The sequence below is a fragment of the Triplophysa rosa genome, linkage group LG2 (assembly GCF_024868665.1).
Source record: "Triplophysa rosa linkage group LG2, Trosa_1v2, whole genome shotgun sequence".
Taxonomy (NCBI): domain Eukaryota; kingdom Metazoa; phylum Chordata; class Actinopteri; order Cypriniformes; family Nemacheilidae; genus Triplophysa; species Triplophysa rosa.
The window spans coordinates 15,602,111-15,731,149 of record NC_079891.1 but is presented as its reverse complement, the minus strand read 5'-3'; the positions used below and the strand labels follow the sequence as shown (position 1 = coordinate 15,731,149).

At 38.0% G+C, this 129,039-nt stretch overlaps 2 protein-coding genes across 8 annotated transcripts; one reads left to right on the top strand and one right to left on the bottom strand.

Moving 5' to 3' along the window:
* The first annotated feature begins 11,612 nt into the window (after positions 1-11,612).
* Positions 11,613-47,199, top strand: si:dkey-40c11.2 (drebrin-like protein B). 4 transcript variants are annotated; one of them, XM_057328128.1, is made up of 16 exons: positions 11,613-11,943; positions 34,567-34,622; positions 35,433-35,545; positions 36,757-36,831; positions 40,532-40,669; positions 40,851-40,928; positions 41,569-41,720; positions 41,823-41,877; positions 41,989-42,063; positions 42,596-42,701; positions 42,777-43,250; positions 43,341-43,700; positions 43,787-43,867; positions 43,958-44,109; positions 45,647-45,698; positions 45,816-47,196. In XM_057328128.1, the coding sequence occupies exons 1-16, from the start codon at positions 11,858-11,860 to the stop codon at positions 45,950-45,952; spliced, it is 2,190 nt and encodes a 729-aa protein (XP_057184111.1). In that variant the 5' UTR covers positions 11,613-11,857; the 3' UTR covers positions 45,953-47,196. The 4 variants fall into 4 exon arrangements, with proteins under 4 accessions (XP_057184111.1, XP_057184119.1, XP_057184133.1 ...); XM_057328136.1 differs by having other exon boundaries at positions 11,631-11,943; positions 43,961-44,109; positions 45,816-47,199; XM_057328150.1 differs by having other exon boundaries at positions 11,634-11,943; positions 43,961-44,055.
* A 79-nt stretch (positions 47,200-47,278) lies between these two features.
* Positions 47,279-126,756, bottom strand: rtkna (rhotekin a). 4 transcript variants are annotated; one of them, XM_057328172.1, is made up of 13 exons: positions 126,304-126,756; positions 58,914-59,113; positions 58,078-58,139; positions 56,687-56,740; positions 55,723-55,840; positions 55,400-55,624; positions 53,942-54,036; positions 53,186-53,292; positions 52,794-52,922; positions 51,499-51,661; positions 50,951-51,055; positions 50,289-50,391; positions 49,581-49,689 (listed from the first exon to the last, which is right to left on the bottom strand). In XM_057328172.1, the coding sequence occupies exons 1-13, from the start codon at positions 126,412-126,414 to the stop codon at positions 49,683-49,685; spliced, it is 1,479 nt and encodes a 492-aa protein (XP_057184155.1). In that variant the 5' UTR covers positions 126,415-126,756; the 3' UTR covers positions 49,581-49,682. The 4 variants fall into 4 exon arrangements, with proteins under 4 accessions (XP_057184138.1, XP_057184142.1, XP_057184148.1 ...); XM_057328155.1 differs by lacking the exon at positions 50,289-50,391 and having other exon boundaries at positions 47,279-49,689; positions 126,304-126,751; XM_057328159.1 differs by lacking the exons at positions 50,289-50,391; positions 126,304-126,756 and adding an exon at positions 108,977-109,572 and having other exon boundaries at positions 47,280-49,689.
* Between the last annotated feature and the right edge of the window lie 2,283 nt (positions 126,757-129,039).

Sequence of the window (129,039 nt, the reverse complement as noted above, 5' to 3'; positions counted from 1 at the left end):
TATGAAAAGTAATGGTAAAGTTAACCATGATACATGTAAAATCGATATCCACAGTTTCGGAAGACCTCCACAAAATCTCAGACTTTCCAAAAAACCATGTACAATATCAAAAGTCAGACATTTCAATTAGAACTTTAGCATAAACAATGACCAAAATATCTCAACTATGCTAATCCATACTGATATTCTCTTGGTTTATAACCCTGTAATGAATGGCTGGCATCATCTGTTAGCTCCACTTTTCATCCGCCCACTTTAGCCTGAAAAAAAATGCTGAGTCATCACTCTTGCTGCCTTCATGTACAGCTTTCCTTCCCGCAATCTCTCAAATGATACAGAAGGATCACATCACACTTTTTGGTCCTCAGAAGTAACTCTATGACTGAATTAAACAAGTCGTGCAAACATGAATTTTGGTGATTTTCATGGAACATTGGTAATTGTTGTGCTGAATGGTTTTAAGGAATTTACATCACAGAAAATCTTTAAAATGCCCATGCACACAAATAACTACATTTCCAGTAACACTTTAAATAAACCTGACCTTGCCATTGCATTCCTGAACCATTAAATCATATTTTTCTCCCATTTTAAGCAGTGGACTGCACATTTGACCTCACATTAATACGAGAACTAGGACTACACAATTTCTTATGAAAACCCTTTAGAAAAGTCTAACACAGGCCAATTGTAACAAGTGTAGTCATAGAATGGTTTTTATCCAATTGTCTTATTATTTTCTTTCAAATGACTTAAAATTACTTTTCCAAATAAAAAATGCACACTTGACATGGGTCAACTGAGGATATCGTTGTAGTTGCTGTTATGATAGGGTATTTTTCTTAGCCAGAAAGGAATTTCTCAGAATTATTCTGCAATAAATGTGTTGCCTAAAGTCCAAACCCATTACTGAAACCACATAAGCAAAGTCATTGCAGGCATTGCAATAGATGAAGTAATCGGGTGAAATCAATATATTTTTGGACATATTGTTTAGTCTATATGTGACCCTGGACAACAAAACCAGTCTTATGGGTCAATTTTTCGAAATTGAGATTTTTACATAATCTGAAAGCTGAATAAATAAACTTTCTATAGATATATGAGTTGTTACAATAGGACAATATCTGGCTGAGATACAACCGTTTAAAACTTTGAAATCTTGAGAGCGCAAAAAAATCAAAATATTGAGAAAATTCCCTTTGAAGTTGTTAATCAGGGGCACTGTGGCAGACCATCCACTCACAAAAATAAAGTTTTTATATATTTAAGGTATAGGAAATTGACAAAATATCTTCATGGAACATGAGCTTTACTTAATATCTTAATGATTTTTGGCATAAAAGAAAAATCGATAATTTTGACCCACACAATGTATTTTTGTCTTTTACTAAAAATGTTCCCATGCTACTTAAGACTGGTTTTGTGATCCAGGGTCACATATATGCACCTGAGTTTTTAGAGACACTGAAACGGTTTAACACCCTTAAAGTGGTAGTTCACACAAAAATGAAAATTCTGTCATCATTTACTCACCCTCTTGTAATTTGTAAAACCCTGGCCCCCATTCACTTCTATAATATGGACACAAAACCAATGCAAGTGAATGGGGGCCAGTTTGTCACGGTCCCACCGTCTTGTTTATGAAATTCTAGTCGTGTGGTGGGATCGGGGCAGAGTCCTTGGGTTTTATGTGGGAAGGCCATGAGATGTTTATGTTTTTACCTCTCATGTGTTTTGCCAGTGTCTCGTCTCTGTTCCCGCCATCTCGTTTCCTCGTTATGTTTCCCTGAGTGTTTGATGTTCTACACCTGCCCGTGTCGTTATCCCTCGTTTGTCCTTCCCTATATATACCCTCTTGTTTCTTTGTCTTGTGCTCTTGTATTGCGTTGTGTACTGTGGTCTCGCTGGTGTTGCTACCCGTGGTCCTGTTCGCGTTTTGTGAGTTTTGTTCATTGTATTATTTAAGACGTTTGGTCGTGTCATTTAGTTTAGTTTTACTGTTCTTGTTTTCATTTTGCCCCTCGTGGGAAGTCTTTTGTTTTCTGTTTGTTCCTTAGTTTAGTTCTTGATTCATACCCCCTCGTGGGTTTTGTTTTGTGTTTGTCTATTAAAGTCATTTGTTAACCCCTTCACTGCCTGCCTGCATTTGGGTTCTTCCCCTTACCAATCGTGACACAGTTAACAACATTTTTCAAAATATCTTTTGTGTTTTGCAGAAGAAAGAAGGTCATACAGGTTTGATATGACAAGAGGGTGAGTAAATGATGACAGAATTTTTCATTTTTGGGTGAACTATCCCTAGTGAAAAATAAATGTATTTGAAATGCATTTATTTTGTGCCAAGTATACTGCAAATCCATTTACGTTTTATGTACTTAATAAAAATACCATGCGATTGTACTTTTGGTATACTAAAGTGGTATACTTAAAGTCTGCTAAATTGGAACGACTAATTTTGTACTTAATGCACTTTAATTTAGCAGAAGTAGTGCTGCTAAGGTCCAATTAAAGATATATTTGATTGTGCTGAAGTGGAACTATTGAAAGTATACTTCAGGTTTAAATATCTTGCATTGAAAGACTGAAAACCATACAATCCTTATCAAAAGTGACATTAAAACACAGTTTAGGCTTGATATTAAGAAATGTGCATTGTGTACCAGTAGTACTACAAATAAAGTTTACTTATCATTTCATATCGGTAAGTCTTAAAGCCACAATATGGAATATTTGGACCGCTAGATGGCGCACTTTCGAAACAACAACAAAGGGCGAGGCTAAATGACGTTATGTAGGAGAGTGGAATTATGGGACATGTCGTTTTCTCCATCCAGAGGCGTATGGAGATCGCCCATTATGTTCACAGACGAAGTAATGAATTAATTTTATTTTATGTCATAGGTAGTCATATTAGTCATAGGTAGTGCGGAGCACCGGATATTAAGTCACTGATATGCGACAAATACAAGGGAGACAAGGGACGGGCCATTATTTTAAATAGGAATTTCTCTGGATTTGCACATTCTTGGGAACATTTGGGATAATGTAAGTACACAACTGCATGAAATATATCACACTGTGCAAGTGATTCTTGGATATTTCATAACAAAATTCTTCCATATTGTGGCTTTAAGTGATATGTCAGTAAATACATGGTAGTACATTTAAACTATACTTAGTATGAAATAAATGTATTTTAAATGTATTGCTTTTTTACTAGGGATCACTTTAAGTTCCTGTTTCTTTTTATTTTCTCTTTAGTTTTTTTTCTGTAAGAGTTTCGATGATTTTTTTTCAGAAAATTTTCATCTTTTGTATACATACTGTAGAATTCAGATGTATTCAGGTTTTAGCCATAACTAAAGGAATCAGTGTGTTTTGCAGAATTTGCGAAACGTGTCTTGCACTGGTCACAGTCAAATAACTATCTTATCACTTTATTTACATAAATTGTTTTCTAAATTTTGGTTGTTTTGGTTCCATTTCATGCACATTCGAAGTATAAACAAAGATTTGATCTTTTCGATACCAGGAGTTTGAGATTTACTTCCTGTTCCCTTGATAAGTTAAGTTGGAAAGATCAACACAACTTAAGCCTTGGTTGAGATACCAGCCGCTGATGAAATACAGCACTGTTCAATGTAAATTTTTGGAAGTATTTTATTATGAAGTAAAACATTCTTTCTGTACAATTCTTTGTATTTCTCACCTTGTTCTTCTGAAATCATGATCACTATTCTGCACTTTGCAATAAAAAAAAGAAAGCACCTACTCCGGCCTCATTTGGTGTGATGTAAACTGATGCAACAAAATGTACACAAAATGCGATGCACAATGTCCCACCGCCACATGTGGGAGTCCAGACTGTGACAACTAAAACATGAGACCTTCATCTTCTGGTGTAATGAGAGGAGCACTAAATAATGACTGTATAAACAGCCTGAACACAGTGGAGGATGCTTCCTGAACCCTCCTCACAAGAATGTGATATATTAACAATAAAAAAGAAGCGTTTTTTACCTCCAAATGTTCTGTGAAAGCAAACACAGATCACTTACATCACTGAAATCTAAACCTTTGAAGTCAACATGTTGTTTGAACTTATTGAGGTACATATAGAGGTAAAATGTATACTGCGACGTCTGAGGTACATATTTAGGTAAAAGTATATGAAGAAACTTACAGATGCGAGTGTCATTAAGTGATAGTTCACCCAAAAATGAAAATGCTGTCATCATTTACTTTTTACTGTCATCAACTTTCTTCAAAGTATCTTCCTTTGTGTTCTGCGGAAGAAAGAAAGTCATAAAGGTTTGAAATGACAAGAGGGTGAGTAAATGATGACAGAATTGTCATCGCATTTTAAGGAAACAAAAAGAAACCAATAAGAACAGACTTAAAAGAATAGAAGGAAATTGTCGAAGATTTCATTTAGCAAAATCTGCGCAGGCAATGTAATGAAAATTCTCCAACTGATATGATAAACATGCTGTCAGACCTGTTAACTGCCCTCAGATATGCAAGCATTCCAGATTGCAATGCATTCTCTCAAAATCACTCATGATAATAAAATTTACTTAAGATAAAGCATTTCTACATTCATATGCAAAAACACAGTACCAGAACTCCAGAAAATATTACAGAAGTGCTGGATTTAAAGGGACAGAGAGGAGCAAAGCAAATGAAAAACATACGATGAGAAAGAATAATGACTAAGGCAGAGGTCAAGCTGTACGGTGGGTCTCAAGGCATATGTCTTTGGTGTGTTAAACTTTGACCTCTTTTTCAGGTCTAAACACACGCATGATTGTCTTTGTGGATTGCATCTGTTAAGGATATAAACACATTTGCATTTCTGTCTGCAATGTACCTCCATTTAAAGGACCAGTGTGTAATTTTTTGGAGGATCTATTGACAGAAATGCAATATAATATACATAACTATGTGTTCAGAGGTGTATAAAGACCTTACATAGTGAATGACATAATTATGTTTTTCTTAACTTAGAATGAGCTATTTCTATCTACATACAGCGTGGGTCCCTTGCATGGAATGTTGTTGCCATGTCGCCATGTTTTTTCTAGCCCTAAACCAACACATTCTCACTCCCGACTCGTCACATATTTACGCTCGGTCAGCGCCCTTCGGCGTCACTTTTGAACACGCAGGGTACTCCTTTGGCGTCGTTTTTCGACGCGAAGGGCACGCAAATTTCACCGTCATTATGAAAATGTATATTAGATATCATTTGCAATGATGATGTTTCGGGGTTTAATTTAAGTTTAATGGCCAGGATAATTGTGTTTACATGACACTATTCAGACAGTTTGAGCAAGTAATGTAACAGTTTATTTATTGTAATATAAAACACATAATACAAGCAGTCACAATGTCGTTCAAAAATACAGATATTCCAAGGGGAATACCAACGTGAAACGATCGATTTGTATGAGGAACAGATGCGAAAGCGATTACCGTCCGCCATAAATCTCAAATCCAGTGAAGAACAACGTTCAAAATTTGCCACCAGAGGAAGTTACGTCAGCTTCGATGCCATTGGCTGTCCCGTATCTCGTGACCGATTGCGTCATTTCGTTGGCTTTGAACGTGAAACTGCATTGGCTCCCGCAACCGACTGCATCTAGCTGTTCCGGTTTATCTTTTGAATGGGTGCTGACCTCCAGCATTCACGGACATGCACGGCATCTTCATGTAAAATTATCGTACGTCTTTGGTGCAAAAAGGTCTTCGAAACGAGTTGTTTGTTATATTTTGTAATGCTTTTGGTCAGTTTGTGCAATAAATACCCGTGACTGTACTTTTATTCGCGTGCTGTGTTTTATATGGCTGAGAAGTGGTTAGGGTTAGGTTTAGGGTTAGGTTTAGGTTTAGGTTGGGGTTAGGTGCTACAAAATATTGAAACCATAAATAATTATGAAATGCTAAGAATCGCACGCATCTCGGTCTGGAGCATTTAGAAAACAGCAACAATGTTCATCGAAAAACAACGCCAAAGGGGCACCCTGCGCGTTCAAAAGTGACGCCGTGGGGCGCAGACCGAGCGTAAATATGTGACGAATCGGGAGTGAGAACGGGTTGCCTAAACAGACGAACTGCTCTACAGAACGTGTTTTGTAAATACGTTATCTCATTCAGGAAAGAAGCTAATACTTGAGGACATCTTAATCCTCTCTCAGCCTCCTTAGTGCTTAAAAAGGAAGGGGTGGAGTGAGTGGTTGGTTAAAATTCCCAACCTCACCACTAGATGCCGCTAAAAAAATGACACTCAGCACCTTTAAAGCATATATACTGTATATATTTTTTATATAGTAATATTTTTAGGCATTTTAAGACATTATACAGTCATACATAGTAGAGGGGAAAAGATTGTTGGCATGTACTGTGTATCGTCACTATCCAAGTTCACTATTTTTCAGGATATGGAGAAAAAACACTGTAGTTTTTAAATGATTAAATACTGTGTTTTCCATGTTGACAAGCACTTTTTAATACTTTTTATTGGTTAAATATTTGCAAATCCCAGTGACAAACACAAAGGACTAATGGCAAAAAAGAACCATGAAATATGGAGATATGAGGTTTCAGAAAAACAGCAGTGATATATACTGTACAGTTGGCTTCAATAGACTCAGTTGGAAACTGAATAATGGCTTCCTTCTCCATCTTGTGTTCACCCTGTTTGAAATACAAAAGCCATTCAACAGACTTTTTGACTTTCCAATAAACAGCATTTCGTGTTTTTTTAAACATTCTTTTTTAACACAAAGGAAATACCAAACATACTGTTTGATCTAAAACAACAGAATAACAGTCTGTCATCAGGGAAGAGTCGACAGGAGGAAGCTGCTGTGATCGTGAAGGAATTCTGACATTTTAGCCCCATTACTTATTCCATAAACTCTAACACATGCCTTCAAAGAGGATGTTTTGGGGGGCACCAGCGGTTTAAGGCCCTGTAGTGTGCACCCATCTTCACAGGTTTGCTCCCACAGCTGAGAGGATTTTTGGCAGGCATACCACAGCTCTGCAACATGAACTAATTAAACCGTAAAGACATATGACGTAATGTTTAAAGAAGCAGACACGGAAAGATGTGGCTCCAATTCTCATGCACGGGACTGTGTGTGGGGGTGTGTGCAAGTGGGTAAATTCAGTGATGTGAGCGAAGAGGAGCTGAGTATTGAGGGGACTTTTTTCTCTTTTCTGTGAAGGTATTTTAACCTGGGTAATCCCAAACAAATGTCCCAAGGAATGGATCTAAACGGGCGTAGCTACATGGTGGCTATGGGTGGCCACGGCTACCCCTGAATGATGGATGGCCACCTATCTGGCCACCTCTGTTGTGCGAAGCAGTTTTAAGATGTGTGTCGGTGTTTACGGAGTGCTGCGCAGATCATTTATAGCGTATGCACTGAAAGTAACGCGAGAACATTGCTCTCGCGTTAATATGATGTCATACGCTTACGCACTGACTCAAACAGTCTGAGCACTATAGCTGAACAGCTGCTAACTGCTTCGTGACAGTGTACCATGGAAGTTCATCGCGAGCAGAAGGATCAGGTCAGTAAAATCAGTCTTGTTTAACTGGATTTCATTCATTAATTACATTTTCGCGAAAGTTTAAGTTGGGGTACTGCAATGTTTATTTTCTATAAAAAATGCCAACTTACTGCAAATGATAGCTAGCAAATAATTTTAAAATAATGTTAGCACATGAAATCATTGCAAATAAATTGTTGACTTTACGTTCTTTGTGTATGTTTTTGACAAGCAAACTATGTGTAATGAAGAATTGGTGTAAATTACAGAGAAGTTAAAGAATTTCTGTCTGTAAGGATTTTTTGGTCACCCTAATAAAATCACTGGGTTTTACCTGGCCACCTCAAAAAAAAGCTATGGCTACGCCCCTGGATCTAAAAGACATTAAAAGAGAATAATTAACTTGATGAGTTGCCAAGAGGCAAGTTCCCAGCTTGCATCTTTTCACACCAATGCACCTTAAAAACTCTCTCAGAGTGTGCAGAGAGAGAATATTGTGCAGCACTCTTTAAGCATCGCTTTTTCAGTGGCAACAAAGCCAGTTTAAACGGAGACTAAAATCAAGCTCGGCTCCCATGAAATCGGCCCTGCTGGGGCAAGGGTCCCTCTAGAGATCAACGCACTGTAAATGGCTTCTCAGCTTGCTGCCAGACGCTCCAAGGACTGCTCACAGAAAGCCTGTATAAAGAGACTGGCAGCTCAATGGACTCTTGGACTTCCAGCCAAACTTAGTCATTCACGGCCACGCTTCAAATGTATGCAAAATGATAGAAAATATCCAAAAATTCTAAATGAATTTACACAAAACCATAGAGATCTACAGTAGGAACATGAGAACAAGACACTCTGTAGAATTTATCTGGAGGACATTAAAATAAATAAATAAGACTTTCAAAACGTAATCCACTATTAGTAGAACAGACTTTTAAACGTCACGTGAATGCGCAATTGAAAGCAAAAACAGAACATCTGGGACAGGGCCGTGCACAGACATTTTTAGGGGCAGTGGCTGAAACAAATAAAGAAGGGCACTCTTAGAAATGCCTTTCTTATGATCACACGGCAGCACTCAGTAAATATGTTAAACTATATTTTGTGTTGTACTATGCTAGAGTGCAACTCTGAAAACATTTATAGTAGCCAAAGCCATTATTGCATTTTCACAATAATGGTGATTTGTTGAAATTTCAACGTTTTTTTCATCAACATTATTTGTTGATGCATTAACATTGACAAATCAACTGTTTTAACATTGATTCAATAGGTTTAAGCTACTCCCTTGCTATCTGGGCTACTGTTAATATGGTCTGAATATTATATTAATATATTATATAATAGGCTATTATATGTCATAGATTACTGGTTTTAACTAAGAAAATAGATGATAGTGGGAAATGTACTGTACAGGAGTTACAGTGTGAAAAACGGTCAGCTTTGTGTATAGGCATTTACTACAAAGTGTGCCAATAACCGCACATTTGGTGTTTAATCAAATCGGGTTCAACCATTTTGATTCGACAAGAATTCTAATTCTCTTTGAGAACGTGGATATTTTGTACACCTTGTTAGCAGTTGTCACCAATAACAGTGGTGTAAAGTATTGGAGTAAATGTACTTAGTTACTTTACTTAAGTATATTTTTGGCTACTTTGTAGTTGTACTGAGTATTAAAGATATTAGCAACTTTTACTTTCTACTTAACTACATTTTTGAACAAGTATATGTACTCTTTACTCCACTACATTTGTAATGACTAATGCAATTACACATTACATTTTGCATGCCACCTATCTTATAATTAATATTGCCATTCACAGGGCAATGAAGGTACTACAATCTTGTGGATTTTGCCATAACTTACAAAAACTTGTCAACATGGCTTCTTTATATGAATATGAGTGCAGTATCAGGTAGATGTCAATCGCTGGCGGTTTATACATGGTTAGCCCTTACCCGCTATTTCTACAGTAATATATTGGCAACACTGTTGCCAGCTAGTTACTGTAGGTCACACATCTACAAAAGCTCTTATTTTTAAAACTAACTCTTCCTAAATGTGCTCTAAACATGTTTGCTCAAAATTTGACCATATGGTGGGACTATTGCCATGAAGTGATGTAAACCAGTAAAAAGAATGTATAGTATTTCAATTTTCAAAAGTGCTCTCACACTATATAGACAAAATATTAACCTATAGAATGAGTCGGACACAGAGAAATGAACAATTCACATATGAATCTCAACAATGGTGACAATCAACTGAACAGCTTCATGCTGCAATGCATGCTGGGTACATAGTACAAAACTCATTCATGATTGTTTGTCACCATTGATGAGGTTTGTATGTCAAGTGTCTAACTGTGTCTCAATTGCAAAGAAAGATTTTCTGACAGAGATCTTTCCATTATAACATGTAATCACTTTACCAAACATATCTTAATAAATCTTAAATGCTATATTATTATTATTTAATGATTGAATTCTTTCAGATGTATCTTCAGTTACTAAGCAAACATAAAGTTGCGGTTCCTGTAAAGTCCCTTTCAGTGTTATTGTATAAGTGTACATTTTAAAGCTACAAGAAAGTCAAAGAGTCCAACCAAAGCAAACACTGATCGCCATAATGGTGACTTAAAACACAATTGAACCACTATGAACTAGAGTTAAATCTCAATAAGATCTTACACAGATGACAGAAATAAAGTGAAAGTGGTGTCTGTAATATGTGAAGATGTTATTGATGTTTGTGTTTAATTCTCCTCTGGTGAAATCTTGACAGATTTATTGTGTTCATCTGTTATTTACACTTGTTCATCTAAGACTGTGTGACTTAAGTGCGTTAATAGATTCTTTAATAATGTATCTTCAAACAGCCATTGCAGTAGTTTACTGTAAAACACCTACAGTAACTAGCTGGCAACAGTGTTGCCAATGTATTACTGTAGAAATGGCAGGTAAGGGCTAACAGTGTATGTGAAATGAGGACATGACTGCAGCTGGCGATGAGGCCCAAACCAGCATGTCCAGTGCAAAAAGGCTTTGACTTTTTAATTCTACTTAACATTATTTTATTTATCTGTTATATTGAAGAGACCTTTTTGAAGGACTTTGGTTTACTTATGAGCACTTGAGCTTAAATGAGACTTAGGGTGTTTGTAATGACGTAGGTTATGGTGTCGACCATGATTTGTTGCAATTTTGAGGTGTTCAGTCTTATTATGATTTAAGAAAATAAATGCGATTGCTCACCTCACAAATCAACTGTTTCTAGTTTTTCACTGATGTGTCTCTTAAGTGTTGAGGACTAGTGCTGCTTTGAGCCTACATTCAGTATGAGTAAAATACTCAAGTACTGTTAAAATCAGATACTCAAAGACTTTTACTCAAGTCGTTTTGGAATTGGTGACTTGTAACTTGTAATGGAGTAATTTTCACTGCAAGGTATCTGTACTTTTACTTAAGTATGGTTTTCAGGTACTCTTTACACCTCTGACCAATAAAAGACCATGCAGGAGCAAAACATTACCAACAAAAACAAAAACAAACTATCAAATTATTAATTATGCGGATCAGGCACTGTCTGTAACGTGGAATATATATTTTTTACAGTAATGGGATGAACTTCTGAAACTGTTGTCCTCACTCTAGCACGCGGAAAGAGACTATCTGTGAGTGATACTGGGGGAGCGAGCGGGAAAACACGGAGCGGATCAGCGGAATCAGTGGCTCTTTAGCGGAGTGTTAACGTCTTTTAGCAGGGATCTTGAATGGATGCCTGCCCGGGGGTGGGGTTGAGAGGGGCACCTCAGACGATGAGGGCAGCGGGGCAGTGGCTCTAGCCACCGGGCCACCCCCCTGTACACTTCCCTGTCTGGGCATCAAGAACGACACTCAACGAGTAATGCAAATTATTGCTTAAGTATTTCATTTTCATCAACTAATGTTTACTATTTCAATGTGACGCTACAAATGTAGCAATACGTGTTACAAACAAGCAAGATAACAAGAAATTGTGCAACAGCGGTGTTTTTTTTTCTTAGAACAGGAGGTGGAGCTTTTTGGCTACAGATCCCCTCATGAAGTTTTCCAGCAGAACTGAATCAGTTGTAACATCACCCGTGTGCAGCTGTGCGCCTTCACCTCTCCACCAGTTTGACTTCCACAACTTTAAGATTGCGTTTACACTTCCTTGCCTGCAAGATTGGACAAGGTTAATCGTTTTACAAGTTTTGCAAGAGAAAGAGAGTTGAAGTGTGCTGTTTTTTGGAGTACACAGAATAACTCCAGCATCAGGATGCGAGCGATTAACTTGGACACGTACAGCCTGTCTCTGCTGACTGCTAAAGAAGACATCCTGAATCCCCGAGCATCCACCAACTGGTACGGTAACTTTTACATAGCCTATTGTCTATGTGTACTGGATGTTTCCTTATGCTAAATTTTCATTCATTATTAAATATTTTGTTTGAAACAGCTCGTTTAGCTGAGTATGTACTGTAGGCTTGGTTTTGACACACAACCAAAGACCGCGCATTGCTTTTCTAATCCAACTTTAGAAATGGTTATTGCGCAGTTGCTTTTATTGTTGTCTGAGGCACGTTACGTTTGAGTTTTGAACACTGTTCAAATGTGTAAAAATCCCAAGACTGGTACAAGATTTGCTTATCTAACGATCTGTCAGTACTTGTTTGAGTACTTATCACTTGTGGGGAACCAAAATACTGAAGTGGTGCACTTCAGTTATATTATTGCTAAAGATTTAAATGGAAATGTATGAGCATGCACACTGATATGTTCCCGTGGAAGTGGGTGATGTCGGGTTCTTCCCATTGTGATGTTTCTTTTGGTGTTTGCCTGTATGCAAATCTAGCCAACCGCGAGTTCAACATTAGCTCAGAAACAAACAAAAAAGGGAAAAAACGATTTTTTATTAAATAATAGTAATGAGCAGTTTGTTGATGTGTACTAAGAACTATCAACATTTATTGTCTTACAAAATGATTAAATGGATAATCCAGATTCCTCATTTGGTGTGCTTAGTTGTGCATCAGTTGGGATGAATGATGGTAGGAAACCAACAATCATACAGCCCCTTTCATTTGTGACTTTCTGCCATGATATAATGATGTTCAATTCTGACTCAGTTTCAGGTCTCTGTGGAGAGTAATAGTTTGCACAGTGGTTTGCACTTAAGTGGAGCACCCACATGATTAGAGACACCTTTTCTGTAACTAAATACAGCTCTCAAGCTCTCATTCATTTAGAAAAGTACCCAGTCACCACTCAGGCGACATGATGTCATCCTTGTTATGCTTTTAATAGCTACACATAACATTTTACAAACTTCATAGTCATATACATTTAATCTAATCCTATGATTATTAATGTAGTGAATCATTTCTTAACTGTAAACATGGTTTGGGGGAAATGTTTAAAACTCGGCAAACTAGACACTCCAAACTGATTTGCCAAGTGAAATGTTCCTAGGTTAACTAACAGACTGTACAGTTTATTGACCCTTGAAGAACATTTCTGTAAAAAAAATATCCCTATCCCCAAAGCCTAACCATAACTGGTGAATAGCAATGATGTACTGTATATAGCATCCTGGTTGTAACCTGAACTTCACATTAACTGTAAACTTATCCCTCAAATCTGATTGATTGATTGAAATATATACTATAATGATCTACCAACATTAAAGTCCTGCAGTGATGTTCTTGTGTGTCAGATCTTGGCAACTAATGCTTGTTAAATCAACGGTGTCATTGTCTGCTGAATTTCAGCAGGCGGATTCTCGCAAACGCCCCATCAGGCTCCCCGAGCCATCCAGGCAGCTCCCATTCTGTTTTTCCACATGCTTAATCACCATGGAAACGTGCTCGGAAACACTCGCTGGTGCTTTAGGCTTTACAAGCCTATCAGGCCTATTCATGTGCTGTCTGGTGCTATTTGCTGATCGCTAAAACTTTCATGGTGCAAGTTTGCCAGCTGTATTTTTTTTGTGTAGGGCATTTGTAGCAAAAAGAAGAAACCTGCATGTGTAGATGACAGTTAGTTTATGCATCCTATAATAAAAAGAAAAGAGTTTTTCATTGACTTCAGTCATCTTCTTTTAGCATAGCAGGACTGCCATGTAGTCATACTGCACGCATATAAAGCCGCTGAATGGGAACAATCCAATTCTCCTGATCAACACTTTTCCACTCATAAAATGCAGCCAAACTAACTTTAGCCTTGGTCTGGCTAAAGCTTGTGTTGGAAGATTGCATTTCTCAGTAAAAGTTTCAGTATGCGGCTACTTATCCTGTATCAACCCAGAATGATTCTTAATCAGTTCATCAGTCTTTATCGGACATGTGATCAGAATTAATCCCTGGCCGTGTTTTTACATGCCACTCAGCAATTCTTCAGAAGTTGATGTTGGCAATAGTTCTTCTTATGTCCTCATACCAGTTAGCAACGGTGCTATTTGTTTTATGGGCATGTAAAGGGGCCAAGATCACTTATAAGTCCTAAGTCAATGATAATGTGTTTAATGCTAGTACGATAGATACTAGAGTTTAGGGCTGTTAAACGATTAATTGCAATTAATCACATCTGGAATAGAAGTTTGTGTACAGATATTCATAATATCTGTACTGTACATATTAATTTTGTATTTATAAACACATACAGATACACATCTATGTATATATAAGTTTAGGGCATATTTAGATGTATTTATTTATATATAATTCAAATTATACATAAACATTTATTGGTTTGTATAGTGTAACGAGGAAGGCGGGGCGAGAGCCGTGAGGGGACGGTGCGAGACCGGTGCAATGCGCAGCTGACACTCATTATCACTCGCGTCACCGGCCTCGCACCGTCCCCTCACGGCTCTCGTCCCGCCTTCTCGTTACATATAGTTTTTCCTAAATATATGTATGTGTTTATAAATTCAAAATTAATACGCACAGTACACATACAGATACTGTATGTAAACACAAACTTTTGTTTTGAATGCGATTACTCGCGTTTAACAGCCCTTCTAGAGATCTTCTTGATTTTGTTGTTGTTGCAATAACAACAAAGGTTTGCATTTAATAACTTACTGTTTTGGGTTTAACATATTGTTCTCATATGTTCTAAGATGTACTGTTTTTAGTGTGAATTTGTCATCCCAAGCCTTAGGCAGACAACTAAAAGAACTCCCATGGGATTTGACTGAACTAGAAATGATAGGAAATTGTGAAGGCGTGGTAGAATTCTTTCCAATGAAATCTGTAGGACGTTATGTTGAGTAGCCAAACTTGTGATATTTGAGTCTTGGAAGTGGCTTCAGCATCCGTCACACAAAGAGGGATTCAGCCACTGTCCTTTAACATTTTCACAGCGCAAAGAGGGAATTGTGGAACTCTTGAAAACATGGTGGTTTTCATTGTGACAATAGCAAAGTTGTGGTTTTAAGGAGCTCACCTACGGTAAACCTAATGAGATAACGGATCTCAGGTTCAGTGTGTCTCAGGTGTTTACATCTTCATGCTGTTGAAGCACAGGTTTATGCATGATTTAAGAGCCTCAAGGTGCAATCTTCTCACGTTACCACTAATAAACATGTGCTCTATGGTAAGTTATCATCAGTACTTAAAAAAAAAAAAACACTGTTCATGTCCAACAGTTCATAGTAGGTGGTAATTTTGTGGACAGCTGAGGTAAACAGAGTATTACGTTTAAAGATGAGGTACTGTAACACACGCAGTTTCTGCCAATCTCATATTAATCTTGAGTACTTATACAGTAGTATTGCATACTTCGTATCTTTGAAGAGTATTTAGTTTGATCAGATTTATTAAAGTCAGATACAGCTGTATGCTTATTTCCGGAAAAAGACGAGTGCCTGGAGTCGCGAGCGGGGGGCGGAACTACAGCACGAGCGAACAATACATCATCGCATTAATTCACTATAAGTTTGTGTTGTTTACATTATGCACGTACACGCCGATTGCCAACAAAACACAGACATATGACTTAGTTTGCCATGTCTGGCATCTTTTAGCGCTGGGACCGCGCCATCTATCAGTTTCAAACGGTCTCCAAATCCAGTGTTATATCCACCGTTTATATTACATTTATCACCATCATGCCGTGAGCCAACAAACAGACATAAACTTCCGTCAGCTGAGTGAAGCGGCATTGATGGGCATGCTCTTTCTCATGCTGGCTAGTTGATGCATGGGCGTGCTCTTTCTCTCAAGTCGTACGTGGGCGTGCTCTTTCGCACGCTGGATGACGCGTGGCCATGCTTTTCCGGACGAATTGTCCAATAATCGAGTGAATCAAGCACAGAAATACTAGTTGACCATGTTAAGCTTGAAAAGCCAGCACGTTTAAAAGTGTAAAGAAGTCAGAATGCGTGAAATAGCATGCTAACTCCACTTTAAGGTTTACATCAAACCTCAATTGAGTATATTGAGCATAGTGAATAGCTTTATTACCATGTAAGGAAGGAACTATTGGCACTAAATTCATCCCATGTCATTATTATTGCAAATGTCCTGAATGCAAGTTTACATTGATACACTAATAACCTTTATAAACGATACACCTAGCTAGAAGTGCACTATTAAGAATTAAATAGTATTGTGAATTTATATTCCCCCTTTTTCTGGAAGTCATGTTTAATCCTCGCAAGTCTGGAGTTTCCTGTTCACTTTGCACGTGACATACACTCACCTAAAGGATTATTAGGAACACCTGTTCAATTTCTCATTAATGCAATTATCTAATCAACCAATCACATGGCAGTTGCTTCAATGCATTTAGGGGTGTGGTCCTGGTCAAGACAATCTCCTGAACTCCAAACTGAATGTCAGAATGGGAAAGAAAGGTGATTTAAGCAATTTTGAGCGTGGCATGGTTGTTGGTGCCAGACGGGCCGGTCTGAGTATTTCACAATCTGCTCAGTTACTGGGATTTTCACGCACAACCATTCCTAGGGTTTACAAAGAATGGTGTGAAAAGGGAAAAACATCCAGTATGCGGCAGTCCTGTGGGCGAAAATGCCTTGTTGATGCTAGAGGTCAGAGGAGAATGGGCCGACTGATTCAAGCTGATAGAAGAGCAACTTTGACTGAAATAACCACTCGTTACAACCGAGGTATGCAGCAAAGCATTTGTGAAGCCACAACACGCACAACCTTGAGGCAGATGGGCTACAACAGCAGAAGACCCCACCGGGTACCACTCATCTCCACTACAAATAGGAAAAAGAGGCTACAATTTGCACGAGCTCACCAAAATTGGACAGTTGAAGACTGGAAAAATGTTGCCTGTCTGATGAGTCTCGATTTCTGTTGAGACATTCAAATGGTAGAGTCAGAATTTGGCGTAAACAGAATGAGAACATGGATCCATCATGCCTTGTTACCACTGTGCAGGCTGGTGGTGGTGGTGTAATGGTGTGGGGGATGTTTTCTTGGCACACTTTAGGCCCCTTAGTGCCAATTGGGCATCGTTTAAATGCCACGGCCTACCTGAGCATTGTTTCTGACCATGTCCATCCCTTTATGACCACCATGTACCCATCCTCTAATGGCTACTTCCAGCAGGATAATGCACCATGTCACAAAGCTCGAATCATTTCAAATTGGTTTCTTGAACATGACAATGAGTTCACTGTACTAGAATGGCCCCCACAGTCACCAGATCTCAACCCGATAGAACATCTTTGGGATGTGGTGGAACGGGAGCTTCGTGCCCTGGATGTGCATCCCACAAATCTCCATCAACTGCAAGATGCTATCCTATCAATATGGGCCAACATTTCTAAAGAATGCTTTCAGCACCTTGTTGAATCAATGCCACGTAGAATTAAGGCAGTTCTGAAGGCGAAAGGGGGTAAAACCCGTATTAGTATGGTGTTCCTAATAATCCTTTAGGTGAGTGTATTTATAGTATGTGGAAAAAATATTGAATGGAACATTACCGTTTAAGTGATTTAGTGATAGTGTGTAGAAGACACATTATATGTATAAAAATTTGTTTCATGTTTAGTTTTAGTAGTTTTCTTTATTTAGGCCTTTCGTTAAATGCAACTTTTTACTATGATGTGACTGATATATCATCAAAAATACTATACGAGCAGCATATGTTTTACTGTCGCATAGGGATGTAAGGATTCATTCAGCTCACAATGAATGCGATATTCACGATACTGATCTCACGATACAAATTTTCTTAAATAAACAACTGCCCTTTTGTTATTTCTCAAATGCTGCAAATTTTTTTGTAAAATAAAAATATATTTTATGTCAAATAACAAAACTAAACTGCAATTAAAAAAAAAGAATAATACAAAAGTCTCTTTAATATAAACAAACTAAGACTTTGTCTGTGCTTTTCTAGGATATTTTTTACATTTAAGAAATATCAGCATATCCACGTTTACCAACTTTGCAGTAAACACAGCGGCCCCTGCTGTTCAAAACATGTATTGCGATTCACTTAACATCTCAACTGACTTGAATCGTCACATATTATAATCGATTTTCAACTGGCTCAAGGTAAATCGTTACATCCTACACGCCAGTAGTTGGCAATGTCACTTTGTACAGTAATACGCATGCATACCCAGGTTTGACCCAAAATTGATTTTTGAATACCCTTTGTCTCTGTGCGTTTAGAATTTGGCATGTGTAAATAATTTGTCTCTACTGGTCGTAGTCCTACATCTGCCGAGTCTTCACAGAAAAGTGGTACAGAGATGAAGAAGATATGATTTTTTTGTGCTATTTTATTGCTTTTAATGTATTGTGAATAATTGATTTCTCTCCACAAAAGGCACAAGGCTCATCCATGTATAAACATTTTAAAGTCACTGAGATTTAGAAACTATTTCTCAATTGTTTGTTGACCTAACATCTCTTATTGCAGGTACTGTAAAAGATGACTCTGATACCTGCCCATTATCCATGGAGATTAAAAATAAAATGCATGTGGGCCTAAGCATGTTTGTGTTGTTTTTTATTTAAGAATAATACATTTCAAAAGGGTATTCCAAAAGTTACATCTCATGAAGCTCAGTCTACGTGTAGTGGCTGGAGATCATCATCAGGCTGGTCCTCTCTTTTCTGATGATGTGTGTAGTGTAGCACATGCAACAGTTCAGGCCCTGTCAGGTTCATCCCATAGACTTTGTATACACTGAAATCCTTAATTACTATCAGTTGCCCAAAGGTCATTTCAGATCATGATCCTGTCCTGGCTAGAGCTGCAGTAACAGGTTTGGATCAGGGAACGGTGTCTAAACACAGTCCCATCATAAATGTTACTGAAGATTGTTGACTCATGCAGATTCAGGTCATTTTGCTTCAGTGCTGGACTGGTAATACTGTAGATGCACATTTGGTCACACACCATCTAAGAGAATTAATCAGTCAGCTTCCTTATCGATTCAATTCCTTTTTGCTTACTATTGCTAGTAATATTAAAATTAGTATTACCTGCAAATATTATAATTTATTTTCAGAAACCTAAGGCATATGATGCAATGACATCAATCAAGACACATACAATTCTCATTGACATGATCATGACTGCATAATCTTTAGTTCCCTTATGTAATATTTATTGGTACAAGCAGCAGTGTTACAAGCAGGGGTCTTGAGAGACTGAAATACCACAAATTTGCAAATGGCAGGACAGACAGCATTTTTATAAATTCCCTGCATTATATACACATATGCACTGTCTGTGCTTTTATATGTATTTAATATGCAGGTCCAACAAATTAATATGGAAAATTTCTCCTTCACAAGAAAAAAAACTTTATTTATTTATTCATTCATTTATTTTGTTCGTCACCGAACACTTAACAGTCGAAAACACAGTTAATTATGACTTGAAACATAAAAACAACAGTGCGCACTAGACGAGAAGCGCCGCCACGCATCATGTCTATAACTCGAAAATAGGCAGTGTGTGGCTGGGCGCTGCAGAAAGGAAACACAGGCGTGCGCAGACATGCGGTGCGTTCCAAACAGAATATATCTCCTTCCGAAGGGCCCTTCGGGAAGGGGACACCATACAAAATGTCACTTAGTTCAATAAAGAGGACATTACGTTGTTTTTATTGCTCCTTTTGCAAAGTGAATATTTTTCCTTCAGAGCTTACACATCAATAGCTTTACTATTCAAAGAGAGTAGGGCATAGGGATGATCACTTCAGAATGGAACGCAGGGAATGATTTCTGTGCGCATGTGGTTAATGTTAAAGTGTATTCACTGACAAAAAAGGTAAATTGTTACTTAAATTTCAGATTTATACTGGAGCACAATAGAGTGACGCTCCATAACACCAGAACAGCCGCACACATGCAGGGAGCAGAGCGAGACAGTCAGTCTATGTGCTGGGGCTCTGCCTCGGACGGCCCCGGCCCAATTTAACCCCTGACTACCACCACATGGATCATGAGAACGTCACATGGGTAGAAGCTCTGTTGTTTCTTGGGTAATGTCTGGACCTTGTGTAGGTGGATTCTTTCTCTGGTTTCTGTTGAACCCATTGAGAATGTACAAGGAAGATGTTAATAGAGTTCCTTTAAACAGACAGGCTTGGTCCCAAGCTTCAAACAATGCTGTTTGTTGTATCTTATGATGTCATCCCACACAGATGGCTTGTGTTTGTTGTTGGAATTCTGAAGCAAGAAAATAATGTTTATTTCATTTAAATTGCTGGTTTCAAATACAGTTTAATCTAAAGTTTGCAGAGAGATATATTTATTGAATTTGTGGTACTTTTTTACACTTTAGATAATTAACAGAATCATGTGCAAGTCTTTCCAAACTTTTTTATTGCTTGGCAAATTTTCTCTTTTCAGTGTGCTGTTATGTTGTCTTGGCCAGTCTTGTTTAGTTTAAAGATTTTTCCACTTCTGTTCCCATATCACAAGAATGTCAGATGAGTTTTGCTTTGACCAGAGAAAAGGTTCCAAGCTTGTCTGAGTGCACTACATCATTTCAAACATTTATGATGTTCCCACATTCCAATCCTATCTTAGTCCAATAACAGACCTTAAAAAATCTTTAAGCCTGTCAAAGTACTACTCGCCAATGATTTGAGTACTGATGCTATATTATGGAAACATTTACATTCTTCAGTAATGCAACTTTCAGAATGAGGACCAAATTACACACATACCTCTTCTAGGTGCTGAATGACATGATGCAGTAAGCGGTGTGCAGGCAGTCTTCATCACACCTACTAATGACTTGCAGTAGCCTTGTAGTTTAGAGGGTCAGGTGGTTTGCCCCTTTAACTAGAATGTGTTGAACTGTTTTAACAACTGAGCCAGCGAAAATCATGCTCAATGTACTGTTGAGGTCCTCAAGCTGTTTGTAGGCTTTCCCTCTAACACTTTGAAGTTCTGTAAATGACTTGCACAAGCCAAATGGAGCTCATTTGCAGAAAAGAAACACCTACCATGTTTATCATGTTGATAAAGTATAAACTTGCTGTTTGGTGCCGTATATATATGTAATTAAAGAAATATACTGTAGTTTGTGGTGTTTTGGATTTACAGACAAGTTTGGCCCTGGCTGAGACCTTTAATCACCTCAGATGGAAAACTTGTGGAGGGGAAAATAAATCAACAAACAGCCTACATACCTAAAGTAACCAAAAAGGTTCTAACCAGCCGTAGAGTGTAAGCTGATGTTATCTTGTCCGTCCCTCACCTCACATAACCTCACTGTTAAAGCATGAGCTTTTGCCAGCCTATTATGACTATTTCAGTTTATTCTAAGGTGTTTGCTAAAAACAAGGTTTATACTACAAGCAGCATGGTTAGTGCTTTTTTGAGAGTTTGGACACGAGTGACTGAGTGTCCTAGATCTGCTATCTCATCTCGCTATTGCAGGAATTAGCTGAGACCATGCATTCCTGTGAATGTAAAATGCTGAATGTTTTTTTCCAACTACTGCATAACCAAGGGTAGCGGCTGCTTGGTTGCCATTCCGTAGTTTTACATTGTTCTTGCTCCATGCGATTCTTTGTTTCGTTCTTTTTATAGTTTCCAACTATACTGTAAGCTTCCTGAAATGAAAGCTTTCTTCTTCCCAAGGGGTCTGAAGAGTGTTATGATTCTAACTTGACTATAAGGTCATCATGAGAAGTGTCCTGAAAATGTCATGCAATGCAAATTTCATCACCGTTTTTATCACAGTTTACATAGTAGATTGATTCAAAGTGTGCTGTGCTGCTTTGTGAGTTGTCAGATATAATGAATCAGAAACGTATGCGCTAATGCAGATGTGCTGAGAAGTTTAAAGACAAATACAGGGATAATAGCTCGGATCTGAGGAAAAGAAGAGGTTGTACATCAAATGTTGAGGTGTTGCAGAAAGAGACAAAAATGGCAATGTCTTAAAAGAAGCAGAGAGGAAATGTTTATGCATTAGTGATTGTATGAGGGATACCAGAGCGTAGACATGAGTGAGGGTGTGTGGGAAACGCAGGACGGGAAATGCCAGAGTTGTCTCGGAGGAATGTTCTTTTTGAGAGTGGCTAAACTTCAGAGTGGCCTGCAGAACCAAAGGCCCGAGGCTAATCAGTAAAGTGTTGAAGAAAGTTGAATAGTTGTGATAAATGATGTTTACTTTGGCTTTAAATATTTAAAACAGTGCAAAAACCTGAAGATATTTACACAGGTTGTCGAGCAGTTTGGCCTATAATATAAATATCGTTTACTGTTTGGTGCTTATTGCATTCAAGAATGTTTATAAACTGTGTCCAGACACTGACTAAAAATAACCCACAAGTACAGTAGTCTTTAACAGTACTAGAAGTAAAGTGATGATGTTTCACTATTGCTTGTTGCCTTGGGCTCAAAGGTCACTTAAGGAAAAGAAAGAACGAAATTATTATAAATAATTTCACTGTAATTGTCTGAGAAAAGTGTTTGAAATAATGTTTCATGTAATTATAGTAATTTTAGTCATTATGTAAATAACTTTAGTCATCAAATTCTAACTGTTAAAGTTGGGGTAGGCAGTTTCTTTGAGGCTAGTAATAGCAAGCTAGCTTTTAGGGAGCGTTCTAGGGCTGCTCGATTATGACAAAAATCATAATCACGATTATTTTGGCCAATATTGAGATCCCGATTATTTAACATGATTACTCACTAAGTTTTAAACAACATAGAAAAATTAAAAAAACTTGGCTTTTAAACTGTGAATTCAACTGAAAAATAAATGTAAAGAAATAACACAGCTGAACAACTATAAAGGACGGGGGTGCACTGTGGATTTATACCACAAGAAAAGAGGTGATCCTTGCAAAATGGAATGCGGCACAATAATCGTTTTACGTCGATTATTTTGTTTTTGTAATTGTTGAAAGCCAAAATTGACGATTACAATTATTTTCGATTAATTGCACAGCCCTACTTTCTCCAAAGCCACACCTCCTCAATTACCTCATTTATAACTCACCAATGAGATAACATTACAGTACAAAACATGTAACTTTACAATTATAATGAACAAACACAACTTCTTTAGATTTATTGTTAGTCCATAAAGATGTTTTAAAAGCTTGTTTTTATTCATGAGCAAGGTGTGTAAAGGTTCGCAGGTAAAACATCCTGTCATTGCATTTAGACCGAATCCAATAATTGGGCGAACATTTATGGCACTGAGACTTCCACTTCTTTTCTTTAAATGTTTACACCAATTATTGTTTGCGATCAGAATGTAAAGAGACTTAACTAGTAGTAAAAAAATGTTTTAATGAAAAACATTGCCTAGCTTTAGCTTTAAGTAATGAACTGCCCCATAATGAATAACAGCACATCGTTTGTTTGGAGGCTTCCATTACATTTCCTTTAAAGGGTAATAGCAGCAGTGTTAATGGAAAACCGAGAGTCAGTTCCTGCAATTCTGATAACAGTTTTAACCTTTCTAGCTTTAATGCCTTATTGAAAGATACACTTTGTGGACTCCTGCACAGAGAATGGCATACGCAACAGTTCCTTCCTCACTTCTAAATAGGACTGGATGTATATAACCCAGCTTGTCTTCAGTAGACTATTTATATAGCAGCTGACATATAAGGTTCCCGATGAAAGGTTTCTGCATGTAAGATGGGGTTACAGAGTTGGGTTCATGTTACACAATAGTTACTTGACTTGCAGCTTTAATCTTTGTTGAAACACTAGACTTATTGTTTCTATTTGTGTTAGTTCAGGGCTGGTCATTGTAATGATAATTGTTGCCACAAACTTGGGCATATGTGTTGACCTGTTGATTTGTGTATTCGAATATTGTTGACAAACAATCAACAATACAAAGTTTTTGCTGATCATTTTAGTTTTGTAGTTAGTTACAATTTGTACTATTTAGTTTAATTGCAAGGGTCTTGAATTTTCCATGGCTGAAAGCCTGACCACAACAGCTAGCTTGTAAAATCTTTGGATCTACATTGAAATGTTATTTTCTATCTTGGAGCTTGTTAAATTGTCTCACAAAATGGCCAAGTTTTCCATTAACAATGTATCCACCAACATCAACTACATCCACCCACAAAATTCACCCAAAAATGACAATTTTGAAGAAAGTTGGTAACCGAACAGCACTGGCCCCCATTCACTTCTATTGTATGGACACAAAACCAATGCAAGTGAATGGGTGCCATTTAACATTCTTTAAAATATCTTCTTTTGCGTTGTGCAGAAGAAAGAAAGTCATACAGGTTTGAAATGACAAGAGGGTGAAATGACGACAGAATTTTTATTTTGGGGTGAACTATAATTTTAAGCTGTTCATTTAGATACTCACCATTTGCATGGTATCACCGTAAGAGACACTGTAACCTAAAAAATCACAAAATCAATAATTAGACCATTTTTTGACTTTCCCAAGGGGTCCATTACTGTTTATAGCAAAACATCACAATTTTGACATATCTCAAGTCATGCCCATTCACCTAACTTTCCATTATGCGACGTAACTGTTATCTGTACTGACTGTACCTTACGCCATAATATTTGGGTCTTTGTTTCCCCCCTCTCTCTTCTCCTTTTTCATTCTCCATTCACATTTATTTGTTCTCCTGTTCACACTTACTCATCTGGCAGAGCGGATGCTTTTATTTAAAGCAAATTCACATAGGGTACTTTTTATCACCACATGTGTTCCCTTTGAACTGAACCCATAGACCTTGATACAACAATGCTGTCATAGTTGAGCTAAAAGAGCACTGTTTCCGTAGCTGTTCTCATACTCTCACGCCTTTTCATTTTGCAACCATATATCAGACATGAATGCCAACCTCCTCAGTCTGTTATCTTATTCCCATCCCCCGTCCTCTTAAATTCAGTCTCCCATACTCCTTTTTATTTTCCCATCCTCCCTCCTCTCTCCTTCACTCTTTAATGAAAACTCTTCTACTCCATCCTTTATGTATCTACCCAGAATCTCCGCAAAATCCTAGCAATCCTCTTTTCTCTTCGAGAAGTGCCCAAAAGCACAAAATTGCCACCCAGGGGACAAAACTGTCCCCCCTTAGACAGCGTTAGTTTGACTCTCACGCAGATGCCTTATAAAGTTGCATAGAATTGCAGTTAAGCAAGCTAAAGCTGTAAAGTTAATTTAATAGCTATTGTTATTCTACGTCTTCATTAGACTCGCATCTGTTGGTTTAGGTCTACTTTTCACCTCTCTTGGCTGCTGAACTCATTTGAGTGTGTTGAGCAGTTTGGCTGTCTGTTCCAGGCCAGCGCACACTGAAATGAATCGCACTTGGCACAGCGATTCAGTATTCAGTATGTCAAGGTTACTGTGCCAGATGGCAATGTGCTCAGAGTTGTTTCTGCAAAGGTTGTTAAGAGAGCCCACCGTTGAGATCTCCACCACTGAGCTGAGGTCCAGACCGGGCAAGCTCAGCCAGGCAGTAGCTTCTAGTTGAATCTGCAGTGGCTTTAATGATCTCCGACCCAGGTCCCATTTTCTCAGAAATGCAAATTCTAATGTAAGACTTCTTTTGCACCAGTTCCTGCCATGGTTTATTCAAAAAACATATTAAACTGTAATATAGTTCAGGAAAGTTAATGCTGATATTGTTGTAGCACACATGATGCTTCTGGCACAAATCTTTTTATTTTTTTATTTGAGTATTTTGGACAGTTTTTTAGTTCTTATCGCCTTCCTCTGGGTCATAACTGTATAAACACTACCAGCTTCCTTTTTCCAGCGATTTCAGTGACATTTGGAGCAGTTTTATAGGGAGTGACGCGAGTCAGTGCGTCTGCTTTTGATTTATGATCATCTTCAAACAGACCTAAGAATATTAATGAACGGAGCCTAACAGACTTGTGGGCAGAAAAGCTGGATTGGCAAAGGAATATTAGTCATTAAGTTCATTCAAAATAAGAGGCCTTCCACGATTTCTTTTCTGCAACAGTAAAACACGCCACAGACGACACTTGAAACTTTTCATATTGCTTTTAGGAGAAAACCGTTTCCTCTATGCCAGTCGGTTGCTCAATGGAGGTAAAAGTCCTCCATTTCTTTTTAGCCCTTGTGCACAAGAATACTCCTCTGCACAGCTGTTTTCCAGCTTTACGCACTACAGATGGAATGTGGCCATCTCAGGCAAGGTGGACATCCAAGTAGATTTGGCTGGGGAGTTTATAATAAGTGTATCAACATCACTTTCAGTGAACGGCCCTTCGGACATAGTCAAGATGTTGGAGACATTCACTTGGGTAAACATTTTGCTTAACATTAAGGCAACAGCACTTTGGAAAAAAGTTGGACAGTTACCTAATCTACAGTAGCTACATGAGAAAGTGTAGAATTTAGTCTTCAATGTTGTCTTGAAGTTTTCAGTAGGTGCAGTTGGTTACTTATAATTTAAAGTGGTTTTTATTTATTGAGCAAGTAAAGGATGAGTAGTTGACTTTATAGATTTGACAAGACATGAATGTTGTTGAATATCAAAAACTAAACGTATTTAGAAATGAATAAGGAAATCTCAAGCTATAGGCATTTTTTTAGGAACCACAAACTAATGAAACTTGCCAGCCAACTGTGCCAGTACACAAAAGTAACATTTTTAGAATTTGTGACATATTCTATTTTTACAGAAAACGTTTTTACATTTCCCCCTAAAGCTACTACAAATGTTTTTTTCTTTATCCTTTATGTGTGTATGGCCCCTTTCTTCATCTTGACCTCATAACTGGCTGACTCAGACATGGACTGCAGAACAGAGCTTCTTGTGTTTTTCTCATCAGTCTCTTGACACAGGAAGTGTGTATGTGTGAGGTGAGAAAGGGCCAGACGACTTCCAGACAACACCTCTCTGTACACAACAGATTGCAGGAAATGTCTAATGCAGCTTTTGATTTGAATTTATTTAGTAATGGAAATAGTAAATGGTTTTTAAGCATGAGTTAAATTTGTAGTTGTAGTTTTTAGTTGTAATTTAATATACAAACAACACAAACAGGCCAGGCCCGCACACAGTATTACTGCAGTCAGTGCTGCTACTGGATGTATATTGGTCCCTCTGGATTTCTCTGCTTTGTGTGTTTTTCTGACAAGCTCTTTTGAATGAAATCCAGACAAATGCAACCTCTCTACTCCTTAGTGTGCCTCACTGTATGTTGTGTAAGTGCAAGTAGCAAACTTTAGCTGCATAGACATAAAATGCATAGTTTAAAAACTATTAAAATTAGCATGTTGCTAAGCTAATGGTACACCATTCTAATAAGTATAAACACAGTCTAGAGTGCACACATGTTGGGTCAAATGTTATCTTCTATACTTGAAGTTTATTTTCAAAAACAGATAACTGTTTTTAAAAATGTTGATCGTGTTTTTCTATTGTTTTATCGTGTTTGTATTGTGTCTTATTGTGTTAGTTATCTGTATTCTTAATTTAGTTATTATTACTTAATCAAAACAACCCAACTGCAGTTTGATTTACAATCATGGAAATGCACAACAAAAACATGATTTTATCTGTTTTTGCAAATGAAACATTTATCATCCTTTTGCATTTACTTTTCTGCCAAGCTCATTGCAGTGCATTCTGGATTCTTTAGAATTCTTCGAAAAGTCTTCGAAAGCTCCTAGTGCAGCTAGTTAATTGCCTTTAAAGGGGACATTTCATGAAAATCTTGACTTTTTCAATGTTTAAGTGCTATAATCGGGTGTCTAGTGCATCTACCAACTCAGAAAACGTGAAAAATGACAATCCAGTATCTTTGTTTACGTGAGCCTATCTCTGCAAGCCTGTGAAAAAACGAGCCGTTCAGATTTCGCTCGCTTTCTGACGTAGGTAGTAGTTCTTATTATAATATTACCGCCTCCTTTTCTGAACGTGTCCACCCATGGCGCTGCCACCATTTTTTTTTTTTCGCAAGCGACATATGTGAATTAGTTCCGACACCATGGAAAAAGTAAGCAAAGCATGCTAGGGCTGAAACGATTCCTCGAGTAACTCGAGTAATTCGAATACGAAAAATCATCGAGGCAATTTTTGTTGCCTCGAAGCCTCGTTTAATCCATTTAACTACAGTACACACGGAGCACTGCGTTTCTCCACGGACCGTTATTACTGACGCACAGCCCGCTAAACTCTATTCATGTTACAGGGCTCTCAAGTCTCACGCATTCACCGTGAGACACACGCATTTGAGTCTGTTCACACGCTCACACGTATTTCTCATGCGGATAAATAACTGATGGCTTATTGAAATGGTGAACTGCTATTTTACTTAGTTTTAGTCTATTTTGTGAGTGAAACTTGTTTTCCGGCTGCACTGAGTCCATAAAACTAGATTCAGACTAACGTTAGTGGATGCCAAATCATGTTATTTACACATGCCATCTGGCTGTTCTGCGTGTCCGAGCGAATGAACTGCACAGTTTAGCGTGCTACACGCATGATGCTCATGAATTTGTCTGTGTCTGCGCTTTATGAAGACATGAACTTCACCTCCAGAGTTGCTCTAAGAGTACCTTTGAAATTATTCTTTCTATTTTTATTAATGTTTCTTATTTATACATTGTATTAGGCCTATATTGCATTTTGAATTTAATATGGCAATGGAATGTACTAAATGGGTTTAGTTTTCACAGATATTAATTCTATGCAATTTCAGCAATAAATATATTAATTTTTCTAAAAAGGAAACAAATTAGTTGTTCATTTTAAGAGACCTGTCTTATTTTCTCTTGTATATTTAGTATTGCTCTTTAATAAAGAAAAAGTACTTATTATCCGAATACCCGATTAATCGACGGAAAATCAGTAGAATACTCGATTACTAAAATAATCGATAGCTGCAGCCCTAAAGCATGCTAAATGTTCTGTTGTTGGCTGCACAGAGCAGCACAGAACACTGTTACCAGCCTGACAGGAGAGCAATGGATTTATTTTGTTTTCAATGGAAATCCACCAGACTGAATGAGGCAAAGCTGCAAATAAAGACATTGTAAGTACCGTTATTTTTTAAGTAAGACCTCAGGGACCTGTGGCAACTTAAAAGTAGGTAAAACGTCATTGTGAAACGTTTGTCCGTTCACGCAAAGAAAGCAATGTGTATGGCTTGTAAACACGCAACGGGATTGTCCTGTGTAAAGTTACTTTCACATACGTTTGTCTTGAGTGTCTTCACTTATAGAAAGCAGTGTGTATGGTCTGTAAACACGCGACCGGTTTGTTAGGAGTCTGTTCGCTTTTAGAAAACAATGTGTTTGGTGTTTAAAGACGGAAACAGCATTTCTCATTCGCTTTATGTGACCCTTCTTTTGTCGATGGAAGCACAGGCTCACAGCCCTGGCTGAGTTTTCTGTGAAAAGGGGGCGGAGACTAGCAGCTCATTTGCACTTAAAGAGACACACACCAAAACAGCGCGTTTCTCCTCACATGCAAAACTGGGCAATTAGGGCATGGTATAATAAAAGATCTGCGGTGTATTTTGAGCTGAAACTTCACATAAATCTTAGGGGTCCACAGAATGTGTCTATTACATTTGTGTAAAAGTAGAAAGAAACCTCTCCTTTAAACGAAAAGAATAATTACTGCTCACAACATTAGATTTCTGAGACTGATCCATGTGACAACTGGATAACCAAAAGCTTTTCTTTTTAGTTCATGCAAATCACCTGGTGCCTGTGAACTTAAGCTCATAGCGTCAAAGACGCCATGGGGATACTATGCATGCCTGCAAAACAATGAGTGATGTGCTGACTGTTTGTGCTCATTTTACCATGTCAATGGAAATGTGTGTGGTCTGTACATACCATACAAATACAGTAATATACAGCGACTTTTCCCTGTAGCTTTCTGTAGATTACAACATGACATGATTTGACCCCTAGATGAACCTTGAATAACCAACCAGGTCTGCTGTCCATAAGGCAGCATGCTTTTAATTTGACATGGATACAGGTCAGAATAGTCTAGCACAGTATGACATCATAGTTTTGTTTGACCTTTTAGTTACTCTTTAAAGCTAACTTAACATCTTTAATCACTTGGATTCTGGAAAGATTAGACTATTGCTTATATAGAATTTAATGACTTGGCTTGGTAGCATTATTGGTAATGCTATCTTAAATCTCTTAACTCTTGCTTGATTCATTGAGTGATAGGACGTATTAGTGGAGTGAACAGACATAAAATCTTGCATTCTCATTCTCCCCCTTTTTATTCCCATTCTGGTGGTAAGATCTGAAACAACGGTATCACTACATGTTAACTGCAGACTGTTGATAGGTTGGTTTGCTGGGGTTTGTTAAACACAGGCCCTGATGAAGGGAAACAGGCTGTTATTGTTGCTTGTGTTTGAGCTCTGAGTCAAAAGCCCAGAGGTCACAGTCTGGGTGGCTTCAGAGATCAGAGGCTTTAAAGACAATAGGAACATGATGACGACAGGCCGCTCTCTAGTTTAACCTTTTTCAATATACATTAGGGGTGTAACGGTTCAATCTACTCACGGTTCGGTTCGTGTCACGGTTTTAGGGTCATGGTTTTGGTTCGGTTCGATTTGTGCTATGTTCAGGGAAAAGGGACTACTGACAAATAAAAATAAGAACAAATAATCAAGCTACAAGTAACAGCACCAATAAAACAACAGAGCAAAGCATAAAATAAAATAAGATACTGTATATATACTTTTTAAGGTAGAAATGGATTAAAGTAATCAAATAAAACATAACATTGCATATGTACAAATGAAATAAAGATAAATCATAATTGAAGTTACAGAAGCTATTGAGTCACAAGCAGTGAGTGATTTCCTTGACTTTTAAAGGAGAGGTTTCTTTCTACTTTTACACAAATATAATATAAATCTTAGGGGTCCACAGAATGTGTCTGTTAAGTTTCAGCTCAAAATACACAGCAGATCTTTTATTATACCATGCCCTAATTGCCCAGTTTTGCATGTGAGGAGAAACGCGCTGTTTTGGTGTGTGTCTCTTTAAGTGCAAATGAGCTGCTAGTCTCCGCCCCCTTTTCACAGTAAACTCAGCCAGGGCTGTGAGCCTGTGCTTCCATCGACAAAAGAAGGGTCACATAAAGCGAATGAGAAATGCTGTTTCCGTCTTTAAACACCAAACACATTGTTTTCTAAAAGCGAACAGACTCCTAACAAAGGCGTCATGTTTTCTACATGCGAAATTACACATGACAAACCGGTCGCATGTTTACAGACCATACACACTGCTTTCTATAAGTGAAGACACTCAAGACAAACGTAAGTGAAAGTAACTTTACACAGGACAATCCCGTTGCGTGTTTACAAGCCATACACATTGCTTTCTTTGCGTGAACGGACAAACGTTTCACAATGACGTTTTACCTACTTTTAAGTTGCCACAGGTCCCTGAGGTCTTACTTAAAAAATAAGGGTACTTACAATGTCTTTATTTGCAGCTTTGCCTCATTCAGTCTGGTGGATTTCCATTGAAAACAAAATAAATCCATTGTTGTCCTGTCAGGCTGGGAACAGTGTTCTGTGCTGCTCTGTGCAGCCAACAACAGAACACTTAGCATGCTTTGCTTACTTTTTCCATGGTGTCGGAACTAATTCACATGTCGCTTGCGAAAACAAAAATGGTGGCAGCGCCATGGGTGGACACGTTCAGAAAAGGCGGAGGTAATATTATAATAAGAACTACTACCTACGTCAGAAAGCGAGCGAAATCTGAACGGCTCGTTTTCTCACAGGCTTGCAGAGATAGGCTCACGTAAACAAAGTTACTGGATTGTCATTTTTCACGTTTTCTGAGTTGGTAGATGCACCAGACACCCGATTATAGCACTTAAACATTGAAAAAGTCTGATTTTCATGAAATGTCCCCTTTAACAGACAGCAGGAATATGGTGCTGTCTCTTTAAGAGCAATTAAACAGATCCAGTAAACTGATACTGTACACATGCGTTGTTTTTCATCTGTTTCGTCCGTTCACTTAAGACATAACCTACTATGTTTGTTAAGATACTCGACAAGAGAGGCATGTTGACCTACTTAGTGTGTGAAATTTGTCCGTTTAAGCGCTTCAAAGACAACTCAATATGTGCGCCATGTCTGAGACTTTCCTTATGCGCGCTTCGGATCTTCTCACAGCGCGCAAGCGAGTTTTCTTCTGCATCATCTTGCACTTAAATTGGCAAGGCTTGAATGAGTGTAGTTTAAACAGCAACATGTGCTGTTCAGGTCTCACCTGCACTCACAACACCCGGGTGATGAACGCATAATTGACAGTTGATAATTGTCATATTACAGCATACGTCAATCCGATTGAAATTTGTCTACGTTATTTGATGTAGGTATTAAATGTGTATCCATCGACAAACATACATTAGCTGAACTTTGCCAGTCTGTTTTACGCATTATAATTTCTAACGAACCATATTATAAATGCGTCGTCAGATTTAAGATGAGATTTAAGATGCCGAACCGTTGGTGGAGAACTGTACGGTTCAATGTTTTACCGAGAACCGTTACACCCCTAGTATGCATACTGTACAAGTAGAGAATTCTGCATAGAAGGTGTTTAAATGAATTGCATAGCTTGTCAAACAAACATAAACTTGCATTTAGGCTAAACTACATATTTGCTAAATCAATGGATTGGCTGAATGACTGCTTGAATAATCAGTGTTAAGAAAGTCCTGTATAATTATTCCGGCTTCAAGGTCACCTGACCCCGAACTGACATGTTTACATAAGACGCATTTAGAAAAAGCTGAAGGAAACACAACAGATTGAAAAGGAATGTGGGAGCTTTGTTATTATTCATAAAACTGAACTATTATTATATATAAGCATATTTCACTTTGAAACTGCCAACAGCGTCTTAGGAGGATTATATATAAAGATTAAATTGTTCCAAGAATGCAAATTGTCTAATTCAAAGCACTAAAAATTAAACCTGAAAAACAGTTAAACCAGTTCTCACTAGACCTCACTATTTGACTTGTCATTTGTTGAACGATTGTCAATTAATTGATCATCGTCACACATGAGGGGATTGTCAAAGGTGATACAAGGTGCCCTGCTGTTATTGGACCAATTTCATCCATTTATTAACTTGATATTATATAGTTATAGGTTTTTAGTTATAAGTTATAGGATTTACTTCACATTTACAAACTGTTAAAAAATACTTTTTTACAGTTATTGACCTGTTTATGATGTCACTCTGTCATTCCAAAGCAGGTTCAGCAGAGAGTCAACTGATACAGTAGGTTTACAGACTCAAGCTTATTAATTGCTACCGGAAGTCAAAGACAGAACAAATCATGGATTTTTGGCTTCAGAATAGCGAAACCCAATATTCTTGGGACTTGGGATACTTATAGGAGAGGCAAAAACCTAGTGGAAAACTGACAGATGTCATGAAATTCAGAACAGACATACGTTTGCATAGATTGAAAATGGGTTTTAAACACTCCCCTTGAAGTGGCAATATGTTTATGTTCACCCAAAAATGAAAATACTTCTGTTTTGACAAGTTCCTTTAGAGAAGATGTGGCACTTGGTGATCAACAATTAAACCTGACATCAACTGTTCCATAACTTAAGCTCAAATTGAGCTAAAACACATTTTAATGAGGTCACCGCAGCTATTGTGAATATTTTAATAAAAAGGTTTGTTAGTGAAGAAAGAAACACATGGAATGGCATGGTGTAAATGATGAGTTCCCAAACTGTCATTCCTGTTTCCTGAAGCTAGTCAAGGCTATAGGGATGACCCATTTGAAGGTGGACCAATTCTTGAGTTATTTTGTACTCTAACACACATCCTGGTATGTGGTTTTAGGTGAACATAATACTGGTTGGACTCTGTAGGAGCAATTGCTCTCTTTTACTGCAGCAAACATCTTATAAATCAGAGTGAAATCTTATAAATCTCACAAACCAAGCACCCCACCTGTGCTTACATGTTTGCTTTGGTGTGGAAGGGTGGCCCCAATGCAAAATGCATTATTTTCTCTAAGCCTCAGTTCCAAGTTATAGTCCCAATGTAGCCATGATTGACAAATAACCATGAACAGCTGTGACCCGGGTTCAAATGCTGCAGTGTGATTTCATATACTGCAATTGCAGTTGTTATTAAAGCTAGTAGCCCCGAGATCATTTGCTTACAAGCTCTGACTTGATCCTGTCAAAATTAGAACCTCAACAAATGTTCACTAAGTCCTTTGAGGGCAAGTTAAGTAGATCCTGAGAAGCTCTTGTTGAAAAATCAATAAGTAAATACCAAATAGTGCAGCAAGAGCAGTAACGGAGGTCAGGTGGTAAAGATGGCTTGGGTTGGATGTTCTGTGAGGACGTTGTATTCTGTGCTGTATTCATTCTTATGCAGGGTTTGGTAGGTTTATTGGGGTCAGTGTGTGGTATGCACTATATGTCCACTTTCTGAAGTATACTTCAGTATGGGCTGAAATGTGTTTTGAGTAATTTACTGATGTTTTTTTTTCTTCGTCTTTTCTAGGGCATTATTTACATATGATGGACTGACCAACAATCTTAAACTCTCTGATTCAGGAGGTAAAGTGTTTTTTTTAACAATATTCAAAATTTTATGTTAGGGCATCAATATAGAAACCATTTTCCAATGTCTTAGTAACTTGTACTAAAATGTCCAATGTCTTCAGAACATAAATTGCCTTATTTTTATTGTCTGAATTGCTCCAGATCCATATAACTGCAAAGGAACTGCAATATCCTGAAGTGTGTTTCTCAAATGTATAACTAGATGGGTGTCATGCATGATATCATTTTGCTACTAATGCCAAGGGCATGACCTTTTACCAGGGAACCAACAAAACTGTATTATTATTTTCAAATTGCTGTGGATAGCATCTGTGGCATAGATGTAAATGTCAATATAAGACATAAATGTATGACTTACTGCTAATAGTTTTGTGTTGTACCCTTTTTTTTTATCAGAAAACATCATTCATGTGCAAAAAAACATCAGAAATAAAATTCACAGTCATAAACATTTAATGATTTAAAAAACTGCGTCTTGCAGCGTGTTTGGTTCAATTATTGGTTCTCTGTATTTAATACTTTTATGCCTATAGTGGAAAAAAATCTTCTGGAATTGTTCTCTCTTACGTTCCTACTTAAAACTTGTTGGTGACTTAGTTTTACACTCTATTTGAGGCAAATGAGGACAGAATATTCATTTTTGGGTAAACTGCTCCTGTAATACCAAGTTTACTGACACTCTTCTGGAGTTTATGATGACAGACATGTCAAGACTTTTTGTGTGGTCATTATTACATGCAGAAATCCTTGGATTTGTTTCCTTCCAGTTATTTTCTCTCTCTCTCTCCCTCTCCATTCTGCCAGCTGGAGGTTTGACAGAACTTGTTGGGAAATTTCACAACAGCACAGCCATGTATGGCCTGTGCAGGATGGGATTGACAGAAACAGGACAACCACAGATTATCATGATCTGCTGGGTAAATTCATATGCACAATTCACACTTTTACATAACATAAGCCATAACAAATAAAACATAGATTTTAGAAAATAGAAGTTTAGTCAGGATAGCACATATACTTTCCTAAACTTTAGATGGAAAGTCTATAATCTTTTCCCTTATTTTTTCTTGGTGTGCTTCAAACATTTGTTGCTCTTTTAACAAATACATCTGAATGAGGTCATTTTGCCTTGTTCTGATTGGTTACTAAACCTTTATGAGTACCTTCTATTGGATGTTGTCGTGGGGTGTGAGTCTGATATGATTCCTCATTGGATGGAGCTGGCACAGCATTAAACAGCCCATGTTTAACCAAAGGATGTGAGGTTCCTGTCGATGAGACTTGTCAATGGTTTCACTTCACAAAAGGGCTTTGACCTTCAGAAGTGTAACTGAAGGAGCTCAAATACAGGCATTCTGGGAACCGTTCTAATATCCATCATGGCTCTGGTTGCTAAGGCAACAAGTGGGAATGTTGTTTTTAGGGTCAGAGGTGCCATCTGTAGCCGGTCAGGCATTGTGTAGAAGAAGGGGGATGTGGATTCACTGACCTGTTAACTGCAGAAGAAAATTCTTTGGACTGGTACTCGGACACAAACACACACCACACATAGTGATCGTGAACTTTGTTGGATATATTTAGATGAGGAAACATTTATAGGACCATTCAAAAGCTGAATGAATAAATCCTAAATTAACACATGTAACCATATCCATGTTACATTTATTGGATTCTTTTAATCTTGTGCAATAAAATATATAGATTAAAGTAGTTTAAATGTAGGTGTCCCAAAATGTCTGAATATTTTTAAGGGCACCTGAATATTGTTTTGGCCACAGTAGGTCAATACTTCACACAGTATTATATTATATTAAAGGGAAGGTCCACCCTAAAATTGAAGTGCTGTCCTCATTTACTCACCCACAAGTTGACTTTTATAAATATAATTTGTAACCAAACATTTCTTGGGCACTAAGCCTAGTAGGAAAAACTAACTACTATTGTATGGTAGTCAATGGTGTCCCAGAACTGTTTGGTTCCCACATTCTTCAAAATATCTTGTGTTAAAACAGAATAAAGGAATGTGTACACGGTTGGAATGACTTGAGGGTGAGTAAATGATGAAATATCATTTTGGGTGAACTTTCCCTTTAAGAACATTGCAATCTTTTCTGACTACATCACACAGTTTGGTGACAGTGTGGATGAGCTCCGCAAAGAAGAATGTACCAGCCACGTGCCTGCCATCAAGACCTTCTTCAAGGTAACAAACTGTTTCTCTACTGGCATCTATATCATTCCTTAGGAATTGTAGGCATGAGATTTATCCCTATATTGTGTTACAGAATAGAAGGTACTTCCAGTTTAAGCTGTCATTAATCAACTAGTATTTACTCCTGTGGCTACATTTGGAAACATTCACAAATAGAGCGAACAAAAAGCGTGTGTCTTTCCCACATGCACACATTTGTCTCATTCTCATACATCCTGTGTTTGTGTCACTGTGGAATGTTCTTTCTGTTAGTGTTCTGCTATACAGAATAATTCTGATAGGAAGTTAAGTCACAAACACACTCATGTACTGCTGTTTAGATACACATTTTTATTCCATGCAACAGAACTTTTGCAGAATGCATTTACTGCTGTTTATAAAAAATCTTCAAACAATCAGAAAACAGTATTCGTGCTAAATAAGTGCTCAAACAAATACAAGTTAAAGGAATAGTTCACCCATTGAAAATACTCTCATACTTGCCATCCCAGATGTTTTCTTAGCTAAACACAAATGAATACATTTATTTTAAAATGTTGTCATGTTACATCACAGTTCTTTTTCAGACTCGTTCTGCTTTAGATTGTTTGAACTTTCTTACCTTACAGCACGTTGCTGCTTTGCTTGAACCAATGGAATTGAACACATTTTGCCTCTATTTGAATAAATGGGAGGAGTATGTAAAAGAAGATTCTCTCACAGTTCTGAAATGACTGACCTTGTTGGAAAGTACAAATGCTCTGTTCTGAGATTTTCCTCAGATTTAAATGGTTTCCTACCTCTGCTAGTATCTGTTAAGTGATGGTTAGTTGCTTGGTGCCAGGTCTTTTTGTAAAGGGCTCTTCCTCTGTTATTGACCTTTTTGTTTCGCACAACCAACGAGAATGCCACTGACAGACATTACAAACACACATTGACAGAAATGAAAGCAAGCAAGCAAGAAAAAGATGGTTAACTTAAAAGGATATTTGTTAAAGAAAATTTGCTGTTATTTTAAGCTTTTGTGTCATAAAGAAAAAATTGTAGTGCTTAGAAATTATTCTATGTGGTTTATATTGTGATATATGTCTGGTTTGAAGCTGGTTTGATTACTTCGCCACCCAGGCAATGTTGGTTTAATATTTCCATATTTTTGGGATTTAGGATGGTTGCATGAGATTGTTAAACACGCATCTCAGTTTTTAATGCCTTATAAAGACATTGCCCGGTTGGCGTCTCAGGCATGCCAAGAATGTTGTTTATTTAATTCTCAGAGTTCCTCTCTCTCTCTTTTGAGGTCGACGACCTTTATGACCTTGAATCTACAGTGAGTGTATATGTAGCGGTTTCATTTGGGTTCAAACGTTGTTGGGTGATTTCTGTGTTGATTGATGGTTGTTGTCACACGTATGAACTTTAATGGGTTACAAAAGTGGCGGGAACCATGTTTTATAGCGTGGGAGAGGTTGTGCCCCCAGTCCATAGTGTAAGTTTCCAACTGAAGTAAATACTGTACAGAGCTTGACTTTTGTCTGGATAGACCCTGATGCAGATGCATTTACGGTGCGTTCACACATTAACACAACATTTATAAGTACATTGTTACAACTGTGTTGTTTGAAATAATGACTGGGCTAAATCTGTGATTCTTTTAACTTCATGTTTAGCGCTCTTGGCCTACAGTGGCTTCTAAAGACATTTAAAAGACTTTTTTTTATCTAAAGACAGATAAAAGCTGAACCCAAAAAAGCAGAACCCAATGTAAAAAGCACCTCATTTATCACAGCGTATATGTTGGCTTCTGAGATCTTCCTTAAAAGTTTCAGCAACATGATTACAGATTGAGTATGAGCCACAATGAGGTTAAATCCCCCTCAGCCATTCCTCAGTGCTTTCTCTCTCTGTTACTCCCTCTTTATTGTCTCCTCGTGCGAGTCTGTGCTGGTAAAGGCTCAGTCAGGAGTGCCAGATTGACTTGTCAGGTCTTGGTTTCACAAAAATGACTTCAACAGCAGTTTGCTTTTTGAAATTAGGTTTATGAAGTCATCAAGGTGGATCTTTTTTGCATTAGTCAATAGTAATGAGCATTAATCACAAATGTAGTTGCAGTGGTTTATTACCTATTAAAACCATGTAGAAGTAAGATGGCTATGATAAAACGTTAGGAAATACTCTGTAAGACCATTGTTTAAACTAATTTTTCAAGAACATAATATATTTAATGTCTGGTTATGATCCGATATGAGATAAGAACTGTAAATTGCATTCTAGTTCGACAGTCAGCTTCAGGGATGGGGTGTGTATGGGAGAGAATCTGCCATCAGTACTGTTAATATTGTCATTACCACTAAAGCCCAGGGCCAACTGCATGTCAGGGGCTCATCCAAAACAAGTAATAACAGAGTTAAGTCATTCAACTCCTCCCAGGCAGAAACGGGGATAGAAGGAAAGGGAAAATTAACCACAGTTGTAACCTAATGTACTGAAGAGAAAGTCATTTTAGTCACAATGAGATGTAAGGATATTGGTTCTGACATGTTGGAGTTGTTGGGTAGTACATTTCAGAGAAAATGTTATGTACTGTAGCAGCCTGCCTACTAATGACAGCATAATAATTCACTCTAGATCTGTGGGGTTTGCTGAGTTTGAGCTCAGCTCTTATGAGACTGTCTGGAAGGTGCATTGTCTCAGTTTCATTAGTCTTCTGCTCTCTTCGCTCCCATAAACCACATCACTCTATCTTGACTTGCACTGGATACATTTGGTTAGTGATATAGTGTATATTTTGTTGAGCGGTGATTAATCTTAGTATTGATTAAGTTACCCCAGAGCTATAATGCAGGAAAAATGCCCTTTAAAGGAAATTGTAGTAGGCAGATATGTTTGGCCCAGCATCATATAGTATTCTGATTCAGATGCATTTTTCTCATTATATGCAATTTAAATCTTAAAAAAAAAAATTGGTACTAATTATTTATAACTTATTCTCATTTCCATTTGTCAATTAAATAATTATTCAAAATACATACAGTTAATAAAATAACAACGATTGTTGTATTATACAACAAATGTTGCAACAAAGTTTAAACAGATGAAATGGAGTCATAAATGGGACAGGACATAAATGTTTAAAACAAGTTTTTTTATCGAACAATAAAGTTGGCATAAAACGGAAGTAACGATCATATTGAAATGAAAGAAAATGTAGGGCGGCACTTGATTTTCCACATCGAGAACTGATTGGATAGTCGGAAGATGGGCATTGCTAACAAAATGAAGTTTGCAGTCAATCGTGGAGGATAATTCCCCACCGGACTCCCCATCGCTCCCTCTCATGAATAAAGCTCTGCCCTCGCACCATTTCTCGTGACAGGAAGTGATGAGAAGTCGTTTCAGGGGGGAGGAGGTCAACGTTTTTGATTAAAGGGTATGAATTAAAAAATAATAATGAAGTGCACAGATAAGACAATTATAAAAAAACACTGCACTATTCCATAAAAAATATGATTTTTCAGTTTTGATTTAATGCTGTCTTTAAATGGAGTCATTGAAAAGTCAATATTTTCCTTGTTCATTCGTAAAAAAAAAATTTTTTTAGAATTTTGTACATCAAGAAAAAATGGAAAATCAGTTTGATCATTTTCTTTCAGCAAAAGTTCATTTGGGGAACTTTCAAAAATGTTTTTATCTCTTAATGTTTCTGTCATAACAGGAGGCCCAAGTATTTATTACAGCCTCAAACCACGATGAGGTGACAGAGGAGAAGATTAAATCTGCCACTGAAATGATTCGACCACCAGTAGAGAGATCAAGGAGACCCTCAAGGGCAATGGATAAGGAGGAGACTGTGGTAGGTTACCACAAAACTACCACAAACTTGGCTGTGTAAAAGGGTTTCTTTCATTAAAATATTTGTAAAAAGTATGTTTCAGGAAATAATTTAGTGAGCACATTTGAGAGTTGATTTACTGATCTCAGATAGATGTTTTTGGGTCATTTTGAATCTTTTGTTTGCTGTGCCACACCCATAGGGTACAAACTACAAGAAGACAAATGCTGCCATGGAGATGCGACGGATAAACAGAGACTCCTTCTGGGCACGAGCGGAGGTACAGCTATGCTGTGTTAAGTGTTTTATACATCATTGAGCTCTAGAGCTTAATTAAAAATGTTAAAAAGAAAATGTGCCAGCAATGTAATAAGCCATAATGTATAATTAGCTGGTCATTATTGCATTGTGAAGCCATACTAGGAGACGCTGACTTGGGCGTAAATTCGTAGACGCATTTATCCAAAGCGACTTGCAAAATGCTACATTACAAGGCTACTTGTCAAAATATTTGAATGCACAAAAAATAGATTTTAGGTGAAATTGTCTTATTATCTGACACAAAGGGGACTCAATAGGTGTAATAAATAGACTCAAAGACTCAAAAGGATATAAGTGACAGAAAAATAGCACAAGAATGTAAGAAATATTGCCTGGGACAAACGTCAGTTATACAAAATAACAACCATTTTACAAAAATACAATATTTGACTTCAGAATGATTGGTGAGAGAGACTGACCAAGAATTCTGTATTCTAGAAAGCTGTGTACTACAGTAAATCAATATTATACAGTATATCAATTAATTTGAACAAATGTCTGGATTAAGCATTTAATAGTGGTGGTAACAGACCGAGATGTCCTGTCCAGTAAACTCATGTTTATCGTGATGTAATTCTGTTTAATATCGTGTGTCACAGCGTGAGGAAGAAGAGCGAAAGGAAGAAGAATGTCGGCGGGCTGTAGAAGACAGACGCCGCTGGGAGAGAGAGAGAATTCTGAAGGAAAAAAAAGAGGCCGACGAAAGAGACAGAAAGATGGAAGAAAAGCTCAAAATGATTGAAGAGGAAAGGTTTGTATTGTACACCTGAGATCAACACCGTTGAATACCCGCATGTTTTAGATGATTTCTAAATAACTTATTTCAACTTTCCTGTTGTTTTTTTGTTTACAGGAGAACCCAAGCAGAGCTTGAAGAAGAAGCTAAAAAGGAAGAGAGATCGAGATGGGTGTGTTCTTGATATTCCTTTGATTTAACTGAATTAAGCTATGAATGCTAGTTGTTATACTATTTTGATGAAATAGGAAAGGGTTAACAAATTCATTTGTGTAATGTACAGGAGCAGCAGCAGAGAGAACATGAGGAGGACATGAGAGCACGCCTCAGACGCAGCGAATCTATCGAGAAAGCAGCGGTGAGTTTGACTCAGCTGCACTTTTTTGCACTTTATGTGCAAAAGTTGAACCCAAAAATAAATAAGCAGAACTGAATTGAATTAAAATCACGTTCACTAACATAAGGCATATCAGTTGTGTAGAAAAGCGGTTCATTTTACATTAAGCAGGTTGAGGTCACATGACCACCTGTATACTACCACACAGAGTAGCCTACAGCTACTAAGCTGTACTGTTTTATATTCCACAAAAAAGAAAAAAACTTTTACTAGCTTTGTAAACTAACTTGTGTACTACACTTCAAGTTTATGTAAAGTGTACTTTTCTAAACCGAAAGGTGGGCTGTTTTAGTCCAAAGCAGCGTTGAACTAATACACCTACTGTACTGTATATTACTAATAATACTAGTATACTTATTACACAAATAATACTTTAAAATATACTTCAATTTTACACAAGTATATTAAATAAAATAATCGATTTACTTTATTAACGTTTTTAACTTTAAGTTTTCTTACGCTTTGTAACAATAGTTCTTCTTTTGACCAACAGGAGGCAGCAGCACTTGTTTCCCAGCGTTCTCTCAATCCCAGGGAGTTCTTCAGACAGTTATCAGCATCCTCACAAAATTCCTCCAGCCCTGGATCACCACGTTCAGGTAGTGATTTTTATTCAACATTTACTAAAAATGTTGCTTATGGAATACTTACAGTCTTATTTTCCTATTTTGCAGTCAAATCTCCATTCCGCCGCTACCAGCGTAGTTTGACAGACACGGCCTTCATCTTTGAGAGGACCAATTCCAGTTCAGGTCCCACTTCTCCTCTCAGTCCCACTGTAAGGTCTCCGTTCTCTCGAACCCCAAACACATCCCAAAGGCATCCTGCATCTCCACTTAGTCCATCCTACCGCACAGTCCCTTCACCACAGCAGCCTGAAACATCTCCTCCAACACCACCTGCTCAATGCTCTGTTCCACCCGTATCACCATTACCCAGTCTGCCTGTCTCCAGACCTTCTCCAGCCCAGTCATCACCACCTAGCCAGCCACCTCCTCAACTGCCAGTCCACCATTCAACTTCTCCCGCATCACCAAAGCTGCCAGAGAGTCAAGATGAGTCATTCCCCAATGATATGACCAGAGAGCAACAGGTTACTGCATCAGATCCTACAGCTCAAGAGTCTGATAACACACTGCACATCGAAGGTGAGTCATTTTACTCACTTTTATGCAAAAATAACAAAGCATTTGTTGTTTTGATTGTAAATTGACTAATCCACACATCTTCTGTCATAGAGGTTGTAACAGGCTCTCCAATGCTGCCTGAACTTCAGTCAGAAACAGACTTCACTGCCAAAGCTGTGCTGGTTGAAGAAGATGAAGACAAGGTGGAGAAACCAGAAGGACCTTCAGCAATGTCAACAGCACCTTCAGAAACCAAGATGCTTGCAAACTATGAAAATGTCCTTGAGGAGCAACAATTGGAAGCAGAATGTCAGGATGAACAAGGCTCTGAAGAGCAGCCCGCTGGAGAGTTTGAGGAATTACAGCCACATGTGGACCAGTCAGGACCTGCACTGCCCAGAACTGTGATACCAACATTAGTAGAGCTCTCAGAGAAAAACAAGGTTGACGATGACCTGCCAGAAAACCAAGGTGATGGGACCTCTGAAACATAATATGAAGATGCCAACATGTTCTTATAGTTGAGATGTCATTGCCATGCTGTTTCTGTGTTACAGAGCAATGTGTGAAAGTAGCAGAATATAATCTGATGGCTGACGAAGATGAATCAGAATGTGAAAGACCACTGAATGGTACAGGTAAGGAGCTAGTAAGGTTTGAGTGTTACAGTATATAGTTTTGTTATATACTGTAGAATTACAGTATACTGTCTCATTTTTGGTTTTCAGTAGAGCATGTTGATGAATCTGAGCACAGCACACCTGAGAAGTGCAGTTACACAGTGAATCGTGAGGAGACAGATGAAGATCTGAAAGAAAACGGAGAAGTACATACAAAACCGGACAACATAATGCGCAATATTTACAGTCAACCATCTACAGTATGTTAAAGAAATAGTTCACCTTCAAAATGAAAATTCTGTCATCATTTACTCACTCCGTTGTCATTTTACAAATGTGTGATTTTCTTTCTTCTGCAAAACACAAAAGACCATATTTTGAAAAATGGTAGCCAAAAAACATTGGTCCCCATTGACTTCTATTGTATGGACAAAACCAATGTCCAACCACGGATCTATATAAATGACTGTATTGTGCCTAGAACGCTAAACCAACGGCAGAAGGTGAAGCCACCGGAAGCGATCGCGCCGCCATCTTGATATGCTCAACTGACAGAGAGCGCCACTGACTCAGTCAAAACGACATCCCGTTTTTCATCTTATTAGGCGCGCAACAAGTTTTTAGTTCACGTGTTTAAATTAATTTTTACTTCTTATGTTTTTCCAAAGTTTATGCTTATTTTGGGCAGAATAGCGACGTATAGAAATCAATGTATAGTATATGTTATGTAATGTACAGTGTGTGAGTGTGTATTGCACACGGTTGTAATGGCACATGTGTAAATGTTTAGAAATAAAGCTTCTTGACTTAAAGAACATATACAGTCTGTATTTATCTGTATGTAGATTTCAGAATAAACACATTTGTCATATGTTGAGGTGTCTCGTTAGATATGTACGATCTGATATGTATGCTACTGTAGTGAAAATGAACGTAACTCTTATCTAATAAGACGGGAAAATTCCCAACTTTAAATAATTAACCAGTAGTTACGTGCTTAAGACATTTGCATTGCAAGAATGCACTGAGAGACTTTAGATATAAAAACGGGGACTGGTAAGTTACTGTTTTATCATTAATGTGTGATAACAATCTATTAATTTAATAGAACGTTTGGGCATACCAACATGGCGGCGCGGTAGCTTCAGTGTAATGACGTCATGAGCAATTCAGTCATTTATATAGATCAGTGGGTCCAACGGTTTTCTGTTACAAACATTTTTCAAAATATCTTCTTTTGTGTTTTGTAGAAAAAGGAATATCATACAGGTTTGAAATGACAAGAGGATGTGTAAATAATGACAGAATTTTCATTTTTAAGGGGAAACTATTATTAAGAAATTAAGTGTCATCATTTTGCTTGTCCTGATGTTTTTCTGAAACATGTTTTTTCTGTGGAAAACTGAGAAAATGTCAATTCTGGCTTTCCCTGAGATTATAATGAATGGGCAAAAGAGAGATAAAGCCTTAACCCCTTCACCAAAATTCTGCCATTGTTTTCGTTTACCCTCAGACGTTTATATTTAAGATAAACATGTTATTTCACGAAATAAGCGAAAATAAAAACAAATTGCTCCTTTTTACATAAATGTGATTTAACAAAGGTAAACTACAAATATTAACCATATACACCATACCACTGGATGAGAAACAACTACGTCAACACCACAAGTGTTAAACAATCAAAAGCACAACATATAATAGAAATCATCTACACGATTCATGCTATTCCAGATAATTTGGGTAACTATTCCTTTAATGTGAAAATGACTAAAGTTTTGTTTTCTCTTTGAACAGTCATCACCAGAAAGACTTCTGCGTGTAAGAGCTTTATATGACTACCAAGCAGGTTAGTTTTGTTTATTATAATCAGTGCTGTATAATTCATAATTGCTGTGGGATTGTTTGGATTGTGAATCCACATGTATTTATAACACACACACACAAACATTTTTGTTCCACACAGAGGATGAAACCGAACTCTCTTTTGAACCTGGTGACATCATTAGTGATGTGGAAACGATTGACAAAGCCTGGTGGAGGGGTTCCAGCGAAGATGGACGTCAGGGTCTTTTCCCTGCCAACTACGTAGAGACCATCTGAAAGACTTTTTCTTTTAAGACGGTTCATCACGCCCCCTTTTCTTCCTACTGATTCTCAGGGACTAAACCTCACAACCCAGTCTATGAGGATAGACAAAGCACTCTGAGACTAAAAACACATCAAAAATGTTTGGGAAGAAAATGTTAACAGACAGAACTTGGCCAACAAACCAACCAAAAAAGTCTTGGATAATGAACCGCAAAACTGAGGGTAATTCTCACATCATGAGATTAGATATGAATTCAGTACAATTTCTGTTAGAAATGTATACGTTTAGCATCATTTTATTTGTACATTACATCAAATATGATTACACATTTTTACCGAGGTGCTAAATCATACCAAAACGTGGTAGTGTCTGCTGAAGAGCAGATTTGTGCATTTTGGGGCCTTTAGGCAAAACTGCACCTAACAAATCAACTAGCCCTTGTCTGTTATATGAGACGTATTAATAATGTTGCCTACACACTTTTAACTTGCACAGATGTTTACAAATAAGTCATTGCCAGAGACCAGTATGTTAATATTTTGACATTTTTCAACAAATTTGCTTTTCAAATCTGCTATAAACAGAAAGCAATAACCAAACCTGTGAAACTGTAGTTCATTGACAGAAAATAGCCTAATGGTTTTACTAAACTACAACTAGTGTGGTCATAATGCACCTCCAAAATTTTGCCCTAAAGGCACTTTAGGCCTCCTTGATGTCTGTGTAAAATGAAAACCCTTGACATTTAAAATGAGTATACTTTAGGCTGAACCTGCCAGCCATTGCATATTTTTTCTTCCAGAATGTCTCCATAAACAATAAAACAGGATGTCCACTGATATGTAAATACTATAGACTTCACATGGTTTTTCTATGTAATTTATTTATCTCCAACTATGAAAATATAAATATTTCCTCTGAGTCTGTCTTTATAACTTTCGTGGATTTCAGTAAAAGGTAGTTTTTAAACCAACACATTTTCTTAGTATGAACACTATATAAAAAAAATAATACAACTATCACAACACATTTAGCTGTGTACGTCATAGTTTTTCTTTTTCCACAGCAAAAGTAATGCTTCATATTCTTAGTTTCTTGCACAGCCAATACCATGTTTGTCATTATCATCAAGGAAACGTATCCAGTACATGTATGTTAATGCATGAGATCACATTAAAGGGATTCACTTTACTGGGTCAAAATAAAGTTTATGTTCACCATCTTTTACATTTAGTTGCGTATGTACATTGATGTTTATGTTTATTATTAAAATAATTTGCAATAGCATAGCAAGAATAAAAAAAAACACAAACACAAAAACTCTTGTTTTAACTTTTAATTTAAATGGAATTATATACCATGTTATTGTACATGAAAAGGTTTTTTCCATCAAAGACAATGTGCATGCAGACGGCCTGCTGAAACGGAGCTTCCAGGTTAACATTCAATGTTTATTACCAGGATAATCTAGAGTTTAACTTCAGCTGATAATGTTGATATTATTTGATTAATAACAAATAACAAAAATGAATATGGTAAAATACAACTTTAATAAAAGCACAAAATAAAAATGACAAAACTTTACAAAAAGTGTTTGAATGAATTTACAGGTTATTAAATACAGGTCAGTGGCCCTTTGACTTTTAAGCACTGCTTATTAGTTCTAGAACAAAACCTTTACTGCTTTTAGAATTTTAGAGTTTAGCTGGGTCCATATTTCTATACTTTTAGACATTTATAGTACACTATATATGTAATCATGTAAATAAAATAGCCTCCATCTAATATTTTTGTCTGAAATAAAAAATAAACATATAACAAGGCTTGGACATAATATAATATAATGTCTTATGTTTTTTCTGTATTAAACTACTATTAACTTGTATTAGAAACCTTATTGTTATGGCAAGAACGACTTCTCCCCTGAGGTTATAATGAATTCACAAGAACAGTTATTTGACTTTTATTGTTTATAATATTTTAACATTAATCTTACACTAATAAAACCACATCAACCGATACACTTTATCAGACCAGTGTTGGAAGAGACTAGTGTTATGATTTCACACTGACACGCTGGACTTGAGAAAACTTAACCAACCAGGAAGCCACAATTTCTTGCCACACAAAATAACGTAACCTTAAAATAATACATATACCGCTTAATGAATGTTAGGTTGTTGCAGATTTGCATAGTAGTGCCTTTGTTACCCTTCTCAGTTACTGGATCAAAACAAAGCACCATCATAACACAGAACCCAAAATTGCTTGAGTTGAGTCCTGGTTTGTACTTGTATTGTGATTTTTAATTTTAGATGAGACTCATGGGAATGCCTCCACAACGGGGTTCACATTTGCAGAGTGAAATCACTTATGTACAGTAATCCTGAGGTCATCACAGTCACAGGTAATAAACACAGTCACATTATATCCCGTGTTTCAAACCTGAATACAGAAAATTGAGACATTTGCACCTTTGCATATACATTATTTGAAGCCATGCAAAGAGCGTTTCAGAAGAGTAACAGACTGTCATACGATGTGAATGTTGTTATACACAAGATTGACATCTGACAGGTAGGGGATGTGCGGTTTATGAACGATGACTGTTCCAATTCTGTTTTGCGTGCATGTCTGCTAATGATGTGCAAAAGTGTCTCTCAATAACAAACTGGAAGTTATATCAGTGTTAACTTTCACACATGTTAGGTGTATTCAAATACTAATACGATGCAAAATGAAATATTTGTAGGCAATTAATGTTAGCGATGATAAATATTCAGAACCTCAGTGGATTATTCTCTTTTTCTGAGCCGCAAAGCCTGCAAACCCATGCACAAAACACCAGGATTCTGTTCATTGTAAATAGACAGTAATGGCCATTTCACGTACATACTGTACAGTATAGTAGTATATTATATAAATAAATCAGATTCCCCTTTTGGTAACTGCACTGAAATGCAGCAAAAAAGTGAAGTATGAAGTTATTTAGCACAATGCTCTCCCCACTCCCGTGTAAGGGGTTGTCAAGCATCTATGACCTCAGGACTTCCAGTTATTTCCAGGGTGAAAACAAAAAGATTCCTTTAACTTAAATCAGAGCGTACAAGCTACACCTGACTCTGCAGCCAGTTCCTCGGGTCTAGTTTGGCTCTCAGATTCCTCAGGCTCCGCCGTGCACCGGACCGCCTAGAGAAGCCCACGTCAGACTCTTGGCTGTTGCTTCCTTCACTGGAGCTGTTGCTAGAAGTTGAACTTGAGCAGGACAGAGCAGTCTGGGAGGGTCGAGGGGATACCACGACAGCGGTGGACGACTGACAGGTGCACTGGAAGCCCCCGTAGCCTCGACCGCGCAGAGTGGAAAGCTTGGCGTCCAGGGAAAGGGTACGAGGACGGAAGCGACCGGAGGAGGAAGGGGTGTCGGGGGACCATGCCGGGCGGAAACAGGGGCTGACACTGGCAGAGCTGTTGCCGTCTGAGGTTAAACTGGCGTTGGAGGAGAGAAGGCCGGGGGAACGGTGGCAGCGTGGACTGCGGGGTTGACGGCTGTGCAGACGGGGGCTGGGTGAGTGGGGAGGCAGGTGAGCGGTAGGGCGGTGCTGATAGTTGTGGGGGGTTCTTGGGGTCTCTTCTTCAAACAAGGACACCCAGTGAGGTGGAGCTCCAAGCTGGGACCTCAGTTCGAAGTCATCGATACGACGTGTGAGGATGTCAGTGACTGTTCCGATGTCGTCTGAGGTGTCAATAACTGTGAACGAAGAGAAAAAAAATTACATTTGAATGTTGAGTGACTTTCCTGCAAAATCATAGCTGAACACATCTTAAAAATCCCTATTTTTAACTCTTTGTAAGTTGGGGTAAGGTAAAGAGACAGTGTTGAACACTGATTTTCATGTACTGTACTTGCTCAACTATTTTGTTTATTTGTTTATTTAAGTGTTTTGAACATTACTATAAGACGGTGATTCTTAAACTGGGGGGCCCCAAGATGGATCCAGGGGGACCACAGATTTTGTGGCATTTTATGAAATATAGAAATTTATACTGTAGCTTTTACACAATCAAACATCAGAAAAATAAGACCACGCACCCAAAGTATTGATGTTCCAGCATTGTATGACTGAATATGTTTTAGGTTTAATTAAAATTCTAAGTTTAAGACTATAAAAGTTTTTATTTGGGGGGGTCGTGAAGCGACTACAAAAAGTTTGAGAACCACTTAGGGGCACATTAAGAACACTATTTAGGGTCAAATGACAAATAAAAACTGGGATGACTGAGACCCAACAGCAACAGCTTATGCGAGCAGGGGTTGAAGTTTTGAACCTCTCATCACAGTTACTTCACCTGTCACTGTAATAGGAGGAGAGCAAGGCTCGGATCTCAGCAGAGACAGCGTTATCCTGCAGCAAAAGCCCCTCACAGGACGCAGGGGCCGAGAGAGGGGCCACTGAAGGGGTGGTGTGGCAAAATGAATGAGGGGGCAACAAATGCAGGGTTGAGTGGAGGGCACAGCCGATGGGTGTTTACGTAATAACCAAATAATGTGAAATGTGGAAAATATATGGGACAGATGTTTGGAATTACGACATGAAAACCAGGAATATACAGGATCAGATACAAGAGTGTAGAAAAAATCCAAAGTGCAGAAGGAAGGGAAGGCAAGGGAAAAAAGAACAGAAAAAAACATCGGAACAGTAAGGAGACAGACATACAAACCACAGAGGAAAGAGAAAAGAGAGTGTCAACATGTCAGAAACAGCAACTTTGTCATTTAGGAGGTTAAATGTGAAGTGTGTAATTTCTGCTCCACTGTGTCACCAAACAGAATATGAAATGCCCCAAAGCTCCCACAATCTGCCATTGGTTGAAAAACAATTAAAAACTAGATATTTACAGTGTCTAGTGTTTATAGAGCTGCTGGTGTTGTGAAAATGTACCCAAAATATTTCCCCAGCACTTCCTTGCAGTCTCTATGAATGTGTAGATAAGTCGGCTGAAGCACTCACCCATCTCATGATACAGAGAGCCCTGTTTTGGTGTGACTATGGCAGGTTTCCGTGGTGACGGTTGCTCAATCTTCATCACGTCATCACAGCACTGCCTCCATTGACCTGCAGGGGGCAGGAGCGGATTGGTTACATTTAAGGCTAGTCGCACAATATACTTTCCATAATAAAAATGATACAACAACAATACTATAGTAGTCATGATAAGCTGTCTTTTGATTGGCTGGCACTGGTTGACATTAAAATATATAAATGAGCCAAATTGCTTTGCAAATGTAAACAGTCAACAGCTAGGCTAAGTACCTATATTTCTTGGCAGATAAATGTTTACCATATTTGTTTGTATGGGAATTTATTAATATTAACATAGTTTCTTGTAGCATATGGCTTACGGGGTTAATATGTCCTGTCATTGAACTCTTGGTTATCTACACGAGCAATAAGGCATGAGAGGCTGTGGTGTATGGTGATAAGTCATGGCTGAATGGCATTGTTAGGTTTTATAAAGACATCTATAAAGTCAGCATTTTATAAATTCATCTGCTTACTCATATCATAAAACTGTTGCCAGAATGCTTCCATCCAGTGCTGTGTGTCTTCTCTGCTGTCTGCCCCTAGTGTGTGCATGACCTCCTCTCCTCCATACTGGTTTGTGATACAGATATTCTGTGTCTTACTGTGAGGGTCCTTCTCTGCTCGGATTCTCGTCTCCTGAGACACACGCACACAAAAAAGGTTTCAATAAATGTGTAAATAGTTTTATTTAAATGAATAAGATATGTACAGTATAAGAAGTTACATTATTGCACTAATGATCATCATACAGATTCAAGAACTTTTTATTTCTATTTCTAGACATTTCTACTTTCTACATTTCTAGACAAGTCTTCTACAGTGGGGGTTTTCAAACTGTAGGTCGAGATCCACGAGGTGGGTCCCAGAAAGTCACTTGGCTGAATGACACAAAAAAAGTTTAGTCCAGTTTTTATATCTCACCATGGAGTATTTTGGTATTGCAATAAAACCTAAATTGTATACATACAAAGGGAAATAAAACCAACCAAAAAAAAAACCCACACAATAAAACACTAACTCTCTCTCTCTCTCTCTCTCTCTCTCTCTCTCTCTCTCTCTCTCTCACACACAAGGGGTGTTGTTCCGGCTTTGTAAAAACTAGTATCTTGGTATAAGCACTTATTGTATTGTTCTCCAGTATGTAGTTTTTGTTTAAATTATATGAAATAATCCAGCCATATCTCAACTGTGAAACAATCTCTGCCACATGCAGTATGTAAGATTCATTGACCAACAGGTGGCAGCAGAGCACAAGTAAATGAGTTCAGTGAACAGCGGTCACCTGAGATTTGAGGAATGTGCAGAGTCACAATGCAGCTCTCAGATGTTAAAACAAACTCTTTGTGCTCATGATGACATGCAGCTCTCTAAAGGATCCAGACCCAGTACATGACGAACAAAAAGTCTTTTCAGAACTACTGACACAATAAGGAATATTAGCGCATGCGTTTTTGTCATATTTTTGTCAAGAGAATCCACGATTTGAAACAATGTTTTAGGATGTAAAACATCTTAAAGGGATAGTTCACTCAGGGAAGTCAATGGAGCCCCAGAAATCTCACGTGCTAACATTCTTCCAAATATCGTTCTTTGTGTTCAACCAAGCAAAGAAATGTATACAGGGTTGGAACAACTTGAGGGTGAGTAAATGATGACGGAATGTTCATTTTTGGGTGAACTATCCATTTTTGTTTTAAAAAGGTTTACTCTAATATCCTGGTGCATAAATGAATGCTAAAAATAACTAGTAGTACTAAATATGACTTACTTTATTAATACACATAGTTAATACAGGCTCCACATTAGCTTCCATGTCTTCTTTTTGATGATAACAGAAGAGATTTGTCCCTTTTAGAACACCGTAGACATTTGTCCAGCCTTGTGGCTCGCCTCCCAGCTTAAAAGAGAAGCAAAGTGAATCTTAGTTAAAGAAAAGGAGACCGGGGAAATACGTCATGGGTTTATTTGCATCTGTGTACATTTTACGACAATTTTGCCTCTAGCAAGTAAGCAATTCTGACCATTTTTTATTTTAAGATATTCATTTTTTAAATTGTAAACATTGCAGTTTTTACTATGGTCATCTAAAAATGGCATAAACAATCTACATTTAGAAACTATTGTTTGAAGCTAAACTAAACATGGAAGCGTTTTATTCACCTTGACTCTTAGACAGCCACTCATCATCTGTTGTGTCATACAATGAGGTTGAGCAGCCAGACGACAACATACACTGCCATAAAGAGGCAACCAGTATGAACACTCCTCTGCAAAAAGAGAGAAAAAAGTGGATAATAGTTTGAAGAGAAAAAAAGCTAAAGGAAGTTGTATGATCTTACAAAGCTAGAAACCGTTTTGCAAAACCAAGTTATCATGTTTTGCACCCAACGTTTTTAGTACAGCAGACTGAATTATCCTCTGCGAGACAGACCAGCCCACACCAAGACCGTAAGACTGTCTGCAGACACACTGTACAGAAAGCTGTAAGTGCCTCTTATTGGCCTTTTAGACACCACTGCTGGTCATTCAGATGTAAGCATGACCTTACACACAATAAATCTGACAGACATTGACAGTACACACCCACACACACACGCACACATGCACACGCACATGCACACACACACACACAATAACACACTCTATAGGCCTGTCTGAAATTGATTCCCTCCGCAGTGACAAAAACTAGCACGTCATTAAACTGATGTGCTATAAATGAAATCTCAAAGGCACTTGACACGGGAGATAAGTGGTACAACCTATCTATTAACCAGACAACCATTTTACTTCATATCATAGATAAAATTATAATCTATACAGTGCTTTGGCAATCATTTCATTCAAGTTATTAAACAGAGTGCTTTAAAAGTAGTTGGATGAGGAGACGAGAAGAGATCAGAGGGTTTGGCAGCTCACCATTTCCTGTGATGGTGAGGTCATGTGTGCGGAAGCTGTCTTGGACATGAGAGAGATTAAGGGTGGTGTGAGCTAAAAGATGATATTTAGGCCCCCTGCAAATACAAACAACAAAATAAAAGAAAGGCGGAGACCTGGATTTGTTTTACTATAGCAGTGTTTTTTATGTGTTTTTATTTAACAACCTAAAACTGTCTTAAAGAAAAATATTTTTGTAAACTCTATCCTGAAACGAAACTTTCTACATATTTTTCCAGTTCCTCGAGTGAACAAAAAAAGCCATATACATTCAGGCAAGGGAGATTTTAAAGAAAAGTGTTAATTTGTTAAAATTCCTTAATCTTAATCTGGTTTATGTTAATTTAAACATTATTGTTTCATTAATTTTGTATTATTTTTCAATTCAGCCCCTTAACTGGTAGGGTTTTTTGTGACAACTTGCCCCATATGGACATAAACAACGTTGGTCCAGCGCTGGTCCAGAAAAACGTCCTGTTTCAGTTTTTAAACATTACTCAAACATTTATACAAAATACAATCTGCAGAACATGTTAAACGACTATCTTTAAGAATTTATTATATATGTCAAATTAAATAATAATATTAAATAAACATAAACTGAAACCGTAAGTGCTTATGGACCAGTGTTTACATTTTATGAAGTGGTCCATAGTGTTACATGCAGTGCAAAAAGGTCACACAAGGTCATAGTGCATTTAATAAACCATATACTGTATGTTCCTGAACAATAATAGAGAAAAAACCAATAGCTTTTTTGTAGTGAAGACGTTAAATGGATAGTTCACCCAAAAATAAAAATTCTGTCATCATTTACTCACCTTCGAGTTGCTTTAAATCTGTATACATTTCTTTGTTCTGATAAACACAGAGAAAATATTTGGAAGAATTCTTATAACAAAACAGTTCTTGGACCCCATTGACTACCATAGTAGGACAAATTACTTTATATATTTTTTGTTCTATTAAACACAAAAGAAGATATTTTGAAGAATGTAGGACAGCAAACAGTTCTGGGGCACAAAAGAAGATATTTTGAAGAATGTAGGACAGCAAACAGTTCTGGGGCACAAAAGAAGATATTTTGAAGAATGTAGGACAGCAAACAGTTCTGGGGCACAAAAGAAGATATTTTGAAGAATGTAGGACAAGCAAACAGTTCTGGGGCACTTTTGACTACCATTGTAATTTTTCATACTATATAGTCAATGGGATCCAAGAACTGATTTGTTACAAGCATTCGTCCAAATATCTCTCTTTGTGTTCAACCAAACAAAGACATTTATACGGGTTTAGAACAACTAGAGTAATTCATGACAAAAGTTTCATTTTTGAGTAAACTATCCCTGAGCACCTCTAATGTTGTGTACACTACAAGAACCCGTATAGGCAGCATGTGTAATAGCTGTACACATGTATTGTATGTTTCTCCACACTTACGGTACAGAGGGAACAGGCAGCAGGATTGTCGCTCCTCCTCCATTGCTGGTGGGACTGCAGGCTCCGGGCTCAATGGCTGCCCTTAATTTCTTTCCCGATGACCTACCCAGAGACGAGCTCAGTTTACTAGCCAGCTTCCGCGGTGTGCTGCCTGCCGAGTAGTCCTCCTCAGAACAACAGCTGTACAGCTCCACCCGCAGCTCGAACCCTGGGCCTGCCTCATTACTGCACACCAAAAACACAGATTAATGATAACATACTGACACAAAACATCTGCTTAAACAGCGCCGATGTACATTTACATGATGCAGGTAAATACTTACAAGACAATCGTGTTATCAAAGCAGATGTCTGTCAGCGTCCTGTCCACCATTACCATGTCTGTGTCAAAGATCTCACCTCCCAATTGTAGCAAACAGAAGACGGCACATCGATGCAGTTCTGAGGGAAAGAGAGAAAGTTATTTACATGGTTTGTAATGCCAGATTTAATGTTTTGACCATATCAGCTCTAGTCTTTCAGGAAACATTTATTGCGGCATCTGTGTTTGTGATGCCCAGCTTTAACACCAGTATCCACCCCTGTCTCTTTTTACTTTTTTCTAAAGCAGTTATTTCCTTTCAAAAAGAGTTCATTCAGATATTATATGGATATTCAGATTATTCAGGTCCCTCATTCCCTTCTTCTGTAGGTTTACACATACATTTTTATCTGGCATCTACAAAAAGATATCTTCAACAAGTTTCACTGTAACAATATACAGTAGTATATACAGTATATAAGTATATACAGCCACTGAAAAAATGAAGAGAGCATTCCAAATTTCCCTTCAAATAGCGTTTATAGATGTATTGTGACAATTCCAGTCCAGTGTCTCTTAAATTTTAACGAAATCAAACCTCAGGAGTGTGTTTTTTCACACCTCAAATAACAGCAGAATATACACATGAATGCTCTTCCACATTCCACATCCATGCGGATTCCTGTTTCACATTCATCAAAATAATGTCTCTTTCAGATGCTATAAGCACCTAGTGTTAAATTACATTAGTCACAGATGTCTAGAAAAAGGTTTTCCACGCCATTATTAATATTCTTTTTACCCAGAGGGCCTGAATGGTTGATAAATGTGTGTTTTGCTATCTCGGCTTAAGCACATATTGTTTGCGCAATGTGTTTGTACAGTATTTAGTTTCCTGTGTGCGTGTGCATGTGTGTTCTTAAGCAAAATAAAAAACAAGTGCTTACATACGGTTAAGATTCAATACATACAAAACAGGTCATTACCTCCTTTATTCTTAAAATACTCGGTGTCTTTCCACATTAGAGGTATCCGAAGATCTGCAGAAAGAGGTCAGAAAATCAGACAAGGTTATTAAACACACACACACACACACACACATACACACAGCATCACACAGAGCTGCAGGCAACCGAAGCTGACTGTCACGCAATGTCAAGACCGAAATACACCTCACACACACAAACACACATCTGCAATGTTATGCCATGCTGCCAGTCAATATGAATCCCCATTATCACCCGGACCCACTACATTAACACCACATGCATCAAGACCACCTGGAAGCACTCCTCAAGATCTGTGTAATTACACTTGTTAACAGCATCACTTTGTTGAATTAACAGGAAAGAGCCGTTAGGGAATAATTAATGCAACAATGACTACAGAAGGTGAGCAGAAGAGAAATAAAGGTGATGTGCATGTGTGGGATGCTGTGTATCTGCACTGTAAGAGTACGAAGTCCTCTATAACCCTCATCAATGGGCATCTTTGTAATGCCGTCATAATTACAGCATACAAATTCAGGCGTCTCAATGTGCTTCTTCGACCTAATTGCCATGGGTAGAGTCAAGAGGTCACAAGAAGTGGGAGTTAATAGTATGGGGTGTAAAGAGGGAGGGGGTTCCACTAAAACATTCACACTTAAGGAGGGGGTTTACAGCCCAACAGACTGAAACACACTACACATTTAGTCATTTAGCAGACACTTTTATCCAAAGCGACTTACAAATGAGGTAAACAATGGAAGCAATTGGAACAACATAAGGACAACAAAAAGCATAAGTGCAATAAAACTGGTCTCATATAGCCTATCACAGTATACAAAGCTAAGGTTTTTTTTTTTATAGAAAGAGTAGAAAAGAGATAGGCATGGATATATAAAACAGCAGGGGTGTGATTTAGTGCTCAGAGACTCATATGAACAGACCCGTTGGGGTTTACACACACCACCCACACACATATGCGTATGCAGTATACATAATATACAGAAATTAAATCTTAAACTGTTATGAATGCACATACTACTTTCCTGATTTACAGAATGGGCTATATGCATGCGTTACTTCCAGTTTCCGGTTGGGGAGACTTAAAGCAGAGAGAAATGGGAAACTGTGAAAATAGTTACATTTAGCAGATGCTGTACACTGCTGTGATATCTAGAAGTGCTGTTCTACCGTATAACTATTTTCTCAGTTTCCCATTTCTCTCTGCTTTAAGTCTCCCCAACCGGAAACTGCTGAGGGTTCTTTCTGTGAAACGCGGAAGTCACGCGTGCATAGAGCCCATTACTTTTGTAATACATAAACCCATAACCTCTTACACGGAAACACACAAACATTACGTAAAAAAGCTGCATTGCCGTTTATGAACATACCTGAAATGGCTACTTTGCCTTTACATGGGGATCGGTCATCCATCGGGCCTGCATCTGAAGACCTGAACACATACATTTACAAATTTGATACAAATCGTGACATCATAACAACATTCATGATCATATCTGTGCTACAAAGTACACTGAATGTAATTGTAAAAAATATTACTTCTATTGGTCAGACACACCGCAAACTCACGCTATTGACTGAACCAATATTGTGATGTCGGGCTGGTCAGGATGCTAAAGCAATCTGTGCTACATAGTAATAGTGTTTACACTGGCCTAAAAAACGTATTTGTTCTTGCTCTTTTGTATCTGGAGCCAACCATGTGATCACAAAGATTACTTTGTAATATGTGCCATCAAGAACACTGTGACAGTTGCTTTCATGTTTCTGATGCTGTGTTTGGGATAAGCAAGTAAAATAAGCAAAACACAATAAACCACACTGAACTCTTTCTGAACTCTGGAGTCTATCTTACTGTTAATTTATAAAGTTCTATGTGTCTAATTTTCTCCGGTTGAGTCAACATTCTGCTATTTTCAGTGTGGGACTGTGTATTTTGTTGAGATAGCTATAGCAGGACTATGTGTTTGATGTGTGCATAAACACAGGACAACACTTTAAAAAGAAATTTGGGGGTAAAACACTGTTATTACCTTTGCATATTTTGATAAATGTAAGTATAATGGTAATGCCTAACTTCAGGAAACTGGAAAATTAAATTATTCATTTTTTATACTCCAACTGTTATCCCCAAACCATTCATATCTATGCCAAACTTAAGCCAATTTATCTTAAATTTAGGAAAATTAACAGAGTGACCTCTGACCTGCGTGCAACCCGCTGCATGACCTGTGCCTCCTTCATGCGCTGGAGCTCTGACATGTAAGCCATGATGCGGGCGTTACAGGTAAGAAGGCTCTTGGAAGCCTCCAGCGCCTGATCCCTCTGAGAACACGCGGCCAGCAGCTTACACGCCCCCTCTCGCATACGGATCTCATAGTCAATCTTCTTCTGGATGTCACTGTCCTAGAAAGAAAAAAAGAGTAATCTCACATTTTTTGCACTGTCATATTATGTTGTATTCTTTTGGAATAAAAACGAAAGTGACCAGTTGAAGTGAACTATCCCTTTAAAATCTCATTTGGCATCCAGCACTCCTCCCCCCATCCAAACATTACCCAGCAGCACAAGAGTCATTGTCTACATCAGCAAAATTCTAAGGGCTATAGAGGCATAGAAAAACTCTACTGAGCCAAAATGTTTACAGCTGACCTAAACACACTTTAGGGTGAATACTCACATGTGTTACCCATCACCACACAAAGGTCACACACCCCAGTCATGTGACCGTCTGCTTTGTAATAGACTGTTACAACTGGTGTATCTCCATACAGCGATGTATGAAATAGAATATGAAATCATTCTTGGTCAGCTACATGTGAGGGCAAAGTGGCAAGTTGTCAAGTAGGGGTCCCATACACATCTTGAGTATAGGTTTTCTCAGGCTCTCCAGAGAAGAAAATAAATGAAGATTTAGAAATATACAGAATCAACACGGAAGAGAAAAGTTTAAAAAAAGTGAGAATACAGATAAAACTATTTTCTCACATAGCTACTTTAGATCATGGTTGGCGCCATTGCATGAAAATAAGACAATGAGGTACAGTAGTCGTAATTATTTTTTTTCACCACTGTCCACTGTTTGTGTACATATTTTTTAATGTTTTATTGGCAGAACATGTACTTCCAGGTACACAACCTTTTGAAACACACAGATGGAAAAATCTATTTACTTCTGTTTATAGAGTATACATATACAAATAAGGCCGAAGTAAGGTCATTTTTTATCTTTAAAGGCCTCTAAAGTGAAAATCCAGACCTTTATTATGCTCTGCCCTACTGGTCCTCTGCTAGGGCTGCTGTTGCCATGGCAACCTTTGATAACCCCTCTTTTGTGTGCAAACTTCAGAAGCTCCTTAACATCTAACACAGGCCTCAATTACGAGTTCTCAACTGCTCAACCCACTACTTTAAAACTAATTTCTTCCACACTCCCCATTAAAAGGCAAAGTTTGTTTAGCTATACCGTTAATTTTAGTACACCAGGCCATTGTCATAAGATAAAATGTCTTTTAAAAGCAAAACAGATAACCAGAATGAACCAGTGATGATGTGTTTTGGATGAAACAAAGAGAAGAAAAATGGGAGTTAACACATCTTTATACATATGGTATGATATGCAATTGAGAACAATGACAAGAAAACAAAAAAGGTTCGAGAGTTAATCGCTGTGGAGACTGTGGAGGCCACACGTGTCAATGATCAACACCTTGTGAAGTATTTCCACTGCCAAAATGACGCAAAACAGGGTTCTCTTCATCCCAGCCTTACCCAGTACGAGTTTCCGTGCCACTGTTTACTTGTACACAAGCACTTGGACATCCTTTTGAAAAAATTCATGTCAAACTGTCAAATTAAACAATGCGTCTAAACTTAGAGACACTTCAATTAAACACCGATGCATTGAAATAAACAATCAACACAGTACAAAATACAATGTAGTAAATATCCAAAACAAAAACCCTTGCACTGTTGCCTAGTGCCCACTCCCCTGTGACAGGTGCCTCAGCATGCCAGGCAGGGCGTGTGGCAGTATTTACAGCGAGGGTGGCGGGCTGGCAGCAGAGGGTGTGAAAGAGCAATAGAAGCAATGAGAGGAGGAGGGAGGAGAATACAGTGAACGCTCTGTTCCATGGAAATGAAGCGCGAATGTAGAAAATGAACCCAGATGGGAATAATTGAGAGAGATGGAATCTTCCCCACATTGACACGTAGAGGACAAAAAGAAAGAGTGTGCAAAAATAATGAGTCTATAATTACTCTGACAAAAGCTATGGATAACACATTAATTTTTGCTACACTTCAGACACTCAGGAACCACATAGCACCCCCAGAACAATGATCGGTTCATTGCTTTAAGATGTGAACTACTTGGACTAGGTAAATGCTAATAATTATCAAGTATGAAGCATTCCTTGTTCTCCAAGTACTCTATACCCCCAGTGGTCATGATACATGTATTTGACCACAGCATGAAAGCTGGAAGCACATTTTTGGCGACAAGGGAAATGAGTCATGGGAAGTGACTATGGTCTTTAAAGGATATACTACATTTTTGAAGCATTTCCTTTAAAATGGCTGGAATAATGAACGTGAACTAATGGCTTACTTGTCATGGCAAAAGAAAGAATGTACACAGAGGAATCAGCCATATGGAGCCAGAAAATGAGATCTAAATCACATTAATATGCTACTTGATGTTTGAGTTATTTCTAGGGCTGCAGCTATCGATTCTTTTACTAATCGAGTATTCTACAGATTTTTCCATCGATTAATCGGGTATTCGGATAATAAGTACTTTTTCTTTATTAAAAAGCAATACTAAATATACAAGAGAAAATAAGACAGGTCTCTTAAAATGAGTAAAACAACTCATTTGTTTCCTTTTTAGAACAATTAGTTTTTATTGCTGAAATAGCATACATTAATATCTGTGAAAACTAAACCCATTTAGTACATTCCATTGCCATATTAAATTCAAAATGCAATATAATACAAATATATAAATAAGAAACATGAATAAAAATGGAAATAATAATTTCAAACAATAGCCTATGACTTTTATTTTGGCAGGTTGTCAGAAGACGCTTATTTTTTAGTATGTCTGTTTCTTCACTCAAACAATAACATGTTTGTGAAATAAACTCTCAGCGCAACTCTGGAGGTGAAGTTCATGTCCTCATTCAGCGCAGACGCAGACAAATTCATGAGCATCACGCGTGTAGCATGTTAAACTGTGCAGTTCATTCACTCAGACCAGACAGATGAAATGTGTTTTAACAGGATTCGGTGTCCACTAGTCCGCATCTAGTTTGATGGACTCAATGCAGCCGGAAAACAAGTTTCACTCGTAAAATAGACTAAAATATCAGTTCACCATTTCAATAAGCTATTTATAGGGCTGTGACGGTGGCAGTTTTTTACCACCGCGGTGGTAATAGACAAATCGACCGCGGTGGTGCGGTGGTTAAGAAATATATATTATTTATATAAATAATATTTATATTATTATATTTGCGTGTAGCAACCACATGACGAGTGGAAGAGAAATATAGACCTTATTTAAATACTTGAAATTGTTAAATAATTGAAATATGATATCTGAAATAAATGAGGATGAAACATCCGTCAATGTTTAACGCGCAAATCCATCAGTGAAACGGCACACTACAGCACATAAAACATTTAAATAAACATCAGTAAATAATGAAAACTTAAATGATATATGAAAGCTAAATACTAAATAAAAAAGCTCTTGTTGCAGTAACTTCAGTCAGTGGCGTATTAACCCTTACAGTCCTTAACAATTCCATTTGAAACAAACTGTTTAAACCTACATTGGCTTTCCTATTCAGATTGCCATAAAAACTTTACTTTTTCCGACTCGTTGATGTGAAACTTACTTGTTGACATTGTCCAGATTAAAATGTGTACAGCTGCACTAAATGCGCGTTCAGAAGATGTGCACAGGAGCGCAAATGAAGAGATGTCTCTCCGCAACCGCGGCAAAACCTGCGCGCGCTCCGACACTAAGCAAGCGGGTCATAGACAGTTTTGATTTTACGTATCTGTTCATTTCACAACAAGATCCATTGCAAAACCCGCAGAATAACCTGGGTTTTGCCGTGCAGGCCCGCGCTCGAACGCACCAACGGAAACGTATGCCAATAATTTCTGTTAATTTAAAATCTTTTAAATAAAACCATCCACAACTGAAAGGCTACAACTAGCAATCGTTATCGCAACTCTCATATTTATTACACCTATATTTGTCTATTTGTCAGAGTGACGTGCACTACCGCCGGTGGCAGTTCACCACCGTCATGGCACTTTACCATCGCGGTGGTGCGGTTGTTACGGCAACCGTCAGCCCTATAAACTATCAGTTATTTATCAGCATGAGAAACACGTGTGAGCGTGTGAACAGACTAAAATGCGTGTGTCTCACGGTGAATGCGTGAGACTTGAGAGCGCTGTAACATGAACAGAGTTTAGCGGGCTGTGCGTCAGTAATAACGGTCCGTGGGGAAACGCAGTGCTCCGTGTACTGTAGTTAAATGGATTAAACGAGGCTTCGAGGCAACAAAAATTGCCTCGATGATTTTTTGTATTCGAATAACTCGAGTTACTCGAGGAATCGTTTCAGCCCTAGTTATTTCTACCCAATTGTTTTAGACCAGTGAACTTCAATGACCTTTCCCAGACCTCTACAGTTGTTAGTGATTAAAAAGCACTTTTTAAAAATTATTTTATAAGGATTTTCGTTAAAAGTTTCAAGATGAATCTATTCAAATGATTATACAAATGATTTTAACCAATCTAACACCTTGAGTCTGGAAAGTGTTCTACACTTCAGAAAAACCCCACAGAGAGGAAACTGATTGGCTGAACAGAACTACAAATATATAAATGCTTAACGCACATTACGTCCAAGATTTTCATGACAAACTTTAGAACTCAACTACATCGTGAGAAACCGAGCCAACGAAACAGAACAGAACAAAACAAACAAACAAATATTACACAGTATTTACCTAGAAGAGAAATGTGCTAGAGGACAAGAGTCCTTTGAAACCCTCTATTTATTAAAGGGATAGATAACCAAAATTTTAAAAAATAGTTCACACAAATAAAAATTCTGTCATCATTTACAATTTCATTGTTCTGATGAAAACATTTGGAAGAATGCTTATAACCAAACTTGGACCCCATTGACTACCATAGTAGGATAGTAGTTTGTTCTGTCAAACACAAAAGAAGATATTTCGAAGAATGTAGGACAGTAAACAGTTCTGGGGCACTTTTGACTACCATTGTCATTTCTCCTACTATGGTAGTCAATGGGGTCCAATAACTGTTTGGTCAAAATACATTTATACAGGTTTGGAATAGGGCTGTGCAATTAATCGAAAATTAATCGTAATCGCCAATTTTGGCCTTCAACAATTACAAAAACAAAATAATCGAGGCAAAACGATTATTGTGCTGCATTCCATTTTGCAAGGATCCTCTCTTTTCTTGTGGTATAAATCCACAGTGCACCCTTTTCCTTTACAGTTTTTCAGCTGTGCTATTTCTTTACATTTATTTTGCAGTTGAATTCACAGTTAAAAGCCAAGTTTTCATTTTTCTATGTTGTTTTAAAAGTTAATGAGTAATCGTGTTAAATAATCGGGATCTCAATATTGGCCAACATAATCGTGATCATGATTTTTGTCATAATCGAGCAACTAGAGAGTGAGCAATTCATGACAGAATTTTCCTTTTTGGGTGAACTATCCCTTTAAGGAACATATAGGGCCCTATACTACACCCGGCGCCAGGCGCAGCACACGTGTTTTTGCTAGTTTCTGCCCGACACAGTTCTCATTTTCCCATCCTGCGCTGCGTTGTTTAAATAGCAAATAGATTTGCGCTCATTTGTGCGCCCATGGGCGTGCTGGTTTAAAAAAGGAGGTGTTTTCAGGCGCATCGTTGGTGCGTTGATATTTTGAGGAACTGAGTATAGACTGCGCCATAGACCATCTCAAACCTGGTCTAAAGTCAAAAGTCAATGGCGCAATATTTTTTTGTTTAAAAAAAGAGCGCATTAGTATAAAATGTGCCTCTGGGCGTGTCCACAACGTGCTTTCACTTTACTTATTACACAGAAGGAAGCGCAGCAGCACACAAACATGCCAAATCTAAAAAATAAACGGATTACAATGTAAAAGATTATTATTGTGTAGGCTACATAAAGATACAAATCTGGCTTGTCATGTAGATGATCTGCTCGCACGCTTAAACCTCACGCACGAGCAGATACGTTTCCTCTCTGGAGAAGTGTCCAGTCTTTTGCCCTTGCAAATTCCGCCGTGTAAATAGCGAATCCGCCATGGCGCGGACGCAACTGGCTCTTAAAGGGAATGAGAGATGAGACTCTGATTTGTTTACTGCACGTTACGCCCAAAAAACACCCATTACTCATTAAGAGAATCGGGACAACCCGTTTAGACCATGCGCCCGGGCGCGCCGAACGTTTTCCAGTTGTTAAACTAGCAAAGGGGGATTTGAACACGCCCTGAGTGCACCTGCGCCGTGCGCTTTAGACCATGCGCTAGATCGTTAAAATAGGGTCCATAGGCTTTTCACACTTGAAATTGTTAACCCAAGGAGGTCCTTTTTAACACCAGGCTAATATTACCCTGCAATAAAATTGCACCTCAGCATGTTTGGCACTGCAATTATTTATTAATCCTTGAGATCATGTTCATAGTGCTAAAAGCAGTTCTTTAGTCCATGTTTTATTTAAAAGTATAAAATACTGATTAACCCTGAGTTCAAAGTGGGCTTTAACATAGGGTTTAAAATAATGAGTTTCTAGGTTTTACCCCTACTGCTAGTTCACATTGCAATTACCAATTGACCACTTTTAGTTAAAATGCATGCATTTTTCATGTCAAATAAATTACATCATCTCTTTCTGGGTAAATGCTCCTACGCACTTGTTTGTTTTGTTCTATTTTGTCTGCTCTGTTTCTCACGCTGAGGTTAAGTCCTAAAATGCGACCTCTCTTCCACATCATATGCTATTACTAGCAGTGATGTCAGACAGTAAGGCCTCATGTCTCAGACAGTCAGAATTCAGACACGAGAGAACAAAAACTCACCTTGTTGCACATAATATATAAGCAATTCGTTTCATTAATGTGTCATGATTTGTCAAATTTTCGTGTGGTAAGTCAACTATGGTAATTGTTTTTTACATTTATTTCAAGATAATAACAAAAAAACTGTGAAATTTACCAAAATATTCTCTTCAATTAGTTTGTGTTTCTTTGTCACACAGTTAAAATTGTTTTTTTTATTATTTTGTAGAAAAATATACTCTCTGCCTTACTAACATTTATATTTAAATATTTTTAATTATTGTTTATTAATGTCATTGTTAAATACCAGTACACCACAACAATTTCTTTGTACATAATTACAAAATATGATTCTGAATCTTCCTTAGGGTCTTCCTAGAGGACGTTGTGAGGTCCTTTCCTGTCTAGATAAACTTTGTTGCAGTGACACTTTTCCAACTGACAGCAACAACTGTGACACAATACTGGAAGGAATTATTGGGGACTACGCTAAACAACAAACTATAAAAAAGAAAGCATTGCTATTGTTCACAGCTGCTTAAACTGGCATTAGCATCAGAAGAACTTTAGAATAACAACACCTTTTTAAAGTGAAACAGGCTGAAAATATCTACATTCAGTAACAAAGTACTTTCAGTCAATTACACTAACACTCTGCAAAACAGCAATTGACATTAATTACTGTACTTTTCGGTTTTACTGAACTTCGACTCTCAACCAAAAACTGAAACTACAGTAAGTGAAACCCAAAGGCACAGCACCACTTGAAAAGGCCGAATCTCTGACCACACCCACAAACACACTGGATTTCACTGACCGAGGCCAGACGTCCTCAAATTAGTCAACCACAAATATGCACCCGCCTTCCCCGACTGTTCCGCCCAATCCCAGCGCTCCTCTTTTCGTTCTTGTGACTCAATCAGGCGAAGAGGACAGTAATGGACTTTCCCATGAATATGGGCACAGATGTAGAGAAGCGAGCTTGGCGAGGAGCCATAAAGGTTTGGAAAAAACAAAAAAGGACACTGATGACTGAGTCAAGTTTCGGTGATTCAGTCTACTGCAGGGCAAAAGGCAAATCCTTTTGAGTAAACTGAGATATCCAGTTACATAAACGATTAGACAAATTAACATCAGGTTTACGAAGGACAGCGTTAGCTAGCTATGATAGCATCACATGACCACTGCTGTCCATTTTTCAGACTTCAAGCTGTTAGGTTTCAAATTATAAAACCTTTTTTACTATTTCAAATCAAGTATTTTCGGTTGCTAAACTTTGTTGAATGTGTTAACTACATCTCCTAGCACAACCTCTGTGAACTTGGGGGGAACCAACTTTACATTCTGTAAAAATATGAAGACCTTGACTTGAGACCAGTTGGTTAAAATAAAATGCAACAATGTCTTTGAGAGAAAGTCTAGCTTCACTTGCTTGCAGATGCCACTTTTACTTTTGTTTTGTATCTAATACATATCTAATACACACACATACTAACTACTGACACAATACAAATAAGTTGTCTTGTTTTTATGACAACCAAGACAGGATTGAGGGAAGCGATGGTCTTTAAGGGGTAGTTCACCCAAAAATAAAATTCTTTCATCGTTTACTTACCCTCATGTCATTCCAAACCATTATGAGTCTTTCTTCTGCAGAAAACAAAATTATAATTTTTTTGAAGAACGTTGCAAACCAAACAACACTAATCCCCCATTGATCTCAAAGGCATTTTGAGGCATTTCTCAAAATATCTTCTTTTTTGTGTTACACAGATGACAGAATCATTTACAGGTTTTAAATGACATGAGGGTGCATAAATGACAAAAAAGTACTTTGTAGATTTTTTTTATTTCATGGTTCTGTTGACTGTCAACTTTGACAACTCTGTTAGAACGTCTCCCAAATACACAAGAAACGCTGGAAGTGAATCTATGGAAAAACGGCTTCAACAAGCGAGACGTGTTCCACACACGCACATTCTGCCGTTAGCACTGCGTAGGCCAAAATGGAATCCTGTTTAAGATGCACAGAAGTACACAGGGCTCATTATTAGCACACAATGGGCCATTTGAGATATTGTTGTGTATGTGTGTGAGGGTCTTCTAAAACGCATAGTGTGTGACTGTGGCTCTCCAGCCAGCTGTTCCCACACAAAGGCGCGAAGGCTTCCAACGCAGCTGGTTTTGGACAGCTAAAAAAGGGTGTGTGTATGGGAAAACGGGGTGTCTATGTTGGATAGGCTTGGACCCAAACAGGGTGTGTACATTCATGTGAACGCTTTGAACACTGCACATTGCGCAGCCTACCTCTGTGATAGAAAATGTATTTATCTGGCAAACAGTGCAAGGAAAGCTGTTTGTGTGTGATTGAGGTATGGCCATTACTCACTCCATGAGGAGAGTAAAGACTATGGAGATCAACACTGGCTCATCTGGTTAGAGTGGGAGTGGAACACCTCATTTAACATCTCAGGAGCTTTTATGCATAGATGTTATTATTTGGATACACCCCATTCTATTTCATTTTTTGTTATTTCTTTGTGTCTACATCATAGTGAACTTTTTAAACATGTAACAACTTATATGACTAGGTTTACATCATAACATTACTGTATTTTTTTTACAAAATGATTAGTTACATTCCTTGTTTCTGACAATAGCTGTGTTTTTATTCATGTTATACAAAACACAGTCGGTCAGGGACTATCTTCCCAGCGGAAGGAAGGGTTTTGCTGAATTTTTTTCATGAACATTGCATTGATACACATTTTTTGGCTTTAATATTTGTATTGGGTGGTAACTGTTTAATCATGAATAAATCACGATACAGCAAAGTCACGAGTACCTTTTTGCTTACCAATAATATGTATTTGTATTATTACATTCTTAAGTCTAAATGTACACAGGACCGCTAAGATTGAGTTTATGTGATCTAAAGCAGACATCTGTTCCGCCAGCTTTCTTTTGTGGTGTTTGAGGTAACCTTACTTCACCTGCTTATGCAAATCTACAGAGATAAGAATCACAACCTGATTTACGTTCTCTCATGAAGAACGTGGGATAAATCAATAATGTACACAGGATTTACTCAAATTTGGACGAGCAAAAGCATGTTTTAATTTAATTGTATGACAACAATTGCCTTATGTAATTGGTGTATGTATAATAAAAGTAGCTTGCTGTTTAATGAGTTTATAGAGTTTGATTAGAACAAACATAATTTTATTGCTGCTTAAATGTCAAAAGATATTTCAGGAACCAGACGTACAGTATAGTCTCCTGTAAGAACAACACTGACACAAATAAAAATAATTTCCTACCAGTCAATGTTTGTTTAGAAACTCAAAAAAAGGGGGAAAAAATCTCCGCTTCTTATCTGTCAGTTGCTCATCAGTTGCATTCTAACATGACACATTCTATACCCAAACACTGCATGTTCGCCTCAAGCCTGACACACCTGACTATCTATCGCCATGTAATGTCCCGACTGTGGCCCTGCTAAACCCCTTACAGGCTCAGTTTCTGGGTTAGTGAAGGTACAAGGTGATGGGGGGTCTGGTTGCCTTAGTGACACACTCTGGCTGATCTGTATTCCCTTATGGCTGTTAATCCCAGGCTCCGATGCTGCTGGAGGTTGAGTGTGGGACTGGTCTCTAATCAGCTCAAGCGTGTTAATTAACGGGTAAGGGCCTCTGGTCGGTCTAAGTATAGAGAAGCATGAAAAGTGCAGTGACCTTGGACAACCAGTATGATGATCAGGTTTACAACAAGAATGGAATGGTGGTGTAAATCTAATGAGCTACATTATAAACTCTCAGAACTGAAACATATGCAAATTTCAAATTAAAATGGACTTGTACATTTTTAATTTGGTTCAAGGCCACTTGAACTTTCCAACACATCTGAAGGTTGGAATTTAAAAGTCTGTTCAGGCCGCTGTTGTAACGGTCCTGTCTGCCCCCTTGTGTTCCCCTGCCAGCTTTCCCCGTGTTTTCACTCCATGGACTCTTATTCACTGCACCTTTAACAGTCTCGGACTACACTCCCCATAATCCTAAACAACAGTTGTCACCATCTTTGATTACACCTACACCTGAGACTCATGATTGCAGCCACACCTGATCTCATTTCCTGGACTCTTTATATTCCTTGTGTTTTGTTCTGTTCTTCGTCAGGTCTAGATGTAAAATAGATGTATTATAGTTGTAGTATGTTCTGGTCTAGCGCTGACCTTCTATTAGTTACCCGTGGATGTGACCCGTTGTTTGTGGATTTATGTACCCGTGGATGTTACCCGTTGTTTTGGATTTGTTTACCTGTCTCCTGTTCACCTGTTCCTCCCTGCAATAAACTCTCACCAGTCTCCTTCAGTCACCAGTGTGGCATCGTCCTTCCGTCAGCTCGTGGAGCCTCACAGTTGTACCTTTGAGATTCCTTTATGTAAATGACCTCTGTTATGGTTGGATAAGTTAATGAATATTGAATGAATTAATGAATATTAAAAAGGTGCTGATAAACATGCACAGTCATATCTTAATATTAGGGATGCACCGAATGTTCGGCAACCGAAAATAGCAAAAATAGCATGACGTGTGATATGATTAAGCAGCAACCAGTGGAGAGAGAGAGAGCGAGAGAGAGAGAGGTGAGCATGTGCGCTTTATTAACACAGAAAACGTGTCAGAGAAAGACACAGCATGGAACTTGAGGACCTTTACCGGTCGGTAACATGTACTTCAGACTGGAGTAGGGTTGTCACGGTACCATAAACATGTCTTACGATACTATACCAGCTGAAGTATCTCGACCAAGATACTTGTCTACCAAGTAGTATCACGATGCTGTGCCATATAATTCAAATCTATACAAAAAACACAGATTTAGATTAAACATTCTGTATTTACTATTTAGTAAACTGTATTATACTTTGCACTAGAATATGTTGTTGTATTAACTGTAGTAATTGGATAAATTGTAGCAAATACATTTACATTTAGTAATTTGTAAATACTATAAATATTGTAGTATATTTAAATATTTACTATGATAAGACTCAAAAACACTAGTATCTATGAGTTTTAGTAGTTTACACTTAGTAGTTTAGTAGTACACTAGATCATTTTTCACGTAGGAACTAATTCAAATGTGGGACAAATTTAATTGATATAGCAGTCTTTATAAAGGGAAATATTAGGCTTACTTTAAATGCAGAACTAAGACGGCCAGTAGGTGGCGTCAATTTTCCACTGAGTTAGTGAATCATTTAACCAACTCGTTCAAATCGCCAATTTGAATCATTAACTCGTCCAAGACATTCAAAACACATTGGAGATAAACACCGCAAAAAGGCAGATGTAAGTGTTCAAATAAATATTAATGCGCATATGCAACATTACCTACGGTACTACGATACTACCTTTTCAAAAATAGAGAGGCATCGCGGGTATTTTGAAGCTTTAGCATCGCGATGCTACCGTAGCACCGGTACACCGTGCAACCCTAGACTGGAGTACTATTTTTTTCTTTAAATCATTTCGCAGTGTAGCCTATAATATTCCAACAGTTTTTGTTTATTCATATTCTTAGCTTATAATACTTTTTAATGAAGTGTTTTGTTGTAGGAGTACAGAGTATGGTACATTCTTTCAGCAGTCAGTCATAGGCCTAATATATGCTATTCAAGAAGGGAGAGGGGGCTCAATTTTTTGTTTTAATTTAGCCTACTTGTTCTGTTCAATTTTATTTTAAGTTATATTGTATTATATTGAAAAGCAAGACAAAATATAAAAAGCACATTTTGACCATTAAGTTTATGCAATAGAGAAAAAATTGGCTAAATAAATAGTAGAAATGCGCAAAGCCGTATTCGGCCTTCGGCCAAGTGTTTCATTTTTATTCGACTTCGGCCAAGAACTTTCATTTCGGTGCATCCCTACTTAATATGCTCTGTCGTGCTGTCGTGCTCTGCGCAAATGTTATATTCTGTATGTCACAATAGCTCATCTAACTCTTTTATTTCCAAATATCAAGGAAAATCTTCCCTGATATATGCCGTCTGCTCTTCTCCCGAATAAAAAAATGTTACAAAACTCGGCTTTAAATGTCTGTCACACTGTTTTGACTTAAGGCTAAACTACACTACAAGACTTTTGCTCAGATTTTGCCCAGATTTTCAGTGTGGACTTGTTGCAGAAAGTCTGTGCCAGTCTGCAGATTTGATCAGTTAGTGTGTTTCTATCTGAAACTTTCAAAAAGTCTGCACGTTTACGATGTCTAGTTTTTAAAAATCTGTTCAGATTTTAAAAGTCTTTTGTATTCCAGCCATTAGATGAATACTAGTGACGCGCGGTCGGAGATATATGATTACATCATCACCTATGTTTCTGGTACACTAACTTTCTTTATGTGTAGAGCCTTTGGTACATAAAGGTGGATTTTTGCGTCTACGAGATCATAGGAAAGAGATTGCTGCCACCATAGAAATAGAAAGTAAATCATAGCATCTTTTAAACATCACTAAAGGACTACTGCCTATAAACTGATCCAATTCCCAGACCTGATATACAATGGTTTTTATCCTATGATACCCAAACCCTACACAGACATTTCACAAATGATATTCAATAAAGCAACACATTTTGGTTGATTTCAAAGCTATTCAAATCCACTTCAAATGTCCTAACAAACCAGTTTTTTACATGTTGCGCTACATTTGTCAGAGCATTATAAACATTATGGTATTTAGCCCTCACAAGTCCATACACACAGGCTGTTGACTGCAGTGCTACACAACCAACAAATGTTAAAACTTGAACTTATGACTCTACAAATCAACAGCACTCACAGAGACCAACAGTTTATTACTGTAATCATAGTAACCAAACTATCCCACATAAACTCCCTCTCTCTCATGCTGCTCTGTTGAATACTCCATCAGACTGTGTGAAACAGAGCTGTTGTGCCTCATTAAGATTACGGCACAGCGCGTGTATGAGCACAGCAGAAAGACCCCCTGTAGAATCGACATCAGGCTGGTTTGTACACTCACAGTTGCTGTGCATAATGGCTAAATAAGATGCTTTCCAAACATTCACTCATTCCGAAGAGGTTATTTACAGTAACAGAAACACACTTTGTGGTTTTCAACCATGTAATTGATGCTAAATGTTCTTTTTGGTGGCAAAGCAAAGTTTCTAACACAGAAGTTAAGCCTTTTCTCATCCTTTTCCCAATACACTATAGACTCACTAATGAATGCACAAACACAGTGTGACTAGTGAAGGAGCTCTTCATTAACATGTTTATTAAAGTGCAGGGGTCTCATTTATAAAACTGTGAGTAGGATCCTTACTAAAAGTGTATGTGCGCCCGAAAGCCAAAAATAGCGTACGCCAAAAAATATTCAGACTTATAAAACCATGCTTACGCACACCTGTATGCAACATTCGCTTTATAAATCACAGATCACCTGCAACTGTGCCTACGTGAACCAGCTTCATATCCAGCCCTGTACACGCCCATTTTTACCCATAAATAGTCAATGCAAAGCACCTCATGAATGCTGATTCGTATATTAATAAGCCTGGCATCCAATCCGCTTGTTAAGCCTGAGGTCACACACCATAATGAACGTATACCGTTTCCGGGTCCAACCACTATCAGATGCCATAGGAAAATAACAAAAAATGATGTAAAACTGCCGAAACCCCCCGATCCCATCCTTTATCTCCGCAACGAAATCACAAATGGCCAAACATGAGATTCACTACGGTTTACAAATTGATAATTGTTATAATTATTAATAATAATTATAATTATAATTAGATTACAAATAACATTTGCACCATTTAAAAAAAAAGTTAAGACAAAATATCAAATGGTGTAACTGGCAAAGAATGAGAAATATTAAACATTTTATCCACCTAGATGGAATGTAAAAATTAATTATTTATTTTAAAATATCACACGAAAATATATTTTATATCAGTTATCTATAAATATAAATTTTTATGGTTTTTTTTGCAACATTTATTGGGACATACTGTATGCTGAAAACACCTTTGTTTTCTAAATAATCTTGGACAAATCATGTAAAAATGGCTAAAAACCATATTAATACACTAAACTAGATGCTTCTCTTTTATTACACATAATTTTCCCAGTATATTATTATATTTTTATGAAAAATATTACACCAATTGACACAAACCAGTTACACCACTTGATCATCTTGCTTCTACAGCCAAAGGCCATTGTTTGTTGAATACATTACCACTGAAAATCAAGCATGACGGTCAACAAGTTCAGCTGAAGTGGTTTTATTTTTCTCAATGCTGAAAAAACATCTGATAACAAGAAATCATCATGTCTCGTAGTGTAACTATAGTTAAAGGGTTAGTTCAGGCCAGGGTTAGAATAAAAATTCTGTCATGAATTACTAATCCTCAAGTTTTCACAACCGTAAAAACTTTGTTCATCTTCAGAACACAAATTCAGATAGGTTTGATGAGATCAGAGAGATTTCTGACTCCCCACATAAACAGCAATGCAACAGACACTCAAAGCGCAGAAAGTTAAGTTTAAAGACATCATTAAAATACTGACTAAAATGTGGTTCAACCATGACCATGTGACTAAAGTGGTTCAACCATCATTTTATGAAGTGAGAAGAATATTTTTGGTGCACAATAAAACAAAAGCAACCACTTTATTCAACAATTTCCTGACAACTTCTGCACCAGTCTCCAACGCCCGTCCATGAGAGGACCCGGCACATGTGCATTGTCTTATATCGTATTAATTATTAATATCAGAAATGTAATAATTTCTTCTAGTACTGAATTTATGTTCAAATGTAGACACCCACTTCATTCTGCTACATTATTAAATCATATATGTATATATTACGTTATATGATATTATATTACATATTGCTTGAAATTTTAAATGAATGGAATAGAAATATGCATTAAAGCATAATATTTCTACTAATGTTAAGGAACATAATTATCTCATTGATCATAATTTATATTGGACTTTCAGAGCTTTAATTCTGAAGTTGTGGATAAAGCACCACTTTCTCAAAAGAATATAACACTGAACACTTGAAAATAGTTCCAAATAGTAATTTAGTTTATATCACATCTTTAATAAGCATCATAAATTAGTGATATTTGACTAAATTGGCCCCTAACAAAAAGGTTTGTTTTAGAAGTCCAATGGTGTAACTGTTTAAATTATTTGAGGTTTTGAGGGAATATTTCAAATGCCGTTTTTAAAGTTAACACTCATTTACAGAATAATGATGAAATATCAATGTATTTCTGGGGACATACCATTTGACATGCATACCTAAGAATACCTTACACCCTAAAAATGTCAAATTATCTCACCTTTTAAAAAAGAGTTTCGAACCTTTGCATGCAGCAGTTAGTGTCACCAGGTGTTCTTCTCTGTGATTTAATTTCCCGTCACATGTCTTCTTGCATAATAATAACAAAATCGCTCCTTAAATGGTGGTTACTCCACCTTAACATTTCATGAATTTGACTTGACTCACATGATTTCCCAAATTAATTATATTTAGAACAATGGTGTTCGATTTACTTTTATTTACTATTAAATAGGACAAATGTTAGATTATGCCAAGCTATCTAATATGGTGTTTTATTGAGAATTTCATCGTTTTTAGGGTTACACCACATAGACATTTCTGCAATCACTGACCAATTATTCTCTCAAAATGAATTAAAACCAGAATTCCAGTCTTGTTCCTCAGAAAAGAGAATGTATGCAAGCAATTTGCAAATTTATTTTGAAATTTTAACGCTTTTAAATGTAATTAACTCACAGGGACACAAAAACATTAGCATCACGTCATTGACCCATGAGCATTTTTCAACATCCAACAAGCATTATATTGTCTTTTACTTCTCCACTTACTATTATGTTCAACCAGAATTTGTTCATAACATTTGGAATTGGTAAAGATGATTGCAAGGAGAGCGTATGCATTAGCAAGTATCAGAGAGTGAAAGACAGAGAATGGAAGAGAGAGTTGGTCTCCTCTCTGATAAGCTAAAGCTTAATATGCAAAAGGAGTTGATGTCAACAAGCTCACAGCTATGTAAAATCCAAACACTGCTTCATTGAATCATTTTGAGAGCTATAGTGTCATTGTACTGACAGAGAACCCAGATGCAGACAGCAAATGAAACAAAGACTTTTATTATATAACAGAGAAACCCATGATGGGGCAAAACAGGAAAATAATAACAAGTTAAGGAATGACAAAAAAACTCTTAAACAAAACACTTCCCACTAAAACACGAGAAACCAAAAACAACTTGAATGAAACGTACACACTTCCTTAGACTAGCCGGCCAGGAACAGGGCAACATGATGTGGTGGGATAACTAGAACTAACCAGCACAGGACAGCAAACACAAGGGCATTAAATAGGGAAAACTAACGAGGGGTAATTACAATGGGCAGGTGAGGGGAATTAAATAGAGGTGCACCGATTGACCGGCCAGAGACCGAAATCGGCCGGTTTTTCGTATGATCGGCCCGACCGGTGACCGGCCGGTCAGTCTCACGTCTCGCCGATTCCAAGCCGATTATGGAAGGCCGTTTTATCAAAAATGTCTTTAGACGTAACGTGTACAGACGTTATACGCGTGGACGCGTAATTGCGTGTAGACGCGTAAACCTTAGCGGCTCCGTTGTCAAAATAAGAGTCACATCCAGCAATGCAGACCCTACTGATATTTTATCTTTGCTACTCTTTTCTGTTGGCTGTTATACTTATTTTATTAAAACATGGCAATGATACGCTTAATTTAATGATTAAATCGATAATTATTAAATGATTAATATGTAAATTTGTCCTATGGTGTGACAGCAAAAATGTAGGAAAAAACCCAAGAACGAAGATAAATCTCTCTTATGCTATTTTATATGATAAAATCCCTGTTATGTTATTTTATATGATAAACATAAATATTAATTATATAAAATAATGTAAAACTAACCAATTTATTCGTCAACTACCAATATCCTGTGCTGTGATCCAAAAATAAAATGTTAAATATAACAGGGCTAATAAATATGTGCTGAATAAATATTGATGTTCGACAATCAATTATTCACTCTATACAAGTACTGCTTTACTGCGTTATGTGAGGTAGCGGCTTTCTTTATAAAATAAGCACTTTAGAAATAGTTGAAGTTGCATTTATTAGGACTCATAGGATAAAAATAAACCAAATTGCAAACTAAATCCAACCATCGATATTATTTAATTTTGAAATGAGTGTGAGAACCCGCAATCTCATGCCCAAATGTATCAACCAGCTACACTAACTGGCAGTATGGTCATATCAAAGGATCTCAAACTTTGGGTTGGAGGGTCACACAAAGCCACTTGCTGTTGCCATGCATTAAAAAAGTTTATTCCAGTAACTTACAATTACTTATATAGTTCACACGTTTATTGTGCTTGGACACTGAATGCTCAAGCGGCGTATTTACAGCGCAAAGCATGTATCTTATGGCCGCGTTTATTAAAGCATTAAAATATAATCCAGTAATTTACAATTACTTATATAGTTCACACGTTTATTGTGCTTGGACACTGAATGCTCAAGCGGCGTATTTACAGCGCAAAGCATGTAGCTTATGGCCGCGTTTATTAAAGCATTAAAATATAATCAACGTTATTACATTTATGCATTTGGCAGACGCTTTTATTCAACGCAACTTACATTGCTTTATCCTATACATATGTGCAATCCCTGGGTTCGAACCCACAACCTTGCATTGTTAACGCAATGCTCTTACCACTGAGCTACAGGATAGCTGTATTTTACTCGGAAACGGGGAGATGAGACGGGGAGGTGGAGGGGTGTTGAATTACCAAAGCCATGCTTTCGATGGTCTGTCTATACCGCTTGTATTTTGAAATGCCCTCTTCTCCCCTGTCGTAAAATCACGTATACGCTGACGTATTCATTACTAGGACCATATGCAGTGCCACGCATGAGGGAGCATCACCTTTATATGTATAATTCATGAATGACACGTGGTTACGCTAATTATGATGTCACGACTATATGCTTAATCAATTTTATGCAAATCTTTCCGTTTTGTGACTTTCCATTGGCTAAAACCAATACGTCTGTAGACGAAATTACGTCTTTAGGCGCAAAAACGCGTCCACGCGTTATATCGTCTGTACACGTTACGTCTGAAGACATTTTTGATAAAACGGCCTTCCATAGCCGATCTTCTGTTTCCCGTGACGCGGGCAAGAACGTCACAGCCGTCAGTACACTCAAAGCCGCAAGTAAACATGTAAACGTGCGCGCGCACAGCCTGTCTTTCACGGCTCGTTTATACTCGCATGTGTGTCCACCGGACCGCGAGTCTCTGCTGTATGGAAGGCCGTTTTATCAAAATTGTCTTTAGACGTAACGTGTACAGACGATATAACGCATGGACGCGTTTTTGCGCCTAAAGACGTAATTTCGTCTACAGACGTATTGGTTTTAGCCAATGGAAAGTCACAAAACGGAAAGATTTGCATAAAATTGATTAAGCATACATTCGTGACGTCATCATTAGCGTAACCACGTGTCATTCATGAATTATACATATAAACGTGATGCTCCCTCATGCGTGGCACTGCATATGGTCCTAGTAATGAATACGTCAGCGTATACGTGATTTTACGACAGGGGAGAAGAGGGCATTTCAAAATACAAGCGGTATAGACAGACCATCGAAAGCATGGCTTTGCGAAATTTTCTTAACAACTGCCGACGCGTTTTTCAAGAATGTGTGCATTTGTAAAATTATACGTATTATGCCGTCAACCCAATGGGCAACATGGGCTGCTGCCGAGAGTCCCGAACACTAAGGGATCCCGAGAGAGTTCTCATTTGCATTTTAACATTACACATATTTACATTAAACATAACACATATTTGTCCAGTATTATGCATATCCGAATCACTACGGACAGTACATGAAGATTAAAATCATGTTAAAAACACGAAAAATGTCAGAAAACCAGTAAACGAGGAAGCTGTGTTTTTATTTTTTTATGAAGCATAAATGATGTTTCATTAACAAAGTTCGGGAGAAGCCGGAGCACATAATCATCTCGGCTGGTTCCCTATCAGCAATCCTATCAGCTCAAGCGAGACTCCTTATAAATAAGACCAGAAATCTCACCTGCGCCATCTCTACAAGTAATTCAACACCCCTCCACCTCCCCGTCTCATCTCCCTGTTTCTGTAATTAAAAAACAGCTTTCCTGTAGCTCAGTGGTAAGAGCATTGCGTTAACAACGCAAGGTTGTGGGTTCGATCGCAGGGATTGCACATATGTATAAGATAAAGCAATGTAAGTCGCGTTGAATAAAAGCGTCTGCCAAATGCATAAATGTAATAACGTTGATTATATTTTAATGCTTTAATAAACGCGGCCATAAGCTACATGCTTTGCGCTGTAAATACGCCGCTTGAGCATTCAGTGTCCAAGCACAATAAACGTGTGAACTATATAAGTAATTGTAAATTACTGGATTATATTTTAATGCTTTAATAAACGCGGCCATAAGATACATGCTTTGCGCTGTAAATACGCCGCTTGAGCATTCAGTGTCCAAGCACAATAAACGTGTGAACTATATAAGTAATTGTAAGTTACTGGAATAAACTTTTTTAATGCATGGCAACAGCAAGTGGCTTTGTGTGACCCTCCGACCCAAAGTTTGAGATCCTTTGATATGACCATACTGCCAGTTAGTGTAGCTGGTTGATACATTTGGGCATGAGATTGCGGGTTCTCACACTCATTTCAAAATTAAATAATATTGATGGTTGGATTTAGTTTGCAATTTGGTTTATTTTTATCCTATGAGTCCTAATAAATGCAACTTCAACTATTTCTAAAGTGCTTATTTTATAAAGAAAGCCGCTACCTCACATAACGCAGTAAAGCAGTACTTGTATAGAGTGAATAATTGATTGTCGAACATCAATATTTATATATTTAACAGTTAGTTTTACATTATTTTATATAATTAATATTTATGTTTATCATATAAAATAACATAACAGGGATTTTATCATATAAAATAGCATAAGAGAGATTTATCTTCGTTCTTGGTTTTCCTACATTTTTGCTGTCACACCATAGGACAAATTTGCATATTAATCATTTAATGATTATCGATTTAATCATTAAATTAAGTGTATCATTGCCATGTTTTAATAAAATAAGTATAACAGCCAACAGAAAAGAGTAGCAAAGATAAAATATCAGTAGGGTCTGCATTGCTGGATGTGACTCTTATTTTGACAACGGAGCCGCTAAGGTTTACGTGTCTACACGCAATTACGCGTCCACGCGTCTAACGTCTGTAGACGAAATTACGTCTTTAGGCGCAATAACGCGTCCACGCGTATAACGTCTGTACACGTTACGTCTAAAGACATTTTTGATAAAACGGCCTTCCATACTGCTGACTGACGCGCATCTCTCATATCCGCTGACTGCACGCGCGTGCACACGCATCATGTACTGTACAGACAAAAGGGTGCACTGTAGTTCATCTCTCGCTGCTCCGTCCACATGGGGTATGTATGCCAACAGTGATGCTATTAGCATCATGCTAAACTCTGACACATGCTAAACTCATGTTGAAGTCGTTCACTCTGTGTAAAACAAACGTAAATTCCACTCAACCTGATTGCTTGTCTTACGTTAAAACTGTGGTCATTTCACCTAGGTAAAATGACATTCAACACAACTTCTACTTGTTTTTAAAAAACCAAAATATAAAAAAATGAATAAATCAATAAATATATGTGATATATATCTGATTGAGTTCTTTACTAACACAAAAAAACTGCAAATACATATACATCTTTAGAGTAGAATTCACTCATAAGTGTAAGTCTTTTAATACTACAGACACAAGATAAAGACAATTTATTTTACATTTCAGAAAAAATGAAATAAAGCAATGTTAGTATCATAAACGGAAACAGACGAGAATAAAGTTGAAGTATTTTATTGTTATCTTAGACTTTTGTGAGATGAGTACAAAAATGAAAAAGGTAAATTAAGTGACATGTTTAGTTATATTTTATTATTTGTACTTCTTTTCAGTCAAAGAGTTCTTCAATTTAAGAGTTGTTTGGGAAAGAGAAGATTCTGGAATTTAATGCAGCTTGGAGAACTGCATTTAGGGAAATTTGGGGAAATTGTAATGTTCAATCATTTATTCAATGAAAATAAAAAAAATGTGTATTGAAGAAAAGTTAATATGGTTTTATATACAGTATACTGTCAATTATAGTTTGTAGATAGAAAATCGGAATCGGCAGGTTTCACTTGTAATAAAATCGGAAATCGGAATCAGCAAAGAAAATTGCAATCGGTGCATCTCTAGAATTAAATGCTAATGGAAACTAGACGGGGAAACGAGGGACAACAAACAAAGGCCATGTGCTTCCACACAGAACACAATAAGCGCAAAAGACATGGTACTGTCACAACCCTGTCCACAAAACTAGAAACCTCCTAACAAGGGGCACAGGATCATGACATATAGTGCATGAATATTTTTTTTCAGTATCTCTTTCTCCCTCCCATCGGGTTCTTTCTCGGTTTATGTTGTCCATTTATGACTAACTTCCAGTAAGTAAGAATGCTCAGTGACTGCTAGTAATCCACACCAATACAAGCAATCAATAAGGCCAATATGTGCACTGGTATGCTGTTAGCAGAAGAAAATTATTCTTTTACTTGTGCATGGGTTAATCCACAGAACATGTGGCATTTGAGTCCTTTATTAATGTACAGCAACTGAAACTTTTTTTTAAATACATCTTCAACCACATTATACTCTTCAACACTTTATGGGGAATGGGAACAAAAATATCCCTTTAGAGTTTTAAAATGTCAACCCTGTCACCATTATTTTGTACATAACTAAGTTGGTACACACAAACACACACCATTCCTTAACACGATCGTAACAATTTCACATTTATTACAGGTTTGTAACAGGTTCTGTTTAACATTGAATGACAGAAATAGATGAAGTCAAAAACAGATTTCTTACACATGCAAATGTATAAAGTGACAGACACACATTTCTGAGATCTTTCTCACACATCCTGAGAACAGCTCACAGTAGGACCAGAGAGGACTGAATACACAAATAAAAGAGGAACTAGACAGTATAAAAACATAAAGAAAAGATCAAAACTAAGAAAGGGGGGTAAAAAAACTGAGAAAAAATTGCCCTTGAAGGGATACTGAATATGTCAAGTTGATAAAAGGGGGTAAGTGTGACATGTGTGGGGAACAGGGGCGGCGGTAGGGGTGGGCTAAGGGGGCTGAAGCCCTGAAGGCCATGCCGTGTACAAATCACTTAGGGGCCGTTTACATTTTGCATCTTTTGCGCGTCTACCAATGGATAAATGTGAGTCGGTCCTTCTCAGTGTAAAAACACCGCCCCTTACCCAGCATTTTTAGACCTCAGACAGCAGTATAAAATAATAAAAAAGCCAGTTATTGACACCTTTAAGGTCCGTTCTAACTGTGAAAGAGCTAGTGCGATGTAAGTAGCTAAATGTTTAATGTTTGATAACATTTTTATCATAGAAATGTTAGGGCCGTTCACATATTGCGTGTGAAAACACGTGCAAAATGCTGGCTGCGTCGCTTTTTCCCTCTTTCTGGCGCTTGAGAGTTTACGCTACCTTGGGGTCTGCCATTACTATTTGAGTGCAATTGACATGCATTAACATTTAAATAACAAACCTGAGTAAACAACCAATGTCCAGTAATGCGCAACGTGGTCGCGAACAGGCGGAGGTGGCCGATTTAAAGTTTCGGAGTGTCTATTTACACTGAGTACAAATAGCCGGCCTTGTTGGCAGAGACTATTTGCACTAGCACCGCCCACCAATATGTGATTGGAATAGAGAAATTGTAAGAATGACGCCACTTCAAATAGCAACTACTGTGGCGTAGGTATAAAGTCTGTTGAGTTTAACACTGGAGACCAGAGTTCTAATCCACCTAGATTAGAAAAGAATGCTGAAAACGCTCTTTTACCTTTTTCTATCACATTACAGATCATAAAGGCATTGGTTTTCAATCAAATTGATTTAAGACATAAAATTCATTTCTATTCATAAAGTTTAGGGTTAAGCCCATTGCACATTGAGTCCGAAATTTGCGTCCGAAATTTCCGCACGTTAAAAAATAAATACGACCTCACGTTGTGTCAATCACATTTACACACTGCCTCCGATATTTTCGTCTGTCATAAAAAAATCGGACTGGGTTCGATTTTCTGCATTTTTCGCATCCATAGCAACTTAGCAAGCATTTTGAGAGGCCTTTTTTAACAATTCAGAGACACCGTACAAACGAGCGCCAAATACGAAAAAACGCATACGAAAATTTCGGACTGTATGTGCAAAGACCTTTAGGTGTAAGGCTTTAATATCTCAATAAATTGCCATCATTTTAATCATTTTTATAAATATAATGATTTACACTCTGTTATTATTGCATAATTGCTAATGCACAACAATACTGAGGTGCAAATAGCAACTTTATCTGCCACTATTTATAAATACCAATAGCATGTAACTACTATTTCTACTTAATCCAAAGAAAATACAGCTATTTTCAGTTAGTGTAAAAAGCACATCGCTAAGAAATGCTGCTATTTAAACTTAAGATAGCCGCTGCCTAAAAGTTTTTACATATGGGCCCGGACCTGATCTTGCTATGCCACTGTATTCGAACACATATGTGGAGGTCTCTGGGCAAAGCCCCGGATATCCACTCACCTTAGAACCGCCCCTGTTGGGGAATATGAAAGCAAGAAGCAAAAAAAGAGATATTAAGACATACAGACTCTCTGCACCAGTTCAGTCTATTTAAATGTGTCTATTAACACACAAATCAGACATACACTATATTACACATAAAGCAGTATAGCAAATACTGTACCTTAGTGTGGTCTCAATATCATTATTTACAAGCCCTCTTGTCATTTCAAACCTGTATGACTTTCTTCTGCAGAACAAAAAAGAAGATATTTAAAAAAAATGATGTAAACAGAAAACTGTTGGTCTCCATTGTCTTGCATTGGTTTTGTGTTCATACAATAGAAGTCAATGGGGACCCACGGTTTTTGGTAACCAACATTTTAAGAAATATATTTTTTTTTGCAGAAGAAAGAAAATCACACAGGTTTAAAATGACAACAGGGTGAGTAAATGATGATAGAATTTCAATTTTGAAATTGAACTATTCCTTTAATACTTAGGGTGTCCTAAGTTAGAGCATTACATAACATAAGCGTCACATAACGTACAACTAAATAACTTTAATACAATTTATATTCAGCAAATCTCTATTAATAAAATATTTTTGAAAAGAACATGCAGTTTAGCAACAAACCAAGTTTGAACAGCATTTTCTCTTTGCAATAGAGCTTGTTGAAGTACAAGCCCGCACAGGAAAAGTGCTATCTAAAGTCATACAGGCAGGTTGTGTGGGATTTTGGTGTTTTGAATGTGGACCCCATGCACAAAGCAACCACCTACAGATACAAAACACAAAGCAACTGACACACACTAATAACAGTCCACATTTATAACACACACACTAACACATATGTTGCCCACACACTGCCCTCTCTCCCACTAAAACATCAGAATGCTTCTTTCTAACTTGAATAATATGAAAACCAGGATTTAATCACCCACATATAAATATAACAAACGAACTCTCTCCAACACAGTAAATCTCTATGGGATTCCTTTTGTGCCAATAAAAATGAACGCAAACTTTTAAAAAACGAACAAAAATATACAATGAGAAAGAAAAAAAACACTTTGATAATGAAAACAATAAACTCAATTGCAAGAATGTGACATGATTTTCAAATAAACTGCTATTTTTCTTAACAATTTTCTAAGTTTCGTTTTTGCAAATAATAGTTTTGAATTCGCTGCTAGATTTTTCATTTGCGCTTTCCGAGTTTTTCGTTCGCCTTTCTGGCACAAACTCACGTGTGGGCGGGACTTATGGCCACTTTACTCTCATTGGTTAGTGAGATTTGGATTGACAGCTCCCTGACCAGGAAGTCGAAACTGAAGACAGTGCAGCGGATTAGAGAGCAATCTGCTTGTGGTTTTCTGTATAGTATTGTTTTAGTGTTTGTACTTAAATTACTTTCTTATTTTGTTAGTATATTAGCAGGGTTGCCAACTTTCACGCACTTAAAAGTAGGACACGTTTCCAGGCTCTATCACGCCGTAACAACAAGCCAACGTCGAGTAAAGACAGGATAGATAACCTTAGCCATATTCACATGCAACTTTACGTGGGTTTAGAGGCCGTCAAGACAGCAGTCTATAATTTATAATTACAATGATATCAGGAAAACGAGATGCCTAGTGGGTTTTGAGGAGATATACAATAAAGTATTATGCTTCCAGTTCATATTTATAATTTATACATTATAATCGTGGTGGCATTTGATGTATTGTTTCTATCTTTCAATGTTTGTTTATAGTTAAAGAAGTCTCTCTTCTGCTTTTCCTTAACCTGTTTTATGTAGGTGTGTAAATACATAATGAAATTGTTGTTTGCAAGAGACAGAATAAATTAATAAAACATTCTAAAGGCCTCTAATTGTGTCACCTTATGAATGTGTTTTGTTGTAGCGTTTAAAAAACATAAATGTCATTTGAATGTATTGGTACTGTTTTATGAGGTGTACTTTCTGTGAATGTAAAGAAAGGGGTATAATACTGTACATTCACCATGAGTTTAAAAAGAAAGATACAGTACTTGACTTATAAGTGGACTTAGTTCTTTAAAAGGAAACTATGCAAGAGCGACATCGTCATCCTCCTCAGCTGGACACAAGTCACCCTCAGGTACATTTATGTAACCGAGATAATAAAATCGCTAAAAGTTTCTCTGTACAGTAACTATGCAGCAATGTTTTCATTTAGCACGTTAATTTCTCACAACCCAATAATCTGTAACGTGTCTTTATTGGATGTTATAATGCAAGTTGTTCGTTCCTTTTTAAGAAAATAATCTTACAGTCCATAAAATAATACCTGACAGAAAGTATAAAGCACACAATGAACGAGCTAAGTAAAGACAGAATTGCTACTGTACAGGAATACAACTTTTGGCGATTTTCTTTATTATCTGAATTACATTCATTTACCTGAGGGTGAGAAGGACGATGATGAGGAGGAGGACGCTTGGATCCACACCGCGCATGATTTACCAACTTCAAATACCAATTACTAATATACTAACTAAATAAGAAAGTAGTTTTTAAGTACAAACAATAAAGATAACAGCATGCAGATCGTTCTCTAAGATTCGCTGCACTGTACTGTCTTCAGTATCGACTTCCTTGTCAGGGAGCTGTCAATCAAAAACTCACTAGCCAATCAGCGTAAAGCGGCCATAAGTCCTGCCTACACATGAGATTTGTGCCAGAAAGGCGAACGAAAAATTGAGAAGCGTAAACGAAAACTCGGAAAGCGCAAATGAAAAATCTGGCAGCGAATTCAAAACTATTATTTGCAAAAACGAAACTTAGAAAATTGTTAAGAAAAATAGCAGTTTATTTGAAAATCATGTCACTTTCTTGCAATTGAGTTTATTGTTTTCATTATCAAAGTGTTTATTTTCTTTCTCATTGTATATTTTTGTTCGTTTTTTAAAAGTTTGCGTTCATTCTTATTGGCACAAAAGGAATCCCATAAATCTCCACCATTTCTTAGAATGTGTCTATCTGACATGACACATACAAAGCAGGAATTTGTAAAATCTGCTTTTTTCCTGAAACAGAATTTAGTTTATGATTCAGAAGGCAAGTAAGGGCCTATTCACAACTTGAGCAAACAAGACTTTAAATCAAACAATGCATTCCTCCTAAGAACATTTTATTAGGTTGTTTTTTCCTTATAAACATTTGGTCATGTGCCTGAAGCTATTTTGGATAGGTGTGTGGAGTAGTATTTAGTATTTTGCCATTTGCAAGTAACATACTGTACTTCCTGCTGGCTCCAACGGCCACATCCATGTAGATGAGAACTATATATGGACCAAGTTTCACACATGTATGCTACATAGCCTGTTACAGGGGGTGCTACAGAGTCCTTCCAGAGACCTTCCAAACTGATGTGCCAACCTTTGCCCATTTTTCAGGCAACACATAAACTAGCCTAATCTTATTGTATACGTACTTTTATTTTGTTGGACACCAACTTTTAAGTGTGTTTAATTCATAAAACTGTTGTAAAATAAATTATTTCCAACACTTAACCACAAACACAGGCATTCATGAACACACACTTTCATACGGGCAATGTGAGAGCAAGTGAAGCTGAGAATTCAGCATTAGTCTCTCTCTCTCTGAATGAACGTGATGAACACATTGGCATTTCAACCCTTCAAACTGGCATTCACATAAAACAGAGTGACAGGACCGCCTCACTCATGCATACAGTCTCTAATAGTTAAATTCTCCCTCTCCGTCTTCCCATCTCTGTTCCAAACCATCCACACATCTTGCTATTCTCTGGTCTACACGCAGATAAATGGTGCTGTCAAAAATATATAGCCTGGCCTGACAGAAAATTGCTTAGCTCAGCTAAGCAACTGTCCCAAGACTTCACACAGTCAATCCTGACAGAATGATGGACTGAAAGAAAGCAGGCGAGAGTATCAGGCAGAGTTTGGGTACGGGTCTGCGCCAATAGAGCTTGTACGCCACATACACGAAACCAACCATGAAAGCCAGAACACCCACTCATGGAGTGCATTGATGGTGCACTAAATCACTGAAGTGATGGTCCTAATCACTAAAGCAGACCCACATTTCACACCCCCTTCAGTCCACATTGTTAAATTACACAAGTCTGCTGTAAAAAATGTACTGGCCCTGAACATGTGAAACACCAAGGATGTCAGAGTTAATTCGTCAAATGAACTTCATTAAATCTGTATTAATGTTCATTTCTTTTCATGCCCAATGACTTAACAGATATCTTATTTCTGAATCCAGCACAGATGGGACATGAACCAAAAGTAAACTTATTTGCACTCTTTGCATGATGGGACTTAAAGGGATAGTTCACCCAAAAACAAAATTTCTGTCATCATTTACTCACCCTCAGATTGTTTCAAACCTGTATACATGTATTGCTCTGATGAACACAAAGAAAGATATTGGGAAGAATGCCAGTAACCAAACAGATCTCACCCCCCCTCCATTGACTGCCATAGAAGGGGAAATAGATACTATGGTAGTCAATGGGGGGTGAGATCTGTTTTGTTACTGACATTCTTCGAAATATATTTCTTTGTTTTTAGCAGAACAAAGAAATGTATACAGGTTTGAAATAATACATTAAGTCAGTAAATTATGACAGAATTTTCATTTTTGGATGAACTGTCGCTTTAATGACTGTCAAAGCTTTGGTAATAAATATTGACAGCCCTGTGAGGCACATTAAGTATTTAATCTGAAAATCATCTACAAAACAGTCTCAAGTTACAATTGTTTCAAGCTCCAATTCTTAAAAGCTGATAGCTGCAGCTTTTCAGATAAGCAGAAGGAAGACCCTGCATCTCTCTTCAGCAAATATTGATTCTTTAAATGCATCCATACCAGATGGTAATGATTCAACTGCAGCAGCAGCTATAGCTGGCCTAAACTAAATCCTGCGCATCACAACAAGCTGCAAAACCTTCTCACATAAAATGTATTGATTACATTCCTGAGACAAAACACCATGTCTCGAGTCACGACCAGGATGATTCAGACGAATCCCTAGAAACCCTCAAAGCGAAAAGAGCAAGCTGTCTCTGTACCTAATCGTCTCTTCAAACATGACCTTTTCAGCATCAGACTGCCAGTGGTTAAATATTATCGTGACACCAAATCTTACAAACATGATGACTCCTTGTGTATTCATAAAAAATTAAATAAAAAGGTAAAGGAGTGAAACTGACATGAATTATAGAATTGGGGAGTAAATTAGGTTTCATTCGGATATTGGTTTCTTACATGTTGTGCAAGGGCAGAAATCATGGCGTTGTTTTGAGATGTTACCCTGATAGCACACATACATCTGGTTTACGTCTGCAAGACATCTACAATACATCGTTTGCTCATCTGCAATACGTCTCGGAGATGTCTGGATCTAGAAGATGTCTGTAAGATGTTTATGATTTAGAATGGATGTACAACAGCTCTTTCTAAGATATTTAGCAGATGCTTTTAAGCAGCAGATCTCCAGATCTTTAGCAGACGTATTACAGACGTTCAGACGTCTCCGAGACGTATTGCAGATGAGCAAACTATGTATTTAAGATGTCTTGCAGATGTAAATGCAGACGTCAAATCGACGTAAACCAGATGGATTGTGCTATCTGGGTATGGGGGAGGCTCTTCAGCAAACTTTATGAATTTATATGACTTTAATAGGTAGAGAAACAACAGAACGTCTGCAGTTTGTCTGTGTTTGTCAAGAGGTTTAAAACCTAATTCTACCTCTGCCACCTTCAACATACAGCCTAACAAAATGGTTTACAAACCTTTTTGTAAATATAAGGCCATGTTCACACTTGACTTCTTTTTTGACAAGAAAAAGTTGACAATGGTGCTTTTTTTTAAAACGCTGGCAGCGTTGTGGTTACACATAGCAGCTGGCAATGACTTCGAAGGCAACGTTTGTGCACGAAGGCAGCTCAGCTTCACAGGCAGCGTAACGTAAGTCTATTTGAAATATAAACAGAGAGCATTTTTGCAACAACCAATCACAAACTACAATACTAATTTCTCGCTAGAAATGCAATCAAAAGTTATTGAAAGTGACAATTAAACTTACATTTATACAATGTAAGTTGCACGTCTAGTTTTCAATCAGCCTAAAAGAACCCATGTAACTCCTCCTGATTTCACTTCACTGGCTGCCAGTTGCCGCCCGCATTCAGTTTAAATCTCTGACACTGGCCTTCAGAACGATAACAGCAAATTCGCCCATCTACCTTAACTCAGTGCTCCAGGTCTATATCTCTTCCTATATCTCTTCTTCGTCTGAAAATGAGCGACGCCTGGTTGTTCCATCACAGCGAGGCACCAAATCGCTTGCAAAAACCTTTACTTATTCGGTTCCCCTTTGGTGGAATGAACTACCAGCCTCCATTCGAACTGCAGCATCCTTCACAAGTTTAAAAAAACAGCTCAAAACATACCTGTTACGTATTTATTTGACTAACCAATAACTCTATATGTCTGTCTGTCTGTCAAAAAAAAAATTTGTTCATTCTCTCCTTTGCTTACTCCAGCTTTAATCCTCCTAGTAGCATGGCCTTGTAAACTAACGGTACTGTTTAGCGTGTTGACAAAATGTTTATATGCTCTCCTCCTTGTAAGTTGCTTTGGATAAAGGCGTCTGCCAAATGAATAATGTAAATGTAAATGTACAAAACTATGCTCCAACCGGCGTTTCAGCAGCCATTTTATTTTTTCTAGCTTGATCCTGGTCGAACCAATCACCTTCCTCGCATGTTGTTATGGAAATGACTGGTCTCGCTGCTTTGTCATTGGTTAGCTGTGAAAAAGGTGTTTTGAGTAGGGCGTCTTTTTCAGAAAAGTTGAACTTTTTTCAACTTCGAAAGACGTTCTGAGCTATAGAAAAAGGCACTGGCGTTTTTTTTTTGAAAACACGGTTTCTCCATAGAATTTCAATGTAAAACAGACGTTTGCAGCCTAAAAAATGAAGTCATATGTGAACACAGCCTAAAATCTCTGAGACAAAACAATAGGGAAAATGTTGCAGTTGGCTCGACAGAGCCTCGTTATTTTTTCTAGAAAAATCTCATTTTCAGTTCAGATTGACAACAAATGACATGCATAATGAATTGCATGCAGGCTGCAACAGAAAAGGGCATCCACGCATCATCTCAAGTATATGCAGGTTTAAGTGCGTGTGGGCATCTGACCTTGCTGCTGCACGCGCACCTGCGTACCAACCACGCAGCTCTACCGGAGTAGAGCTCCGTCTATATAATGTTTAAGTAAAGTACATTTACAACTAACGCAAACTGTTCTAACGTTCATGCAATACGCAAAACATGCCAATATGTAATAACCCCATGAAAAACCAATACTGCAGGTGTACATCGGGCTGAACGAGAAACCGCAATCTGAATCACTTACTCGCTGATTCTTTGTGTTGTTCATGTTTGGAGAGTCGCTCGAAGATCCGAGGAAAAGCGAACTCCGAAATCAGCGTGCGGTTACGCAATCCTATAAACAGTCCGTTCACAGCAGCCCTGACACTCTCAGGCATTCCTAAGCGATTAACGGGCCGGGACGTTTGTTCTGTCACGATGGTACAGGAAATGCTTGCCCGAGACTGGCGGTGTTTGACGCGGTCATCTGGCCGAGCTCATCTTCCAGCTGTCATCTCTCTAGCCGCACGGACTCTCTCTCTCTCTCTCTCTCTCCTGAGGGGGTCAAACGTGCTGCGGTGAGAGCCAACCAGTGTGGCTGGAGAGGGGGCGGCGATACTGACTTATCTTGGTTTACATAGCAGTCCAGCAACGAACCATGCGCCTGTGCGAAATTTTATAATAAAGTCGCAATTTTACCACAGAGCTGGCAGTCCACGCGCTGATGCACAGTGCTATAATCGTTCCTCTCGTCCGCTACAGGTACATCAGCTCTCTAGCAGCGAACGCTCGGAATAGCTCCTCGAGGTTCACATCAGCACCTCCGCTCGCTGGGTTAAACCAATTAAATCTTTATAAAGTAAAGAAAGCCCAAAGGGAAAAAGTTGCCAACGTGCCAGGATTAAAACATATGGATTCAAGGTGTGATTAAAGCAACAACAAAAAACTTTAAAATACTTTACAGTCACTATTGTTTCTCTACAAGTACCACTGGCTACAATGCTGGTTTTAATATAGGTTTTAATATAGTACATTTTAATAAATAATGCAGAGGTAATACTAATTTCAAAGCATTTTCTAAGTACCCTAGCAATTTATGAATATGGTAATCTTCATCGTGGTACATATAGCAAAGAACCAGCATTGTAGCATTGCTGTACAATTGCACCACTACAACGCTTTTTTGTAAAGGTTATGTAACAGTTAATACAATTTTAATGTACAATGGCATATAAGGTGAAACAGTTTCACTTTGGTTAATGAACTTGCAGATAAAAACATGGTAAACTGGCATAGTGAAAGACAACACAATGTCCAAGCATAAAAAAGTTCAATGTAACTTCCCTTAAAGGGATAGTTCACCCTAAAATTCTATCATTTACTCGCCCTCAGGTTGTTCCAAACATTGTATAAATTCCTTTGTTCTGATGAAGACAGAAAAACATATTTGGAAGAATGTCAGTAACCAAACAGATCTCATCCCCCATTTACTGCCATAGAAGTGAAAATAAATACTATATGGGAGTTAATGGGGGATGAGATCTGTTCGGTTACTGACATTCTTTCAAACACCTTCCTTTATGTTTAGCAGATCAAATAAATGTACAAAGGTTTGTAACAACATGAGGGTGAGTAAATGATGATAGAATTTTCATTTTTGAGTGAAATATCCCTTTAAGGGCATTTATTATTTATTAGATGCTTTCCAAACAGTAAACAACCCTGCAAAAATCACAATGTCACAGCAGGCCATGATTGTATAACCTGGTATAACACAGGTCAATACAACTTTGCCAATTCTGTCTTGTGTCACACAATCCCACATTAGCTGAATCACAAGCCCAGTGTGTGCTCTGGACAGACTGAAGCCAGGATTCATTAAACCACTTCAATCAGACAGCTAGTCCAGACAGCACAGCAGGTATTGCTTACCACGAGCCAGCAAAATTAAAAGCAATGCAAGCAGCTCTTTTATGGTACACAGGAGTGAACTTAATATTGTCATAAAGGGAAAAAAACTCCTTTTGTTCATTATTTGCATGATTAAGTAAAATATAATTGTTAAGCAAGGTAAAAAAGAATGAAACAAAAGCATGTCTTAATCATTCATTCAAACAGGAGATAGATTTAAAATTCAGTGTCCAAAGAAAAACTTCAATAGTTTCTTTATCCCTCCTTATTCCTACATGGAATATGTAAACATTGCACCACTAAACTAACAACAACATCATAAAAAACACACAAAGAAAACAAAGGATGATACATTTTAAATGACAGTGAAAGAAAGTTGCTGATAGGCTGCTTTAAAGGGCTGGTGCAACGGTGTTTCATGCATTCTGACTTCTTTACAATGTTAAACGTGCTGTCTTCTCATGCTTAACATGGTCAACTTGTCAAAAAACGAGTTGGGTGTATTACGTAGTATTTCTGTGCTCGATACACTCCCCCAGCGATCGTACAGGTTTCGGAATTTTTTTTTCCGAACATATAAAACTGTTTCGTAACAAGTTTTCTTAGTCCCTTATTGGACAATTCTCCCGGAAAAGCATGCGGCACGCCAACGCGGCAGCAAGGAGAGCAGGAGAAGGAGCATGCACAGATGTCACTTTCACTTGTGTGCAGGAGAGAGAGAGAGAGAGAGAGAGAGAACATACGTTCGCGAAGTTCAGGTGTTTGTTTGTACACTGCATTTGGGTGATAAATGTTATATAAATGGTGGATATAACGCTGGATTTGGAGATGGTTTGAAACTGATATATGGAGCCGTCTCAGCGCTAAAAGATGCCGGACATGAACCGCATGTGGTGAGTGAAACTGATGTCTGTGTTTTGTTGGTAATGGGTGCGCACGTGCTTTAGTTCAGCCTACCCCTCCCCCCGCACGCGCCGTATGCTTTCGGAAATAATCGCACAGCTGTATCTATCTTTTATAAATGTGATCAAACTAAATACTCTTCGAAGATACAAAGTATGCAATACTACTCTATAGGTACTCAAGATTAATATGAGATTGGCAGAAACCACGTGTGTTAGGGCTGCTTTAAAGGAGAGCTGGATGAAAAAGGGAAAGACAAGGGAAAGATGGAAATAGTGAAAAAGGAAAAAGGGAGTTACAACAGGGAATTGTCTTTCACAAATCAATGAACAATATGAGAAACAAGCAGAGATAAAAGAAAAGCTTAATAGAAAGAATTTGACCTGACACATCCTCAGGAAATGAACTGTATGTGCCTGCAGGCTGTTACATATACCTCAACACCCATGTGGACACACATATCCCGCAGTTATGGAATAGTTTCATCCGAATCCAAAGATCCTCATCATGCAGTAACAAGATCTATTCAACAACAGCTGCACTAACTGCGGCACGCAATATTATTGGTCACAGGGAGAAAGAGAATGTGTCGGGTCAGAGACAACACATCATGGAGTAAAATTAGCCTAGAACTAATGTGTGCATGTGTATTTATGAAGTGAACAAAAAGAAGGAAAGACATGATGATAGAAAACAGTATTTGTGAGCATACAGTAATGATCCAGATGCAGATAAAGTACCAGAGGCGGGTGCATAAGGTCAGAGGTCACATAATAGCCTGCTGGAATACAGAAAGAAAACACCACAGCACATCCTACTCAACCAATTAAAAGCATCACTGCTGCTGAGATAAAAAAAGATCAATTAAACACTTCATTTGGCCAGTTGTACTTCTGAAAGTCTTTTTAAACATATCTAAAATAAACAGACGTAAAGATATGATGCTTTTAAATAAATCACTAAATGTTCTAACTTAGTCCAGAGTTCATTAGGTTAGGTTTTTGGCTTTTTTAAACAACAATTAAAGGATTGCTATTTCCAATTTCTATCATACTTACTTTCTCATAGGTGGTGGGGGAATTCTTTCCAAGCATACAAAATCTTGCTTCCTATCTGAGGCGTGTTGACCTAGTCTCTGGAGTTTGTTTCCTTCCTCACCGTGACCGTACACAGCATATCCAAAACAGTGCCTCTGCGTCTTTCTCCTGCCAAGTTTTGACCGGTTATGTCACAGATGCATTGTGCAGCATGTCGCTTGGCAGGTTTGTAATAATATCTTTAAAGTCGGATAGAAATGTATAGCTACCATTTCCAGGTTTAGAAAAGGTCATCCATGAGACAGATAATGAGTAACATGTTTTCTAAGTTGACCACATACCACAACACAAGATGTTTAAAATCTTAATGCCTCGAAAGGGAAAAAGTATATCCTATAGTGGTAATATGTTCTCATAAAGTTTAGCAATATACAACCATACCATCCTCAAAGGTCAAGTGTGTAATTATTTGCAGGATCTATTGACAGAAATGCAAATATAATATACATAACGATGTGTTCAGAGGTGTATAAAGACCTTACATAATGAAGCGTTATGTTTTTTTACCTTAGAATGAGCTATTTCTATCTACATATGCCACGGGTCTCCTTGAATAGAATTCACCATGTTTTGTCAGCCTCTGTAGTGCTTCGAAGGGGAGGGTGGAGTGGTGGTTGCAATTTGCAACCTCAACGCTATATGCCGCTAGATTTTACTGACTTGTCTTTTAAAGTGGTCGTAACTCAGACATTGCCAACAAAACACAGACATATGGACTCAGTTTCATTTACCGCGTGCGGTTCATGTCCGGCATCTTTTAGCGCTGGGACCGCTCCATCTATCAGTTTCAAACGATCTCCAAATCCAGCTTTATATGCACCATTTATATAACATCCATCACTGAAATGCCGTGAACAAGCAAACACACCTCAACATCTCTCACTATCGTAAGAGTAACTAGCTGCAGGCCCACAGCGCAGCCAATCTTGATGGTAAGCGGGTCTTCCTCGCTCGGCGGCTGACGCGTGGGCTGGTTATTTCTTTCACCTTGCCGTGGGTGTGCTTTTCCGGGAGAATTTCCCAATAAGGGACTAAGAAAAGTTGTTACGTAACGGTTTTTCATGTTTAAAAAAAAACGTTCAGAAACCTATACGAACCTTGGGGAAGTGTATCAGGCACAGAAATACTACGTAATAAGTCCAACTCGTTTTTTGACTAGCTGACCATGTCAAGCATGAGAAGCACGTTTAACATTGTAAAGAAGTCAGAATGCATGAAACACCATTGCACATACCCTTTAATTCAACTATATATATACAACACACACCATTGCTGCGTCCAAAATTGCATACTGTGACAGTACGTACTGAATGTGAATATGTACCTACCTATCGGCCGTTAAAACAGTACGTTCTATATAGTATGAGTGTGAGTACTATGAATACATTTCGGACATACTGCATCCGCCATGTTTTATGGTCATGTGACCCGTATGCTCTTTGACATATGACGTATTAACAACATCCTACATGTGAGCGTTGATAAAAACATAATTTAGTCACGAGAAATTCATTTATTGGTACTTACTTACATTAAAAACGGACGTTTGCCTTAAAGTTTTCCACTATATTTATTTGATTTACTTTTGAAATTTGACCGTTGCTCAGCTCCCGTGGCATCATGGGATAGAAAAGTGTCCATCCGATCCACACTCACGAATCTCGGCGGAAGTAGTAGACCATCCGGGTATTTCTCGCCTACTGCTTTTTGCATACTGAGATTTCGGACATACTACTCATGACTCATACTCATTTTCGCCTAATATATAGTATGGAAGTAGGTCCACATTTACAGTATGTGGCTCTAATAAAAAATTAATTAGTTCACTTTATTTGCTGACAATTTTTATATTTCTCTTGATTACATTTTATATGAAGTAAACACTGTACACATAGCAGTTATAAATCACATATTTCTCTCAGAAAACCATCTGTCTCTTAAAAGCACTATAAAATATACTGTATAGCGCTGAACCCACCAGCTGATAATAGTGGCGTTAAATCAGTGGATTTACTAAAAGGCTTTTAGAAGTATTGATTTTTGCATTATGGCAACAGATCCACAACAACATGATGATTGAAAGCTGAAAATTGATTTTAATGACAAAGTCTACCAGCAGTACATTCCTCAAAAGCAAAGGAATTACATGGCGAATCAAAAAAGTTGTGCGAAAGCCGCTGTGTTCTGTCTATTGAAGTACAACAGGAAAACATTTGCGGATAATTACGGTTGCAACATCAGATATTTAGAAAAGGCAAGAATCAATGACAGTAGCCACTGGAAAAAAACAACACAACACAACACTGCCATTTGGATTGTTAAAGAATGGGTTAATCTATAGGGATGATGTCAGCTCATTCTTAAAACAAGCCATCTCTCAGCCAATGGGGGACAAAGCAGGAGTCCTGTATCATGCTGCTGAGGTAAACAGGATTAACCTGTAGGATTCGCTACAGCAACAAGATTACGTGTATGTGTGTAGTCTTCACAAAAGCACAGCCAATTTTATCCCATTGCTTATCGACTGAGACACATTTTGATCTAAGCAACTGATCAGAAAGCAGATTTAATATTAAAGAGATTTAACATCTAACTTGTATTTATAGTAGCTGATACTACTGTAATCTTTCAGAGCTGACCACTAGTAAACAAAGTCTCATAACCGGACTCAAGTGTATAGTAAAGATCCTACCTAAAGCACTCTCATAAAAGCTTCCATTAAAATCTAACGGATATGATGATACCATAATGCACCCCTAAATCAAACTTGTGTCATCATCACAAAAGATGCAAACATAGATTCAAACATAGCATCTCTGTATGGCTTCTTTGCTTCAGCCCACTTTTTAAAAATTAAAAAAATGACCTTCACCCCTCTCCAGCTAAATCATGAACTATGAGAATGACATAACTACACATTGCTACAGGTATAAACCTCTCAGATGCATCCCAGAGAAATATTTAAATTGAAAATTCAAGTATATTGGGGATGAAATTGTCCAGTTATAGCAAGGCAGTGTGTAATGTAGTATGAGATGCATTTTACTAAACGGTGTGTAAACAGTGCCCGAGTCTCTTGATACACTGCAACTACACACCAGCACTTTTCATTGGCCTGCATGGAGCTCAGCAGTGGCTGCTACACAGAGTAGCAGTTAGATCGATGGAGCTGGAGGCTGACACTGCTTAACAGTGTGCATGAGATAAAAATCTATTTTCTCCAGTGGAGCTATAAATCTAAAGGAAAGGTACGATGATGATGCAAGCACAGAACATTGGCTCATTTATTTTGCAGGTACTGACAGACGCCTGAACACTAGATCATACAAAGGTGCCGTTCCACTGCAGGGAGGTTAAAGGAGGAGAGATTTGAAATGAAGGCTTTGCGAAACTGGGGAGCAGGTCAGGGTTTTGCAATGAGGACATAAATCTCATTTCAAAGAGCAATATAATGTGATCAAATACATGGGCTGTAGCACCGCATAACATATTTTGTATTGCTCTGTGGAAACTAGGGATGCACCGAATGTTCGGCCACCGAAAATGTTCGGCCCAATATAGCAAAAAACGCAAGTTCGGTGTTCGGCCGAATATTGAAGTGGCCGAATATGTGAAGTGGCCGAATAAATTTTACTGAACATGACTCGTGATACGATCAAGCAGCAACCAGCGCAGAAAGAGAGAGAGAGAGAGAGAGAGAGAGAGAGAGAGAAACGCGTGCGCTTTATTACTGCCGCAAACATTTTGGCAGCGTGTGTGTGTGTGTGTGCATGTGGAGCATTTTAAAGTGTCAGAGAAAGACACAGCACGGGACTTGCCGCACGGAAGTAAATTTCCGAATGAAAGCGTCTTTACCGGTCGGTAACTTTACTTCAGACGGAAGCGGGCTGTCTGACAGTAGCCCCGCCACTCGCGACATCCTTTGACATCGTACAGTCGTCGCGTGCACACAGTTCCCTGTACTAAACAACTTGTCAAAGTATGTTCTGTGCATCCCGGCCACGAGTGCACCTTCTGAGAGAACAGTCAGCTTTTGTGGGCGGAGTTTGGAGGAGAGACGTGAACTGAAATTGTTGTCAGTCAGCATCAGTCAGAATTGCTTGCATTGGATGTTTTTTTTTCTCAAATCATTTTGCAATGTAGCCTATAATAATCCAACAATTTTAGTTTATTCGTATTTTTAGCTTATAGCCTAATGTGGAATGACACTTTTTAATGAACTGTTTTGTTGTAGGGGTAGAGTAACTTACATTACATTCTTTCAGCAGTCAGTTATAGGCCTAATTAATATAGGCTATTCATGAAGGGAGAGGGCTCAATTTTTTGTTTGAATTTACTTTGTTTTGCTCAATTTTATATTAAGTTGTATTGTATTTTATTCAAAAGCAAGACAAATTATAAAAAGCACATTTTGACTATTCAATTCAATGCACTATTTGTGCAATAGTGAAAAAAATGGCTTAATAAATAGAAGAAATGCAAAAAAACATGTTCGGTGTGTTTCACATCATGTTCAGCTTCGGCTAAGAATTTTCGTTTCGGTGCATCCCTAGTGGAAACACAAAATGACCTGTTGAAAAGGTCAAAGCACAGCTTTTGTGTGCTTTTGTAAAACTTGATTTTACAACTCGCATTACACTTCTGTTTATTATGTTTGTACAGCACTTTGGGCAACCTTGGGACAACAGTTCTTGGACCCCATTGACTACCACAGTAGGAAAAATTACTCTGTTCTGTTGAACACAAAAGAAGATATTTTGAAGAATGTAGGACAGCAAACAGTTCTGGGGCACTTTTGACTACCATTGTAATTTTTCCTACTATGGCAGTCAATGGGGTCCAAGAACTGTTTGGTTACAAGCATTCGTCCAATTATCTTTCTCTGTGTTCAACCAAACAAAGAAACTTATACATATTTGGAACAACTAGAGAGTGAGTACTTCATGAAAGAATTTTCATTTTTGGATGAACTAAAACTAAACTAAACTACAATATAGCCATAATAACACTACGTTCAGTGAACAGAATCCTGGAGTTGCACTTCCCTTGACTGCTAAATCTGTTTTACCCCCCTCAACATTAAAAGTACACTGACAGCCCTGAAAAAGCAGGGTTCTATTGTGAGCTGAAAATGAGCGATAAATCCAACATGAACATCCAGACAGGTCACACATCATCTTTAGTTCTCGCAGAAACCACAGAGCAGAAAGTACCAGAGAGATGAGGGTTCCTCTTCGGCGCTATCAGATAAGCTAAGCACCTCACACTTCCACAGTTATATCCCTGGAGGCCAGCCAGATGGTGCCTTTCAAACCGCGCTAGGGATGAACAAACAGCATAAAGTACATTATCTCATGCATGTTGATTGAATCCATTGTGAAGCAACAGCCCTAAACTGCAACCCATTCTTTGGAGGATGGAGGTGCAGTGGTTTGTGAATACTGGTGTTAAAATGACCCGCATGTATCCATACACCCTTCTGTCCAACCCAAGACTCAATTCAATTACACGGACAGGCAGGCAGCATGAGGGGTCACTGTACAAACCCATTCACTATTGCCCAGCTGAGAATCTGAAAAAAAAAAGCGTTTATATCTACCAGAGCATAAACCTTTTGGCTTTGGGTGGTGGGTAATTAAATTACAGAGAGAGGTTTGTCTCGAGCATGAAGTCGGTTTGTGTATTTTGGATGTCTTTCAACAAGAAAAGCAGCTGACTGGTCACTGGTTTCCCACCCAGATCCAGTTTGTATTGATATTATGAACCAAACTATGAGACCAGGGCTGCGTTTCCCAATAACGTTGTCTCTTAGCGCACTACGAAGACTCTAAAGGTACACCTTAACTCAATTTATAGGCGTGTTCCCCTAACTATACCTTTTGAGGTTACTTAAGGTAAACCTTCTTAAGTGCGACGTTAGCAGGTGCTATCCATGGCAGTGGTGCTGAATAGGTTGATATGCCTCGAGAATCGATTGTTCGCTAGGGATGTTCCGATACCCTTTTTACCTTCCCGATACCGATTCCGATACCTGGGCTCAGGGTATCAGCCGATACCGAGTACTGATCCGATACCAGGGTGTGTATCTGTATACAGCTGTATATACTAGCCCTGTGTGAATTGATATAATTATTTTATGGTGTGCTTTAGACTTATCCCTTAATAAAACATGAACAAATACATACAGTAAATTAGAGAGTATTTTTATTATCTGACAGACATTTGACAGTAATATTATTTATTTTTCTTAAGTCACAGTTTTACTGGCTGGTTGGTCCACTCTGAAATACAGCCAAACAGTGCTAGCACTGGGGGTGGGCATTTTTCAATAATTTCATATTAGAATATTTGAGCTCATAAAAACGAATATTCGTTTATTTAAATTAAGTGAAAAAATACGCAATTTGTTTCGTTTTTATTTAGTCACAATTTCACATCAAGCTTATAACTATCATTAAATATTCATAATGCACTAATATTAGATCCTGTATATAGGGTTTTTAATGTTGAAAAGATTAGCAACGTTGGAAAAAAATAGAAAACTACATAAAAACTGCATTTAAACCTGCGCGAAGCGAAATCATACAAAAACCAAACATATAAAACAAAACGCATATTGAAAGTCTGTGATATATGGTTATCTTGTTTATTTTGTTTAACATGTTCTTGATAAGAAAAACAAGCATAATACAGTAGGTTTATTTTACTCTTGAAAGTCTGTTCAACAAGCCGACAGTTTACAAGCCGACAGCGGAGAATGTGAATAATGCGTTGCGTTGCTCTTCTCTAACTCCTGGTAACAAAACCCAGATCTGACAAGAATATCTGGCTTTATTGTTTATAATGTTGATAATAAATAAAGAAAACAGGCTTCTTGATACCTCCATACTGACTGTTAATTGATCCTAAAAACAAAGACGAGCCATTTTAGTGCTTTTTGTTTATTACGTGACCGGCATTTGAGGAAGAATGACTAATTCTGCTGATCACCACCGCAAATATTGTTTTCTTTGTCGTTTCATGGTCAGTGTCTGTCTTGTTTAGCTTTGCATTGCATTAACATCAATAAGTAAATTCAACTAAGCCTAACTAAAAAATTTCAACGCGTTTTAAAACAAACACCGGTGCGGATTTATTTACAGGCTATAACTTGAAGGCGACGACCCTGAAGTTCTTAGGAGGAAAATGCAGGCTTTAGGTATGGACAAAAGGTACCCGTCTTATGCTAAGGCCAAATTTATTAACATTAGTTGCAGTGAAATGTACATTTTAATGTTTAAAGTATTGAAATCAGCATTAGTTAGCCCAACATATTTCTAACGAACAAACAACCGCTCCGAAAAAGTCATGGTAATAAATAAATGAATCATCGAATCATTTAATATTACGTTGGTATTTTTATACCAACTTATATATAAGTAATGTAACGTTAACGAATTCTGTGGCTCACCAGTTTTTAAAACAATTTTGGTGATGTGAGCTGAACATAACACGCGATCCGTCAGGCCGTCCTGTGTGAACTTAAAATATTTAAACTAGCTTGCGATCTGACTGTAGAAAGATTTAGGACACATGCAAATTATTTTTTATATTTTCTGTACATTATAAAGTCATTATAGATGAAGTGAAGAAGCGTTAAATAAGACAAGACAATTCTAAACCTGTGGTGATGATGCAGTTTTTTTTAAATGAAAAATAAAAATATTCAAATAGCATTTTTAATTTTCTAATAATTATTGCGGATCGAATATTCGTGCATGTCCCTAGCACATTTTCATTTCTTCTTCACAGCACAACTTTCCATTTGCAGCGTTAAGCAAAGCTAGCGGGCATAACTAGGTCCTGTTTAAGAAATTGGTATCGGATCGGTACATGGATTCAAGTACTCGCCGATTCCGATACCAGAATTTTATGTGGTATCGGTGGAATTTCCGGTATCGGAACAACCCTATTGTTTGCTGTACCTTGCGTTATAGAGTGGGTAAAGTATTGAGAAAACAATGTTTATTATAAAGAAACGCTTTAGAAATAGTAGAAATTGCATTTATCAGGGCTCACTGAAATAGTATAAATAAAGAAAGAAATATGCGTGTGTGTGTGTGTGTGCGTTCATGTTTTTATATCCCGGTGGGGACCTAAACCTGAATGCATACCAACACATGGGGACTCGTGTCACCGTGGGGACCAAAACTGAGGTCCCCATGGGCAAAAAAGCTAATAAATTGTACAGAACAATATTTTTTAAAAATCTAAAAATGCAAAAAGTTTTCTATGATCTTTAGGTTTAGGGGTTGGGTTAGGGGTAGGGGATAAAATATACATTTTGTACAGTATAAAAAACATTACGCCTATGGACTGTCCCCATGGAGATAATAAACCAGACATGTGCGCGTGTGTGTGTGTGTGTACTCTATGTATTTATAATTTTGCAAGTGTCCGATCCCGCACCCTCACGGCCATACGTTTTCTGCGTTAACCAGCTACATTAACTGGCTGTTTGGCTTCGCTTGTTTTTGAAAGGGTCATTTATATTTCTTATAGTTTGCCATCGTGTGTTAATGTTCTCCACGATCTGTGTTGATTCACATTATTGGCATAAATCACTCATTTGTGTATAGGGATAAGTGTCCCATCCAGAATGCCAATCACTCGCGGGACACCCGCAATGGCATGGAAGCCTTGATGTGCCTCCATCACGTCGTACCTGGCGAATGTAATCGGTGGCATGACGGAGCAGGATGTTTGTCACTGAGTGAACGCACCGCCACACCGAGGTCTTTCTCAGCCCATATTCATCCCCAAACACCTCCAGAAAACTCCCCACGGCATAAAATGAAGAATTGCCATGCAGCAGCTGATTTTCGGGGATGAGGGGGTAGCTCCCTCGAGTTTGTCTCGACAAAGTTGGGCCAACAAGATGCAAGAGCTGCAGAATTTGCTCCCGTCGCAGGCTAAATTTGTGTAGAATTTTCTCTTCTGACATGGTAGCCAGGGGACTAAAATGTTCTCTAATGAAATTGTGCAAATACACTAACTGGCTCCGCGGACGGCGCCGTCTTTGATTTAAGACAACTATTCGCTGTCTCGCTGCCATAGTTTGACCAAACTCCCCATAACATTCATTCCCTTTATATAGACTACGCCTTTCCTGTCAAATGGTTTGTCAGCTGATGTGCCTTGGGATAATAGGCTGTAATTAAAAACGCTAACAACCATCAGTGTATGACAATTTTATTCATGAAAACACTTCAATAGCCTACACTGAGTGTATTAAACCAGAGTATTTTATTTGTAAAATTAAAACTAAGTTAAAGTAAAAAATGTAAATGTAATACTAAATAGAATTTTATATTAAATTATTATATTAAATTTTATATGTGAAATTAAACTGCGATGTAGAAAAGCTTTTTGCATATCGGTATGAACCATCAAAGGCGATAAGGTATAGCTAAGAGCGGTCCAGACCAACCTTATACGAAAGTATGACTTACAGAAGGTATACTTAACTAAGAAGGTTTCGGGAAACACGTATTAACCATAAGGTACAGTTTAAGGAATAACTTAAGAACGACATAGTGTTAAGAAGGTTTTGGGAAATGCAGCCCAGAACATTTTTTAAAATTCTGCTGGCGTACACAAATACATCAAGGAAACAAATTTTGTATAGTGGTCGTTTTCCACAAACACACTGAGGTGAAATCTGATAAAATGCAACACAAAGCCACTGTGTATTTTTTTTATTGTTGTCTGTAACAGATTGTGGAAGGGTCCGCAAGGCAACATGTGGGTGGTGCTATATGATATATTGATATGGCTTGTCATAATGAAAAATATAGGCATTGAATATAGAAGAATTTTTCCATGTGTGAAAATATACGACCATTAACTAAACCGAGACAAGGCAGAATCTAGAATGCCTGAGCAGGGCAGGAAAGACTTTGGAGGTTTTAAAGTATATGGCCAGGGTGAAAGCTTTGCTGTCTCCTCTAACAAACTGCGTTCTAGGTGGTGTTTTCCAAAGGAAGCTGGCTCGAGTCAAGGCATTTGGCTGGCTCCTGCACACAGAGTGTCCATTCAACCCTGTTCCTGACTGCACCAAGGCCCGGGCCGGAGGCGAAAGCTGTTCTGAGGCGTGGGTGCCCAACTACAATGCCCTCTTTCACTACCAGTCGGTGCCCTCCTCCCGATACCCCACCCTGCCTGAGGAGCATGAGCAAAATGCCAGAGCCTAGCAGATACATGATGAAAAGTCATGAAAAGCAGTGACAGCATGTTCCTTAGAAATACAGAATATCATCCCTGTTGAAAAAAACAGCATATGCTGGTTAGGTATGTTTTGAAGCATGGTAGCTGGTTTGAGCTGGTTTAAGCTGGTTATGTGCTGGTCCTTAGCTGGTTATGAGCTGGACCTGAGCTAGGAGCTAGCTGCATACAGTAGTGGTCAAAAGTCTACTCTCGCTCTATTTCTTAGCATAAACCAATAAAGACTTCTGTTAGTGTTTAACACCACGAATTTTGAAACCTCAAAGTCCATGACAAAACTACTTAAACAATTCTCCAGCTGAACTAACGGTATGAAAGGAAACCCTTGCTCTGCTATTTTACTATGGATGAATAGGCAAACAACTGAGTAAATGGCTCTGGCATGCGCACATTGATGACCTCTAACCTTCTGAACCCTGAAGTCACGTTGGCTCAGGCTCATCATTTGAGTTCATTTATCTCAACAAACAGCTAAACTAAGCTCAGCATTTCAAGGTCATTTTTGAGTAATGTCTGGTAGATCATTGTGAGTAATGTCTGGTGGGTCATCCTGTGGTGTTGTGACATTTCACGACCCACATTATGTAATTAACAAGTTGTTTGGAAGGTATCTAGAGACAACACTTTTCCTGTTGCCCACAACCGAGACAAACACGGCACCTGAACCTGCTCGATTGTGGAGATCATTTGAAGCAGATTCAGGTCACGCTGGGGTTCTGGGTTAGGCGAGAGGTCTGCCTTTTCCCAAGCATTTCAACATTCTCATGGCTGGAGTTCAAAGACCCACAGGAGATTATGGGTGGAGGCCAGAGTTATGAGGTTAATTTTACTTGCACAATAAGGTTCAATACCGTTTCTGTAGGAGTAGAGGATAGTTTTATTTTAAGATTTCATTAGGCAACATACCATAAAAATACCACAGGCTGCAGGGCTCACCCACAAAGACAACACTGATCTACCTGAGGGGAGGAGGAACCCTGGTAAATATACTGCTGTGTGAGGGTATTAAAAGATCCCCGTATGAACAGAACTACTGGGCCCTTAAACATAAGAAATGTTCAGTTTGTGTTACTGGTTTGTTCCAAAGCAGAGAAGACACGGAACTGGCGAGATACAAAGATCACATTGTTGCTCTATTATCATAACGCCCTTGAGCACATCTGTGGGACTGTCACCTGAAACAAATGCACACTTCTTTGATAAACGGCAAATAATGAATCATGCATCATATTTCTTTGGAAACATCTAGATTCTATATAGGATTTCATGACACAATGAAACGTTACTTTAACGTTATGGAAAAAAGTAGCAACAACATTCTTCAAAACACCTCCTTGTTTTTCACAGAGGAAAGAACGTTGAACAAGAAACAACTAAGATTTGTATTTTTACAAATCACTTTAGACTTTACGTGTCTACCATCACTAGCCAAGCAAAACTAATTATAGAGAAAGTGACCAAATGACCCAGCACTCTTCATGCAGAAACCCCAGAGGGCAAGCAACAACACTGAACGCAGCCTGAGGGAGCAATCACTCCTCACGCATGCATTCCCATACCTACAGCATGCTATTATATGTGTGGTCAGGCAGTGTGGGTTGTGTGGCTAGCAGAGATGACATCATACCAGCCAATCACTCAGATGAAGCTCAGCTATTTCCTGTTCCCATCACCCATCACAACAAACAGGCTGTGAATTTCAGCAACAAAAGGCTCTGACGACACCAGAGGGAGACAGGGGAGATTTTAGGAGAGACACAGACATTGTAAAGGAAGGACACAGAGGGAAATGTTTATGCAGCAGAGCCAAGAATATGGTCACCTTCGGTTTGAAATGGACTAGTTAAAACTTGAAAGGCTGACTGCAACGGTACTGAATGCAAACAGCAGTCCTCAATCAGAAAAAAAACAGATTCCTGCCTGTGCAGCACTGAAATGTGCAAAATTTGCTAAACAAAATAATTTATTTGGTCAGAGAGCCCAGACCGATTTTACTCTTCATATTAATCTTTATAATAACACCATATGACCCCAATGCCATTACCTCTTGCTGTCATCCAAGAATAATTGAGGTTGTAAAATGTATATGTTAAAAACATATAGTGCACTACTATGCATTTCAAACATTTAGACATAAGTAGTCAACATATAGCAAATGGGGACTGGTGGGTGGGTTGGGTGAAGGGTTATGGAGCAAGTCTGTGCTATTTTAAAATGTTGGTCTTTATAGTGTACATATGCATACAGACGTCTTTTGGTTTTTATTTTTTGGTATATAGCACCATATCATCAAAATTCATGTCTCGGGACCCCTGTTTTCAATTCCATCCATTGCTTTCAGCCTATGGGGTTGGAATGCAATGAATGCACCTTTATTCTCTCAAAATATTATTGTCTCAGATTGACAATTACCATACAGTTAACATAAATGCTGTACTGTTGCGATGAGAAACAAACGTTGAGGCTGAGCCCCTTCAAAAAACGAATGCAGGTATTTTACTACATTGAACATTTATAATACAGACCCACTGTGTGTGTTAAGATACACTAGATTACACTGGCTCCAAACAGAACAGTGAACATTTTTATATATTTGGGGGAAAATGACAGTCATCTCTCGAGCTGAACATCATGAATGAGTTTTTCTTCTCTTCATGCAGCAGTAAACAAGCCTCGATCTCAATAGGAGCTCTTTTAAATTCACACTGCCAGGAAACTTATTGACTTTGGAGAACTCAAATTCTGAGGTGCACGACCATGAGGGATTAAAATGCACTAGGAATCCATGCAGAATGTCCTTCAGCTCAAAACAGGCGCCTGCAAGTCCTTTTATTATCTCATGGGAATGCAGATGTAGAATTCAAATTTAGGGTCACAGTAAAGAAAACCTAAGCAGTCCTTCTGCTTTTAGTTGTCGGGCTACCTGAGAAGCCAACAGCGAGGTGCGATCTCAACATGGTCTGTGAGACGAGGCTAGAGGCCAGTTTCGCAGCTCAGCGATGGGCTGAAACAGTGTTGAAACACTGAATGTCATTCAATGAAATATTGAGCATGCATAACACACAACAGCTGCAAGACAACAGAGGCAAACTCCACTTCTTAACCAAGGGAGGTAAAAAACTAAGCTATTTGATATGTACTTTGGTATTTCTAGTATAGTTTGTCACGTCCCTCCTGCTGCTAATAATAAATCTGAAATTTACACCACAAACCATTGCCTCCTTAGTAAATCAGGAATGAGGGGTATCTGCTGTAGCGTGCTGATGGCAGTGTTTTTTCTGCACTGTTCATAACCTGGGTTACAAAACACGGTATCATTACGTTAACACTGATGATATCAAATGAGGAATTGTTTCCAAAGATAAGGCCTGCCAAGTAAAGTCTCTGCAGAGGTGTCTCTTGCAAAATAACTTCTTGTAAATTTGTAGGTTTTTTTCCTATTGGTATTTATTAATCAAGGCATAGAACACCAAAGTTACGAACCACGAGCGAAGTCAAACACACATTTTCATCCTATGAGACACCAGATGAGGGTGACTGCAGCTGCTGACCAAGACCACTAGAAATACTATATCTCTGTTTTAAGGTTACTGCATTTCCAACCGTATATTAAAATATTCAAAAACAATAGCATATAGGACATATCTCTCACAGAGCTTAACTAGACTACAGGGTGCTTACAAATGACAAGTGTCTGAGAATGACCACATAGAATGGCTTTCATATTTCTTATAAAAGCATTTACATTTAACTCAAGTAGAGCATTGAGATAGCATATAGAGGCCATTGGTTTGATTTCCCGGAAACACATAGTGACAAAATGTATAACTTGGACTGTAAATCTCTCAATAAAATAGTCTGCCAAATGTATAAAATATTTACAGTAAAAATAATTCACGGTAGTGCGTAAAGATAAATGGCTTTACCTTTAAACTCAGGGCAATTTGACGAATGTATATCATATTTAAGTCCTCCAAAATGCGAAGTTTCTCCTCCATGTCTGCGAGTCTGTCTATGGGCATCATTCAAGAAGGATATCAGCTTCTGATTTAAAGTTCAGTCTCCCACTGCACTTCCTCCTCCCCTTCAAACCATTAATCAGACCTCAGAGTTAAGAAACATAATTGAAGGTCTGGCGAGTGCGTGAATAAAATGATCCAAGAGTACACGTCGTGTTCAAGAAAATCGTCGAGAGTCTCCGTAAAACATTCAGAAGCGGCATGCGTCCAAGATAAAAAAAATACACATTAAAAATAAAGAAAACGAAAGACAGATGATAAAATGATCCGCTCAACAGTCGCTCAAACTCTTCCAGCTGCCGCGATCGTGCGTACTTCTCCACGTCTGCCTTCAACAACAATAGCGAATCAAGCCAGTAAATGAACGCTCTCTACAGGAAAGACAAAGACTTTTAGAACCCCCACAAATCAACTTCTCTTTAGCGCTTCAGCATAATGGGTTATTTACATGCTGTTTCCTTCTTTGTGTCCCTCTGTGCTGATGTGAAGTGTGTCTGTGTGCTCTGGCAGACCTTGCCACAAAAGGGCATCGCAGCGCGAGCAGACTGACTGTACTGCCTTTGCACCGGGGACTTTTCCCGTTCGTTCTCAACTGACCTTAATAAACAAATAACACAATATCATGCATGACAGTAAGCGCAGGCACCCGCTTAGTAATAATGTAGTAACCATGTTTTTTGACTGACTATTTGAATTAAATTTAGTTATTATAATTTTAAAACAAAATCTGTAGCTGTTAAATCATGGCAAATTTATATTCATAAAATTTGAGATCTTTAGAAGAACTAGAAATAATGTAATCTGAAGAAACAACATGGGGTTAAGTTAAGGAGTTAACACAAAATGCCTTAAGAAAGCTGTTAAGAAGTCATGATAACCAGCCTGTTATATGTATCCACACTAAAAGCCTAGAATGTGTGGCTTCTGCTGTTACAGCTGCAATACAGAAACATTAACTACAGGAAACAAAAGGTCCATCTGTCCTCGCTACTAAAAGAAGAGTGCTTTGTGTGAATTCCTTCCTTTATGAAGCCAGCCAAGACCAATTTCATCTTAATTGTTTAGTGGTGTAAACTGAGCATTTTACCTGCGATGTAAGGAAATACATTTACTGGAAAATGTACATTTTATTGCTTATAAAGATTTACTAATATATGTTTCAGTAAGTGGTTTACGCATGGTAGCACAATATCAATGTTTAATATACACTTAATTATTTACAATGCCATGGTTCAATTCCAGAGTGGTCACAGGATTCTGTTTATTTTAGCATTAGACGTAAAAATCAATCCATGAGAAAATATTTTTTTTTCCAGACTGAAAAATATTTTTTTAGATTCATGTAGAGTCAATGTTCATAAAAACATTAATCTTTAGCACATCTCTTGTGAATGCCAGGGACGTTGGTGAGTATTTCACATAAAGAAATCGGTCTTTGGTGGCCACATGGTTAAAGCAGAAAATGCCAGCCAAAATAAATGTTACTGTAAATTTTTTTGCTGTGGTTATGCAGCTATAGCTGCCAGTAATTTACGGGAGATTTATATTTATCTAGTTTATTGACAAAAGTTTGTTCAAAGATAAATGAACATTAAACATGAATAAGTCTTTTAGGGAAAAACTATAAAATAACGGCAATATGCAAAGCATTCTGGGAACCAGAAATCCTCATCGACCTCTTTTTTCTAATTTCGGTTCCCAGAATGCTTTGCATGAGGCTGTTATGTTATAGTTTTTTTCTGTAAAGACAAAGACTTGTTCATGTTTAGTGTTCATTTATCTTTGAACAAACTGTTGCCAACTACATCAATGTAAATCTACAGTAGGTTACTGGCAAACTGCTGCCAGTAATACTGTAATTTCTACAGATTTGTATTACAGTACACCTACAAATCTACATAATTTTGTCTAACCCTGATGAATCCGGAGTAAAAATGTACTGTCAGAACATTCAAATGAATGCTGGAGATAACTTAAGATACAGATGGGGTTCTATGCACAAAGCCATAAATCTTGTCACCCCAGGGTCTTTTTCTAACTGACAATGATACAAAATAAATAAAAAACATGATTTTTTATTTTGCTTAAGTCTTGGGAGAAAAAGGAAAAACAGACTACAAAATATGGCCTCTGACAGAGTAGTATTCAGTGTTGGTGAAAACAAAGTAGACTCAAGGGTCTTGACTCTGTGAAGTTTAATCTACCATGTGTGGCCAAGAGTATTAGCATTCCTCTTGTAATATCTGTAAAAAAGTGGACATAAAAATTTAAATTACATTATTTACACTACATATTATGGCTGTCAAGGTTAACGCGTTAACGCATGCGATTACATTTTTCAGATTAACGCGTTAAAAATATTTAACGCCATTAACGAAACATACGTTTTTTCTGTCATTATTGTAGCGTTACATTATATAATCACACTCTTATTCATATAAAGACCTTTAAACTATGTATGTCCACAGACCACAGATCATTTATGGTCCCTGTGGGGATCTATTGTTCTTTTCCTTCGATAAGATAACGTCCACAGACAACTCAAAAACAGTGTAATAAACGAAACAGTGCATATGTGACCCTGGATCACAAAACCAGTCTTAAGTAGCACGGGAACATTTTTAGTAAAAGACAAAAATACATTGTGTGGGTCAAAATTATTGATTTTTCTTTTATGCCAAAAATCATTAGGATATTAAGTAAAGATCATGTTCCATGAAGATATTTTGTAAATTTCCTACCTTAAATATATAAAAACTTTATTTTTGTGAGTGGATGGTCTGCCACAGTGCCCCTGATTAACAACTTCAAAGGCAATTTTCTCAATATTTTTATTTTTTATTTTTGATCAGATTCCAGAGTTTTAAACGGTTGCATCTCAGCCAGATATTGTCCTATTCTAACAACTCATATATCTATAGAAAATTTATTTATTCAGCGTTCAGATTATGTAAAAATCTCAATTTCGAAAAATTGACCCATAAAACTGGTTTTGTTGTCTAGGGTCACATATAGGGCTCCAAAAAAATTCCATTTCTTTCATTTACAATTTACAGGTTTACATTAGGCCTCCATTCAATTAAACTTCATTATATATATAACATATAACAACTTTAAAAAGTGATGCAGACGAATGTCATCAGAGTACCGCAAAAACGTTTCGAAAGCACGGAGCTCTGCTCTCCCGGTGTTGTGCCGAAAACAGACTCCCTGCCAAATTACGACTCCCCCATTCCCCACTAACATTAGGTGTTAGGATTAGGTGTGGGGGAGGGGTTAGGATTATCCAATCCCCAGCAAAATCAATGAAGGCAATCGTAATCTGACGGGGAGTTCAAATTCGGCACAGCACCGGCACATTGATGTCATACGCCGATCGGTCTGCGTAACCCCTCATGAAAGCGAACATAACTAGCGTCTTGCTAATAGCTTTGTAGTTCGGTTCGTACATGGTCAAGACACTTACATACCGGCATTGAAACTCCTCTGTCAACCTTGACAGCTGTAAGTATGGACTTCATATGATTCATATGTTTGAAAGACTGCACACACGGATATGAGGATTTAAACAGCGCATTCATACTTTGCTTCCATCTGCTCACCGGATACTTTGCTGCATGGTGTTTTTAAAACTTCTTACATGTGATTATAGTGAGGCAACGAGTTCTGTATCATACGCTGAAAGAATGACGCTCGCTTTTCTAAACTCCTCGCGCTCTGATTAGTTTGATTCTCGGCTGCGGGCGCGCCACGTGAGAGGTTACCATAGAAACGTTGTTTGCCGTTGATTACTGTCGTGACGCTTGCGCATAGCCACGGCCAGGACAACCTGAAATATTCATATATATTATGTTTTTAACAATCTAATGATGGTTAAGGGTAAGACACCTGGCGAGCCACATGATTTTTGAAAAGAGCCGTGTGTCAGACAGCGTACCAGTATTAACTTCTCTCTCGTGCTCGAATGAAGAAAAACACAAGATTATGCCAGAAACCACATTTTGTCTAGTATTTTTGCAAGCACAGTCTTCAACAAGTTAAATAAAGTCTTAAATGAATGCAATTGCAAAGAGTAGTAAAAATAGGAAGCGCATTAGACCTGCTCAGAGCGGCAGCTCTTAAAGGCGCAGTTCTTAATTAACAGCGGCCACTAGCGTTGTAAGATTTGCCACGAATCGCTCAGGCCAAACACGACGGTGGCCACCACTACTAAAAGATGTCGTTCTCATGTTGATGCAGGGAAGAGATTTTGCGGGCATTAGAAAGACTGTAGAAAGAGCTATGACTTATGTATTACATAAAATAAAAGGTTTGTGGATTTTAAGTTTAAAAAGAAGGATAAAAGTCAGGCAGGAGCTAGGACCTGCGCTAATATTATAAAGACTTTACAGCAGAGACACGTTAGGATTAAGTCTTTTAGCAGAGATACTCACAGATATCTATGGAGATACTTTCCAGCAGAGAGACGTTGGAGAGAAAGATCGTCTTAAAATCATCCCCGAGGAGGTTGCTTTAATTCGGATCAGTATGTGAGTAACATACTAACATACCAAGATATGTTGTTGTTCTAATATTAGCTTTGTGACGGAGCAGTTTTGAGTGTCATTGTTTATCTGGAACTGCTTTAATATTGTACTCGTCCAGATACTTGAGAGAGCGAGAGCGCGTTGGAGCAGAAACTGGAGAGCGAGCGAGAGTGCGTTTTATTCTTTTAGTCGATGAATAAACTTTCAGTTAATCCGCGGGTCACATGCGTTCCGCACTGGATCACGGATCTTCCCGCGATCCGTTTCACCACGATACCGCAGCGGAGAGGAAGAGAAAATGCACGTTGTAGAGTTGTTTGTCCATTTAGGGCTGCTGTACAAAACATGGTGGCGAATTCAATGTATGAAAGGCCGCTCTGTATGTAGATATAAACAGCATATTCTAAGGTATTACAAACATAACGGTTCATTATGTAAGGTCTTTATACACCTTTTTTTTGAAAGAGTAGGAAAGAGATAGAAGTCAGAGCTGATCAGTCAGGTGTTGACGGAAGAGATGTGTTTTCAGACGGTTTTTAAAGATGGCTACAGAATCTGCTGATCTTGTAGCAGCGGGCAGATCATTCCATAAATGTGGAACCGATCCCGAGAAGGTACGTGAGAGAGATCTTTTACCTTTTTGGGATGGCACCACAAGACGTCGTTCGTTTGCAGAGCGTAGGGATCTGGCGGGTATATACGTCTGCATTAGCGAGCGAAGGTAAGGGGGTGCTAAATCAGTGGTGGTCTTGTAGGCCAGGAGCAGAGTCTTGAATTTGATTCGGGCGATTATAGGGAGCCAATGTAACTTGGTGAAGAGAGGAGTGACGTGCACTCTCTTCGGTTCATTGAAGACCACTCTTGCCGCCACATTCTGCATCATTTGTAGAGGTTTGGTTGTGCAAGCTGGAAGTCCAGTCAGTAGCGCATTGCAGTAGTCCAGTCTGGACAGAACAAGAGCCTGGACTAGGACTTGCGTAGCATGCTGGGATAGGAAAGGTCTAATTTTCCTGATATTGTAGAGGATGAATCTACAGGACCGGGTGGTGCTGGCACCATGATCAGTGAAGTTAAGCTGATCATCGATCACCACTCCCAGGTTTCTTGCCGTTCTGGAAGATGTAATGGTTGATGAGCCCAGTTGAATGGAGAAGTTGTGATGACTCTTTGTGTCGGCCGGGATCACAAGCAGTTCTGTTTTAGCAAGGTTCAGCTGCAGGTGATGGTCGTTCATCCAGAGCGCGATGTCGGCTAGGCATGCTGGAATGCGTGCAGAAACAGTCGAATCGTCAGGCTGAAGTGACAGGTGGAGTTGTGTATCATCCGCATAGCAGTGATAGGAAAAGCCATGTTTCTGAATGACAGAGCTTAGGGATGTCATGTATACAGAAAATAGTAACGGACCAAGCACTGAGCCCTGAGGCACCCCTGTGTCGAGATGTTGGGACTCATAGACCTCTCCTCTCCAGGATACTCTAAATGTCCTACCTGTGAGGTAAGACCTGAACCATTGTAGCACCACTCCAGAGACACCCATAGCCTTGAGGGTCGACAGGAGTATGTGGTGGTTAACAGTGTCAAAGGCAGCAGACAGATCCAGTAGGATAAGTACAGATGAGTTAGAGGCGGCTCTTGCCAGTCTCAGGGCTTCAATGACTGAGAGCAGCGCAGTCTCAGTGGAATGACCGCTCTTGAAACCAGACTGGTTGCTGTCCAGGAGGTTGTTCTGGGTGAGAAAGGATGAGAGCTGGTTACATACCACCCATTCAAGAGTTTTAGCAATGAAGGGGAGGAGTGATACCGGTCTGTAGTTCTCTAACAGATAAAACAAAAATTCCTTTAAAGGGGCCTCGTTCTTAAACGTGCTGCTGTGACTCCCGTGACCAATGTTAATCAAAGAACAAAAGAAAAGAAGAAATCAATGTGATTTTGTAGCTTTAATGAGGATTCTTCTGTATTTCATGTGTTTAGCAGTAAAGACTGTAAAGTGTTTGAGATCTTTGTTTATTTTCTGTATATTTCCTACCTGTTAGACAGTGTGAAATTATTAGAATGTAAAAGTATATTTAACAACATAAATGCTGCGTGTGATCGATTGACAGCACTAAAATAAACATGTTAAACATGTAAAAATAAATAGTGTATGTTTAATTTCACTATACGTGTGCGACGAATCGCAGTTAATCACACGAAAAGGGTGTGCTTAATCGCAATTAAAATTTTTAATCTATTGACAGACCTAGTACATATACATTATATTATTTGTGACAAGAGGATGAACTCATTACATCAAATAAAAACAGCGGCCTAGATAGTCTGCATACATAAGTGGATGGGTTGGTACATCCACAGATAACGTGCCATATAGCCTTAAATGTTCAGGTACCAGCTTCAGAGTGCAAACTGAAAAGAACCGTAACCCTTTGACAGGCTTTTGTTCATTACCGGATGTACCGAAGCATTAGGGGACATTTCCCGTTCACAATCAAGAATAGAAGAACAGCATGGTTTCTTGTTTGGGTGGCTGGGGTGATAAAGCTGTAACTGCTTAGGTGGCAAGAAGAAGGGATTTGACTGGGTGGAGTAAGGAAATGCCATACTGAAGTTACGACAACACTTCAGGTTTGCTGTACACTTAAATCTAGTGAAAGGAAGTATTTTGACAGGAGAAAGAGACTGTTTTTCAAGTCCGCGGAGCATAATTTATACTTTGGTTGTATGGGTTCATTTGCTGCAATGCTTTTCTAAGCTCTGTGGCTCAGTGATTGAAAGGTTTGGTGAATTTAAGATTAGAGTCAAGAGTTTTTAAATCCCTTAAAATATACATAAATAAAGCAGGTCCGCACAGAATCTGCGGACAGAATTGAAGCTTTATCGATTCCTGAAAAAACGAAACATCCGCCAACTGGAACACTATTTTTATGCTCTCAGCTACCAATACGAATCTAGTACTATTAGCTTTACTTAACACATTGTTTAATGTTCAAATATTCTGCATATAGTTATAGTATAGTTTCCAAAAATACGTTTCACATTCAAGCCTTCCTAATAGGTGAATAAAAAGTAAATTTTAAGTATGTAACATTATAATGGCAGGCGTTTTTAATTAATTTGGGCTGAAGTTCAGTCTAAACACATCTGTGAAACAAACAGACAGAGGGAAGGGCAAACTCTGAAGAGCCACAAACCACTACAAAGAGCTACCCAGCCCCATCTGTGAATGCAGGCCACAAGAAACAGAAAGAAGAGGCTTATGAACTGTAAACACATACACAAAAATGTGCGTTTAGGAGATTGATATAATTGAATATTGTGAAACTAATTGTAAATAATATAAAAATAAACACCAAAAGTCACAGAAATTATGCATTAATTTTGTCAGAGATGGAATTCTCTCTTCATACTGACAACACTTAGCAGTGTCTGTTCGCAACATAGCAAGGCTTTCATAAATTTGCTTATCTTAAAAAATCTTATAAAGAAAAACTACAAAACATGCTGATGTCACTGCTTGGTTGTCACAGTATCTTGGCTGCTGATTTTCTCCAAAAAGAGGCATGGGAATTTCTTTCTTAGTGTTTGTCCGAGGTTTAGGTCCTTCGGGATCTCAGAACTTCCTGTCTGCCGTCAGCCTTAAACCAGTGTCACCGTGCTAACATGCTCCACATGTCCACGAACAGTGAGCTTCCCTCGGCTCACAACTTCCCAGTGAGACTGTTCAAGTCAGCTGCTGCCCGTGTGATCTGGCCCCCATCCCAGGAGCTTTCCATTGCCTACAAATCAATGCTCTCTATCAGTCACACACAAGCACACACACAACATACATCTTGTAATCCACCTACATAGCTTAATGATTATGTTTCAAAATTATGAAATGAACTACATTCAATTTAAACACTGTTAATGAGAAATTGATGATTATTTATTGCACTGAAAGCTTTCCAATGGGATGCATTAATATGAACGGAATGAAGCTCATGAAGCTCATGCACTGCTCATTATCGCCTATTAATAATATGATTGAACCACAGCATGACATGGAGTTGTTACAGAATCAATGTGCTGGTGCGTAGACCTGGCAAGTCATTGACTTTGACTTTACTCTTTACTGAGGAGATTGTCTGGGATAATGTCTCCCTCTTGTGGACAATTCTAACGGGAGCAATTGCACATTCTTCTGAACATTCAATGCAAATCAGGAATGACTTAATGTCTCATCTTGGTTTTGTCTAATGCATGAGCTAACCAAAGCAGCAGTAAATACAAATGTGTTAGGGCAAAATGTGTGAAATAAAGCTGTGAGGCCAGGCCAGAATCTGCAGCAACTTTTATGTTTTTATTTAGTAAGGTTTTTTCCAATAAGGTACAAAAAGCCACAGACACAAGATGAATCACATTTGAAAACATCACACTAAGTCATGTCTGACTCTGAGTCTGACAGCTCTGAGATTGATAGGAGACTATTGTTAGTCTGTATGATACATTTTTTTATACCTATAAGTTGTCTAGAAGATATGTGTTGTTTAAAACATCTTGAACCAACTGTATTTGCTAAAAACAATACTTGCGTATGGCACTTGTTTAGGGCTTGTTTAAGATAACTATCCTAACAATAACTAGTTAGTATAGTATCACACTTTTAACAGAGCGTATTTGTGTTATCTGCTCAGAAAATTTAGTCCACTGTTACCAGCAGTGATTGACAGGCAGAATTTCAGCTTCAGATTTTTTGCAGATTCCATTTGGATCTGCCAACAGTCACCCCCTGGCACACTGTATGTTATATAACATTATAAAACGGTCAGTTCTGGTCCTTGATTCTGATTGGCTGAGCCGAGTTCTAAGCCGTTATAAAATACCCCAGTAACCCACTGCTTCTTGGGGCTTATTGCTTTATTATATAACAGTGGGGGTAAAACTGTTCTTCAAGAAAAAAAAACAGGAAATAAGGATTTATAGGAATAGACAGATAAATGAAATTCCATTTATATTTAAGAGTTAAGAGTGAGAGATAAAGTAAAAGAACCTCGTATTTATGTCTGAAAAGTAGGGAGGAATTTCCTTTCCTTTAGGGACTAGGAGGTACTTATTAACCCCCTCAAGTCATTTCGATTACTTTCAAGATACCTGTTTGTGCTTTTTGGGCATCAACGTGTGAGAGCCCATATAAGAACATAACAAAGGCAAGAAAGGAAGTCATCCACTTGAGCATTCATGAGGGTGAGTGGGGAATTATGTTTTTTTGGATGAGCTATTCTTTTAACCATCAAGCCCAAGAGGGCTATTACCAGATTAATGGTCCAGTCAGGTCCCTCTTTGAAAGACTGACAAACCCAATGAGTCAACTCGAAAAAAAAGAGTCGCACTGATTTCTCACATTTTACACTGTACATTGCGAAACTCAGACCCCTCAGACATCAAAAATACTCCCATAGTGGGGATTGGGCAAAACCAAGTTGCATAGACTAAATCCAAGAAATGAGTAATCTTTCCATTGAATAGCTAGGAGAGAAAGAACTGGACTAACAACGTGATGCAATCACACTCACTGACACACACCTTTATCACCTTATTATCAGAGTAAATTTAGTGCCTTTTAAAGAGGACTTGTTAGCTCATGAGAGGGATTTCTAAAATTGTGCCAGAAAGTGTGTTAATGGCACAGATAAAAATATTCTGAATGTGACAAGGGAACTGGAGAAACTCTCTCATTTTGAGAAGCATTTTAAAGTATTTAATTTATCTACACAAATTGCTATTTTTAGGAGTCAAGGTGTACATGTTTTAAACAGTCCACCAAGAAACATGCCGGCAGACCTTTGCTACATTTATTCATTTAGCACTACAATTTTATCCCAAGCAACTCACTACTACGCAAATTACTCGTTTGTTCCACTGTGTCATCCTCACAGACATTTTACAGGGACTTACACAACTTTCTAACAGTTTAGAGTGACAGGCAGATTACCTACAGTAAGAGGGTCAGCGAAAACAAACAGCGTTACAAAACGCTGACATTTTAATCTCGTCACTGGGGAGTAAAAATAACCTGCCTTAGAGGAAGAGATGCTATTAAAGCTTAACAGATCAGGAGGGGGAATATGAGGATTAATACCATTTTTAGAAACCGAAAGCATTGTTGGGGAACTGCAAAAGTTCATAGGTGTCATGTGTCTGAGGTGAACTAAGCATGTTAGCACATTATTAACAAATGCCCCATGTCAATATGAGTGTTTTATATAGCCTGGGTTTCTACAAAACAGTGTATAGAAGTAGTCATTCACAAACACTGTTACAGCTCCAGGTATGTAATGGTTTGGACTGTGTCCAGCGATGACGTACAGTGCCTGTGTGAGACAGCTGTGTGGCCGTCATCACTCAGTCATTTGTGTGTGAACAATGCTATGCTCTTGGCACATAGTGAGGCCGAGTCTCATAGATGAATAGAAAGTCGGGTGAATGAGGCAAAACTATGTCATCAAATCCACTGGGTAAAACTCAATGACTGTGGAGACTTTAAACTGTTTACAGTTTTGCTGTTTACGCTACATTTAGATTCAAACATACATGCTGTAAGTGCATTACAATCTAAGTGTGAGAACATTTAGAATAAACAAATCAACAAACACACAAAAACAGACAGTGTTGGGAAGTGACTGACTAAAAGCAGCAACAGCAAATCTATATTTTTAGAGGCGTGACAGTAGTTCAGCTGTTTTTAAAGTGCTTTCCCAGTAACAAGTACCAGTGTAGCATGACAGAATGCTACATTGCTGTTTTTTTCATCACTTTTTATTATGGCTGCAGCTTTACAGCTGAGTGAGCTGAGGCAATAAACAAACACGCACGGTCCTTTCTCATACTGCTCACTGAGAAGTCTGATTCAGCTACAGTTCATTTTAACCCATGTTTAAGTCCAAAATTTAATCTTTTCTGAGTTATACAATATATTTTCCCCAAAATAATCGCTATGCGGTTAGCTTTCTTTCAACACTAACTTGCAGTGCAGCCAAGTATATGGCAAGCAAGGTAGTTTTCTCTACACGACACACACGCACAAAATGATTTAGGTAATGCTGCTTATGGGTAACATTCTGCTTTTGAAAATGTAACTCTTGCTAAACAAACACAAGTTCTCGTGTATTCAGAGCAGGATTGTGCTGGGGCACGTCACTGTGTAAGACTGTGCATGACTCACTTCCTGTTTCCAGACAGACACAGGTATGAATGAATCCCTTAAGATGAACTCTGACGGATGGTACATGACGTTAACAAAACTCATCCCTCTTGTCTGTAAGATGTTCCCTCAAGCTAAAAGACAAACACTTTTTCTTCTCGAAACAGCAAAGTTAAATATTCTGGAATGCCATAGTAATTTAGATAATGAAACCATGCCTTTAAGCAAAGAACATAAACCCGTCAATTTAAAGTACAGGAAAGCAGTTAACTCCAGGATCTCAGTCGGATCTAGTCTCGTGAGAAGTTTTGTTTTTGATCGCTGCTCAGGGGACAGTATGATGTAACATGTTGGAGTGATTTTAGCATTAGACAGAAAACACATTCACCTATCAGTGTGTGCGCGATGGATGACAGCATAGACCACTTCAGAAGATGTAAACAACCCTGGTCCAAAAGACTTTTTTTTCAGTTTTTTAACACTGCACGAACATTTGAACCGAATACAACCAACAGTACATTCATAACCAAATAAAAATGGTATTAACAATTAACAAATTAATTACCTTTAAGATTTAATTATATATGTACAAATAACCCCACCCCTAACCCTAACCGTCAATGACATGTGTCACGGTCCCACCGGCTTGTTTATGTAATTCTAGTCGTGTGGTGGGATCGGGGCAGAGTCCTTGGGTTTTATGTGGGAAGGCCATGAGATGTTTATGTTTTTACCTCTCATGTGTTTTTCCAGTGTCTCGTTCCCGCCATCTCGTTTCCTTGTTATCCTTCCCTAAGTGTTTGATTACCCACACCTGCCCCGTGTCGTTATCCCTCGTTTGTCTTCCCTTTAAATACCCTCTTGTTTCTTTGTCTTGTGCTGGTGGATTGTACTATATATGTGCGTGTACATACGGCTCTGTCATTGTGTCCTGTGCGTATGTTTACATTACGTATGTTATGTGCTGCTTCGTGTCATCGTCTTGCCTTGTCCTGTCATCTGTTCATCGAGTGTGAGTTTGTTTGTTCTACCCGGTATTGTTTGTAGATGTTTGGTTGAGTCGTTTAAGCTTAGTTTTGCTGTTCTTGTTTTCTTTTTGCCCCCTCGTGGGAAGTCTTTGTTTTCTGTTTGTTCCTTAGTTTAGTTCTTGATTCATACCCCCTCGTGGGTTTTTGTTTTGTGTTTGTCTAATAAAGTCATTTGTTAACCCCTTCACTGCCTGCCTGCATTTGGGTTCTTCCCCTTACCATTCGTGACAGACATGAAAGCAAATTGTACTAAAACATATGAATTCATAAGAATTAGCCACCTTGTAAAATAAATTCCTAATTGCCATGAGATTATGTTGGCATAAAGACTTGGGGAAAGACATAGAACACATATAGAAAATTACAGGCTAGACAAATAACACTGAATTTGGCAACTGTACATATTAAAGAGCCTGTTTGTTTATTAACATTAGAAAGTGCATGTGCATTAGCTGTAGAGGGGAGCAAATTTTTGTTTTTCATCATGACTCCAAGCTATATGATAACATCATTATTTAAATGTAATTTTGACACTGTGGAGACTTCAGTGAATTGGATAGGTGGTGAACCTGTATGCCTGTTACCTACATGAACAACAGCTGTCAGGGTGTGCACCAAGATGGCCACCAACTCTATTGACCCTAAAGGGACAACTTTTATTTAAGTTATACCGTTTGGCATTTTTAGGGATTTTGTATTACTGTATGCATGAGGTTTAACAAGCCATTGTCACAATTATAAGGCACTGTTCACTGCAAACCTATATATATATATTGTGAAATGCTCTGTATGAAAAATTATTCCGCTAAACACACCACAGAAACAGATAAAAAAACACAAAAGAAACTGTACATCCAACTTACATCTGTAGTAACCATAAAAGAGAGCTCACGTGTTCAGGGCTTCTTGTTCATGTATGAATAATGTTCATGTCAGCTCTGCACAAGTCAGATAAGATAAGAGTGGACACCTTGATGTCCTTGAGCTCGAGATTCTGGTCCTGGACTGTCTGACATCCTGCTGTTGTGAACATCTGAGCTATTCATTCATGGAAGGAAACATGCCAATATTGAAGAATGTTATCAGTAAAGTCAATGTCACCAAAATTACTGCCACAACCAGCGACTGCAACAAAATCCTGTCTTCTGTTTATATGTAACACAGACAAAAATAAAAACATTGCTGACACAAATTATATCCTTGTTTTTCAAATTACCCAAATTTCTGCTACTCATAAGCATCAAGCTATTCATCACATCTCAATAAACCAAACAGAATATAGAAATCATCTAGTGCAGATTAAGAACATAATAAGAAGAGTCATACAATTCACAGTTCTGATTTCTCACAACATTTTTTTGAGGAATTATTAACTACAGTAGATTCTATTGAAGTAGATTTTCCTATCACGCCCCCTTACCGCTAATATCCTGTGCACTGCACAATCACTGGATGTTGTTACCATTACTAGACGTTTTTACCAAAATGCTTCCTGGGTTCTGAATTTTGTTTAAACAATACAAAGCAAAACAAACAAACAAAGATTTTAAAAAATCCTCCTCAAATGCTTTTGCTACTGACACTCAAACATCCTCTCACTTTTACATACACAATTCATACAACTCTCAACACACCTCTCTCCAGCGCTCACAGTTCAAGAGTGCTTGGCATACTAAAATGAGTGAGGCTTCTGTTACATCAGAGAGGATGATTATCCTCTTCCCTGGTTCCTTTTAACAGGGCAATCTGCCAGGGACCAGGAGAACTTTTGGGCCCCAGTGCTGAAAGATTCCCTATTGTTCTCTGAGGCCGGGAGGTTCTTCTAATATGCCGAAGAGGAAATGTTAGAATTTCTCCAAGAATTCAAAACCTTCTAACTTATGAAATGTTCGAACTTATATTTTCTTCCGAATTTCTTAGATATTTAAGATATTAGTTATTACATTCATTATAACATTTTTAACATAACAACTGGTTTGTCTATAAGGAAGTTTCAAAGTACCTGTATATGGACAAGCGCTTAAAGTAAATACACAGGAGAGCCTGTCAATGGAGAAAACAGAGCCATAAAAATACCAAAATCATCTGGAATAAACAGTAACTTTGACTGTGAAAATCAACCAAACTTTGTCTCCTGGTGGAAATGTACAAAATGCATGTCCAAAATACATGGGAACCTTGCTCCAGGATATTTTTACATTCATTATGAGCCACTTTTGAGAACAATTCAGTAGTGAGTGTATTCTGCAGGATTTTGTTAGGAAAGGAGCAGGCAGTGTGGGTAGAAGGGTGTGTCTAGTCTGGTAGTGTGTAACCTACATCACTTTTAACTGCCTTCAGGAAAATCTATATGTGGCAGAATCCCTCAGCAGGCGAGCGGTGTGGTTTCAAGGACCATGTTTTAAAAAGAATAAAAAGAAAACCAAAAGAATGTATGCAAACTAGCCACTTGTAAAAATGATCATAGCTCTAGTGTAATTTTGAGGATATGAGTCGTGAAACTATGTTACTCAGCATAACACAGTGCCACACTACAGATGACAGTGTGATTTAGACAACAACTGGGTTCACAGAGCAAAAAACAAAACAAACAGTTAAAAAAGCTTGCTATACTGTCTGCAATTGTTAAAATACTGTATCTCAAGAACTTTAAAGTAGCATGTTTGTCTGTTTTCTAAGCATACTTTTCAGGTACCAAGCAGACTTGACATTAAACAAAAACAAAATCCACTGGCATCACTCAAGGTCTGTAAGAGTGAGCCAATTTTCCCTTTACGTATTTAATCCCACTTAACTGATCCTCCAGCCATCTTCTTTCTCTTTACCCCTCAGCCTCATTGCTTCATTCACCTGAGCCTTATTCAGTCACGGTCTGTTGCAGTCCCAATACTGGAAACTGGGGCACAATATTGTAAAGTTCCATTAGGTAACCCACTTTGTACACAATGGTAAGAGTTAAAAATCTCTTTAAAATGCTATATTGATTTCCGAACAGCAATCATGGTAAAGATATCAAACAGCAGACTTTATCACATTCAATCGGGAGGTAATACGATGTCAGTGGGGAGCTGGAGACTTAAAGGCTTTTTACCAAAGCATAGAATGACCTTAGTGAAATCCCATGCATTTTAAATGATGGACTGACTTTGACATGTGTAATTATTAGAGTGTTACCTGAGTGGCATTGAAAGGGATTGGAGGGCAAGTCCATTCAGTAAAGACATTCATTTGCAAGACATGCAAAATGCCATTCCAGCTGTTCAAACAACATCAAGTGGAACCTCAACAGCCTTTTAGTTTAAAGAAGGTAAAGAACCATTTTAACCGACCATCTCTTCACTACTTATCAACTTTAGATTCTGAAACTGATGGTAGTTGTGCAATACTAATGAACTGGTAAACAACTTAAATATGCACAGAGATAGGACTATAAACAACCAATGATCCTGTGACACACTTTTACTTACCACCAACCAGGACAATATCTAGTCTGCTCCTAGATTTAGATCTCTAAACTACTGTTCATGTTAATAAAATAATAATAAGATATTTTGTGACATAAATATAAATCCACATGCTCAACAGAGATTTATCTTCATTTTTAGTTTTTTGTCTTAATTTGCATATTATTACCCAAATACTATGAAATGAAAACATTCCCATAGTCAGCAAGCTACACACTAAAGTAAAGACGGGTCCCAACCAAAACATTCAGTTCAGGCACAGCTGCCCTGAACTGCAACTGGGACACTTCAGCATCCAACAGCCACACTCCGAAAGAGCGTTCTTGCTTCTTTCCATCTTACCAACACAGCGAGCTACGTATAAAAATAATGAGGGGTTAGACAGAGTTCTCTTTTAACTCAACCCACTCCAGGATAATCATATACAGATGTTATAGAGCCTTTCCTCTTTAACAAAATGCAAAGGATTAATGCAATGCTAGATATTAATATGGATATAAATTAAACAATTCTATTTTTAACAATAATATGCCTTTAGCCGCAATAAATTAGTGGAATGTAGAACCACTAGTGCCATAGTCAACATAATAAATCTTTCTTTTCCTTGTTGATAAGTTTTTATAGATTTTTTAAAGACTTTATATGATTGTTTTCCAGTTTAATTCACTATAGTCTTCGGCACTTCCTTTTTATTGTGGTCATGCAAACATTTTGTAAAAATAGTCAAGCTGTGAGACAATACTAAATCTTCAAGTATTTCAGCAATGACATATTGACAGTAACAGCCAGCCAAACCTATCCTGTTGAAAATAATACAATACTATAACAATTATGATGGTTTCCATTACAAATATAGTACCATTAAAACTATTACAAACTTATTTTATGTATTGTGTTTTGGACCTGGTCCCGATTTTATGCTGTTCCACCAGAAGATCTGTAGGCTAATGGTTTCTAACAGTTTTTCTATCAGTACGTAACATCTCCGGCTACACACCCGGCGCATTTACTACAGTAGTAACGTACAGATTTTTATTACCTGTGGGGTTTCCATGAAAACACTTTGTCTGAATTTTCCTCTCCGTATCTCCATCTCCAGCGCGGAGCCCCGAGCGATAGTCGCTCTCGCTGTCTGATTTCGGCAAAACATCAGCGACTTAAAGTTGATCCTCTGAAGTGCCCTGTGTTTGAGAGACCCTCTCAAGCAGCAGTTGTGTTTGGGAAATCCACGTTGCAGTCACTGTCACGGGCTCTTTCATGTAAATCAGATGAACAAACCTCACGCTCAAAAACTACAAAAGCTAACGAAAACGTAACAGGGGCGCATGGAGAAGAGTACGCCTGGACTCACGTGTATGAAGTTTGGAATGTGCCAATCCGAAGCCTAACCAGGAGAAGGAGAAGTATGGCGGGTACTTCGTGCCAAAACCTCATGAAAGGTACTCCGTTATGGCGGGTACTTCGTGCCAAAACCTAACGTACGATCGACCGACCGACCGTCTAATCGAACGTCTGACCGAACGTCTTGTGCTTTGAGCGTCTAACAGTGCGGGTGACCCACGTGACGACCTGACGTGACGTCAACGTCTCCAAATTAGCAGTTTTTTTAAACCAGTGTCTATTAACACATCCAACCAATAGGCTGCCCAGTGGCGTATGGTGTAAGCTCTGTATTGCCTAGCACAGGAGATTGGGGTTCAAATCCACTTCTCGTTGAAGTAGCGATGGCCGGTTCGTGAACGAATCGTTCATTTGAACCGGTTCTTTTTAGTGAACCGGTTCACTAAATAAACCAGCCAGTATCAACGACTTTTCAGTAAATCCAACAGTACACTACTACACGCTGAACTGAACTGTTAAGCACGAGCGGAGAAGCTATTCAAGCTATAGCTAAGCTAGCTGATATACTGAGCATGCGTGTTCTATCGAACGCTCCGCCTAGACTAGAGCAATCCTCGTTCTCGATTCAAGAATCGGTTGCCACAGTTTTCGGGTCACCACTGAACCAACCGAGAGCTGTCTTTCGGACACGTCCGATTTGAGAACCGGTTCAACCGGACAACCGGTTCAACATATAAGAAACTACATTTGCAACATGAACATAAACATTTGAACACAGATCACACTTTTTAATGGTCATAAATATTTGTACAAACATATTTTTTATATTAATGTTGCTTAAAATGCATTACAGACAACGTTTGTGCAGTTGTGCTTTTATGTTAATTATTTTAAAGGTTAAACAGAATTGTATGTAAAAATAATAAACTAAACAGTTATTTGTTTCATAAGTAATCCATGGTGTTTTCATGAACATCTTATTTAATTTCTAACAAGATTATATAAATCTAATAATGGCGTAATCATCATGTGCGAGAAGCAAGCGGATTCCTTGAATTGCTCTCACAGACTAGAAGTATCTAGAGTCACGAGAACCGTTTCTGTCGGACAAGTCCGAATTGTGAACCGTCGAACCGGTTGCCGGTTCGTGAATCGCTTCTTCGGACACGAACCGGTTGCAACAGCTTTCGATTCAGCAGTACACGAACCGAAGAGCCGCTTCTTTCGGACACATCCGATTCAGAACCGATGATACTGCGCTTGCGTATAATTTTAAAAGCAGATAAAAAGTGTCTAAGTCAGATATTTTTATCAAACAGAGATGTGATACTATAAAACACATTAGAAATATGTTTAGGACTTTATTACTGCCTTATCACTGTACGTAAACCAATCTGCAGTGCAGTGGTGTAAAGTATTGGAGTAAAAGTAATTAGTTACTGTACTTAAGTATCTTTTTGGCTACTTTGTAGTTGTACTGAGTATTAAAGATATTAGCAACTTTTACTCTCTACTTGGCTACATTTTTGAGCAAGTGTATGTACTCTTTACTCCACTACATTTGTAAATCTAATGCAATTACACATTACATTTTGCATGGCACCTATCTTTTTTTTGCAGCAGTTTATTTTTGCTACAGAAGAATTAATATTGCCATTTAAAGGGCATTGAAGGTACTTCTTGTGAATTTTGCCCTTACTTCTTTATGTGAATACGAGTGCATTATCAGGTAGTTGACAATCGCTGGCTTTGACTTTTTAATTTTACCTAACATTATTTTATTCATCCGTTATATTGAAGAGACCTTTTTGAAGAATGTTGGCTTACTTAAGAGCACTTGAGCTTAAATGAGACTTGGGTGTTTGTAATAGACGTAGGTTATGGTGTCGACCATGATTTGTTGCAATTTTGAGGTAATCAGTCTTATTATGATTTAAGAAAATAAATGCGATTGCTCTCCTCACGAATCGACTGTTTCTTGTTTTTCACTGACAAGTCTCTTAAGTGTTGAGGACTAGTGCTTCTTTGAGCCTACATTCAGTATGAGTAAAATACTCAATACTCAGTACTGTTAAAATCAGATACTCGAAGACTTTTACTGAAGTCGTTTTGGAATTGGTAACTTGTAACTTGTAATGGAGTAATTTTCACTGCAAGGTATCTGTACTTTTACTTAAGTATGGTTTTCAGGTACTCTTTACACCTCTGCTGCAGCGCCGTTTACGTTCATGCCACTGCTAGAGTGGTTCTCGTTCTCGAGTCAAGAGCCGGTTGCAACAGCTTTCGATTCAACAGTACACAAACCGAAGATCCACTTCTTTCGGACACGTCCGATTCAGAACCGATGATACTGCGCATGCGTATAATTTTAAAAGAGGATAAAAAGTGTCTAAGTCAGATATTTTTATCAAACAGAGATGTGATACTATAAAAC

What these genes read in the sequence shown, in the direction of transcription:
- si:dkey-40c11.2 (XM_057328128.1), top strand. Translation starts at nt 11,858, where the DNA reads ATGCGAGCGATTAACTTGGACACGTACAGCCTGTCTCTGCTGACTGCT. An exon ending in TAACACACTGCACATCGAAG is followed by an intron (nt 43,251 to 43,340) that starts GTGAGTCATTTT and finishes CTTCTGTCATAG; the next exon opens with AGGTTGTAACAGGCTCTCCA. An exon ending in TTTATATGACTACCAAGCAG is followed by an intron (nt 45,699 to 45,815) that starts GTTAGTTTTGTT and finishes TGTTCCACACAG; the next exon opens with AGGATGAAACCGAACTCTCT.
- rtkna (XM_057328155.1), bottom strand. Translation starts at nt 126,414, where the DNA reads ATGTTTTGCCGAAATCAGACAGCGAGAGCGACTATCGCTCGGGGCTCC. An exon ending in ATGCAGCGGGTTGCACGCAG is followed by an intron (nt 58,140 to 58,913) that starts GTCAGAGGTCAC and finishes GTATGTGTTCAG; the next exon opens with GTCTTCAGATGCAGGCCCGA. An exon ending in TTTGATAACACGATTGTCTT is followed by an intron (nt 55,625 to 55,722) that starts GTAAGTATTTAC and finishes TTTGGTGTGCAG; the next exon opens with TAATGAGGCAGGCCCAGGGT.